Raw genomic sequence first — 144,179 nt, 5'->3', positions numbered from 1 at the left:
ACAAAAACAGAAAAATGAAAGATGCTTCTTAGCTTTGATGACCTGCAGGTGCTTTGCCTTTTCTATTTTAAAATAACTAACGAGAGCTAGATAGGGTTTCTGTTTCAAATTGTTTTCAATTTCTTTCTGTGATGATTCATAGAGTTTGGGAACTACTTTGCTGCTGAAATGTTTGCGGGAGGGGACCTTAAACCGGACATTGTTAACACTGAAGGAAGTATCATTACTGAGTCAGGAGCAAAAAAGGTCCTTAAATATGATGTGTGTGCGCTGCTACGAATCACCCTGTAAAGCCTGAAATAATCATTTAAAAGTCAGCGGTATTGGGTCGGATTTTGCAGGAGTTTTTCCGGCCACAGCATATGTCTTTATATATTAACGTCACACGGAGAGGCTCACACAGGCCTGGCTCGATGTTTCGGTCTCAAATGTAAAATCAACATTATTCTGATGAAAATGATGACAATAGTACATCATTCACTCATATCTGAGGACACATCCTTCACCAAGTTTTGACTGAGCTCTGTTTGAATAATCTTTCAGCACACTCGCAATCATCAGATTCATCCAACGTTACAAAATGTTTTTCTGCACATTGTGTGTAATTACACATTTCCACCAGAGAGGTCTCCAAATCCCCAAAACTTACATAGCAGAGCTTTAACTATAATGACAAAACAACCAGAATTTTAGACTTATACGGTTAAAGAAACACACAAACACAAAAAACTGAAAATCATGTCCCAGACCAGCTTCTGTTCACCTCACCAGCACACAGCAAAGATACAGGTTAATATATGGAGGCTCTTCCTTGGGAACTCTGGTGCTCTCCATTGGTCTGAATTAATTCATCATGTGGCAGGTCTTGATCTAAATGTAATTTGTTTTGCAGGGGTAATGTTCCTTAGCCCTCATTTATCACAGCAGACTTCAGGACTGTTTGTTTAGCTCCTCCGAGAACTCCATATTTCATCTCCAGGCACACGTTAGAGGCCAGGTTTATCATTAAGAGAAACAAATTTGAGGTTTTATCGTCAAGTTAAAGGATGCTAATATCTGCTTCCAAGGAACTTGCGCACATGTGAATCTGGAATGTGCTGGATCGATCAAGAGGAGACTTTTTCCAAAGAGTGATCTCTACATTCATTTTGTTGAGGTACATCACTTAAAGCACAGAACACATGGTCAGCTTCTGTGCAGTTGAAATGATTTGCCCTGTTGCACGTTTCCTTACAGCTTAAAGGAACTCCATCTCTCTCCAATATGGAAAAGAGAACTGAAGCATGTCATTGGTGTTGGAAAAAACCTGAAATGTTTGCAACATCATGTTAGCACCAAGCTAACTGCAGCGTAAATTCCCTTTCCCACACTGAGTTTAATATTGTGTAGCTGTAGTTTAAAAACTGACTTTTGGAGCTTGTAACACATGCATGTAACATGTTTATACTATGCATATTACAGATTTCAGTGAAAAGATTTAGTGCAGTGTTCTGTATCCTGGTCTTGGAGAGCTACCTTCCTGCAGAGTTTATTTCCAACTTGTATCTAATAAGCTGCCCCACCCCTTACTTAATTTTAATACATCTGATCCAGGCAATTAGAGACTTGGGAAGAGGTTGATTAGCTGGAGCAGGTGTGGCAAATTGTGGTTGGACGTAGACTCTGAAGGAAGGTAGCACTTCAGTACTAGAGTTGGAGACCATTGCTTTAGTAAATACAATTTAATTCAAATTAAAGTCTAACTTTGAGTAGTAATGGAATGGCCTGTTAGCTGAAAGAATAGCTGTTTGTATTTTTGAAAAACTGAAATAACAATTCATTGTGTCGTTGAATTTCTGACTCTTTAAAATGTATGTAATAAGCAATTTAACTGCAATTTTATAATTTTAAAACTGCAGTTTTAACAATTTCATTTCTTATCATGTGTGCATATATATCACTTTCAGAGAAAATAACACTGCTGTCAAAATGTAGCCTTGTTTTTGAAAATACAGTACAATATGTCATTACTGTAAACAAACATTTTACAGTCCAACTCTACTGCAAGAAAGTTACTCTGAACTTACAGAGTTATTTTTACAATGTACATATTTATGTACAGTGTGAATTTCACAATTAAATTACAGGATATGTTTAAAAACATTTTAAAAGCAATGTACCAGAGTTTGTCATCAGCCTGGGGCATCATGTGACCTATGTCTCAGATCTTGGCTCATTTGTTTGGTTGCTGGCATTCTGTGGTCTTAGCTCTTCTGACCTTGCTAGCTTGCCTTAGATTTTTCCTTGCTAGCTTTAGCCTTTCCTTGCTAGCTTTAGCCTTTCCTTGCTAGCTTTAGCCTTGTTAGCATTTGTTAGCTGTGTTTGTTTCTGCCTGTTTCATTACAGAGTGATTATTTGTTGTCAGTCTACAAGTTTTTGTCTGGGTGTTCTGGCTTTAGATTCTCTTCAACTGGTGCTGTTCTCCTAGGAGGAAGGGCAGGTTGGACTGTGTGCGCATCTACATTTACGTCAGTATGTATTTTATTGTCTAGACACATTAGATTAGAGGCAGGTACCATTCCCTGTATGTTTTGTTATCTTAGCATAGGTTAGCAGGTAGAGTTTTTAGCTCTTAGCTTAGAATAGTTCATTTTGTTGATTTATTTTCTTTGGTACTGTCTGTAGTCCCCTCCTGGGTAGACTGCACAGGCTGCCAATACAACTTTAACAACTTTACTACAGTAAATTGTTGTTTATGGCTTAACTTTTACTTGTTTGTGTTTTGTTTGCCTGTATAATAAAACTGCAAAAAAATTGTATGCTTAGCACTGGTCTCTGTACCCCTTTATTGTGCTCTTCCATCCTCGTGTTACTGTCCCTCTCTGCTCCTAGACCTGAGCCTATGGTTGGGATGTAACATTCTCTATTGACAATTAGGCATTTCTGTGTTTTTATTTTCTGTTTGTTTCAATGTCAGTGATAAAAGTTTGGAAGGTTGTAAGGTGTGGTTCTAATAAAAAAAAATAAGTCATAATAAGATATTTTCTCCTCTATTTACAAACACAAACATGTTATGATAGCTAAGAATCTGCTCTTCAGATATAATTTCTTCTTTTGTTGTAATGAGCTACAAGTAAGAAATAATTAACACCCAAATTACACCATGTTTTTGTTGAGTTAAGAAACAGACTTCATTTCAGTTCCATCCATCTATTTTAGAGAAAATACTTGTCCTGAATAGGCAATAAAGAAAACTTACACCAACCCAGACATAAATATCCTCTCCCTAAGACATGTATAACACATTAAGATGCTCTCCGTAGCAAAAGGTCAAGAGAAAAACAGAATTTCATGACAAGACCTCCCTTTGTTCTTGGACCAAGGAAAGTCTTGCTCCAGTAATTGGAAAGACTTAGCTTCTTAGGTTTACACCAACTTTCAAATACAAAGAGTTCATGCTGTGACACTACCTGGCACTAATCCACAGCACAGAACCTTATTCGCTCCTACTAGCTGCCAACAAATGCTTCGAAAAGTGTAAAAGGGTTTTGAGCTAATGGCTAAGCCACAGGTGGCAACTGACCATGGCCAAGCACAGTACATAAAAATGTGCTGGTTTGCAATTAACTATGCCATTTATAGCAAAGTATGCTAAACAGCATCTGTGTGGTACCTGATTCCAATACTGTAAAACCATTTTTCAGCAACATATATAAAAGGGAAGCAATTTATGTTGCGCCATTATTGAACATACCTCTTCCTCATGCTCTTCTTTATTCAGCGTAACATTGTGTAATATGGCACTTTAATATGTAATATGACTATAAACTGATTACTGGTACAACAGCTTCCAATCACCCCAAAGCTTTTGAGCAGAGGCTCATCTCTGTCCATAAAGAAGCCCAGCACAATGTCTGACCACTTTAATTCAACGCTGCCTGATCAGGATAAAGCCTGATGGTTCAACAGGTGGATTATGCCTTGTTCTTCAGCTAAATCTGATCACATCGCTACAAGAGTTGACATTTCTCAGAACGAGGCCCTGACCTTTAGTTGCAGAGCGAAGATGACACATTGATTTACTTCTCCATGCAATCATTACTGAGGACTTTCTCAGTGTGTCAGTTAAGGGAAGGCTAATGCGTTTTTTCACAGGCTTGAGGCTTGTTGTTGGTGAAAAAGCCAGAGCTCCAGTCAAAACAGAGGCCCTACCAGACCAAACAACAATAACAGCTCGTTTGAGGGTAGATTGTTAGAGGGAAGGAAATGTAATCTTGCCCCAAGTGCTTGAGATTAGCACATAAAAAGAAGTCAACTCAGTCGGGGCTTCCCAGCATATAATTTACTGTATATATAATGTTCTATAATTTTGGACAAGCTTTCTGGCACAATACCATCCTCCTATGTTTAAAGCATATAGCAACCACAGTTATCAAGAGAGTCAGCGTAAACATTTTTCAAAAGAAACCCCAAAAGGGATTTGACTCCTTACTTTCAGTACATATTAGACACTATCAAATTGCTGTAAAGTTTGGAGTTGCAACTCAGAGTCTCTTGTTTCCTTACAATAAAAACTTGGCTGTGAAAGTTATTAGTGCCAATTACTGCTGTTTGCTTGATTGTTGTTTAAAATAATCACATTATGCAATATGATGTTTTCTTAAAGAGATTTCCAGTACTTTATTGTAGAATTATAAGTGCTGTGGTGATGCACACTCTCAGAAAAAAAAACGTCACTGAGTTGGTACCCTGAAGGGCACAGGTTCAGTATCTTTAGTTAGGGAACTTACTTGTACCATATTCCATTGCAGTCATATATTTTAATTGCATTGACTCCATAGACCTGGTTTTGACTCCAAGCTCTTTATTTTACTGTTCTGTTTTTAAACATAAGGCCCTGAAAAGGTACAAGAGTGCCCAAGAGCGATGAAGCTCTCGGAACCCGAGCTCTATTTCCAGGGCACCGCTGAGCCGAGCATCACTGAAATAGATCTTGAAAATGGACACAATTACCATGCATGCTGACAAAGAGGGTATTTGTACAATCTGAGGACAAAGGGCAGGGGGTCAAGCACTCTTTGGGGTCTATCTGTGCACATGCGTTCTTTGAACATGCCATCTGCCATTTATATTCTGCAAATATATCCTTTTCTTTAATGCACCAACAGAAATGGTCCAAAATTATTTCCCATTATATTAACATATAAGAAAGTTAAATTCTAAACGTTTTTTCTAAGTTACAAAATTGGAAATATGAACGCTTGTTATGGCGATATGTCACGTTGTGAACTTCCCCTTTAAAAATTTCTATGCATGAATGTTTTTTTTCTTCTCCTTCTAATGAGCCTGTAATTATCCATACTTAAATATTCAATTAATAGAAAAAAGACCGTATTATTGAAATGACTATTTGAATTGTAGAGAGATGCAAATTCTCTTCAGTATACCTCCATTTGCAATGCATAATACGCTTGCTGCACCTCTAAGTTGAGGGCTGTTATTGCTATTCAGAACGAGGCACGGTCAAAAGCACCGGCTCCCTGAATGAGCACCACCATTATAGAGGTGCAATTCATAACCCCTCCTCTACAGAGTCATAGTATATAATTGACTTTTTGTTTTGAGCTGTGCCAAATTCATGAGCTGGTGGCTGGGGCCCATAGCCTTTGCCGGAGCACTGGGGTTTATTAATGTCCGAAAGGGAGCACGGTGGATTCATACTGGAATGAGAAGCCCTGTGTCACTTTCTCATTTATCATTGGAAATCATGCTTAGAATACAGCTGTCATGCAGGAGATAGCAACTGCAGTGTCTGAATGTAAGGACCTAATATGTAATGTCTTGGTCCAAATGCAGAAAAATAAACCAGGTATGCAATATCAATGTACATGTGAATGATAGTCTGTTGAATATCAAATAACTCCACTTCGGTCTTTACCCTCAGACACAGAGATACACAATCAACTAATCTACTTGTAGCAAACACCAAACATGCTACGACTTAATTTCTCTCTATAACCATCTCCATGGCCACAGGCATCAGGCAAACGCATCCAGCCGAACAGCACCACAATAATAATGCCGCCTAATTACATCATGTCACTAACTTTGGTTTACAATTGCTTTATTAATGGGTGTGAAACACTCCCAAGGCCATTCCAAATGAATTGGCCATGCAGTGACAGATTTTGTGTTTACCCATGGTGGCAAATAAAGGAGATTGGAGGTAGATGGCCAAAGGCAATGCGGACCAAGACTACTGATTAGATACAGTGCAGGTGTGCTGTGTAATACTATTTCATGTGATGGTCTGGCCATGAAGTCCGCTGGCATTCGAAGAAAATCTCTTTCACGGGTTTGCAGATAGTTACATTTATAATGCTTCAGTCTATTTTACATAAGGTGCATTTGGTCTACCCAAATACACTATATGGCCAAAATATGTGGACACCTGACCATCACAATGAGCTTGTTGGACATCCAATTCCAAAACCATGGGCATTAATATGGAGTTGGTCCCCCTCTTGCAGCCAATCTTCTGGGAAGGTTTTGGAGAGTGTCTCTGGGAATTCATGCTTTAATCAAAAGAGCATATCTCTGCTGTCGAAACAAAACCTTGTTTCTCCATTTTTGTCGTTTTTTTAGTTTTTGGCATAATTTGAAAATGCCTGTTGCCCTTTACATTGTCTGTAAATATCATGATGAATGGACCAAAAGAAATGGCCCAAAATGACTTGGGAAAAAAGTCTGGTTCCATTGACTTACATTAAAAGTAAAGTATGTTTTTTCCTTCTCCTGTAAAGTTACTATTTTGGAAGGTTTTGTTCCGACAGCAGCAGTATGTTAAGTCGGCGCTGATGTTACACAGGAAGGCCTAGCTTACAATCAACATCCTTATTCATCCCAAGTGTGTTCAGGAGGGTTGAGGTCAGGGATCTGTACAGTTCCCGATACACAGTCGTTGTGCTCTGTAGTGTGCGATGCAACAAAGGCAATATTTTATATGCAATGCACTTCAGCACCCTGCTCTGTGAGTTTGCATGCTCTACCACTTTATGGCTGAGTTATTTGTGCTCCTAGATGCTTCCATTTCACATTAATAGTACTTACAGTTGACTGGGGCAGATTTAACAGAGCAGAAATTTTTAAAAACTGCCTTGTGGTAAAGGTGGAATCCCATGACAGTGCCATGTTTAGTCACTGAGCTCTTTAGTATGACCCATTCTGATGTTTGTCTATAGAGACTGTTCTTGAGCATATACACCTGTTAGGAATGGACATGGCTGAAATGCATGAACTCAATATTTTGAGCCACATACTTTTGGCCATATAGTGTGTTTGCCAGGCAATTTCAACATACTCTTTTATGAGCCTCCACTACTAATATAGGCATTTAGCACTATCAACTAAGGCTACTATAGTCTATAGACTCAACCTACTGAGGTATGGACCATGTGATGTATATTGTTCACTAAGATCGCCACAATTATTGGGATTTCACAACAGAGTGGGAATGTAATAAATATTTTAACCAGATTTCACAGGAATGATAAGCATATATCTAGCATTTTCAGAACGTTTCTCCTGAGATTTTCTGGATAGGTGCTGGCAGATGGTTACATCTACTGTGCATTAGGTTTTTAATTCAGTCTATTACCCATAAGATGTGTCTAGAGGTGGTTAAGTAGCACTGGAAGGGCAAAGAGAGAGAGAGAGAGAGAGAGAGAGAGAGAGAGAGAAAGAGAGAGAGTCTGTTAGTATATAAGCACTTCTCTAACTCAAATATTGGCTCTTTTTCTAGTGCCTATTCCTTTCATTGCGCATGATGCTTTGCGTGATTGTGTGTGGTTGCCACACTATGGGAGATCCTTAAGCATGACCATAATGGAGTGGGACAAGGAGGCTGAGTGGTAATAAGGAGAACCTCAACTTCAGCTGAAAATCCTATTTATTTGAAATCAGGTGGATTACCAGCGCTGCCGCAGTGTGTTTGCGGCGGGCGGCATCGCCCTCGGAAGGAGATTAAGTGATAGATGCGCTGCCGGGAGGGAAAGGCCAGCAACATTTTAATGCAGGTGGAGAAATCATCAAGAACCTCTCAACCTTACGGCCCATGGGAGGAAAAAGAGAGAGAAAGAGAGAGAGAGACACAGACATACACACCCTCTCTCGCTCTTTCAAATCATGAGCCAGTCAGCGAGACAGAGCAAAGTTCCATTTCTAAAAGCCATGACGCATTTAATACCCAGCCACTTAAGCTTTCCACTCCTAAGTGGGCAGACCGCAGAGACACTTTTTTTTCCCCTTCCTCTCTTCCTCACTCTCCCTCTCTCTCTCGCCCTCTTTCCATTTCTCTGCTTTATGCCTAATAGCTTCATTAAAGCGAGGATCAATAAGTTAATTTCATTCCCCACTCACAGCTTGAAGTGTTAATGGTGCATCCGGAGTGATAGGCGCAGCAGCTGTTTCAGGGAGAACACCCTCCCCCCCCCACACACACACACACATACACACCACTGTGCACGGCTGTGGTGAGGGGGTCAAACCACAATTTGGCGTCCCGCGATGCCCAGCGGTCATGATGACACATTAGCTCCTCTGGATTTCCACACAAAACACGCCCCACACCTGTCCAGGCAGCGACCTGCAAAGTCTATTATCAGTACAGTCTAGACAGACAGTGGTGGCTGGTGGTCAAGTTTGAGTATTAAGTACAATGGCAGAGACAAAGTATGCGAAAACGTGGAGCCTCCACATCCACAGCAGTTGTGTTAATAGACTAAGGATGTTTCATTACAAAGAGAACATCATTAGTCTTGTTTAATTGGAGTTGCACTACAGTACAGTGTGTGAAATGTTAAATATAAAGATTGTATTCATAGTTTTTGACTGTTTTTTAAATTTATGCCACAACAAATTTTTGTGTGTCTGTTCCAAATATCGTGGAATACTGTGAATAGTTCTTGAAGTATCATGATACAATATTTTTTGCCGTATCACCCACCTCTATTTGGGAATAAAGTGTTTACTAAGCCCTAGTTAACGCTAGTTTTACACCCTTTTACACACAGTGTCTTTGCAAGCTTTAAGCTTTAGCATTATAATTGGGGATGCATCAATACCAATACTAGTATCAGATATCAGGTGCCATTTAATCATACTCTTACTCATAAAGATTCAGCAATACCAACATTCCGATACCCACTGATACCATATAACGTGAGCCAAGTGTACACTGCAGTGCTAATAAACAAACGCAGTGAAGGAGGCTCTGCTCATACAGAGTAGTATTACTCCATCACAAAAGTCTCTGGTCACTTTAAACATTCCACCTTGCTATATTCCCACCAGGAATAAACTGTGATTTTCAGTTAGTTTATAAACATACACCATTACCACTTACCCAATAGAGGTGGAGACATGTAGGCCAACGAACAGGGGCGGAAAAGTCAACATTTCCTACCAAAGTCTGTCTATGCCAACTTCACTAGGCTGTAGGTAGGCCACACTGTCCTACCCTGAACACGATCTCCTGGCTTTTCAGTACTTGGCACACAGAATCTTATTTTGAATGAAATAGCTTTATTTGAAATTGTTCATGGACGGGGCATTTCAAGTAGCATGGATGGAGTGTTTTTGTACATTGAGAGCATATAAACCATAGGCTTTGTCCGTACATGCTCTGTTCAAACTTAAAGTCACAAAAGAACAAAATTTCTAAAATCACAGTGTTTATATCTGGCTTTAGAGGACATTGAACTACAGCTCAACCAGCTAAACAAAGTGCTTCAGACATAAAATTCCACAAGTGAGCTCCTCGGATATGATTCCTGCTGTCACTATGCTACAGAGACTGTTGTTGAAGGAGACAGATGAGTAGCATCAATACTATGAAACACACTTTACTTACAGCTGTACAAAAGCATTTCTCTGACTTGGAACAAAACCCACTCTTCTCCACTGCAGTGCTAGCTAATGCATGTCATTTATAATCAACTAGATTTTAATGATTTAACAGTAATTCCTTATGGTATCAGATTCAGTATCAGCCAGTACTAAAAAACATTTACTCGTCCTCAGTCTGAAAAAATGATATTGATGCATCCCTAATTATCAGATGTTTTTAATTTCCTTGATTGTTTCTGCACCTTTCAAAAACAGCAACGCAAAAAATCTGTTGCTGTTCCCTTGATAAAAGCCTTTTTTGAATAATCTGCGCATTATTGATTTGCTGAATGAAACATTATTGCCAGGCTAATATATGCAGGTTTTGTTTCCCAACTCATTGATAATCAAAGTCATCATAGGCCAAATAATCAACTATGAAAATTGTTACTTGTTAAATTAAAACAACATGCCATTAGGCCAGCCACAGTGGAGTGGTTTTATTTTTTTTAATGCAACTTTTTCTGATATCCACTAACAATGTAAACTTTCCTTGGCTCTATTGTAGTGAGGTTCATCCCAGGGGATGCCACAGCCATCTGTGGCCAGAAGTCCGAGAGCATAATTAGCATAATGCAGGCTTCTGTTAGGTGATATAACAGAATTGGCAGTTAGTGTTCTCCTCTAAGTGTGTTGAGCTGTTGTTGCATGAGCAACAGTTTTAAAAGCAGTGGTACATCATGTGTCCCAGAGCATGTGCTAGTCTTCAAACTGCCAGCATTTTAGCATTGGAATTGGAATTGGACATGACTAAATTGAGGGAAAATTGAATTTAAAAAATCTTTCCAAAAACAATGTAGGCTGTTACATATTAGTGATGTAGGCCCATGTTTGCTTGTGGCAGACCACTACAAGCATTCCAAATGTGATGCTACGTAAAACCAATGATAAAATGTACTTTGTCCATCAGACAAGGAAGGTGCATTATGTAAGTATTGTGTGGACCACTGACATAGGTCATGCACAAAAGCAGGGCAAATTAGGATCACTGCGAGAACAGTGTGACAAAAAGCCCATTATGGGCCATATCACACTGGGTTTCACAATCCAATGCAAGAGAATAAAGCCACCATGCTGAGTAAGTACAAGTAAACAACTTTCAAGCAGTTTTTACCACCATTAAACACGGTGACCTGACCTGCACGGAAAGAAAAATATAACTCACAAAGTAAGAGACTGACATCGTGTGGGGTTTATTTCTTCTTTTGAACAGCGTCCATCAGTAGGGTTTGGTGGGTTTCCGCTAATTTTCTGAGCGGAAGCTAATAAGATAACGAGAGTTCGCAAGCAGATTTGACCGGCCCCTGTCCTGGGGTCATTGCTCTCTAATGTAATTCACTCTAGTGTTCTAGAGGTGCATATCTGTGATAACCACATCAAGTAGACCTATATTTGGTGGGCGACCAATTGTCTGCCTCTCTGGTCTTTTTTTTTAAACCTGTTTGCTGAGATGATCACTCGAAATTGGATCCAATCTCTTCATAATCCCTCCTCCTGCTTGAGTTGATGTTCACATATGACTGACAGCATGCTCTTCAGAGCTCCTGGTCTTGTCTTCCCATTACGAGCTTTGAGTTATGCTAATCCTCGTACATAAATGCCAGCTTTTTGCACTCATTCCTTTTAATTGCATTTTCTGCTTCTCAAGATCCGAGTAATCCCAAACACATTCAGTGACATTGAGGTCTGGACTCTGGAGTGGTCAGATCATTGTTTGAACACAAGCACCAATAGCTTTTTTGATTTTCAACTGTTCTTTTTTGTCTATTTCCTTTTCTCAGTAATGGCTTCTTGACAGCTACACATCCCTTCAGACTCATAGTATTGAGTTGTCTTCTCACAGTGGAAGGATGGACAGAAACATTGGTGGATTTTTTCAGATCTGAAGCAACAGTGGAGCTTGATTTTCTCCCATCTCTTTAAGAGTAGTCTTTATCTGGTGGGGACAGTTTTGGTGGTCTACCAGGTACCTAATCTTACTTTCTCTTTCTTATCAGTTTTGAACTCCAGTTTTAGAGTTTCTGCATTTTTTCCTTTATTTTTCTTTGACTTTTCCTTCCTTATGCAATCTTATATCTAAACTTCTCGGACACATCTCCTGAAAAATGAATACCTTGTACTTAATGGAAAAGTAATTTTGAGTTGAATAACTTCCCAAAGAATCGTAACAGGGTTGCTGCGAGGGCAGAGAGTTACTCCCTTGGAAGTGAGTGTTCTCAGCATTGGCAGTAGATTCCTGAAGACAGCTGTGCTGTCAGAGAGAGAAAGAAAGAGATAGAGAGAGCTGGTGATGGAAACAGCACAGCACCTTTGACCCGCTCTGACACTTGACCCTGCACCGAGAGAGCTGGACAACAAGGAGAGAGAGGCAAACTGGTCAGGATATCATAAACACTCAGGGCCAAGGTCTTCAAGCTGCCAGTGCTGAGACTGTGAGAATATGACACCTCTTTCCATAAAAAACAACCTCAGCGCTAAACCTTAATGTGTTTGGACAGAGACAGATGTGTCCACCGCCACCAGAGATTCGCTGACTTTCCTCGCCCAGAGTTCATCTGGGAAAAGATGGGTACAGTAAGGAGCAGGTGAGAAGATTGCAGGTGACTCGTTTGCGAGTTTTCCCAAAAGCGTGGCGAGAACGCGGCAGAAGGCGAGCTGACAGACGCCATAACCTTCCACGTGTTTATCTCTTCAGGTGATTTATCAGGCTGCTCTCAATCTGCTAGCGCCGCCATATTAGCAGCGGGTCCATTTGCATATCAGTCCATCAGTCATCGGTCGAAGGACTAGTTATGCAAGGATTGATGCTCAGAGACAGAGCCAGGGCCTCTTCGCCTGTTTACAAGCAAAACAGGCCCGGCTGAGAGAAAAAATTAAATAAAGGCACGAAAGGTTCCAAGGTGGCTGCAACGTCGCCACCGATAAACATCATTATCATAATTTCATCGTTTTTAATTGAATCGTCATTAAAACATCAATCAAGCCGGAGAGGGTGGCTCGGAGTTTTGCGAAACTCATAAGGCAGATGGTCAAATGGAAAAAGGTACAGGCTCGGACCAATCTGCTGCGGGAAAATGAGTTCATTAGATTAAACTCCGTTTATTTTAAGAGAATAAATAGGAAGGAACAGAACCTGAGCGTAAACAGTACGCCGGCGGCACAGATGGCTTCATAAATGACATCAAATATTTGCAACGGTTTTTTGAAGCTTGTCAGAGGCTGGATAAGTAATTTAGCGAACACTTCCCTGCTCCGAAAGAAGCTCCCATGCCACATGCTAATGCTACATGCAAATGGCCTTCTTGTCTCTGATATTCTTCAAAATGATGCTTTTGCAGGGTTAAAAAAAAAGCGAGTGAGAGAGAGAGGTAACTTTCAAGTGAACCACGGCTGCTCGGAGGTTTAAGCCACAATTACGAGGAGCGCTGAACCGCGGCTAGCCGTCAAGTTCAAAGTGCCCGTGGTTTCTGCACCGCCAGGCCCAGCTGAATTACAACCCCGAGCCGCTTCAATTCATTACGCCGATGAAAGGTGAGTTAGCTCATTGTCTTTCCGATTTAGCAACCCTTAGCATTATTAAAGACCCACCTTCCCTCCCCTCACTTGCTACTTTCAACAGTTTTCCCATGGCCATAGAAGTAGGTTGAGTGCCATTCAAGATATACTCCGCAGAACCTGATAAAAGCTGATGAAAGAATAGCAGCTCCACTCTTCTCGAGAAACATGGTAAAAGATGCTCTGAGGGCAGAAATAAAGTGTAGCTCATTGTTGAACATTGCCGTGAGACACGGTTCGTTTCAACAACTGATACAATTGTTTAAGGGCTTTTACTCTTCAAGTACAGCCAGCTGTGCCCACTTAGCACAGACATACTTACAGTTAGCAAGTGTGGGGATGTCCCTATATTACACACGTAAAAAAGATGGTTCTTCAAGGGTTCTTTAGTAAAGGCAATGAACTATGAGTTCTATGTAGAACCGTTACATGCTTAAATGGTGAAATTGTTCTTCAGATTGATGGGGAATGTGTTGTATATGGTTCTATATACCACCCAAAATGGTTCGTCTATTGTTACAAGCTTAGCATTGTAACAATAGCAGAACCTTTATGGAGCTATATGGAAAAAGTTCTATATATAATCCTACATGACAACATCTAGCCTCCATTTCAGTGCTGTTTTAACTTGACCTCATCAATGTGCCCTCACAGCTTCCCCTTTGGAAAATGCCTTATAGCATCTCAAGTTTGTGACCTTATTCTGCTAACTTGCTAATTAGCAAGCTAAGGGCTACACAAAAACAAAAAAGGGCCACACTTAAACCAGAGAAAGCAGTTATACAAAAAGTTTACTCTACTCTACACTCTGACACTCAAAATGTGGTTTGAAGTTTGCCTCGCTAGCTAATTAGCACCTTGAGGCGACGTGCATTTCTGTAGGAAAAATCTGCTCCTCTTCATTCTTTATCTGACCTTTGATGACCCCATGATATTAACCATCTCATAGGTTCCTTTAATGCATCATTTTGAGATATGATGTATCATATAAAGAGCTGAACATAAAACCTTGGGATTATGATAAGCTCCCTATATGTGTTTTTTTTTGTATTTAGCATGTGGCATAGTTGAATCTTGAGGCCTTTTTTAATAGAAAACAGCGTCAGAAACCACAGAAACAAGTCTTTTTGAGATTACTGAAAAACTTAACACAATTTGTAATGATTTAGTCAAGCAGTTTACATAATGCTAATTGCCACTTTCAATGATTAGAGTTCAATTTGTGTCCCATTAACTGTTTAAAAGCAATAAAGTGACTTGTTTTTTTTATTTTTCTGAAAGATAAAGGAATCTGTACTTTGACTTGAAATCAAATTATTAAAATTAGCATTTAAATGATAAAATCTTCCAGTAATGCCGTAATTACAAAGTTATTTGGTTCATTTCAAAGCGAAGTTATTTCCCCTATTAATGTATTTAATTTAACAGTCAATCTAGCCTGTGTTCCTCAACCCTGTTTCCCCACGTTAAAAAATGAAACATTCCATTTATTATGATATATACTAGAATTGGCGTCTCGTTGGAACGACCATCAGACAAGTATACTTATTCTTAAGCATACTTATTCTATTTTCTCAAATCACACAAAATTTGATTTGGCTGCATGGATAAAGTTTGACCATTAAACCCTGTTACCTTATGTTATTAATATTTTCTCAGGTTATGTAAACTTTATGGTTATTGTTAGTTAGCATGCAACATGTGCACTCTGTCAAGCTCCAGAATACTAACTTATTTTAGGCAAAATTCACAACCGTGTTACCTATTTTTTACCTTCAATTATTTTAAATGAAAATGGCTTAAAACTAAGATTTTAGTGAAAATATCTTGATTAAAACCATTTTCAACTTTCCCTTCTGCTCTATGTTGTGTACTTTGTATGTTTTTATTGCATCGACTTAATGCAGAAAATGATCTCGGTGTTCAACCCTGTTACGTATTCAGTTATGGGGAATTTAGTATTTAATAGTATCTGATTTGACAGCCTGAGGTGGGAAACACCACCTAACATCTGAAGGTTAAGACTTTAATTTCAATAATTGTTTGTCAAAAAAAAGCAACAAAGAAAAAAGTACATTTTTAAAGAGTTTCGAGGCATAAAATGAACTCTATTCACAGAAAGTGCCAACTGACATTGTTTGAGCTTTCATTGCTTGTTACCCTTGTAGCTCCACTGTAAAACTATAGAAGCAAAAACTAAACATCAAACATGTCTGATTAACTACATTTGAAGAGGGAAAATGTGTAAATTTGGGAAAGCATTACTAATTGAACATGATTCCTGTCAATATTCTTGTTAACAGCTGTTACAAAACAGTGAGCTTCCATTTCATTAACTTCACTACTAAACTAAAGAAGTAACATGTCTGGACTGATTAAAGGGGTGTTCTACTTATTTTTCCAATGACTTAATCACTGAGATGTAAACAGTGGCAAGTCAGTCGAAGTGTTTTGTTCAGTGGTGGTGAACCAGGGGTCATAATGTCTACAACATATATTTGTTAATATCTTCCAGAAAGACCATAATTAAAATGTTATTTGGTTAAGTCCCAAGCAAATGTTTTTTATGATCCAAAACGATCAGCAAACCTACACCTGTGTTTTACACATGCCTTTTTATATGCACTGTTGATAGTGGTAAAATAGCACTAAATCCAAGAAAAATCTGTTTTCATTGAGTACTATTTTGTACTTGCAGGCAGGCCTCAGCTATGAATGGATTTTAAAAACATTCAGCCAAAAGCTTCTTAAAACTTCTGTAAAACAATGTTTCAGACATCAGGCAAATTCAGCCAAACCATATCAAATGCTCTTGACGCCAGGTTCCTATGACCACCACAGTGAATAACTCTGCCTCGGTAAGTTTATCAACATTTCAAGTCAAGTCAAGTCAGGCTTTAGTGTCATTTCAGCTATAAAAAGGTACACAGTGAAACAAAACAACATTCCTCCAGGACCAACACAGGAACACAAGTGCAAGACAATAAAATCACACTATGTTCCCATGAAAACACTCGGAATGCTTGTGTTCACATCTTAACCATTTCATAATAGAGAAATTTTATACAAAATCTCAGGCAAAAAATTTGTCTAACTCCCCTTTAATGGGAAATAGTTTTTGCCGAACCATTGCTTCAACAAAAAAGCCAAACTATGTAGGTTTTCCCTGTATGTACGTATTTTCCATGTATGAGGACTGGAAGGCTCTTATCTATAAGGTAAGTGATTCCAGTTAGACAGGTCAGATGATTTAAAAGTTTTCATATTTCATGTTGTGTCTTTCTGTAATTATTAATAAAGCAATACATCATTACTGTTTTATAACCCATGTGGCATGTATGTCATGCACACATATTGCTTTTTCCAGGTTTCCATTTCATGATGCATGTAAGGTTCCATGGCATGTTTCCATTTCATACTTTACTTTGCTGGCTATACAAAAGTGCTCGAAAGCTGCAGACTCTTTATTACCGATGGGAGATCTGCAGGCAGAGACACTTAATTGATATCAATTTGTCTCCTCTCATAAATTCATCATTGCGGGGTCCAGCCTGTGCTCTCTGGCCAGCTTTTAGTGCACTGGGACCATAAACCACGGTAACATATTTTAACATCAATATTGCATCTGCCACGCTTTTCCAGAAGAACCTGGCCACTTTGCAACTTCTCGAAGCATCTGGCACAACAAAGTCCAAAAGTTAGCAGCAGAGTTACAGGAAGGTATATAACACTATATACATATAGCGAGAGAAGAGAAAGCAGAGTCTGAAGAATAAAACATCTGTAAAGTGACATACATTTTCACCTTTAAGGTCGCTGAAAACCTTACATCCATGTAAATCAGTGAGGAGCCCTCAGGGCCTAATAGGCCTTCAGAGAACGCCTAGTGACTTCTGTGAAATTGTCATTTATTTTAAGTAAAAGTTTTGGTTGGAAACAAAAGGGTTGCATTCTTAAAATCCACAACAGAAAATTGTCCAGCCAGATTTTTTTTTCTCTATAGTATCTAGGAAGCCACTTCAAACAATCACATTTTGTTTTCCAATGGGTCAAATTTTGTAAGAAAAAACATCACTTGAGCCCTTTTGAAAGTCCTAAATACATGACTGACTGTGAATACAAGTGGTAGCCTGATACTCTTCTGTCAGGTGTTAGAAATGGAAAACAGCAGCGGCTCTATGTCAGCACTCTTTACTGAGTCACTGTAAAACTGATACAGGGTATCATATATAAATATATGTTAATGTCTGCTACAAGCTTCCTATAAAACATGGAATGTCTTTCAAAAGCACCAAATGTCCACCTTTGATCCAGAACAGCCAAAAACTGTTTATGTGAATTGCCGTTAGCTTAGTGCAAGCATACACTATTTGGCCAAAAATTTGTGGACACCTCACCATCACTCTTTTGTTAAGCTTGTTGTACATCCCTTTCCAGAACCGCAGGTATAAATATGGAGTTGGCCCCATTTTTGCAGCTATAACAGCCTTCAGTCTACTGGGAAGGCTTTTTACCACATTTTAGATTGTGTCTATGGGAATTTGTGCCAATTCAGTCAAAAGAGCATTTGTGAGGTCAGGTTCTGATGTTGGATGAGAACGCCTGGCTTACAATTAATGTTCCAATTCATCTCAACTGTGTTCAGTGAGGTTGAGTTCAGGGCTCTGTGCCGGCCAATGGAGTTCCTCTAAACCAAACTCGTTAAACTATGTCTTTACGGATCTTGCTTTGTGCACAGGGACACAGTCATGCTCTACCAGGAATGGGCCTTCCCCAAACTTATGCCACAAAGATGGGAGCATATTGTTTTCTAAAACATCTTTGTGTTATCCCTGCATTATCCTTCTCCACCAAATTTTACTGTTGGCACTATGCATTCTGAACTTTCATTCATGTATCAGACTGCAAGATCGTCATTCATCACTCCAGAGAACATGTTTTCACTGCTCCAGAGTCCAGTGGCTTTGCGCATAGTGATCTTAGACTTGTGTGCAGCTGTTCAGCAAGGAAACCCACTTCATGAAGCTCCTGATACACAGTTCTTGTGCTGATGTTGCAGTTTGGAACTCTGTACTGAGTGATTCAAGAGTGTCTATCACTTTGTAGCTGAGCTGTTGTTGCTCCTAGACACTTCCACATCCTAATAATAGCACTTACAGTTGACTAGGGCAGATGCAGCATGGCAGAAATTTCACAAACTGACTTCGGTAAAGGCGACATCATATGACAGTGTCATGTTTAGTCACTCAGCTCTTCAACACGACCCATTCTCTGCCGGTGTTTGTCTATGGAGATTGCATGACTATGTGCTTGATTGTATACATCTGCTAGGAATAGGCTGAAACATCTGAACTTAATAGTTAAGAGGGGTGTCCACTTTTGGCCATATAGTGTCTTAGGGGCATTAGAGGAAATGAGCATTATCATAGCGGTGTTTTTTTCCTCATGTTTAAACTGAGTTATGGATGATCACTGAATGAAATCCTGAAAGGACCTGAAAGGACCTGTATATAAGCCCACAGTTCAGTTTCTCACTCTCATAACTACATAACTTACATGTAGGTCTCATAGTAGTTACTGAATAATTCATAATAGTTACTGAATATATGTGTTAAGATTAATAATTGATTATTTCAAGATTAATAATTGATTAATCTTAAGATCAAGTAACTGATTATCATACATACAAATGCAATATTCTTTATGTTATCTGTGTAATATTCAACCATTCTATCTTTCTTACACTTATTTATATGTCTACTTTTTCAGTGTCTTCTTGATGTTACATATACTTTTGTACTGTGCTTGTAAACTGCAGCATACACACTGCTATTCTGAAACGAGTGAATTTGCCTATGGGGATCATTAAAATGCCTATTTTTGAACAACAAGATATTGAAAGAGTCGCACATGAACCATCAGCGCCACAGGCAGAGTCATATGCATCACTTCATTCAGCTAGCTCTACTGAATTAGCATGGCAAGCTAAAATATGCTTAAAAATTTTAACAAACTCTTCACATAGTATTTCTAACTACAGGTATTAGTACTAAGATACTAGAGGAAGTCATACTAAGGAAAGGCCTCTCTACCTCTCTAATAAGAGTCATTCCACAAGATCAGTGCCAAATGAACATGATATGATTTTTTTTTTATTTTATATCAAGAAATCCTATTTTTTCCCACCATGGTAAAAATAGATTTTCTAAATCAGTAAGCATATTTATTTTTGTGCCAAATCTGAGAAGTACAATCCCATCATACTGAAGTTGTGGGTGCTGTTATCAAGGTTAGACCCTTAAAAATCATTTTTTTAGCAGTAAAGTACATGATTTTTGCTAATATTGCAAATAAAAATCATAAAAAAGCTTGTGCAACAGCTTTTGCAGTCTGCAGTGTTTTGGCCTGCGAGGACTGGAGCCTGACATATGTGTTCTACATCATGGCACTTAATGTGACTACATTATTTTTATGGCTAAATACATTAGTGTGGCAAAGTGTAAAGCAAAACTCAGATAAATTATTATACATGAATTAAAATTATGTCTTAATATATTTGATAATGTGGGCTATAATATTATTATGTATAATACATTTTGTGTTAATGTAGGAAACAGATACAAATTTGAGAATGGAAAAGGTTTATATATATATATATATGGCAGATGCTGCAGTTTGAGGTGTGAGATGTGTTGTATTTCTGTAAGCCTCAGCTCTGAGACACTCTGTCCACAGAGTTACACGGACTATCTGATGTAAACTGCATGTTAAAATCACCACAGCTCTCAGAACCTTACCTCGGAGAATTTAAACTGGCTCTGGCTATCCGCACTTCTGTGCACTGGTATTATCAGTCTGACAGGAAATAAACAATTTTTTATCAAGCTCATAGGAAGCAGTTGGATCTCTACAGATAAACCTTTCACTGAACCAGAAAAGAGTCATGCTATACCATTTATGAGTTACTCCTGAATTTGGTTCAAAACCCACAGGTAGTAAATGTGCTGTGTATTTTCTGACCGCTACTCCACTTTTGTTATGGGCACAGAAGTTCTGTGATTGGTCAATTTACTTATCAGTCAAATGCCCATTTCCTATCAGAGACAGCGATTCCTGAAACCTACCCAGTCTGGTGTGTGAGCCCATATTTCAGTGCAGTCTTACAGGGCTTACATTGGATCCTGTGCACTCCATGTTGCACTTTCACACTAATAAAGTCCTTTGTGCTTTCTATACATTTAAACATATTTTATCTATTTGAACTTTTTTAGCATATTGTTGTTTCTTGTACACAGTATCAAACACTGTGGACTCAAATAGCACTATTTTCACGGAATGACTCACAAGTGTTTTAGAAAAGTCAAATCAGACAACATAAGCATAGAGAAAAAATGTAGCATCAATTAAAATTAAACCAGATGTTTCATCATAAACCTGGCTTAATTACATGCCTTAAAGGTCGCATCTGAAAAGTATGAGCTGGCACTGATTTGCTTTCATGTCAAACTCGGTTTCTCCTCATAAACCTTAAATTGCTCATTAACTGTCGAAGAGGCAGACACAGTGATCTTAAGATCATTTTAATGTAAGCAGCCTTACAATTTTAATTGCTACATACATACATATGTATATTATATACACACACACACACACACACACACACATACATATATATATATATTATGTACACCGATCAGGCATAACATTATGACCATCTCCTTGTTTCTACGCTCATTGTCCATTTTATCAGCTCCACTTACTATATAGGTGCACTTTGTAGTTCTACAATTACAGACTGTAGTCCATCTGTTTCTCTGCATACTTTGATAGCCCCCTTTTCACCCTGTTCTTCAGTGGTCAGGACCCCCAGGGACCCTCACAGAGCAGGTACTGCAGGTTTGGGTGGTGGATCATTCTCAGCACTGCAGTAACACTGATGGTGGTGGTGTGTTAGTGTGTGTTGCGCTGGTCTGAGTGGATCAGCAGTGCTGTGTAGAACTACAAAGTGCACCTATATAGTAAGTGGAGCTGATAAAATGGACAATGAGCGTAGAAACAAGGAGGTGGTCACAATGTTATGCCTGATCAGTGTACATGTGTATATGCATGTGTGTGTTTCTTTGTGCATACTGTGTATATATATATATATATATATATATATATATAGTATTCATAGAAACAGATGGGTTACAGTCTATAATTGTAGAAGTGCACCTATATGGTAAGTAAAGCTGTTAAAATGGACAATGAGTGTACATACAGGCAGGTGGACTTAATGAGGTGGCTGGTGTATATTGAAAGGGAAAAATTCCATATAAAAACACAAGCAAAAATACATATCACAGTTATTGGCACCCTTGCATGTACTATTTTATGCACTCTGTGCTTGCCAAGATAACAGCTCTGAGTCTTCTTTCGTAATGCTGGGGAAAGAACACATATGAAGGGATCAGAGCAAGTTCCTCCATACAAAATCTCACCACATTCCATACAAAAATGATAAACAAGTGAGACTTTTTTCATTGCTTCTTTTTCTTATCATTTCCAAGGGCACCAATATTGGTTGAAGGCAATGTACTTCACTCTACATATTGGCACTAATTCATTTCACTAAAAAACACATGCTTTAAGGTCATTTTCTTGTTTACCAACAGCTCATCTCAGACTATTGTAAAGCTTTACCCAAACTGTAGGCCTCTACACATTCATTCAAACTTGATCATTATACAAATGTGAGCTTCTCGCATGAATTAATTCTATTTGCTGATGCTGATTATGTGGCTGACACTGGGAAAGTATATGTAATCAGACTGTTAAATTAAATGAATACAATTACGCACATTTTCCAGGCATAGAGCAACATAATGTTTCTAGATTTTTAAAGCTTATCCAGTGACAAATATTATAATCCCAATCAAAATGCTGTATCAGTGCTGAAAAGAAGTCTTGCAAAGAAATCATTTAAAGATTCTTAAGAAATAAACACACAGACTGATTAAAGGAGTGCTTTTGGGTTTTTTGGTGAAACAAGACTTCGTCAATAAAGCAGCTGAAGGCAGAAAATAAGAGTGCGATTAGCGTCTCTATAAAAGCATAATAGAGTCATTTCTATCTAAAGCCAAGCAGAGGGAAAGGAATTTACCAAGTCATTTTTTACAGGTACAACAGAATAATGAATCTATACAGGAACGATATAAAAAGTCTGGCAGCTGTGAGTGGGTGGGTGAACGGTGACGGTGCATGTATGCAACACAAGAGCTTTCTTGAGTTGTTAAAGGAAGTTGTGTGGCTTTGCGCTGTTAATAACTTGATTACAAAGGCTCGGCCTACTTTTTAATGCAGCCCAAAGGCCATTACTGTATAAAATTCATACCTATCTCACACACATAGTGCTGTGCAAAACTCAGAGACCACCCCTTTATTTAATTTCCAGTCAAAACAGCCTAAGTAAATTATTCATTGTCTGGGAGATATTCCTAAGGAGATTAGATATTAGATAATCCAGCTGCATAAGGAAGGAGAAGGTCAAAGTGATAAAAAGCAAGAGTTTCCAATATTGTTCAAAAAATCATTAAAAGATAATGAGAAAATGGGACTCCTATCAACCATACAACCACCATAGACCACCAAACTGTCCCTATCAGATAAGCTTTGAGAGAAAGGAGGAAATCAAGCTCCACTCTTGCTTCAGATCTGGCCCTCCTTCCACTGCGAGATGACGACTCAATGCTATGAGCTTGAAAGAGTGTGTAGCCATCAAGAAGCTGTTACTGAAAAAAACAATGGACTGACCCACCCCAGAGTCCAGGCCTCAGCATCATTGAATGTGTTTGGGATTACTTGGATCATAAGGAGCAGAAAATGCAACCGACTTCTAAGACTGAACTTTGAAGGTGTGGAAAAACATCCCTGCAGATTTCTTTGAAAACTGAAAGTGAGTCTTCTGAAAAGAATGGACGCCGTAATAAAGGCGTGAACAAACTAACTACTGGGCATTTAGTTGTTGAGGCTGCTGTGTAATTTTAAATATAAGTTTATTGGGGTTTTTTTCCTGATGCTGTAAAATGTACTTGTGCAAGCGCATTTTTACTGGAAATGAAATAAATGAAGAGTGTTGTCTGACTTTTGAATCCACCTCTAAGTGTTATTGATTTCAAATAATGTATTTTGTATGTATGAAAAGTCTGACTGTTAGGATACATCAGGTTAGTTTATTGTGTAATCGAGCTAGCGTCAGTATGGTGGCAAATTCTATGTTGTTGGTTACAATACACCCAGTTTCAATTAACTGAACAGTCCAGCTCAGTAATTTGAACACCGTGGTAATTGTAATGTCTGCTTTGAATAACATGTTGACAAAAACTGCACTACACATTCTTTTTAGATTAATGAGGTTTTTGCCAACATCCTGTAATGTTTGACGTTCCAACGGTTGGTACAGAAGAAGTGGGAAAAGCATGGATAGGTCAGCTCAAGTTCAAGTAGGCATTATGTGTATTAGTTGGCAGTGGCAGTGGTGGTGGTGGTAGCAGTGGTGGTGTGTTGATGCCTGGCCCCATAAAATCAAAAATACATTCCACAGGCCATGCTTGATTGCTGTGCTGCATTATTTGAATCTACAGATGAAGGGCACTTTAGCCTAGCGCGTGCTTAGAATGGGCAGATGCTGGAGCAGGGGAGAAGCCATTTAGAGGATTGAGACATCATCGAGTTAAGATCGGCGTGGTCAAATCACACATGTGCGTATGAGTGTGTCAGTTTGCATTACAGCGCTGAAAACACAACATGAAAGATTCAACGTGAAGGAGACCATTATGAGGCCGCTAGACGCGCTTCTGCTGTACCTGCTTAGCACTTGTCACAAAGTAACAAAGTCCTCCTCTCCTCTGTGTTGTCACACACACACACACACACACACACACACACACAGTTCCGGTGAGCCAGAGTGGGGCCTAGGCAGCTTGTTCTCTCTTGTCATGGCTGTTTAACTGTGCCCCCAAGCCACAGAGAAGCACTGGCTGTCTCACTATGAGACACTGTTTATCCTTATGTACAGGGAAGCTATTTGAGCTTAGCACTGATTAAAATGTTGGGGCGGGGGAGGTGTGTTGGGGGGAGACAAGCAGCCAAGCCCAATATAAATAAAGACTTCTGTTACCTAGACATGTAACAGGTGGGTGTAGCCTAACAAATTCCAATATTATTCAGTGAGAACAGCATTCTGAATGGAAAAAATCACCTGCTGTACCATTTAACCCTCATTGTGAGCAGTTAGATCTCATTGTTTTGAAGTAAATGTGTCCCAAAGTCTGAAAATTTGAGTGTAACGTTAAAAGTTGTCACTACTGAAACCCATATTTTCTGCAATTCAGTAAACTTTTTATGTTTTAATGAAAAAATATTATGATTTGTCCAACTGTTCAAAACTGTGTTTGACAGTCACAATATTGTTCTTTTATTTGACTGCTGTTTCCTATTATCTTATTGCTTCATGTGAGCGGGCAGTTATCCAAGCATTTCGCTGCTAGTTGTACCACGTATGACTATGTATGTGACAAATAATAAAACTTTGAACTTTGAACTACCGAAACATTTGGTTGTTTTGTTTGTAAGAAAAATGGAATGTTCAATGATTTTTTTAAAATAAAATAAATATAATTAAGGTACATAGTCACTCAAAGCAAAATGATTTTAGTCTAAAGCCCAAGTCAGTTAAAAGTCTTTTGAACTCTGACAGCAGCACTGCTGCTTTTGAACTCCAGCAGCACTGCTGTGTCTGATCCACTCAGACCAGCACAACACACACTAACACACCACCACCATCACGTCAGTGTTACTGCAGTGCTGAGAATGATCCACCACCCGAATAGTACACTGAAGAACAGGGTAAAAGGGGGCTAACAAAGTATGCAGAGAAACAGATGGATTACAGTCTGTAATTGTAGAACTACAAAATCCACCTATATAGTAAGTGGAGCTGATAAAATGGACAATGAGCATAGAAACAAGGAGGTGATCATAATGTTATGCCTGATGGGTGTATTAATATTGGCTTACTGTACATACATATATGCACTATATACCACATACAGTACTATATCTTCCCTGTTGGGACAAAACCTTTATCTTCATTTTTATTATCATTTTCTTACATAATTTGAAAATTCCACCAGCTGCTCTTTAATGTGCCTTAGAATAAAACTGTATTACCTAAACTTACACTAAGAGGTGAGAATGCTTTTCCCTTCTCCTGTAAATGTTTGTGGAGACAGACAAAAAGTGTGGTATAATATATTAATTCTATACAGAGATACAAGGTTTTGTATAACATATTAACTCTGGTGAAATGGGCTAATGTTAATAGAAAATGAAAATAATTTTGCAGGCCGAATAGAATCGTGCCATAAGCCTGACTCATGGGATATAGAGATACATGGTTTTGCATATCATTCTGACTCTATATAGAGATACAAGGTTTTGTGTATCATACTACCTCTATATAGAGATACAAGGTTTTGTGGAACATACTAAGTTCATATAGAGACGAAGTTTTGTAAAATATACATATAGACATGCAAGGTTTTATATAGTAAACTAACCTCATACAGTAATATGTTTGAGTTAATGTAATCCATTTAATTCATTAATACTCAGTACTTAACCTGCCGCACACTACTCATATTTGCATCGCTGTAATGCATTTCACCTTGTCTTCCTCAAGAGATGACATATCACAAATATGAAAACCAAAAAAAAGCAGCACCATTCACCCAGCCTTGTCTGATCCAGCGTGCACATCTGGCATATATGCTTTGCGGCCTAGGCTGCCTACAGATAGCTATTTGATCCGCTCTGCGTGTTGCCGCAGTAATCACAGTGAGGGCACCAGTGGTCCGGCATGCTTCACACATTCGTACTTATCGCTCAGGAGCCACACAGGATCAGGTGTGCATCGAACCGATGGACAAACTCTGCTTTTCATTTCAGGGTCACCTCTGGATGAAAAGAGGAGGAAAAGAGGGCAGGAAGAGCTCGTGTGGAATAGTACTCTCTCATAAAAGGCTGAGGCTTAGCTTCTTTGCAGCCTAAAAAGCATGTTTTTAACTAACGAATCTATCCTGACTTTGATGTTTTGGGAAAATTGCTTAGTTTGTGTCCAAACAAATCAATCATAAAAAAATATGGTAGGCACTGTTTGGTCGGCAGAACTGTGTGGTGGACAAACTACATCAGTTAATGCTGGAGAGCAGCTAAATTATCCTTGATTAAGAAAATGGCTTTGCTTCTTTATTAAGCTTGAAATGAGGTAATTCTTAGTAAAGCAGGGGCAGGGCATTAGGTGCAATTCAAATTAGAGTCATAATAATTTGATTTCAAAAGCATAAATACATTTGGTGCAGTAGCCAGGCATGTGTTCTGACATTAAAGCACAAATTACTCATAACTCATACATGATTTTAGGTTGGCAGGCCCAGTTGCAATGCAGTTGGACAGAAATCTTAAGAAACACAGAAAAGGAAGGTCAAAAAAGATTTGAATCAGTAATAAGAGTGTGTCGTTGCACTCTGACAAAATATACATAATGACTTAATTAACAAAGAGGTAATATGTTCATTCATATTGGTCCTTCATTATTTCACTCAAAAACAAATGTTCCATTAATATGTCCAAGCAAACAAGCTTCCTTAGAACATCTGCATTTCAGATACTGCTGTATTAAGTTCAGACACTGATCTTGATCACCTAAAACCTTTTATTCTAAATAAATATTAACCAATGCTATGTATAACATTTGCTCTTCATTGCAAAATTGCATCTTCTTTGAACATTTCTCTGACTATAAACCAATATCAATGCTTTTGTCGTTCCAAAGTCTTTGAAAAAACTTGTCACTAGTCAACTCACATACTTCCTGACCACAGTGCTTAGTCTGCATTCAGATGTAGAGGTTTGGAAAGAAACTCTCTACCTTTACTGTATTTGTGTAGTTAACTGACCACATTTCTAAAGCTCTTGATAATAATATAATAACACAATTCCAACAGTAGTCACTGGCGATTTGTCCAAAGCATTACCAACCATGACGTTATTTTAAAAAGTGCAGGTTTGCAGCATTGATAACATGAAATAAGAATGGTCCAAAAGCTACATTTCTGTCAGAAATGCTAGAAAAGCGTGTATCATAGGATAATGTTCTTTTTGAGTGGGGTACCTCAAAGCTCAATACTTGGATCAGTACTGTTTTTGCTGTATGTAAATGATCTTTGTCTTTTACTTCATACATATCTTTTACATTTTGTTTGTTGATGATACCAGCCTCCTCCCTTCTTCCTATAAAGAAAAAATCACTTTGCACTGGCAATTGACTTAACACCAGTGTGTGTGATATTTTCACACGAAGGTGAAAGAAGCATTGATTTTCTTTTTAGATCTCTATTGTATTACAATATTAAAAGTACTAAAAACAGATCTAAATAATGTAAAAAATTAGGATTTCCTTCAAAAATCCTCCATGTTGGTGCAGCTAGCAAGCTAGATAACTTGCTAATCGAGCACAAAAGTTGACAGTAACGACACAAAAGTGAAAAATAATATACTCACGAGACTGTAGTGCTGCAAACTGATCTGTAGAAAAAAATTATAGATAACTGGTGTGGGTAGCCACAGTGGGGTGACTTACATGCAGCCATGGTTAGCCAATGAGCTAACATTGCAGTTAGCACGCTGGCTAACTTGTCTTTCATAAACAGTATATAATTGCAAAAGTAAAGATACAAAATAACAACAATAATAATAATAATAATTATAATAACAATAACAATAATAATAATAAACACCTGTTTAAACATCTGTGCCATACTGAATTAATTTTCTTTGCATTAATTTACCAGCTGTATCAGTCTTTTAGCAACTGATAAAACTAACCTATAATATTTAACTTGCGTATGGCGTGAGCTGTAACATTTGCACTTGCTCCATTTTTGGCTGAAGCGTTCATAAATGGTAGGTGCTGGAAACAAAGTTTTCCATTCATAGCAGAGATGTTCAGGTTGCTTGTAAAAATGCGTATATTTTGTACCTCAAATACTTTTAAAATTATTTGTCCAAAACCAAAATGTGTGCTGCCCTACTTCCCGAACTTTTTTACATTGTTTTTTAAAATACATGTACTTTATAAATAGATCTATTTTCTTGTTAATGACAACTTTGTATTTCATTTCAAGAAAAGGAGAGTTCACATATAGGCCTTCTTGGGCTTCCTATTTTTCCCTTAACATATGAATTCCATTTCTATTATTTTCTTTTGTGCAATAAATAAATAAATAAATAAACACACACACACACACACACACACACACACACACACAAACACACACACACACACACACACACAAATATTCAGTTAATTGGCCTTTAATATGCCAGCCCAATCATATTTCTGAGCAAAGCAAAAGGAGTCAGGTAAATGCAAACGGCTAAACTTACTTGCGTGTGATAAAATTCCCTATTTGTTTGAGGGGTTCGGAAAAAAAGGAATGCTTCACAACCAATCAACAGTAAAACCCCAAGGCAGTTGTTTCATTTGAAATTTCTGATAAGAAATAATATTTTGCCTCAGAGAGAGCCTCGAGAGAGCCTTGGAAAATGGAGAATTGGGGAACACGCTTCATTATGCCAGAGGTTGACACACTGAAGTACTATAAGTAGTTCCCAATTTGGGATTATTATCTGTACCTTTTCTCAAACTAGTTTTCCATAGTAGATCACTCACATTTTCTGTAATTTTCTGGAATAAGGGAGCTCTCCAGCGCTGTGAGCTGTAAGATGTGGCTGAAGCGTAAGTTAGGCTGTAGTGTACACAGCCTACTTCTGTTTTCATAATTGATCATTTGTAAGTAGCTACAGAAACAGTAAACAATCCTCGAAGAGCTGTGAAATTCACGCCAGAGGCAACGTGCTAAAACGTATATCTTTGGTTTTTCTCCAACACAGGTTAGGAAGCATGCATTGGTACACTGTAAGCGTCTGAGGCAGGCCTTTGATTTGCCATGATAAACTGGATAGCATCATTGTGCGCACTGATTCATCATTCATGCATAGCACAGGGACTGCGTGGTGAGGTTTCTGAAATCAATAAGCCTCTAACCTCCAAATGAGCAAAAACTGTTGTGCAACTCATTCTTCACTGGCGCCTTCTTAATGAACCGCCCCAACCGGTGGAGGTAGCTTTGTGGGGCGGTAAGCGGCAGTAAACAAAGGCGGGCGGATGAGGAATGAGGGGCTGGCGTCCCCTCCCACTCGCTCCTGAATGAATTAAGTACGGCGCCTCCGCATCCTACTCTACCTGTTTCGGTTCGTAAGCAAGCATAAATCACCCATCAGTCCGACATGGAGGCGCGCGCGGATAGACTTTGAGCCGTAACCGGCTAATGCACTTTTTTTCTGCGCGCTCAGAGGCCGTCCAAAGGATCCATTAATGCACCATGCCAGCGAGGGAGCATAAGTCAATTACTCAGTTGAGAATTTTCAAAGCTTTTAAAGGGCTCAAATCATGGAAAACTGAATTTTCCTCACTTTTTTGAAACAAGAAACTGATGTAGTGTGTAAACACTGTTCAAAATGTGCCATTCATCCCACAGTTCATGCAGTCTATGTATTGAATCAAAGCTGCAAAAACAGCCCACTTTGAATTCACTGGTTTTGTGATGTTATATGAATGAAATATATACACAAAGGTTTAAATATTGAAGTGAAATTGATGGGGGAAAAAACATTCACACACCACAAATGAATAACATTAGTACTTTGTTGCAAAGACACTGTTGGCAATTACAGCTTCATGACACCTATAGTAAGAAGTAATTAGTGTTTTGCAGCATTGTGGTTTAATTTTGGCCCATTAATCTTTTCCCAAAGTATTCCCAGAGGTTACAAGTGTTCCTCTGATGAGCTCACAATGTCAAAATTCTCCAGAAACATTCAACAGGATTCAAGCCAGGAAATTTGCTAGGCCGTGCAAGCACTACCACATTTTTATAAACCAGTCTTGAGTTATTTTGGCTGGCTGTTTGGGGTCATTGTCTTGTTGAAACGTCCATCTTCTCCCCTTTGTTGGCTGAGAAGATTAAATTCTGCTCTAATATCTTGGTACATCACTCCATCTAGGTTTCCTTTGATGAAGTGTAATACCCCAGTATCCTTTGCAGAGAAGCAGCTTCATATGCTGATGCTCCCTCCTTCATACTTCACTGTGAGAATGATGTTCTTGGGATCGAGTACAACCCTTCTTTCTCCAAACATGATACATGATACATGAAACTGAATTACTGCCAAAGAGTTTTTTTAGTTTAGTCTGACGAGTACATTTTTCTAAAAGAGTTCTGTCTAAATGCTCATGTGCAAATTTCAGATGCACAACACTGTGCTTCGTTTTTAGCAGAGGAGTTTTGCATGGGGTGTAGGAATGGAGATGACTGCAATGCATTGCTTATTGTTCTCTCTGTAACTGCTGTTTCAGGTCATCATGCAACTTAAAGCAGTTCCTACACGTTCACCATGATTGACACTTGTTGCATGAAATCTTCCCAACCAATGGTAATGTCTTTATAATGACACCATCTGCAAAAAAAGAACTTTGGGCCTCAACATTCTTAGTAGAAAAACTTCTTCTTAAAAACGTTCTGAAGATTCTGACATTCACCAATGTTTTCTTATTTGGGACTTACACACACTCGAGAGCACAAATGTGCAAACAGTTCAGCGGTTTAGCAACACGTCATAAATCTGATGTGGACTTCTTCTTAGGACCTTTCTTAGGAACACATTTAAGAAAAAACTTGGGAAGATATTGGAGAACGAGAGCCATTTTTATTTTTGCAGCATTATTATGCAGAACTTGGATGTAATGTGTAAGATTTAAATTTGAATTCCAAGAAAACAGAGCAAGGTGTGGGTAAGCAAGTGAGCAGCATTGCATTCAACCCAACAACCGCAGCCGGACTGCCAAAGAAGCCCACATGTTTGATTAATGACTGATGTATTATTAAAACTATTTCCCTTCCTTGAGTGGAACTTGGGAAGGGGGGGCTAAGAAAGAACTTTCAGTCAGAGCTTGAAAAGCCAAAACAGAACAGGGCGGTCATAGCTTAGACTACACGTCCTGCTCTGACCCTGTTTGTTAGCACGTCGGGTGGAGAAAAACAGTGGTGGCTGTTTGCTTGAAGACCACGATTCCGACCCGAATGTCCACTGCTGATTTGCCATCTCTTGGCAGCAGCACTGAGTCAGTATGTATTTTTGGTGTGTGTGCGAGCACGCTTCTTTTGGTCGAAGGAAGAGCAAGAAGACGACTGCGAGAAAAGGTCACGGCCACGTTTGAGACAAAACGGAAGAGGCATACCAAGTTATTCTTATTAGCGCACAACAGCGAACACATGGACATTATTTCCTATTTATAGATAAGGGACATCCATAACAGCGCTGAGCAGAGTAGGCAGATGTCGTATGGAGAGGACAGGAGAAGAGGCCTGGTTTGGAACCACTTAAGGTTTTATTCATGGCTTTTCAGAGCAAGACATGCGGGACGGCATTCTTTTTTTGAAGAGCACGCATGTTGGACGACCGAGTGCGGTCTGAAGGGTCATTCACTGGAACCCATTAGTGACCCATTCGCCACAGAATAGCCCACATACGGAGGGGCTCTATTTTTTTTTTGTCCATACTCATTGGAGCTCAGCATTTCTTTAAAGCATGTCCTTATAGTGGTCCTTAGAGACATTGCTGTGCATCTCCGAGAAGTGCAATGTCTGGAACTCAAGAGAGGCACACAATAGCTTCAGCTGTCTTTTCACAGCGTAACAGCTTCTGTGAAAGTAGCCAGGAAGTCAATCTTAAGCACCAAAGCAGGCACTATACCTGTCTGCTTTGGAGGTTTGATTAGGATTGCACCTGTTGAAGTAACACAAGTGTCCACTCATGGCAGAATAAGAGGAGGAGACAGTAAGTAGCAGATTATTCAAAGTTATCACGCTTGCTCTCGGCTAGGTTATCTTCAGTAAGCTAATTGGCTTGCCATGCAAACCTTGCAATGCAAAACGTTTTTTTGTTTGTTAACATAATGTACATAAAATGTGTGAATAATTGCTTTGTCTGGATGTAAACCTGGTGTAGAACTATGGTGCCGTGCCTTCCTTATTGTTGTTGCCATGTAGCCTTTGGCATGCTAACTAGCCAGTTAGCAGGGTAACGTGATGAAGCTGTCTCAGCAGTCATGCAAATGGCTGGCTTCATACAATCGGAGTTGCCTTTAACACACTTTCCATGCAACCTAATAGCTACACAAAGCAATTCAAAACAAGTTGCACACAACACATTCCGTTACTCCACTAGTCAGCTAAACTAGCAGCTTGTGCTATAAGGTCATCCACAAAGTGCATGCATCAAGTGGTCTTTTATTTATCTATCTAAGGTTCTTCACTATATATTTGAGGTTTTTATCTGTTGTGTGTATTTTACGCCTTTGGAAATTAACATTTAAGTAGCCATTATCATTATATCCTACTTGATGCCTTGTTCATCCTGTCCTAAAAGCACTGAGAGTTCACTGTGAACCTCCTCTAGATCTTCCCTTCTATAATAATGTTCATCCTTTGGTTCCCAAATGAATCTGAGCTCTAAAATTAGGGACATCAAGAGAGGAGAAAATGAAGTTCATAAATTACAGTAACTGCAGGATAATAAAGAAGATTAAATGGCACTAGCAGCTGTTTAAACAGTTGTTAGCATTAGCTTGCTAGTTACAGAAATGTTAGCATTGAGAAGCTCACGCTTGTTGTTATGGCCCACCAGCCTGGTGTCAGTTAGAGGGTCTACTTTTAAACCACCCAGTAAAGCATTTAATCTTTTTTTTTTCTTGTCCATTGATCTGGTAAAATCTGCCGTTTCAAAGTATGTCGATCGATGTGATCACGTAAAGCATAATTGCCATTTTGATTGGCTTTTCCGTGAAATTAGTTCCAAATTGCAAATGTTGCATCCAAGCTTCAGGTAAATTTAATAAAGTTTGCTAAATATTATGCAACTCAAGTGCAATCGAAGTGATGGTGTATTCTACAACAGTATGCCCTGCAAACTGAATGTTATAGTTTTGACATAGTAAGTTTTTTTAAAAGTAGCTTACTGTTATGGCTTATAAACAGCGTTGTCCTCCATTATTTTGGGGTTTGAAAGGGCAATGCATCAATTTTGGGCAAGTTCTGCAGCTTAAGTTAACACTTGCGCTCACTCAACTGGTCACCACACAAGGGGCCCATCTAATAACTTCACTCAAGCTAAAAAAGTCATGGAACGGCCCTGAAGTTGGTGCTGGGATTCCTCTGAGGGGAAATTAGGATGAGGGCTTGTCAAAAATGGTTCTGAAAGGGACGTAACGTTTCCTGCTTTTCTACCTCACAATGATGATGGACCACCATGCGAGCCCAGTCCATGGCTGTGGAATGTGAAATTGCATCTCACCCATGATAGCATCTTAATTATTGTTCAGCGTGCCATAATCAGCATTTTTGGCAGTCAGTTCACGATACAACGTTTTCCATCAGGCTGCTAATTGTTCCAAAAGTGTCATCAGCTATGAATATTATTTGGGGACAGGGATTCTTTAAAGGACTCCCAATGTGGCCTTATTGTCTGTCACTGATTTAAAGAAGGAAAAGCTAGAGACGCTTTTACAGTCTCCGTGGTACACAGTATTGCGATTCATTAATCTCTGCCAGCTGAATGCACAGATTTAGGGCTGTCAGTGGGAACGTGTCACCTTCATGCAAACAGAAGGTCTATCTATGGTACAGCGAAGGGAATAGAACTATAGGCCTAGAAGAGATGTAATGACTTTGCATGCTTCAGCTTGGGTAGCCCAGTGTACCACTGTATAATGCATAATGGAGACAAAATTTATGCCAATAAAGTAGACTCAATTACATCCCGCACCAATAAAGCAGATACAATTCCGAGTCTAAGATTTTTGTTGTTCCCTGGCATAACCCACACAAAACTGTCATTCTGAACTATAGCACTCATTGTTACTGTTCATCTCTTTCTTTTGACCCTGTGAAAGTCTTCCCATCGTCTCACTTTGCCCATTAAAGCAGAAAGACGGGTTATGCCTCAGTCTGGGATAGAGGTTCCTGCCCAATTTTCAGATGCTGGGGATCGATAGATAATTTGATGGATGGTATCAGGAAAAGGAAGGTCTAGCTTATTACTCGCGAGAGCCGTTAGCACAGCCATATAAGACCTGTCTCTAAATGAGCCCAAGCACCGGCCTGGACTGAAGCAATAACACAATGCTGCAAAATTGACAGTATACCCCGACATTTTACCTATTACCGAATCACACGGCTATTATCCGAACTTGTATTTATAGCGCTGACATTCCAGCTAAAATTTGACCCATTACCTCACATATTATCCTACGAGTGGCTACCACAAATACAAATAACCCTTATTTGCTCGAAACCAAACAGCATATCTTTTTAATGAGGCATTGGATATGCTTGGGAAAGTCAAGTCGGAGGTCACAGGTCGGAGCTAATTTAGCAGTTTAGCGTACAGACCTCTTGGGCAAATCCTCAATCTTTAAGTCCATCGTCTTGGCACTTTCTGAACTGCTGACAAAAACTAAAGCTGGCCGAGCACAGTCTGACGCTCTCTCTCTCTCTCGCACATTAGGTGTGAAAATGTCAGTTAGAAATGATATGCCTTTCAAAGGAGGGTGGGGCACACTCTGAGACACTCCGGACCCCCTCCGAGCCGGAGATTCCTGTTCGTTTTCACTATTAATTACATGCAGAGGCATCATGCATGGAGACACAATGGAGGCTGGCTTCATCAGTCGCTGGTAATGAACTGGGAACGGCGTGACGGAGGGAAGGAGCAGGGTTTCGGAGGACTTGCGAGGGTAGAAGGCTGCTGCGAAAGTCACAATTAGCCCAAGGGAGCCGGGAACTCACACCGTGCGATCAAGGCGATCGGCCGAGTGGTACGTCAACACTTGCTGATGAGCTGTGGCAGTGTGATTAATGGGGCGGCGACCGCCGCAGAGCTGGCAAGATAGATGGGCTGGAGTTCGATATAACTTCCAGATCAGCCAGTCACAGAGAACGCTTACATGTACAAAATAATCTGGTGGCTGTGAAAAATCAGATTTTTGTCCAACGTGTTTTTGTGCACTTCAGTCTGATAATGGGAAAACTCCACGTCTACATGAGTCAGTCAATAATTGGATTTCTTGCTAAATACATGATGTGAGCACTGCAACTCACCAAGACTAACAAACCCATCAAAACAGAAGGATGATTTTTTATTTTGTTGTTTTTTTTTCTTTTATACTTTTTGACATGTTTGTACTGGTGTATTGTTGAATTAAGTCTGGTATAATGGCTATCGGATATATTGCAGAATGCTGTGAATAATCTGCTAACTGCTGAAATCAGGTAATAGTCATATTATTGTAGCGCATGTAAATGCCTTTACTTACTATTGTGAACTCTCCAGATTGTAGAATGAGCAGTAATATGTGACAACAATGAAGCAACTTCTTTACAATTTCACTGAACATGTTCAACACTATCGAGCTCCATGTACCCCATTCATAAATATGATACACTTCCATATATTTATTCTTTAATTCAATTTCAAATGTCATAAATGTTATAAGGTCTATTGCATTTCCAGCACTAACACCACCAGAAACACTGCTTAGTAATGATATTTGATATGCCAGTAATCAGGAGTGTACACTTTGAACCTCACGATTCAACTGGAATACAGTTCTTTTGAAAATCATTCCGTGCATCATGAAATGTCAGATTTCATCTTGATTACCTCTGTACGATTCAGTATGAAATTACTACAGGAGTGGATAAAAGGCTATAAAAACAAGTTTTGTGAGCACATACTATATTAGATACTATTATAATCAATTATAAGCAATTTTTACATTCCAAAGTCAGTGAAGTTGGATCACCCCCTTCAGAACAATTAATTATGACATCAATTCATTAGGATGCATTTTTACAGTTATATTAACTCTGCATTTTATTCTGTTAGGTGAGTTTTCTTTACATTCTTCTGGTTTTCTAAATAGCCATCTACTTCCACTGTAAATGGAAGTCCACTTCGTGAAAGTTTTACATCACTGAACTAATGCAGCCATCATTTTCATACTGCTCAGCAATGCTGGGGGAATCCTGCATAAGGTGGGACAAGATCTAAAGATATGAGTCTTCAAATGATGAACTACTGGAGGTCGACTTCGAGCTGGAGATGTTGGCTGATGAATGTTGCTCTTTGTTAATGAAGTCTGGCCTACACTGAGTCCACAACCTCAGTTTACCACAAACAAGCACTCATTACAGGATGCAGCCTGAGTGAAAGCGTTCGATTCTGTCAGGTCATAATTGATGCTTCAATGTTCCGCCCATGAATACGTTCTGTCGTAGCAAGTGGACCAACTTTACAAAATGTTGGCAAAAATCCCATTCAACCTAATCAAAAAATCTCAGGTCAGGTTGGTGGTACATTTTTTATTTCCAACCCTTTTAGTTGGTAGCGTAGTATTTTTAACTATAACTGAAAGTTATGTAGTGACTAAGCAAAGATCACTACACTCTCTACATGGTTCTATACAGTCCCAAATAAAAGGCTATTTAACTTATAGCAATAGTAGAACCCGTATTGGTGCTAGAATGAAACGTTTTTTCACGAGTGCCTACAGCAGCGGTTCTCAAACTGGGGCCCTGGCCACAAGGGGGCGCTAAGGGGGCCACTGAAATTTTGTCAGTTATTTAAATTAGCGGTAAAAATGGTAGCCAGTCACGTTTTATGACCATACTGCACCCATTAAATGAGGGGACCTTAGACTAAAAAGGTTTTAAAAAAACTAAAAATCTGCTGCCTTACAGAACCATATACAATAGGCTCCATCATAGAAAAGAACCACTGAAGCATTCAAATGTTTCTTTTGAGTGCTCACAGGTCTGTATTAGAACCAGTGCCTTTACCAACAAACCCTTGAAGAACCATTTTCTAAGGTTGTACAGTTTCTTATTAGGTTGAACAGGAATTTTGACAGTGCTCTGTAAAGCTGGCCCTTATCAAACATTGTTATGAAGCAGCATGGCTAAGCTAATTCAGACCACCATAAAACCTCAGGTATGTAACTCATTATTTCCAAGGGCCAGTTTCAAGTTACAATGCCAGATCCATCCGCTTTTCTGGATCAATTATGTTCATTAGATCATGTTCGTTTGGCCACAGAAAACATCTGGATGGAGTTGACTGCAGAATCACATTTGTACCCCCGCCTTAGAGTGAAGATGTCAAACCTAGCCTAATGATGCTTCACCATCCCGGCTTATGAAGTCCAGCAAGACAGTGGCACATCTCAAAACCATTTTCTAACCATATTCCCACAGAAGCACAGACTCCTTTACAGCAGTGTATAATTCACGATTAAAAAGTCGTCAGTACCCAAAAAATGAACACACAAACATCGCATCCATTCATTAGCAAGAGGAAGCTTCATCGTGAGCTCGTTTTAGGAGGGAAATGAGCATTCGGGCGAGGAGCGGGCCATATTTCACTGGAGTACATTCATCATAGCCCCTCTCTACCCTCATTTTAATTACCGACAACAAACAGCATAGATGTTTCCTAATAAGATGGAGTCAGAGAGGGTCTCATTATGCTTATGAAGATGGAGGGCTGAGAGATAGCTTTCACCGGCAGAATGTGCTTCAAGCAAGCACAGGAAGTGCTGCAGACAAGGCTATGTGCCAGTCAAGTTAACCTCTTAAACTGCAGGCTTATTATTCTGTTAGTCTTAATCTTAAGACTTATTATTCAGGAACTACTATGAATTGTTAAGTAAATGAGTTATTCTGTGAGTTATATAATTATGAGAGTGAGAATTGAGGTAGAGGAATTTTTTTGCTTTCGTTTGCTTTACTATTCACTTATGTAATATATTATATATATATATATATATATATATATATATAGTTAATTACATAATTAATTGCATTTACATCCAGGTTACACTTTGCACTGACAGGATTGAGTCTTCCTCCAGCTCATTCTGGGGGACCCCATGCCACTCCCAGGCCAACCTGGAGATATAAGCCCTCCAGCAGAACCTTAGGGCTTGTCCCAGTAGGCTGTACCTGGTAAACCTTCACAAATCCCCCATGACTAAGAGACACAAAAGATTGTGTACCCTGCCTGGGAGAGGGTTACTGGGACCGACCCCTGGAGCCAGGCCTGAGGGTAGAGTTCCTACCGCCTGGTGCCTGCCCACATAACCCAGCCAGGCTCAGCCCAAAAAGGCAAAATGGAGGGACCATGGGTGCCCACCTCCAGCAACGTCCAGCATGGGGGCCAATGCAGTGCTGTTTAGATGGTGGGAGATAGCAGGGAGGTCCTGAGCGGCATGGACCCCTGCAGTGGAAAAAATCTCCTATTCACAAACACAAAAGTTTTGAATTTGCACTTTTTTTTGACATTATGTAAAGCGTCCTTGGGTTTGTGAAAGGCACTATACAAGCTGAAATTGAAGTTGAACCCTTCGATATCTCTTACATAATGACTAGCACAGCATGTACATTATAATTTTATAACACAGTATGTCATTTTAATGTTGGTACAGTATAGCTTTCAATACTATGTTGCTGTTTCATGTTGGAGCAGCTTCACAGCTCTTAGTAAAGGACTCCATGCTCTGTTGCAGGGTTCTCAACTTCAGTCCTGACTGCAAATAGTCCTGCATTTTTATGTGAAAGGTAACCATTTTTTATTTTTAATGAATAATTCAATGTAAATATTGCACATAACCTAAGATAGTTAACAAATAAAGACAGTGTACATTAGAAGAGAGTATTTCTGAAGGAAAATTGAAGAAGTCAGGATCGCTGGAGTTTGCAGGAAGCCTTCGTAAAGAGCTGAATGTCATCCAATCATGATGTGTTGCTTCCCAAGTGAATGCATAGTCATTTTAGTGATCAGTTATTGGATTTGACAGGGTTATGTTTGCATGTATTGAGTGTCTGGTTCAAAAAGCTGACTTGGCTCTATTATATGTATAGCTAAACTGTCTGTTTTAGGTGGCGTGACTGAAATTGATTATGGAACGGCCTTCATCCTGATGCTTTTCAGTTCATTGCAACATTGCTACTTAATTGTTGTCAGATACTTGGAGAATCATTGTTGGCACACTACCAATGAGTAATATAATTACAAGGTCATTCTTATGCTTGTGTGCTGCAGCCAGCTGTCCAGCACGGAAGGGAGTTTTGTTGGAAAGTTTTGTCAGACTAAGACTAACATTCATGCTTTCGCTTTTTGCTTAAGAACTAAACTTTCAAAACGTTTTTCCTCAGAATCCATGCGTTCATAATCTCTATACATCTACATTTGAGAGGATTAGCTTATTAAAATATGCTATTGTGAAAAAAACCTGTACAGTCCTACTTTGTGGTCAGTAGTCAGCATGAGCAGATGCAGTTTATTTGTACTCATGTCACATGTAATAACCTGTACCTCACGTACCGAATTCAAAGCCAGAAATTGAGTAATGGTGTAGTTACAGTAGTTATCACAATGTAATTACACAGGATCAGCACAAATTTAAACTAAACTGGAAAGAACCAAAGTGTAGTCAGGCCTGTGACTTGAACAAGTTAGTCAGAGATTCAGCACTCTTTATGTGGAAGATGGGAAGTAGTTGAAAAACAGAAGGATATTCAATAATGACTGGTCCACTATGTACGTCACCTTCAGTGCAACGCTGTATTTCCTGACATTATAAATGTAGACACTGCCGATCTGACATCCACTTTTACATAACAGAGGAGAAATCAGTGACGTAAGTGAACACAGTTCACTCACCTTTCACTGCATTCTGTTAAATTTTGTGTCATTGTCCAGTAATGAAGGAACCAAAATCACATAACGTGTGGAGCTCCCGTGGGAAAGGCCATATGTTCTCCAGGGAAGCATTTCATGAGGAAAACGCAGGTGAGTAATGACGCAGGGCTAAGTAAATTAAGTGTTCTGTTTCTGTTGATGATTCTGCTTATTTAGATATGACAGGTAGGCGCAACGTACTCGCTGTGAGACGTTATCATGCCTGTGACAGCATTTACAGCTGAGAAAACATGCATCTTCTCAGACAAGGAAAAAGAAAACAACCCACAATACCATTTCTGAGCAGAGAGGACCTGCAGACAGCTTTTTAGACCAGCTTAAATCTTGTAGTACAACACTGCCCTCTGCAGGGGGATGGTGGATATTGCCAAATGTGAAGGGTTTGACAGGAGATCATATTCTGCATTAATTTCTCAAGTGAACAAGACTAGGCATGCCTAGTTTTGCTGAACAGTCATCGACCCACCCAAGTGTCTACCATATAGGATACTAAAACCCTTCCGTTATGTACAGACAGCAAATTAACATTTTAGCCCACCTCTGGTGGATACTCAGTTAGTTTCCACATTTTTTGTCAATGAATACACAAATTATCTATTATACTACTACCGCTCACACTATTATGAACAAAAAATTGAAATAAAATCTAATAAAATGACTAAAATTTGTGTTCACCATGGATTTCTTTTGTGATTCTGACATGCCGCATCCATTGCTATGTGATGACTAAATCCGTGAAGACTGATGGAGTTAACTTGGTCTAAATTAGCCGACTCCAATCTCAATGAACTCACTGCCTCCACTTCAGACTGCAAAGCGCACTTCTACACACACAATACGATTTTATACTATTCTGTCGAATCGGCTCATGCAGCAACAGAAAAACTCCAGTGCTCATTTAAAGCCTTACAGAATGCCCTGCACAAGCACAATTAGTTTTAAATGCCAAGAAAACTTCTGTGCTGTTTTCCAGATGTATATTGATTTTAATACTGTGAATATTACTACCCTGATAGCCTCCAGCATTGAGCGAGTCACACAGTATAAGTACCTTGGCATTTGGCTGGATGAGTAGCTTAGATTGAAATAAACTAGTCAGTAAGTGCAGACAGAGGCTCAGATTCCTATATTGAAATACATCTTGTTTGCCTGTATATGCCAGAAAAAGTCATGGAGGCAGTCTTACCATCAGTACTAGACAGAGATGTAATTCATAGACACGCATCCGCCAGTGCCCTCAAACCACTAGGCTCAGGGTATCACTGCACTCTGAGATTCATTACTGGCGACCCTTACAACAGTCACCACTGCAGACTGGACTGTACGATAAAGTTGGTTGGTCCTCACTAGCATCACAGGAAACACACTGGCTTATTTTTTATTTATAAACCAATCGCTGGCCATATGTCAGCTAACATCTGTTCTACAATCTTTGAATAACAGTATTTATCAGACCTGCTCTAGTGACTGGATCACTTGTCAGGCACCTAGAGCTTTTTCTGAACTAGGAAAATTTTAGCTACAGTGCACCAGTGAGCTGAAATTTACTACAAGAGTCTCTAAAACCTGGCTTGCTGGTGTCACTCAATCATTTTAACTGAACTTTTAGTTGAGTTTACCTTTTCATTTCTCCTTTTCATTTCATTATTTTATTACTTTATTTACTTTTTTCTTTCCAACAATTTTATTTCCTTTTATCTCAATTCTATTACTGTTTTTATTTTTTATTATCTCTTATAATCCTTTTACCTGACTGTTTTAGTTTGCCTATTTATCCTTATATGTTGAAATCTTATTAATTGGTTTATTATTCTGGTTTTATTGTATATTTCTCCTTCTTATTAAAATCTTAATTGTGCTCTTAATTCTTTTACCATTTATCTTGTCTGTTTTTTCTGTTATTTATGTAGTTTTGTTCATTTTAGGTTGGCCTGATTAAATTTCATTTTAATTTCTTTATCAAACCCTTTAATATTATAAATGTTCAGCTACATTGAAAAATGAGGGTGTATGTATTTCTGAGTGAAAAGGTTGGTTGATTGTGGTCACGTACTAGCATGTGGTGATTTTATCCTCACCTGAAAGAGGGAGACTAAAAAACTCTGCAAGGTAAGATGTTCCAACTGAAGTCAGACACAGCCCCTGCTCCTAATAATCACTCAATACTAAATACAGTTACTGCACCCTTTACAAGGAATAGCTGTTGCTGTTTCGTAAGAAACTATTCTTACTCCAAAATAATTACTTTGGCATAGCCCTCAACATGGCAAGACTGAGGTGGAGTAGGCAGGCCAAGGGAGTAAGGGGACTGGTTAATTTGTTAATGAATTAAATCAGGTGTGCTAGAAAAAAGAAAACACACACAAACAAATGGAATGTAAGTTCCGCAGGTCTGTGATTGAGGACCACTGCCCAAGAGTGAAGCTCTGGAGCAGCATTCCCAACCTGGTCCCTAGACACTCCACATATTTGTTCTATCTCAGCATCTAAAGCAGATATTTAGTTCTTGATCGCTTGCCCGACGTGTGGTAGAAAGTTGGGAGAAACTAAAAATGTGGTCCCAATAGACTGGTCAGGGAAAAGCGGTTGTAAAATCCTGATCCAACTCATCAACAAATGATGAAGCCCTTCATGAGCGGAACTAGGTGTGCTGGGGCAGTGCTTTCATAAGCCTTGAGTTGAGAACCACTGAACTGATGGAGAAAACACCTCAATCTTGATGATGAAGCTCTTCCCTTCTAAACACAGCAGAGACTGAGTGCCTGTTTTGAAGCAGACTATAAAAACACCACCTTTAGAGCGCTCAGCAGGAGATCAGAGTAGGTAGGCACGCTCTGCAAAGACACAAACATTGAACACATGCTAGAAGATGCTACAACCTTATAATGCTCTGGTGTCTTAAACAGTGTTTGACGTATCACCTCCTCTCTACTCTATATTACAGACATAAATGAGCATGCCTTGAACAGCAACAGTGCTTAATGGTCTTGTTATTGTTTCTTTCAGGGGTTACTGCCGATGAATTTGGAGGAAATTGAAAGGCATTAGCTGGAATTAGAAGATAACATGGCTTTTTTTACTGAATTGGAATCAAGCAACTTAAGAGCGTTGGTGTGGATGGTAACCCAAGAGAAGCTGAAATAACTTGCCATATTTAAAATCTGTGTTCTTTCATAGTCAAAGATAACTTTTATAGCAGTCAAACTTTGTGCAATGCCACAGAAGAACCACTTTTGGTTGCCCAAAAAAACTTCCAGTTTTTGGTTCTGTGGAGAAATATTTTTGTAAATGAGCTTTAATATCTTAAGAACCTCCACATCTTAAAAATGAGTGAGATAAATGCTTCTTTTAGTGATGCGATAGAAGAACTATTAAAGAATCATGTTTGAAATTTGAAAGGCTTTAAAGAACCTTCACATTAGTAAAGGTTCTTTTCTAAAAACACTTTTCACCCCTTAAACCTTTATATTATATGAATGTCCTTTAATCTTTGAACAGGTTCTTCACATTTAAAAACAAAAAAACGTTCTCTAATGAAGCATCCACTTCAAGGTTCTTTGGGGAACCAAAAGTGGTTGTTCAAGGGCCCTGCACAAAGAGCCCTTTTTGAAGTGTGCATATAACGTGAAGGTTTAAAAAGGTTCTTCACATGCCAAACATCTCTTGTTGGTTCTCCTGTAGCATCTTTAAGAGTGAATGTGAATATTACAAACTATTCAATAAAAGCTATTTTTAGTTTTATGTTTTATTCAATATTTCAGGAATTCTGTGAAAGAGAACTTACTAAGTGATAATTATACTGTAATTATCCATTTCCTTTTTTTTTTGTTAAGCTATCAGCCTTGAGATCTGATCTCCACTTTTGAAATATGATGAATTCTGGATATTCATGTTATTCGAACTTCATTTTTGATGCTGTGAAGCTTTCTCAGTCACTTTACAATCTTTGAACGGTAGTATTTTAAAAATTTGTCACCCTTTCTTTCGCACAGGGATTCAGAACTGTATGTGTGCCAACTTACCACTCAAACCATTATTTCTTCCCATTTGCCAGAGCAGCTCTGATCAACTTTCTTTATTGCTGGAGTCCAGGGCAGCTATAAAAGCACCAAATGGGCCTTTTCTGATCCAGACCTTTAAAATCCTCCAAGAGAACACAGTTAATCTTCATTAGGTAGGCAGCTGGGAGGCATGCATTGCATAGCTGTAGCAGAAACAGATAAGATTATATTGCAGGACTTAATGTTTATTGCTGATATGTTATATATATTTATATATACGGTTGCATACATTTGATTACCCAACCAAACGTCACAGATGGACAGAATGAAGGATGAATCGAAAGGCAAGGCGAGCGCTGCTGCATGTGCTGTGGCTCTCCAGCAAGGCTGATTGTCACCGTGGCACCTTCTTGAACAGCAACGTTACGGCATTTTCAGAGTCTAAAATTTTCCAGTACAGCTCAAATAGAATGCTATGTATAGTGTTGGCATTAGATGTTGTCCTGTCCCAATGAGCAATCGAGTATTTGTATGTTTATAAGTAATTTACGCCAGGATCAAAACAAAACACCCCCCAAAAAAAGCTACTAGTTGCTTAATATAAAATTTCACATATTAGAAGTGACATGACAAAATAAAACATTCTCTTGTGCTTTCAATTATACTACTTAATAGCAGCAAGTGATGAAGACCAGACCTGAAAAAAAACACTTAAGAAATCATAAACTGTAAAAAGGACTAGAAATTATAAATTAAAATAGCTGCAATTTTTAACAGTGCCTTTAATTTGTAATACAATTTGTATGGTACTAGTAAAAACTATTTGCATTGATGTGCAATAATTACAGAGTATACTGTATTTTCTTTGTCCTTTTTTTTAATGTGATGCCAAGTGGCTTCTAAAAAGAATCATCAATCCTGGTACTGGAGGCTGGAGCCACCTTAGAAAGATCCATTGCAGAGAGATCATTAACTCAGATTGGAAGCAGTAGTTTCAGAATGTACGGTAAATTGTGTATTAAAAATGCATGCCATGCCTGGATGGGAGAGAGGCCCACTCTAGAGGCAACTTCACTGACCAAATACTTGGTTATGACAACCAGCTGTCCCGTTTCTGCAGCTAAACACGACCTGAAAATCCTTTTCTGATTAACTAGGACCGCAAATGCTAAAGTGCTACCGAAAATTGCATGGTCGAAGCCCAAACCATAGCTGCCTCTCACAACAGCAAATAATACGAGGAATGCAACATTTCCTTTCCCAAAAGTTCCAGAGCTGGTGGAAAACATGGACGTTGGATGGAGTTCAACCCCCCATTCAGCACATCACCCACACTCACACACATTCACAAAGACTATAACTTTGTACTGTATACCACATTAGGAGCAAGTCCCTTTTTCACCCTTAAGAGATGTACCAAGTAAGACTTAGTTAAGATTTTGAACAGCTAGAAAGGTTTGTGTCACCAGAATAAAGGGAGAGCAACTGACGTATCTAGGCTCTGCTCACAAATGTGCTCTTTAGCAGGAACCGCTGTGAGGTTGGAGACCCTTTATAGAATGTCGGTAAAATTCTGTTTAACCTAATGAGAAACTGTAGTGATCTTTGTTTAGAGTTGCCACATATTGTTTCCAGTCAAATGCTACGTTACTGAACTGAACTATTTTGACGTAGCTAACCGAAAACAGGCAGATTAGAAACAAGCTCGATTACATGACTACATTAAACTACATCTGATCTATCCTAGCAGTGTATTCCTAACATACGCATACAAAATATTTTAAACTAATCAACTATAAATGTAATTACTTTGCAAAAACCTCAGCTGTCTACTACAATTTCTCATTAGGACAAACAGGGTTCAAAGACAATGTTCTAAGCTCTCAACAGTTGCTACAAAAGAATGCACTTGTGGGCAGACCAGATCAACTGATGAAAGAGATCCATTGTGAAAACCTGTTTCTTCAGAGCAGAAGTATTCGAATCCAGACCCTGAAACCAGGTTCCAGTCCTGGATTTTGTAATCACTGGTAGTTAACAGAACTGTCGATATGACTGATTGGCCACTTACTGTCTCACCTATCAGCAATTACAAAATCCAAGACCCAAAACTGGATTCAAGGTCCAGATTTAAAGACTTCTACTAAGCCCTTTCAGACTCAAGGTGACACGCTATGCTGTCCAACCAAACAAAACCTTCACTCCACACCACACGGACTTCGAAACAGTGCAACAAACAGAGTTTTTTTTTGGAGAGGACTTCATTTTCAATGCTCACTTAATCCTAGCACCAAATATTTCCACATGCTCAAAATCTTACTACACCTAACTATAATGTCAAGTCTGGTTAATGATTGCGTAGTTTTCGTGGTCGCAGCTGGCTGTGCCGGCTCACATGGCTGAGCTTTGAGGCGCCTGGCTCGCCACGTCTCGCTTAAGGCAGTCCTCGGTCACGCCTTGTGCGGCCAGCTCAGAGAGCACATTGTCCAGGTAGTTGGGGTCAGGGTACCCATGGCCCGAAACGTTGGACATCATCTCCGTCTTGTGGTGGATCTCGTTCCACACCACGGTGTCCGGCTCCCCCGTGGTGCTGGACGTGCCTACGGTGAAGATCAGCCGCCGCGTCCACGCTACCTTTAGCAGCTCCAGCACCTGTGGATGGTTACCATGGAAACGTTCAGTGCCCACTTGCAAGCCAGAAGCATTAACTGAAGCAAAGCACAAACAGCAGCAGCATATCATCGCTGTCATAAAGCCTTGTAAGTTCATTATTTTGATATTTACAGCTGCCCTTTACAGTGTGTGAACATTTCATAACAAATGGGCCAGTAGAAATGGTCCAAAATGACTACCCTCTGGTTTTAGAATGTTTTCCTACTGTAGTACCAGTCCTACCGAGATAGAGAGCTTAGTTTTGATTTAGTTTTAGTGTTACATCATTTGTCAAAGGCGATTCTGGTACTTGCACCGCTGTAATCATTGTAATTCCATATGCCATTTCCTAAATAAAGAAACAGATTAGCTAATTAACTCAGTAGGCCTCAGAGGGGAGTCTTGATTTGACTGGAAGATATAGCCTTCTACACACCCCTCAGGTGATTGGACATGAACAGAGAAAAACTTATTTTTTTATTACACTGCTCTCATCAATGATTTAAATATCCTCATCTTTTTTTCTCAGTTATTAGAGTAAGGAATGGCAGCGTTTCTGTCCTCCAGCTCATACCTTTCTGCCCTTGTCGTTATCAGGAAGAAAGCCAAAGCGAGGGAAGCCTCGACAGGTGTATGGTTGGCCAGGGTTTGGGTGCTCAGGACCCTGGGAAGAGAACGGAGAAACCCAAACATGATTAAACATTTGCTTCTTTGAAGGGCTCATACCTGCAGGCTTTGATCTATGGACTCCCACATATTTTTGCAGACACGATCAGAAAATGCACTGATAGATGTATGTGACACGCTCACAGTTCATTGAAGCAAAAAATAAATAAATTAGTTAAGAAATGTTTCGGTCAGTACTGTATCATTTCCATTTCAGGACTATGTGTACAGTAAAACTGCAGAAAACCTAAACAGTTGGCAGCAGCATACAAGATTGGATGAGAATGTGTAGGGCAGTGCAGTATGGTAATGGTACGAGATAAACTTCAAACCTGTATTCCAGGTGGGATACTATAGATGATCTGTATGGTACCACAGTCTGGGTGGCCAGGAAGGGATTGGGGGATACTGTAGATTTCCATCTTGCCCTTTGGTTGCGTTCCAGTCTTTTCTCCATAGATTGTCTTGCAAGAGGGACACTGCAGGCTGCCATCCTTTGATATAAAAGATATGGAAGAGTTGACATGTGGATTTATACAGTAGTTCGACATAGTAAAAATGGTAACTGAGTTGCAGCAGGAATACAAATTCAGAAGAAAAACAAGAAACAGAGAAAAGAAAACCTTAGTACAGTACTTTGTCATATGTGCTTTGTCATTTAAAAAGCTTTACTTCTAAAATTATACATCCCATAAAGAAAAAATGGTATGCTCTACTGTACATTCATGGAGAACATTATATCTTCGCAAGTTGTTCTTCTTTAAGTGGCACTGTAGTACATTTAGATTTGGGTCATGCTAACATTGCAAAAAAAACTTGCACAAGGATAGATACCAACAGTTTTGCACTGACAGTACCACCCCGTACCTTGTTGCCGTTGTTGTACATGGCCAGCATGCAGAGCATGTGTAAAGTGTGTCCGCACTTGGTGAACTTGCCCACTGTGTTGGGCTGCAGGGACTGGCTGCCCTCTGCTGGACTGTCGTAGCCAGAGGGACACGTCAGGCGCTCCATACAGATGATGCAGTCCTGAAATTACAGTCAGATTTATTTTCCCAATACGAGCTCTTTAAAGTAAGATGATGTTTAGAAAAACAAAGTAACGCAACATGACTCTCCAAGAGAAAGTAAACAGATAGGATTTGACAAGAAATAAATAAAACAGGACTTGCATTTTAACTCTTGTAAACAAACTCAAAATAATCTTGCTAGCATTAGTCAAACATCAGACATAACTTGTAAGGACATTTAAAGCATTTACATTAATAGTTAACCATGTGTTTAAAACAGTGGGTGGAAATAAAACATTGTTTAGTCAGATGGGGGCTGTAACTCATACCTCATCAGGGACAACAGGCACTTCCTCCATGTATTTCTTAATGACCTCCTCAGGTTTCTGCACAGTGGCTGAGGACAGACAACGAAAACACTTTACCCACATTTTGTGGCCTCTACAAAAACCAAAGCATTCCCCAACACTGGGCCAATGCATCATCTCTATCCAAGTCTCTTAATTTTTACATTTAGAGTCATCTTTAAATTGATATATTAATACAAAACAGGACTACAGAAGAAACTATCTGAAAAAACGTACTGTGCATGAAGAGCACGTGTTTTCTGCATAGTAAACAGGGCTATGCCACTGACGAGGCAAAATTAGTGGAGACAGTAAGCAGCTCAGCAAGCCGTACTCTGGGAAAGTGCTTTGCCCGCTTGTTGCCAATTGTTGCTGAGTTTTTAATTACACCAGCTCTGGTTTCTGCATGCACAACTGGCTCCAAAGAAAATGTGATTACCGCTGACAATCGTCTGGTATCACTTTCCCAGAGTATTAGTCAAGCTATAGTGAGGACTTGATACATAATAAGCTCCGATTGAGGTCCCCTAGGGCCCTAATCGGTTTCACTACCGTCAATACTATTTCTGGGGACATGATCGAGCACTGTCAGCAGCCACTGCAGTAACTGTGTTGACACTGAAATATGTTTGACAGGTTATTTGGTTAGCTTATATTAAAAGTAGCAGGTTAGGCTTGCTTGTAAGTGTCAGTCTTGTCTGAACCTCATCAGCTCTGCTTCTTCGCTAAAGGACTCAGTTTAAGTGGCCAAGCAATGCATCAGGTGGTGTAGAATGACACTGACATATGACAAGTTTAGTTCAACAGATTAGAAAACACCTCACATACAAGGAACACATACAAGTGGACCACATGTGGTGGGTACAAACAGACAAGCAACCACAATGATGCAAGCAAGAAATGGAGTGATAGTTATGATGCAAGCATGAAAGCGTAGTGACCATGGTGGTACAAGCCAACAATTCAACACACGAAAACCCAAGACCAAGCACACAGAAAGGGATTTGGAAAGGCACTACAGTGGTACTAGTAGAAACAGCAATTCTCTGTAAATTGCACGAATCCTGCAACCAAAAGAAGTCTCAATGATGCAAAACGAAAGCAGCATTAAGAGCAAGCAGCAGAATTGTTTAAGGAGAGAGGGAGAAGGGAGGGCAGCAGGGACAGTTGGCGTGGGGGTTTTGGGTTTGGGTCGGGTTTTGGCGCGGCTTTAGCTACCTGTCCTGGGCTGTCTCTTTGCCCTCCTAACGGAGCTGGCCTGGGCTTTGCTGGGCCTGCCGGAGGTGCGCTGGGGAGAGGAGGGGGCAGTCATGAAGCGAACTCCCAGTCCTGCTGCTGACATCAAAATGGAAGCCATGCCTGGACAGCCAGCCCCGAGGCCCAGGCAGACGACATGCGGGGAGGGAGGGAGGGAAGAGGAAGGGGAGGAAGAGGAGGAGTGGAGGAGAGGAAGAGTGATGAGCCAAAAAGTGCCAACCACAAGTGGGGGGGGCATGCTCTGATGAAGGCACGAGTTGGAGGCGGTGGTGTGGGTCACTGCAGGCTAGTCAATTTAATTTAATTATATTTGGACAGCACTTTTTACAACAGATGCTGTCTAGAGCTGCCAATAATGATTATTTCTACAATCAGTTAACCTAATGACTATATTTTGATTAAGCAGCTATGCTAATCAGTTAGGCTAGTTGCTAGTTAAAAGCATTTTTCCACTACTGCTAAAAGCAATGAACAAAATGGTGTACAGTTTTATTACCTCATACTGCAGCTGTTCTATATTAAAAGCACATTTGTGAACCCTTGTCATTAGTAAAAATGGGCCTGCATTATTTTGCACTTCATATAAACACAATCCTTCATCCCACAGAATAAACAGCTGGTACATCTGCAATTGGTAAGGATGCTCACAGCACACTTTTGTGACTGGTTACATGACTCATCTTCATATTGGAGCCTTCTTTAGTATCAGTAGGGCAAAGGTCAAGATCACAATAACTTTTAAAGTCCCAGGGAGCACAGTGTACATTATTACAAATGTTTGTATGATACTAAAATTATGTTATAATAAACATCCAGTTTCGAATGAAACTGTATACAAACATACAAAAAAAATTTAAATACAATAAAACATTGCTTAAAATTTGTTTGTCTGAGAACTACCTGGACATGGCCTCATATTCTGATGAGTGTGCATGACTGACATGCCTCAGTCCATGGCTACCAGCCTGCTACACCACTGAAGCAAAACTAAAACATAACAGCACAGGTGAAGTGAAGAGAAATGGGGAGAAATGATTGAATGGGCTTACAGGGTGGTGCTCTTCACCCTGTTGTGACCGCAGCTCAATAAAAACGTTATCTGGCTTTTACACAGCGAAGTCTTAAGTCTTAGGTAAGTTTCTTATTCACTTTACTGCTGAATGTGCATCCAAAGAATGCCGGCATGTTCAGATGACCAGACAAAGAGATGAATGGACGCGCTTGCTAGCTCAGTTATGCTTGCTAGGTTAACTTTTGTGTGTTGTTAGCTGTCTTATGGCAAGCCTCTCCGACTTGAACAGAGAGAAAGAGACCACAGAAGAGCAGTGAAAGATGTGTTGGTGGGACAACGCTTTTCTGCCTTGCGCATACTTATGTACGCACAACTCAAGATTAGCCCTGCCCAGTTTACAACAAGAGAGGAGAATGCAAAATTGACCTTTTAGTTTGTATTGGAATGTAATTCAAGGCAAATCCTTTACAAATGTATACTGTGTGACCACATGAGCAAGATTAACCTATCCAGAAAGAAATTATGGTTCCCTGGGGCTTTAACAAATGATGTTAGCCCCATGCTCACCATCAGCAGGAGCAGAAAAAAATTCTAGGGCCACTACGGAATGCCAGTTCCACTTTGGATTATGCTGCACTGTACTACTACTTTTGCAGGTGAAAAACTCCAACATTTTGGCACTCCATACATTCTGAGTATTGCATTCTTCTGTTCTTCTCCCTTTGTTGCCACTATCATACAAAGTTCTGTCTATGCAACAGCAGAGTTCTCTTTTTATGGTGCAACAAAACAACAGAAGCCATATTGCCACCTGCACTTATTGTAGAGTACCCCTCATAACATCATCTATCATGTCAACATTAGAGAATATTATAGAATGTTTTTCTTTTTTAAAGTAAATGAAAATACATTTTTAAAATAAATAATAAATAAAATTATAAATAGTTTTTTTTTCTAACCTATGTCATCAGCTTTGTCGATTAAAGTTTTTCACCAATTGTGGTAACAGTGCCACTTAACGTGCCATACCAAGCGCAATGCTCCCCCATATTAATCAGTGTAGCCTTTTACACCGGCAGTAACGTGTAAACTACTTGTGTTTCCAGCTATAAACAAAATACTATAAACAAATGTGGACAGAAAACGCTCTTCACTTCAGCGACACAATTCGTGCAAGTCTTTTGCAGAGTTGTTTAGGCTTGCTCCATTTGCTGTGTTGCTTGTGGTGTAAAAATGGCCTAATTTGTTAAAGCACCAATGTGGACTCCACCGCCACCGATAAGAAGTAAGCGTCTGACTGCGCTTAGAGAGTTGTGATGTTCAGCTGAGGAGTCTAGGGCTTCCTCCTGGTTTGCCACAGAGGGCTGTGAATGGCTCATTGTCCTCAATCTGTCGCTCCTTCCTTCCTGGTAAATCTGCAGCTGTCTGTTAGATGAACTGCAGATATCCCAACATCCCATGGGCTCCAGTGCTACGTCTAGACAGCCGACTTCAGTAACAACCTGGCAGTGAAATCACAGTTGGCCAACGTACACAGCTGGTGACCGTGCACCTTTAAAATGCTGAAATGATGATGACACCCTCGCTACTGTCTTACTGTGTCATCAGTGTTATCTGGAACCACAAGCTATAGATCACGTATGGACTATAAGATATGGGTTGACAACCTGTGCTTGTGTTATGCAGAAGTACTACTTTAAGACGAAGGGAACTCGTTTGACTTTTCTCTGTCAAAATATGTGAATATGTGAAGTCTAGTACAATGAACAATCTACTTGTCACGGGAAATCTTTTGCCTGGTTCACTGACTGACTGACACCCACAAGAAAACCTTTCAATTGCAAGAGTTTATACACGTTTTTGTATGTGACATGTCAAAGTACATTTGGGGCAGAGGAGCTAAAATCAAAGGCATACATGGAAAAGCTGTTTTGTAGAGGTGGGTGTATAGTACCTGCCAGGGCTGTGCTCACACTGCTGGAGCCGTTCAACTGTAACGGAATAGCAGGAATGCTGTGAGAAAATCACAGGTCAATGTATGCCAGTCTTAAATTCATAGTAGCAAAAATTCATACAATTCATATATTTGGAATTTCTTCTAAGAGCATGTTGTTTGATGCCATTTCAGTCTCATCTTTCAGATCTATTATAACAAGAGCAGACACTCATCATCTGTGACAAGTCTTTTTAAAGAAGCTGTTGGGCAAAAAATCTAATTTATGCAATTTCCCCCTTAGCCCAAACGTAGTCAATAAGCCTAGATGTGTTTAGAGTTTGAATTCTTCCACATTTGTTTTGCACTGGAGCTACGAGGCTAATGCAGCATAAGTAGTAGAAGCTTACATCCTACCAATTAGCAGCATACAGACTACATAATAGGCCTGTAATTAACAGTAATTACTGTGAGTTATCACAGTAATAGGCCCCAGTGACGGTAAAAACTCATTTACCAGCGGTTTAAAAACCTGCTATTTTTCTTTATTTATTTTAGCAAGACACCATACCATAGCAAGACACTAGTATTCCAACATGTGAACGTAACTGAACCTTTAAACATGTTTGGTAATGTAATATCCCACATTAATATCAGATTTATTGTGCCCAACACAGATGATATTGAGCTACGCTGGTTGATCGCACTCTGTGCTGCTACACATAAAATCATGTCTCTGCACTCATACATCAGGCAAAATGCATCATTTCAAACAGCATCATTTCAAAAAGCTTGTGTAAAATTCGCAAATCTGCTCTTTATTACTAGAATAATTACAGTTTGGCCAAATTAAAGGGGAATTCCAGTGATTTTTTAAAAGTCTGCATAATTCAGTGGCCGAGATGCAAACAAAGTGGTTTGTGTGAAACAAAGTGGTTTGATGTAAAATAGTTCATTGCAGAGAAACTTAGTGATTCTGACTTCTTTATAGTGGTGGTGACGGGAACCAAGTGTCACAATGTCTACAACACAGATATAGTCATTTTATTTTACGCATCTTCTGATTTTTATATGTAACATTGATAAAAAAAATGCATATGATTAAGGCCCAATAACTTCTCCAAACTATGTTACAAGCATCTGGAAATGCATTCATAACCGTTTGAAACATTTTAGAGGCATTAAACATTTCAGATGTCTGATTACTATCACTACCACTGTGAGCAATTCTGACCCTGTAAGTTTTTCTAGAACAGTTTTTCACATCAAACCACTCTGAATGACTCTGTTTACATCTTAGCGGTTTAATTATAGAGAACTTTTCACAATTCAGTGGAATTCACCTTTAAAAATGAGAATATACTACAACATACTTTCCACCATGGTACTTTCCACATGGTTACCTGAATAAGAGGACTCTGTTACTGGTGCAGGCCTACCACAAAGTAATCTCAGAGTTGCTTATGTGGTTTCTGTCACTGTATAATATGCTGTTATCTATAAAACGGGACAAAGCTATGGATAAATTCAGGCTTCTGGCTTCTATTTTTAGCTATGCAATGTACTGTTGTCCTTAGAGCTCCAGCACAAAACTAAGCAAGAAAATTTCAGACATCAGAGACATCTAAGCTGAACGACTACATCTGGGCTAAGTGGAAAACAAACTTGATTTTTCACCAAACTATTTCATGTGACTGTGCAATGTTTATTGTTTTTAAAAAGCTTGGTGCTTTCAGCTTATTTGTCTCTAAAGGAGAAGGGCAAGGGGGACTTCCTCTATGCTGAGTGATGACATTACAGTGGTCTGAAATAACTGGCTCTAAAAACAGGTTCTTCCCAGTTGTCTGCTTAACCTGCTACAAGGAAGACAAACAATGGCTGCATAAATCAGGAGCTTCCTTTTCCACCCCCCCCAATGGCCACAACCTTGCTTTCCTCCACACTTCCTAAACCAGGCCTCTATTTTCCATCTCAGTTACTGGCAGGAACTGGTTGGAAATCCTCAACTCTAAAACACACACCACATGGTCTGGCAGAGAGTGAAGTGGATAACTGTGAAAGCGGAAAAGCACCAGTTACACTGATTTACTCCTGTTACAGCACATAATGTATACAGGACTAGATTATGTTCTCAGAACTGGGGATTTCCTATCTGTTCTCCATAATAACATGCATGTTAGTTCATTTCACTTTCATTTAATTGATAATTGAGATTACTCTGGTGCAAAGGACAGTGTAATTTTCCTCTCTCACAAATGACTCAGGCCATTCAGTTACAACTCTCACCCATTTCACTGGAATATAACAAGGGTAAATGAATCAGACAGGATGCAAGAAAACCAAAAAGCTTTGACACGTAAGTCACAAAAGCCTAGTTTCCTCATCATGTGTTTTTAAACTGCTCTCCACAGGGAACTTCCACAATGGCGTTATAAAATAAAAATCCATGGACGTAGCAGCTGGGCTCCTATCTTTTGAAAGGCCCATTAAAAGCAAGAAGTGGAACAAGGGGAATTCAGCACATCAAATATCAATCAAGTGTAAGAGTGTAAATTTGGCCTGCCGAGTCAAATCCAAGTGATCTGACACAACAAAATGTGGAAACTTGGCTTCAAGACCAGCATCAAAGCAGAGGATAGGACTGGAATATAAATAAGCTTTTTGCTTAACTAAATACTCTGTGCCAGTGGGCCCCAAATCAATTCATACTTTAGATCTATTCCAGCTCCCCAGCACAGCTAAACCAGGACAAAAATAACTAGAGTAGCTGGTTCAAGTGCGCTCAGAGCTGGAACAGAATAAAAATGTCGCCTGGCTTAAGCATGGGTTTTCAATCCAGTCCTTGCCCAATGCATATTTTTATTCTGTTCCAGCTCCAAGCACACCTCAGCCAGACAATCAAATCTGGTTCTAGGGCTTAACCATTTAGAGAAAATCTCTATATGCCATATTTATTATGTCTGTGATTTAAATTCAAATTATTTTACATAAGCTAAAGATCCAGTCCCATTTTTTCATCCACTTTTTTGACTTGAAGTCTGAACACTGTACTTTAGTAATGGTTATATGGCCACGTACACAGCATGTGATGTGGTTGCTTCTGATCAGTCTAACTTTTCTGCAGGCAGTTCACAAGCTCAATGTTATTAGGTTTAAGGCTCCCCACCTTAAAACCTAAGACAATGCTGCTGATAATATAAACTATGACTTAAATTGCAGCTCTTGCAAATCCAAAACTGTGCAGAAAAGTGCAATTTCAATATCAAAATTATTTAATAAATAGATTAATCAAAAAACAAACAAATTAATTAATAAGTTAATCTGCCAGCATAGGGATGAGAGTGGTTAACCAAAGTCTGAGCATTTGTTTACTAAATTGGATCAAGACAGGTCTAGTTTGGAAACTAAAAATGAATAAAGTATTATTTTGTCATTTTTTAAATTAATTGTGGGCTGAGCAAGTGTTGCAGCACCTCAGAGAACAAGGGAATACAAGTAGAGACTGTTCATGTTTCAACGTTAAGGTAAATAGCAGCATTAAGCAAAATTTCAAATTTGTACAGGCAAAGTTGTAGCTTTTTCGATTTTTAGTACATCTGGTGTGTCATATCAATGTGTCATAACAATAAAACTGAACGATCAGATAACAATCAGACACACCTTTTATGCATGCTCCAAGCACTACTCATTTAAAAAGGATATTCAAATAGCAAAAATGTTTCCCATCAGTAATTGGGAACTGTTCCTGAATTGACCAGGGTCTCACCTCAAGCCATTTGCAGCGGTTGAAAAGGACGGTGGTGGTCCTGGAGGCTGAGCCATGGATGTAGCAGCTGGGCTCCAGGGGCCTCCCCATGACATGTTCCCCATGGATAAAGGCCTCCTGGGATAGGGTGAGTACACAGAAGATGGGCTGGCAACAGCTGCCCTACCATGCTGAGCCTGGAGACTGGGTCGGCTGGCCTGGCCAGCTGAGAAGGAGTGACGGGAGCGGCTGGGCATGGGGCCGGCAGTGCTGCTGTGGCTCAAACACTGCTGGCAGGTGCAAGCCGGGCCCGAGTGGATGACGGAACCCGAGGCGAGCGGGTAGGGGGCGCTGCCCTGCCTGCGAACATGACGGCGGAAGCCAGAGGACTTGTTGACCTGCTCCAGTGCGGTGAGGTCCACAATGTAGTTGTACCCATGTGGGCCCAGGTCAGCCGTGGCTTGTCCTGCTTGGTAGCTGTGCTCCAGCAGGATGGAGGTGCGGATCTCGTAAGCTGTCCAAGTGCCCTCGTCGTTGGCCCACTCCCAGAGGACACCGCTGCCCAGCGCTGAGGACTGGGGGAACAGGCTCCGGCGCACTGAGCGAATCTTTCCTGTGGAAAAAGAAATTAATGTTTAAAACTGGTTATGCACTGGGCAGCAATACTGACCTTGCTAAGCTGGTATTATGCAATATATAAGCCACATTTCATACTGCTTGTCTGTTATGGTCAATATAAAATGGCAATATGCCAATGGTGATCAGAAAAGCTCAAAATAGCATCAGCCAGTGTTACTCAGTCCTGGAGCACTACTGCCCTGCAAGTTGAGTTTTTCCCCTGTTATAACACCAGATTCAATTCACCAGCTAATTAGCAAGACTTTACTGAGTGGAACTGGATGTGTTAGAACACAGAAAATACTAACAGATGCAGGGCAGTGGTAATCCAGGACCTGGACTGAGAACCTTTTATTCTCACAGTGCTAAACCATGGTACTACAGATGCACAATGATATCATTTGACATCATTTGAATAAATGTAATCAGCAATCAGACAGACGATTTAATCAGACTGAAATCTGATGACATATTCATTGTAGAGCAGAATGTTTAGGTGAGGCTGAGACACTACACTAAACCGTGTTTATTCATGCTCCTGCATTTGTAATCCTATAAAAATAAATATTACATTTCTTTTCTAATGCTAATCCAGGTGGATTTAGTGCCAATTTCAACACTTTATCGATACATTAACATCAGCACTGAGAAACGTACATGAAAAGTATTGATTCCCATATTGATGTATCCCTCATTGTGATTCTAACCTTAATGTTTTTCATTTTGTATATAATGATGATAATGATGAGATTAGGTATGACATCTGCTAAATATACTGGCTTTCCTGTCAGAATCTGAAACCTATTTCCTGGTATTATTTTCCCCCTCTCCCATCCTGTTCAGTCTGCAGAGTGTGCAGGTGTCAAAGGGTTTTCCTAAAAAAAACAAAAAAATGGTGCTCTGGTTACCACAACAAAGAGAACTGCATGATAGTAGTGGTGCACTAAATAATCAGCCCCACCCTTTTGATGGGAAGGAAAATTCAGAAGCTTTATGGATTTTTTTTTTTTTACATTCAGCCCAGATCTATCAACTAACAGCCACCTGCTGTATTTCAATTTCTTTGGGTGGGTCACTGTCCACCTAAGATCAGTCTTAGCACTTCATTGCGATGTATTAGCACGCTGTCACATTTCTGTGGGTAACAGCAGGCAGCTTTTCAAGCGCTGCCCAATTTAGTTGCTCATTATGCATCTAGTCAGCTAACCTGAGAGACATGTCAACAATGTAAATCAGTGTTTCTCAAACATCTTCTTGAGATTCTGATGTTTTGCTTAGTTTAATGTTGTTCTTGATCCAATACCTCCAAATTAGCTCCTAATGGGCTTATTTTAGTAGTGTGTGAATTCAGTCATGCGTTTTGGGACCAGCTATGTGTCCATATATAGAAACTTAACATCCCAGCATATTCTTATATGCGTTATTGGGAAATGACTGATCTTAGATTAACATACTGATCTTAGAGCTCATACTAGAGATGAAAAAATAACGCTTTTTGTAATCCAGTACTGATACCAAATGTTAAGTCCTGGAGTACCAGCTGATAACAGCCCAACATTTGTTCTTTGGCTAATTCTAACTGAAGTCTTCACTTAAGATGAATATCTAAAAGTAGGCCATCATGTTCGAACTACTCAAAGACTCTACTACCACAAAGGAAGAAACACACAACATTTCAGTCTATTTCAGGCTAGATTTGTTTCAGCACTGGATTGGATTTATTCTCTCTTTTCCTCTCCAATGTGTGGTCCATTACTTTCCAAGCAATATCTGCCTGATACAGACGTACTTCGATACCAACATGCCATCTCAGCCCAACACAGATATACGGCAACACAGCTGTAAATCAGCAGATCAAATGCAAAAGAAAGAAAAAAACTGACGTTTTATATTGTATCTAACAGGCACAAAGTCGTGCAGTTCTCCGGTCACCAGAGCAGTAGTCTTGCTCTTGGGAATACTTGAATTGCTACTGATAGCTCTGCAGACTGAACTCCATCAACACTGCCATCATGGAAAGACGGAAAGCACTGCCAGGACATGGGCTCAACCCAGTGGTCACCGACCCAGCTCCTGGAGATTCCTGCAAAAATTGCCTCAAATACTAACCACACTGATCCACAATGATGCTGGTTTTTATCTGTCTTAGGTCAGTTTCTTCCAGGGGGTCAATATCTTAACTTAACTTAAGATACTGACCATTCATAGCGATGCATTATACTGCTCCAAGTAATGAGTGACTTTTTAAGAGGTCATTTATTAGTTGGATGTGTTTTAGGTTTCAAAGAGTTTTGGGATGAAAGTGAACTTTCAATGAAGGTAGACCCCCAGCTGGAGGACTGGTCACTACTGTGCAAACCTCACCTGCATGCCACTGACCCTCCTGATGAAACTGCTGCTGCACAGACTTGAACTAGTTAATCATAACCATTGCTTCTCCTGTTTTTCCCCTTCTCTGCATCTAATACTAATGGTCAAACCTTATTCTTTGTTCAAATTGCTCTTGTATTATTGTTTTGCAACCTGGTGTCAACCAGAGGAGGATGGGTTCCCCTTTTGAATCTTGGTTCCTCTCAAGGTTTCTTCCTCTTGCTCTTAGGGAGTTTTTCCCTGCTAGTGACGTCCTTGGCTTGCTCATGGGGGTTTGGACCAGGATTTTTCCATAAAGCTGCTTTTTGACAACACCTGTCGTAAAAAGTGCTATCTAAATAAACTTATATTTGACACTACTGTTTTAACGTGGCCATACTTTTCCCCTTAAGTTCACTCATGAGAGTTGTGTGGGTGTACGTTCCAAATACAGCTGTAACTGCCTTTTACATGATCATTTTCCAACCTCTAAGGATTTCTCTTGACTGATATGTAAATGATATCTGTTCTGATTGGACTGTTCTGAAAGCAGTCCAGGCTAAACACTCCTTGCAACTTCAGCAGTAATCTGTATAGGTGGATATTTATAAATGAACTGGTTTTGGTGACATCACAAAAACGATTCATTCAAAACAGGCTATTTTTGCAGCTCCGTTTCCATACATGCCCTGTAGGGACTAAGTTCGGCCTATGTTTTCAAAGTTCAATAATGTTTACATACTAAACCATTTATCCCAAAAAAGTAAAAAAAAAAACAAAAAACTGGGTTTTCCATGATATGGGAATTTTAATACATAATACAACTCAGACCATACAGCTCCCACTTGACTGTAATCCAAGCTTACCAGTGTCTTGTCGAAACTGCTTCAGGCTGGGGATGTCGATGATGTAGGCTGCCAGGCTGGGGTCACACTGGCCCAGGGAGATGCTAGTGGCGGAAGGCCCACCTGCTCTGGCCCCCCGCTGCTGCTGAAGGCATTGTTCGATGAAGCAGCTCACCTGGCCGGTGTAAGGCCGCCAGTAGCCCAGGTCATCCTGCCATTCCCACACGACCACCATAGGCTGTGCCTGGCCGGGTATGCCGGAGGAGGAGGAGGTCGAGGCTGAGGAGGAGAACGACGGTCCATTCCTGGAACCACTCACGCCGGATGAAAAGCCAGAAGCAGTAGCCATTCTGCCAGTATCTCAACTGCCTTGCTCGACGTATTAGAAAACGTACAAATTGATGTCAGTTTGCAAAAAACAGCGAGAACAAGCTGCAAAAGCGGCTGCTAGCTCAGCTAGCATAGACAGGATAGCTAGCTAGCTAACACTCGCGAAACAGTTTCTCCTGCTTTCTCTCCATGGGGCTGGCTAGCGACCTCGACGAGAAGAACAGCTAGCTAAATAATCAGGCTGGCTGCTGAGTAAAACAGATGGCTACTGTAAAATAATTTAGCTGGAGTCCTTTGTAGAAACCTATGCAGACAGAAATCGGTTGTCAGACTGATACAGCGAGTCTGCATCTTCCGTCCGTCCGTCCGTCGTCTGCCAGCTGATAGCTGAGGTAGCCAGTTAGCCTATCACAGCGAGCTGGCAAGCTAAGCCATTTGTTAAGCTTCAGAAGGCCAAACGGTGAATAAATTGATAAAATTAGGCTATGTCAGGGTACAGTAAGGTAAACTAGGGCTACGATAAAAAACCATTTCCTTTAAAAATGTCCTTAATCTTTCACCGAACGCCCTCCGCATCCACTGTGGTCCCTGGCCGAGTCTTCGCTGAGTGGATTCCACTGAACACACACAACAAAACGGAAACCGCCAGCCCGCAGAGCAGGGTCCCCTCCTCTACTCCACAGACCAGCTTACAGCAGAATATGCTTCAAATTACCCCAGAATAACAGCTGTCATTTAATGCTTTCATGCTTATAATAAATTATAAATCTCATATATATGTGCGCCATGTCATGCGCGTTACCGTTACTATTTGTTTTTAAAAAAATACAGCACTGTAGAATGATCATCAACAGTCACTTCTACTTGATAAGTGTATTCGTTTTAAATGTATAATATAACTTTTTAAAGGTATGAGCTCAGAAACATCACTTTTCTTTGCTTTCAAAATGTCCAGAAATGACCATTAGAACATCATAACAAGGGAACGCTTTCAGCTTCTCAAAGGAAACCTAATTGGGCCATAATTGCAGGACTTTTATTTTACAATCGTTTCACCATTTTTGTGGCTGGCTTCGAAAAATGACAACCCAATAGTGAATGAATGAAACTAGCTAATAAATACATTTTATTCGCAATTTAAAAAGTATTGTAATGTAATTTATAATAAAAAAAATTAAACCTCAATCTTCACAAACCTGTAACAAAAGTACCGAATTAAACCAAAAAACACGGTCAATTCTAGTACAGTGTTAAATGTTGAGTGTTTTTCTGATTAAATGTGTTTGCGTGGAAGGCCTAATTTAAAACATTTTTATCAAATATCTTCTCTAAATGCTTTTACTTTCGCTTCTCCTGTTTGGGCAACTATATGCAGACCGTCCCTTCCGCCCTGAATGTCTACAGTTCGGCCAGCAGGTGGCGCTGTAGACAGAACAGTGATTTTGATGTACCAGATGAAAACATGAAATATTATATATATATGATACCATTAAAGAACCACCATGATATTCAGAAGCAATGAACGCAAGGCAACACATTTTATTTGAAAGGCCTAAATGGCATTAAGGTACAGCATATAAATACTGGTGGTTCCAGAGACAGTCCTTACAGAATAACATACCATTCTTTCTTTTACATACAATACATTCATGATGTTTTCTCCATCAAATATCTTACTTTTCCTCCACGTTCCACGAACGTTAGAGTATCTTACAACGCTACAATAATGATAAAAAAGTCTTTCATTGGAATATAAGTTAGTGCTATTGTGTTAGGATGCTCCACTGTATGAACCCCTGACGCAAAAAAGGAAAAAGAAAAAAAAAAAAGAAAAATAACTCTCCGAATATATCAGTAGCTAACTGTTTTAGTGTTATCAGTCATGGCGTTTCAGCACTCAATGCTCTGTGCCGAATTGTTTACATTCCCTGCATATACATGTTTCTTTACTCATAGTTAAATAAATAAATAAATAATAATACAAACATTTCGCTAGGCGTAAGACCCAGTTACTACAGGAGTAGTACGCAGTACATATGTGTACGTTCTCAGCACCAGTCGAGGTTTTGCATCCTATGGATAATGAATCTTGTCTGGGAATCAAGGCATTCCCATCAAATCCATCTCTGTTGTCCTCTATGAGAGTGTTAGTCGGCTATGATTGTTTGCAAGGCCTTAAAAGAGCGCAATTCTACACTGGCAGTCATAAAGAATTGCTCAGATGTCAACTGTTTTTGAGGTGTTTGAAGAGCTCTATCTCTCCTGTTCACTTAAAGGAGAAAAACCACAAACACTGACTGGACTTTCCAGAAAGACAAAGCAAGAAACCAGACTGCTAGACAAGTGAGGGAGTAATCTGAGGAGGAGGAAATTCAGGCGGTGACAAAACAGCAAACATAAGATTTAAATCCCACAGATAACTTGTGGGACTGCAAACTCTCTGAATATATATATCAACTAAAAATAAAAACAGTCTCAGATGTAACTCACAATAAAAGCTTCTAGTCCTATATTAAATGCCATCTCTATGTGAATCAAATAAAGTAGGTTATCACTTGTTTTTGTATTTTTTTAAATGCAACGCAGTAGAATGATACTGCTTATTGACATTCAGTACCATTTTTACTTGATTTCTTTGCTATTACCATGTATACATTAAAAAAAAAACTCTTAGAAACTTAATGTACCAAAGGGAATTCAAAGGAAATATTTTTAGATTCTCAGTGGAAGCATAATTGGGCCATAATTGCAAGACTTTTATTTTACAAATTATTCCACACGTGTTGTAGCAAGCTTTGAAAAATGTAAACCAATATAAAATGTCTATTATAATTATTTAAATATGTTTAAAAAAAATAAAACATAGAAAAACCTTCACAGACCTGTCACAACACTGAAAAAAGGCAGATTATTTTTATTATTTCTATGCTCAATGAATCTATTGAGTATTAGTCAATTAAATAACTAATGAAACCATTATGCTTTCTGCTGTTTCCTGTCACACTGTCCCATCACAGCACCATTCACTTCTTTAATACTGAAACAGAGCCGGTTTAAGGGAAGCCTGGCCACTTCCTATTTCTCCCATTATATAAAACTTGACCGCAAAACACCAGAGGGCGCCTGCAAGCAAGTTCTAAATGAATGGGGTAAATGGAGCAAAACTGCTAAAAACAAAACGCTAAATAGTTTCTAACCACTTACCCTGGAACTTGCTTAAATTTTAGAACGTAGAAGGATGTGTTTTACTAGAAAAGCAAAGAAAACTAACCTGTATATTTTTCTTTTTTCTACAACAAACAGGCTTTTGGCAGTAGGACACTAGCATTACTGCTACTGAGCGCTGGTTGACTGGCGAGCGGATAAGCTCATTGGCTGATTGAAGCAGTTCACGCTTACTTAAAGTCCTATAACTGGAGTTCAAAAGCCCTTAAAATATAACAGCAGTGTTAAATGTTCAGAAACTGAAAGTAATTTTCTATATAGAAATAGTCTAAGTATTTATAAACTATGATTTTGCTCACATGCTCCATATTAACCCATTCATTATGAACTTGCCCGGGAGCGCCCTCTAGCATTTGACAAACCCAGAAGACATTGCTGAGTGGCAATTCTCCTTTCTACAAATTCTCTGACTGAAACAAAACAACAGAAACCATATCGCCCCCTACACTTCCTGCAGTGTACTGCAATCCGTCGGAATGACCATCTGAACCATATAAGCATTCCTGAGCAGTACAGTGTTTTTGTCTACAAGTAAACAACACGGTTTTAAGTGAACAAGGAGTCAACCTCTTCCCAACAACATAACTGTGATCCAGTGTGCCAGAAAGGTAGTAAAAGCAGGGAGGAAGAATAAAGTAGGGAGAAAAAGTGAAGTTGTGGTAAACGCAGGCCAAAATCTTGTCAAAAACTCCAACAAGAAATCTCAAGCAGTCTCAAGCTTGAGAAATATTTAACTATGATGTCTGAACCTGACGGAAATTTGTTGGTGTTCATCAGTGATAAAATAAAACATCTGAGCAATTGTTTTGACTACCTGTGTATAATGCAAAGTAACACATTACCAGAAATGAGAAAAAAATAAAATACTCCTTTTACAACCTTAAAAATAAAGCACTGACAAACGGGGAAGTAACGGTCTGAGTTAGTGCCGAGCAAATTCACGTTTCGGGACTTGGTGTCCTGAAACTGTGATGAGAACTCCTCGTTCCGTTCAGCATCTCGCTCGAGGAGTTTGTGATTGCCAGCATCTACGCAAGTCTTCCGTTATACCACGAGATCAGCCACAGCACTCCAAAAAAAGCTGATTTTAAAACGGATGTCTGTCTGAACACATCCCCCGACAGGATTCCTCTTCCTTCAGATAGGGGTGTCAGGTGGTCCATTAGTATTTGACCTTCCCTGGAACTTGGACATTCACGCCGCTGTAGTCCACCATGTACATGGGCCATTGCTGCAAGGAGAGAAAAGGCCAAACAGAAGACCTTAAATAAACATCCTTTGTGCATCTCAGACCCTGAATTAGAAACGAATATCGTATATCTTGCAAAATAAGAACAGCCAAAATCTATTTACTATTTGTCATTATGTGACAGTAAAATTATTACATTTGTAGAAGTTTGTTACTTGGTTTGAAACGCTTCATCTAGTCAAACTGACTTATTCTGTTGGCAGATATTTTTGCTTGTTTTAGGATGTAATGCTGATAATTTTATTTTAAGAAATAATGCTTGAAAAAGTATTTATCTGCCAACAGAGTAAGACAATAATTTTACTAGATAAAATGACTCAAAACAAGAAAAAATGTCTAGAATAAGTAAAATTTTCTTACAATACCCTTACAACAATCTCAAAAAAGAGAAATATTAGATATAATGACTGTGTAAGATAATATATTTTGCAGTGTAACCACCAGAAGTCATGTTAGTGCTGCTGTTTTACTACACTGTCTAAATTTAACTTTAATTACCTTTACTTTTAATTTCCATTCTGTATGTGAAGAGTTTAATTCCAAACTTGTGTATGTCCATTTGTTTTGATGTCAAAATCATATCTAGCAAATAATGTTTGCTTAAACGCTATCGACGCTAGCACAGTACCATTAGCTGCACTGTTGCATCTCAAGCTATTAGAAGAAGTAGCTAGCATTATAACAAGCTAGACCAAAAACACTTACATGTCCGGGTTTAGCTGTGAATGTTTACTTCGATGTAGCTTACAACAGCAGCACTGTGGGTGCAGACGTTTGATCCAATCAAGCAGCTGTGCTCCCAGCTAGCATACAGAGTCAATCAGTGTAGGTGCTGCAAGTTTTTTTGATCTGCAATCAGTTGTTGCTTGTGTGGAACAGAATCTTGCATTCACCCCAGCACTTTCCTAGATCATGATGCCCTCCCCTGTTTTAACCTCCTGATACTACATGTTTTTGGAAGGTAGGGCTTTAGAAAGAGGTTTGGATAGAGGGCTAGGGATTGAACGGAGTGGACTGACTCCTTCAGCAGCTGGCAGAAATCAGCGAGAACTACATGTTTTACTCTCTGTAGCTTTAATGCCATTTGCCTTTAGAATAATTTAGCATGTTACCACGGCATGACTCATGGTATGTTTCATGTTTTGACTGCACATTGTGTTACAAGCCTGTGTTCTTTCACCATAGCAGGACTGTTTCATGTCCATACCATTACTGGAATCTGGTTGGCTGAAGCGGCGGGGTCAGCTCCTGAGGGAATGGCCGCTCGACTGCTGTCCAGAACCCGCTTGCGTTTGCGTCGATTAACTGAAACTTCCTTCCCTTCTGCAAGCAAAGAGCAAAACAAAATTGTTTGACATACATAGGAGGGATTTCCCTGTTCATAGTTTCAATATTAATCAAAAGGAAGTTATGAGAACCTACCTGTGTTACAAGTCTGAGGACAAAGCTGTACAAAAGGCCTAAACAGGAACAAGAATACCTATTAAAACACTGTATCAAACATATCATGCATATACTTCCAGAATACATTCCAATTTAGACCTAAAACAAGATTATTGGTCCATTTTCGCCAAGCAATGCGTTGTGTAGAGTCGACAGTAGTTGTCAACAGTAGTTCTCATCTGTTTATCTTAAAATTAAACCAAGGCGAATCTTACACAGTGTTGCTTTTGTTATCTATCAATAACGCTAAAACTAAAAATCAGTATAACTGCACAACACCAATACCAGTATAGAGGATATATTATCCAACACTAGCTGTCCCTCAAAAATGATCAAAATTATCCTTACTGAAGTTTCACTTACTGTAAAGGGGTTTTGATGTTGATGGTGATGTCATCTCGAGCCTGAAGGATCTTCTCTAATCGAACTATATCGTAAGTGTTGGGGTTCCTGAACGGAATATCATCTGGAAGTCCACAAACCTCCAATGAGTCCGGACTGGCCCGGATCAACTTGTACGGAACCACAACGGATCGATCCAGGCCAAGGGCCTCCCCTGAATACAAGATGTTGAAGAATAATCTAAGACTGGGCAATATATGAAAAATATTATGATACTTAAAGGCATTTTCACAACACACAATATGTATCACAAAATTTTTTTTTTTGAGGTTTGCTGACATCAGTCAGCTACTTTTTTCTATGCAGTTCCTACATATTTGTTGTTGTCATTTACAGGTTCTCTATAATTAAACTTGCTAGATCAAATTATGTTTTGTTTTTCGAGGTGAAACTAAGTTTGCATTTTTTCTGTAAATTTTCATGCACCATTTCTGTATATTTGCTGAATTTAACACATTGAGAGAAAAAAAATAAAATGAGCCGTAACTTTTGCACAAGCTACATTTTCTGTTATTTTTTTCCAATATGTTAACTGCAGCACATCAACATATATTGTGCACTAAAATGTGCAGAAGTGTGTTCTCTGTAGAGGATGTGTTAACGTATTTTCTTAGAAAATCAACAAAACATCATTTGACCAAGGGTCAACTTTCACATACGACTGTAAATGCAATTGCAGTGGAAGTACTGGCATGAATACTGACCATATTTCTTGTTGAACAGCTCTTTTACTTGTTCTCGCAAGATAACTTTTTCTCCCATACGACTGACCTCTTCATCATCTGGTGGAACAGAACCATCTGCACAATTTCACCTCTACCTTTCACAAAATACCTTACAAACATCGGTCTTAGTTTTGAAGTTCATAATGTAGATACTCTGTCCACAAGATGAGTATAGAACTAACTAGAAAGGTAAAAAATTCTCACCACTTATTGAGGCATATGCCTTTTTTAGTAAGGTGATTCTTCGTGGTGCTAGAAAAGAGAAGACATTTAGGTAGTATTATTCAATGTATTCTAAAGTGAGCCGTTTCAGTACAAGCTGAATAGAGATCACAGGGTAAGTACCTGGTTTGGGTATAAGTCCTTGGAAAGGCCTGTAAAGACAAAAAAAAAGACATTATTTGTCTAGGTTTAGACTCATGTGATATTCAGTAGAGTAGTTTGAGGTAATTATCACACTTCTCATAAACAGTTGTGCCACAACAGTCCTGAAAGTGACATTTTCCAACAATTTAACTTTTTTTTTAACAAGTTTAACAATTTAGAACACCTCTTTTTGATAATGTATCATGAAGATAGGAGGAACGTTTGAAAAACTAAAATTGCTTTGGTGCAGATACTTGATGATGGGCTATTGGAATTTTTTGTTTGAAAGCAGAAGGAAGCCAGACAGCTAACATTACTGCTAGACAGCAAGTCACCACATGTGTATTTATTAGCATTTACGTCAGTGTTTTTTGCTTTATTGCTGTGTGGGGATTCCCAATAGCTGTATCAGGTATTTGTGAAAAGATGCTTTGCATCATTTAGTGAAAAGGTGCACCCAGTGCTTTACCTCGTAATGGTGAAGGAGATTTTATCAGCCACTGCCAGTATCCTCTCTAGGTTCTGCGAGCCAAAGGTACAGGGCTTCCGGAAGGGGATGCCAGGGGGTAAGCCCTCGATTATCACCGAGCCAGGGTTGCTCTTGATCCTCTTGTAAGGCACTTGCACTGGATACTTAATGCCAAGTGCCTCACCATACTTTCTGTTAAACAGATCCTGGACCTGCTCCCTCAGGGTGTTCGCCAAATCGATACGGGAAAGCTTAGCTTCTAAGCTATCTGTGAACAGGACAACATAATATAATGTCAATATCAGTATTCTGTCCATATCACACAGTCCTACTTCTTTACTATAAAACATTTAGTGACACGATCCATTTACTACCTGAGAATGCAGGCCTTTTGGAAGCAGGCCCAGGGTCTTCAGCCAGGTTGTCTTTGGGGTCAGACTCTACTGAAATTTGGAGAAAAAATGATCAATGCTCAGCCACCTGTCTTGGTGACAGCAAAACAGAAAGAGCTAAGACTGCTTTGAGCATAATCTGTGTCCAGATAGGCAGCAAGTATGATTCTGTACTATGTTTACCTGGGTCACAAGCTGGTTGAGGGGGAAGCTCATGCTTAAGTTGAGTTTCTGTTAACAACTCTGGCCTGGAATACACAACAAAAACACAAACAAATCAGAATTTTCTCTCTTCGATTAAAGCTGTAGTATATCACTACAGTTGATTACTGTAAATAAATGTGAATAAATGCAGCAAGTCGATTCATCTTTAGCAGCTTTTTGACCTACCTTTTAATGACAAACTGGATCTGGCTACTGGCACTAAGTATCTTCCTAAGTTTGGCAGCTCCAAAGCAGTTTGGTCTCCGAAATGTAATCCCTTCCGGTAGTCCTGTAATGTACAGATCCTCTGGATACATCTGGAACTTGGAGTACGGCACCTTAACTGGCTCAGGCAGCCCAAGAGCCTCAGCTAGGGAGGAGGATAATAGGGATATTGGGAATAATTACAAAATATAATAGTGTAATCTGATTTCTCAATAGTATATTATATATGTTACATTAATAATCGTTCTAATTGATTGGTACTATCATATACATTTGCTGTTTTCTGTTAGCATGTGATGCTGGTTTAGTTCCAACACTAACCAAATTCCAGATTTTTTTTCTCAAACAGTACATAAAAATTTCTATCGTCAAATCAATGTGCAGTTCACCATGGTTCAGCCAGGGGGCAGTCACACCTCTCGTGCTCCAAATGCACCTTACATTAGGCCACATCTTCCTATTTCTTGGGAGAAATACAACAAATCATTAACCCTTGGCGTTAAGCTCCATGGTTCATGGTTTTCTTACCATATTTCGTGCTGAAAAGACTCTCTACTTGCTTTCGCAGCTGAAGAATCATCTCTCCGATGTCTTCTAGAAGAAAGGACATACAATCACACAGACTGACAGCAATATTTGAAAAGGGGTCTAAATGGACTTTACAAAATGTGGCTTACCTTCAACAACTCTCTTGAGCCCCTGGGGTGTAGACTTCTGTGCCAGTGCTTCAGCTAAAAGACAAAAAATACACTAGTTAGGCAAAATGGAAAGTACAAGCATTCGGTATGTGGATGACTAAAACTAATACAGTGCTATTCTCAACACTCTAACAGACTTTAGCTTTTGATTTGATCCACTCACCTGTTGTTTACTCCAATGACCATGTGTGTAAAGCAGACTTCAAAATAACATATTGAATCAAATTAATCAATTGAATTTCATTAATATGCGAGTTAATATGAACACTTTAACTACAAGTGTATTCAGAATACGTTAGATTATAATCATGTATTTTGCTATAAGGCAATCAAAAAGTCTTTTTGGATGCACAATATGAGTTAAGTAGTCTTATTAACTCGCACTGCAGTTCTGTGTATTGGGACTAGGAGTGGGCAGCTAAGGTAGGAAAGTTCTACTGTTGGGTTTGGGTTGTTGGATTGGGAATCTACATTTCAGAACAAAAGAGCACACAAGGAGAGACAGTTGACTAGAGTACCTGGACCATGGTTGGGACTGATATTTGTTCGGCAGTTGGGTTTGATACTGGGATTCTCATTTTGCTCAAGCTGCTTTTGTAATTATGGTAGACATCCAACAAACATTCTACACAGTCTAATATCCGAGCATGACAGTTTTGAAAAGGCAAGTCATTCAGCAGATTTATTCTTTTGAGACATGCTGTTATTGTTTTAAGATACTGATACTGGCCAGTGTTTTCAAGAAACATTAAGTGTTTATCTTAGACTAAAACATTTTTTAAAAGGTTAGTCCAAGTCTAAACATTTTCTGTTTCTAGAAAACAGGACCACGAATAAATATATAAATTTTTATTACCAATTTTCCTCTCGCTAGGTTTCTGGATGTTGCCTTTTCAGAATGGGCAGGTTATGGCTTTTACCAGGCCTTCCCCTCTGTATATCCACTGCAGTACTTAATTTTAGGAGTGTAAGAATGAGGGTATTGATCCAAGTGCATCGATTTTAAAATGTTAAAATAATTTGTAACAGCTAGCAAGCATGCACAACAAGTGATGGGAAGAACTAGCTAGCGAGTGAACAACGAAAATTAGCTTGGTGTATTGTTTTTTAACTGCCTGTATTACACTGCTGTGTAAATAGTGTCTCTAGTAACATATAGTATAATGTAAAAAAATATTTTTAACCATACCAGAATAACTGAATCAAACTGAATAACTGGATTGAGGTAAAATTTGAGTTTTCATGATGCACTGAATCCTTTCTTTGCAATCAAGACCAGAGATTTACACCCCAACTAAATATCCACCATATAATATCCACCATATAACTAGACATCAAGTATAAACATACATGCAATTCCACTGATGTTTCCAGCATAATCAAATCAGATTTGAAGCACTGTCATTCAGAGTGGTTTGATGTTGATGGTGCATTGTAACTTATCTGGATTTCTTTACAGTAGTGGTGATATCAGGGGTTGTGATCCATTTTTATAACAGCAAAAATGACCAGTAAACCAACACAAGTCCTCTAAATTCTTATATATAATGTTGATGGTAAAATGGTCGCAAATCTAAAAATGAGTTTTCTTTAAGTACTATTTTGCCTTACAGTGTCAAGCAACATATTTATAATCATTCTGATAATAACATTCTGTGATTTCGCTTTTAGAGGCGTTACACTGTTCAGACGTCTGGTTGCCATCACCACCGCTATGAACAATTCTGACTCTTGAATGTAGCATTTCATATCAAACCACTCCGAATGACTTTGTGTACATCTTAATGATGTAATTATGCAGAAATCTGGAAAAATCAGCAGAATTTTCCTGTAAGAAATAACTACCTCATGAGTTCTTTGTTGGATTGTCAAGTACCGAGGTCATGAATCAGGGAGTGAAAAACCTGGTCAAGGGCTGACATGGGCTAGACAGGATAGAAAGGAACGTGGTACTAGTAACTGGATAGAAAGTTAGGAGGTGATCATCTAGGAAAGGTTTCACACGTTTTCTGATTCATTTAGGGTTTTCTACTTCCCTAACTGACGGCAGAAGAGTTCCAAAGCCAGAGGGTGCTGTGTCCAAGCTCCTGCTGGGAGAAGGCAAGACTGCAGTTACCTGCTAGTGGCTCCAGGGGGCGGCGGAGGTCAGGGGTCACTAGGTCAGCCTGAGGCTCACTCGGCTCCTCCGAAGATGCAGTGGACTCTTTACGAGAGAGAGAGAGAGAGACTGATTTACCACTTAGAATTTGCAGTTATAGGCAAAAAAAACAAGTTTAATAATTCTGTAATGTTTCATATTTACATTGCCGTAAATTCTGTAGAAAGTGCAGATTCTAAACTTCCAGACCACATCACATTTGTGTTCATATGTAGAAGATGATTTGGATTTGATGCAAAGTTACTGTTGTGCATTCACTTTTGTTTTGCAGAAGGTAAAATCAGTTACATTTTTTGCCATTTTTCTGTTACGTTTGACATTGAAACAAATGGGAAAAGTCTGAGGTGCATATCGTTGCTGCCGGGACAAAAACTTGTATCTCCATTTTTGTCATTTTTGATTTTTCAACGTAATTTGAAAAAGTCAGTTGCTCTTTATGTTGTATCCAAATTTGTGATGATTAGACCAACAGAAATGGTTCAAAATTACTCCATTAACATCAAGAAGTCAAGAAGGTTTTTCTTTATCCTGTTACCTTTTTGAAGATACAAGGTTTAACTCTGACAGTAGCGAAATACAGACTGGGAAATGAATTGTATCACTACAGTACTGTGATACTGTGATAGTTCACCCTTCATTTATTTCATTTCCATTTAAAACAATTTTAAGAAAATCACAGAAGCCTCAACAAATAAATACAATTCTTTCAGTGATGTTGAGGTCTGGACTCTGGGGTGGTCAGTCCATTGTTTTGAGGACACCAGCAGCTTCTCTGTTTGATTTGCAAATTGTACTTCCATTTAAATAGTACAGAAATAGTTGTAAGGCTAAACGCTAATCACTACATTTGACTATGGGATCTGTTTGAACCATCACTGACACTTTATCAACATCTACAGTTTCAGTTCACTAATCTTCTGAATGCCTGTTTCTGCATCAGTTCAGACAATAATGTTTGATATAGAAAAATCCAAACAAAACCAGAGAGGGGCAAAGTTCACTGAAACACCACTCGCCCACGCTATGCATAGCAGAAAAACAAGATGGACCTACCATGATCTTGCTCACTGACTTATTTAACCAGGATGTCACATCTGCTACTACTGGTATTACACAGCATGGGAGAAGAAGAAGCACATACCTGGCACGGTCACCTGAATAATTTCACCGTCTGGTGGTTCTGTTTTGATCTTTTTCAAAGGTACGCAGTCTCCCGAAGGCCCTGAAAAAAAAATAAAAATACTGCATATTTTCTTTTTTCGCAAAGCAAGAAGTTCCATTACTCAAAGTGGAAAGAGACAAGGTATAAAATACTGTGAGCCATTACTTACAGCGGATATTATTAAATTATTAAACCATTCTGAAGATTACCAGAGCGCACAATAATAGAGCCTCACCTGCTTCACACTCTGCCAAGGGACTAACACAGGAGCTGGTGGATCTTAGAGACAGAGAGACATCCAAACAAAACAAAGAAGATGAGCATGAGCAATTTGGGCTAAGGGCTGAGTAAATACTGCTAACCCTGACTGACAGGAAAATATTTCTAAAGCGGTTAGCACTAGTGAAAGGTTTCAGCCTCTGTAAATCCAATTAGACTACATAGTACCACCGGACTGGAGTTTCTCATACATGCATCCACAATCGGCTGTTTACTTTGGCTGAGCACACAAACTGGGGCATGTTTAAAACCAATTAGCCTGGCTGCCACTCTCGATGCCGGCAGGGACGGATGCGTACCTGCTGCTGTGGGTGTTGCTGACTAGTTCCAGTGCTGAGCTCGGCACCCTGAGGCCTTCTGGGAAGCCTTCTTCGAGGGCCGAACCATCTTGCTTGCCCTCCTCTTTAGCAACCTTTCCTGCAGCTGAAAAAGGATGAGAGAAATGAAAACCAGAATTTAGCCATTTGTGATAGTTCAACTTCCTTAATTTTAGAGAAAGAGTGCTCACATGCAGTTTAAGCTCTGATACTCATTATTAGCTAGTTACAATAGTGTCTCCAAACTCCAATCCTGGAGAACCCTGCAGTGTGTAGTTTTGCGTTGGTGTTCTGTTGATAGACTGCAAATTCAGCTGATTAGGACAAGCTGTATATGGATCATTCTACTAAACAGGTTCTAAATCAGAGGTCAAAACCCATTATGGACTTTTAAATAACTTTAAACCAAACATTTCCGTAGTGACTATTTCTGTAATGACAATTTTAGCTTATTTTGAGCAGAACTCAAAAACACTAGCCAGTACATGACTAGCAAACACAGCTTTTAACAGCTGTACACACATAAAATCATAATATTTTTCATTAAAACACCAAAAAGTTCACTCAATTGCAGAAAATATTAGTTTTGTTAGTGAAAATTCTTAAAGTTACGCACTGCTTTTCAGACTTTGGGACACATTTACTTTTACTTTAGTGTTAATTAATATTATTTTATTACCTGTAAAGATATCATGGGTAAATCTTGGGCTTGGTGTATATAGTTCTTTGGATTTACATGCCTATTTCTTAATAAAAAATAAAGGTCACATCTTTCTTTCACACAGCTTTAAAAAAATAAATTGGGTCACATTTAGGCCAAAGTAACAGATTTTGCCACTTTAATCTGAAATATGAACACAGAATAATTATCAATTCTTTCTAGTTCTGAATCAAATCAAGCTATGCAGTGCATGAGGGACACTTCAGGACTGGAGCTGGAAAACACTGAGCTACAAGACAGACAAAATCTTATCATAACAAACAAGATTCCCAGTGTGAGAAGAGATTGAGTAAAGTCCCACTCACCTGTGAAGATCCGCTCATCAAACATTCTGAAAAAAGAACGGAAAAGTCTGTAAATAAGCAGCCTAGAAGCGGACTTGCGCCTAAACATATTGAACTGCTTAATCTGCATGCATAAGGCTGGTGACTAGCAGCGGGAGATTTCCTCATTAAGCCAAATCGTCGGGCGCACGCTGGCTCGTGGATGGCAGCGGTTACCACACCCAGCGGGGCGCAGCGCCTTGGACGGCCAACAGTGGTCTGCCAGATGGCACAAAGAGTCTCAGTGCTTTCTTCATGGGACGAATTTGAAAATTCAGTGTGGTCACTACAAATGGCCGAATGTTCATGTTCAGTCACTGACTGCTAAATGAAATGACAGCAAACATCAACTGGAAAGTGATCGCTAGAGGTGGCGCTGATCCAACACTAAATATCGGTATTGGCCCGGCATCAGCAGAAATGATCCAAAACAAATTTATCCTGAAACAGCACACATTCACACTGTGTGATGTCATGTTGTTTAGGTATGCACCAATATGGGATCGTGGGCCGATGCAGATATCCGATGTGTTTCATGTACATATCTGCTGCTGATGCCGATACATAATACTTAAGTGCTCAGTTGCAGTTAAAAAGTTTTTTTCCATATTTTTATTTTAACTACACATATTTACACTGATTTAAGCACATCTTAGTCATCGGTCATTAGTGATTTGTCTGTCACCACAAAAAATAATATTAGTTACAATTATTATTATTATTATTGTTGTTGCTGTTGTTTTTGTAGCAATAATAGTATAAATGACAGTGTTTAAAAACATTTTAGTGTTCAACTAAATCAAGTACACTTACATTTAAGATTAGATTTATATGGGACTCTTATTGTGAAACAGTAGATTTAACTATCAGTCTAGTCTATTAGGATAAGAGTTCCGTTAGAGCTAAATTACAGCTATATCTGCTCAGTGTGGTGTTTATGTTGAATCAGGTTTTCATTTGATTCATCTTGCATGCAGCACTCAACAATATAATAATTTCAACATTGGCAGATTTTAACAAAATGTGGAGGCTTCAAGACTTGAAGTCCTCCAGATGTGCTCTTTTACATGTGGCCACTTAAAAAGATTTGTTTTTCAGGGGAAACCTAGATGGAGTCCCTTACCTTTTGACTACGAAGCGGACACTGTGCCTCTCCTCCAAGATCCTTTTAAGTTTAGGCACTCCATAGGTGCACGGCCTCTTGAAGGGAATCTTGTCCGGAATTCCAATGATCTCCACCGCTTCGGGATCACAGGCAATCTTACGGTATGGCACAGGAACCATATGATCCAAGCCCAGAGCTTCAGCTGATGAGAATAAAATATAGTTATTACATTTAGTTACTTTACTGTTACAAATTAAAGTAAAGTGAAAGTAAAGTGAAAGTAAACATTTCATTACGTAACTAACTATATAATTAATTAGTAATTACATGATTAAGCTCAAATAAAAATGAAATAAAAAAACTTTAAGGCAAAATAGCATCAGAAGGATGACCAAATTGGTCAGACTTTTAACTGACTTGGACTTTAGACTAAATCTCATTTTGTTTTGAGTGACCCTACACCTTAACCGATTAAAATCCTAGGCTTACTACATAATAAGGCTTATTATTCAGTAACTGCAGGGACTTCAATGCGAACTGGCTAAGCTATTCTTAGATTATGACGGGCCCTGGCCTTTTAAGGGGAAATTATGTTTATTTAATTAAATGACTGAACATTCCGTTTTGCCACTAACAAGCATAGCACTACCAAAACTTTACCAAATGTTAGTGACTGCGTCAGCAGTGACGATTTTAGCTCATTTTGAGCATGACTAAAAACACTAACCAGTACATGACAAGCATACACAGCCAGCTGTACACAACTAAACCATAATATTTTCAGACTTTGGGACACATTTGCTTCAAAACAATGGGATCTAACTCTTCACCATGTGGGACAAGGATGCAGTCTCACTTCCTGCTCTAAAATACAAGGGTGTGGCCAACATGAGGCTCGGCCATTGCTAGTGATACGCAACATGCCAACATGGGGCAGCATTTCTTGGTTTAAAAAAATAAATAAATAAATAAATAAACCTAAACATTTCAGCTTCACTTTAAAGGAAATAACAACACTGAAACTTGGGGGTCTGTGTTTGGCACAGCCACCTCCTAACAGAAAGTACCCTATAAATGATGATTTTGTATATATTTAGCTTACTACCATCACTATTAATGCCTTGGTTTTAAATATATCATAATTTTGTCCTTACAGATATCTAAGGTCTGAACAAGGTTTGTTTTTTGTTTGTTTGTTTTTTTTTACCGTGGGTCTGCAGTTTGAACTAATTCGGTAGAATATACAACTACATTACTATTAATATTGCATTTCATTTGAACACTCAGAAGACAGGCGCTGGTTAATTGTTAGTTTTGGATTGTAAATAAACTGTCTGCACGTGCTGAAGACATTGTGATCCCTGGTTCCTATCACTACGACTGTAAAGAAATCTGAGCTGCTAAGTTTCTCAATGAACCGTTTTCGCGTTAAACCACTCTGAATTACACTGTTTTTATCTCAGTAACTGAATCTGTAGAAATAAAAACAATTCAGAGAAATTTCCCTATTTAATAAGCGTACCTAAACGACAGTAATGTCCAAGACTAAAATAGCTGTTTTAAAGTGAAAAAACACAAAGAGCCATGGATACAAACAGACACAGAGACAGTGGTTGTGGTTTGCGTTTGTGTGAATATAGTGGTTTGTACAGTGGTTAGCTCTCTGAAACTGGCTCACCATAGCGGCTGTTAAAGAGGATCTGTACGCATTCTCGAAGTGTGTTGATGTCCTCTGTTTCCCTGATGAATGCATCCCATTTTTCTGCACAGGAAAAGGAGCAGAAGAATTTCAGAAAGGTACAGTTTTCAACAGCGTAACACAGCACAGAAACATGCAAGTACATAAGCAGTACTTGCAGTACAGCACTATAGTGAGCAATTGTGGTTTGTTTTGTCTTCTGGGTTTGTTTGTGTTAGTCAGAGAAGACAATTAACGCAGGTCCTGACTCCCGGCAGTGTCTGAAGGGCTCCTGTCGCTCTTTTGAGGGGAACAGAAGTCGAAGGCCCGGGTGTCCTGGCTGAACTCCCAGCTTTAGTCTGCCTCCACCCACCCACTCAGCGTCTTTGGCACAATGACCCTTTTTTTTCCTCATCGTTCTCCACCAGTCACGGCTACAACGGCTGAGCTACATTTCCTAAACTGATAGCTATGGTAACCAACATAACCCAGATGGTCATTTCTCTGTAGGTGTGTCATTTTTTTAGCAAGTGATTCATAACTGATAAATTTCATTGTTACTGTGAGGCAGATGATAGCAGCTTTACATTTAAAGCAAGCTATCACCACAACTGCTCCAACGAACAACACATTAGGAATGCAAAAACTATGCAAATACTTTGAGACGTTTTTATCTAGGCCTGACACAAACATCATGTTGTATTCTGTTCTGATTTTAGTGCACGTGTACGTGTTTGCAGTCTGCCGCGTACCTGATTTTTCATGGACTATGGAAAACAGAAGGCGCTTAGAGACGTGGATGCTGGGAGGGCTCTGGCCGAGGTCTCCTGCCAGTGCTATCCGCTCACCTACGACAGAACACGATGATAAACTCAGATGTGATAAATTACAAAACCTAAAAGGCCTACTGCTAAGGTACACAAATGCATGTTCTTCATTTGTTAACAGAATAATGAAAATCCTGAAAAATCATTTTTGGCAGAAAAAAAAAAAACATAAAATTTCCCCTCATCCTAAATGTAGTTGATCAGCTATGACATGTTTTGACACTGTATGGCATACAGTATCTATACATCTATAAAAATGATAGAAATCAAAAATGAACAAAAATTACATCACATAGCTAAAACTTGTAGCAGCACACTGAACGTTGAAGCCTGAATGTCCATTTTTATACATAACTGTATGCCATAGATGGCCAGAAACCACATAAGCAAGTCTACTTGAGACCCCTTAACTTCATTTCCTTTTGAGGCATGTGTGAGATGACTTTTCACAGGAAAGTAAGCAAAAAAAACAGGTTTTTCTAAAACTAGAATTAAAATATATACAGAAAATGGGACTCCTAACAACCATACAAGACCTGGTAGACCACCAAAACTGTCCCCATCAGACAAACAGAAATGTTGCAAATCAGACAAAGAAGGTGCTACTGTTCTCAGAACAATAGACTGACCACTCCAGACCTCAACATCATTAAATAGGGTTATTCAGATCATGAGAGGCAGAAAATGTAATCAACTTCTGTGACTGAACTTTGGAGGTGTGAAAAAATATCCCTGCAGATTTCTTTAAAAATCTCAAAGCTAGTCTCCTAAAAAATGGAAGCTGTAATAAAGGAAAAAGATGGTCACATATATTTTTTTTCTGAAAATTTTGTGTTCAACGCATTTTCTGCTTTTTCCTGACACCGAAAAATACATAACTTTTAGTTCATGGCAGTTTTGACTGGAAATGTAATAACAGGCAGTCTTTGACTTTTGCACAGTTATTGTACATAAGATTACTTGATGCAGTTTCAGATAAATGTGTGATGATTTAAGCATTATGATAATACAAGTGTGCATAATGATCACTTATGATAAGCTTCTATTGCTTTTAGCTACATTAAACCTTTAACTCCACTAAAAAACAAGGAAGTAAACCTTGGACACTCGTTTTGACTGATTGACTACACTTTCCTGCCGTTGAAAAAGGGGAAACCTCTCACCACTGTCAGAGCCATCTTTGGCGGCAGCCCCCTTTTCATCACCCGGCGCCCACATGGCCTGTCGCTCCTTGCCCAGGCCGTGCAGGGCCGAGGACTTCAGCTCCAGCTTGCCGTCCGGGTGGGGCTGGGAGGACATGGGCATGCCATACAGGAAGCTGGACAGCATGGAGCTGCTGGCAGGCACTTCCTGTGCGGGGGGTTTGACGGGGGCGTGGTTGCTGGCGCCCTTGGCGGCCGAGGAGGAGTGGTGATTAGCTTCCGGACAGGATTTGCCATCACGCAAGGGCTCGTCTGGTGGTCTGGATTTGAGAGCACAGCTATATGAGTTCTAACTATATATCCTTAACATTTGGGTTAAGGGTAAAATTATGTCACTGTGTCACAAAAAAGTTACAAAAGCTAGCTTTCTTATATAGATACAGTCATCCGATAAAGCTTTTAAATACACATTTTAATATAGAGTTATTGTTTATTTGCCCAATTTAACATATTAAATGTGACCAGGGCAAAAGTTATGGCACATTTCATATTTTATGTTTAATATTTTTCTAACACAAAATAAAAAATGTGCTCTAAAATTTACAGAAAAATACCAAATTTAAGTTTGTTCCCAAAAAAACACGTACTTTCACTAAAGGTGTTCAAGATTTTGCACACAACGGCAAAAGTTTAGGCACCCCTGTTCAAATGACATGTTTTGTTGATTTCCTAGGTCAAACTTAAGCCCTATTCAGGCTGGATTAGTTTTACCAGAGGAGGTCCGGTAATGTAATTTGTGCATGATTTGACTGGCCGATTTGTGCAGGATAAAGGATCTGTGTAATTTCCTCAAATTACCCCAAACAGTCCGGATTGAAATATCGTCACACAGACTCTGCGGAGGATGTATTACTTATTTTTACTTTGAAAATAAAAACAAAGCACCTGTCCTTTACTCACCGTTTGACAATGAAGCGGATGCGGTTGCTCTGCTCCAGGATCTTCATTAAGGTCTTGGTATCATACTCTGCTGGCTTTCTCAGGGTCACACCATCAGGCAGGCCTTGGACGACCACAGCGCTAGGCTCCTTCTGAATCCAGTCATAAGGCACAGGGACTAGGCTGCTCTTCCCTACAGCCTCACCTAAAAAACAAAAAACAAATTACACTTCATTCAAAAATGTTAAGGTTCAATATCATTAGCAAATTAGAATGTTAATATAATTAGCAAAGACCAGTTTGCATAAACTATTCTGTGGCCTAACTGTTAATGCCACATTATGTCACTGAAAACAGAGCTTTTTTAAAACACTCTTCAGAGTGGAGATTTTTGAAAAATAATTTTTCTGTATTTTTTTGAGGATAAGCAACACACAGCTTTTGAAAACGCTGACTTTGCACCATTAATTTAGTTTATGTTGCTGTTGTCATTTATTGAGTTCAGTTTGTTTCTGCATGCTCTGCAAATTTGGGGGTTGATAATGTTCATAACTGAATTCAGCAAAATAAAATATACTCAGTTCTTTTAAACGGGGTGGCTGTTAGATTGCAAATATCTCAGAGATTCTACAAATATGTGACCTGACAATCATTAACCAAAGTCTAGGGCTGGACGTGATCAGGACTGCGTGATCACAGACAGACATGGCAACGTAAACAACCTTATAGCTGTAAGCCCTGGATTTTTTTTTGCTTTTTAAGCTTTTATTTTCTGGCAGCAATCATATTTCAAGTCTGTGTGAGATATCAGATAACAAACGCCTGCCGGCCTGCGTTAAATCAAACACGCCTATTGTGTTTGTATTGAAAGTCTCTGTTCTAGCTTTGTGCTGCAGATTTTGTGCCACAGGCAGGCTCACAGTGTTCTTCTTGAGACATGACATCAGCTTTTATGAGGTACTATCACATCTCTCTAGAGTGATATGCTCATGTGTAAATTTTTCAAGTGTTTGCATTCTCATCTGAATGGACAGATTTTTTTTGAAAATGGAGACAAAAGTATGTTTTCAAAAATATCCGTTTAAGCATTTAGTACTGCAGGACTGATGTCCTTACTATAAAGCACACTGAAGACTTCCTCTACCATCTTCCTCAGAACAAAGATATTGGAGTGAGAGTCCGTTAAGGCTCGCTGCTTCCCAGGCTGTCCAGTGTCTTTGCCAGTCCGGCTGCATTCTGCATCAGGAACTTTGGCGTGGGAGTTGACTGAATTTAATGCTTGCAGACAGGACACCCCTGTGGAACATCAATCAGAAACATACACAGAAAAACAGTTTAACACCAGTTCCAAACACTACTTTTCATATCATAAGCTCAATGCTAAAGGAATGAGCTCTCACTCAGTATCAAAATCCTAATGTGGCTAATAATGAATGACAACTTGAGGTCTAGCTGATCTCATTAGCGTAAAGTTAATTAGTAGCAACTGGCTTTCATTCGTTATCAACAATGTTAGTATTTTTGTTTTAATTTTCCCTTTAATGGTAATGAGATAATGAATTCCACTGAACAAAAGCCGACACTCACTGCAGAATTTGTGAAAGTCCGTCTGTATTTCCTTCCTGGAATTGAGGAAAATTCTTCCCTTTTCTGTTCCCACAGCGATCACGCTATCCTCATGCACAGTGACACAAGCCACCTCAGCATTCAGCTTTGACATAGCAGAGCACTGCCAAAAAGAGTAATTACAGAAGACAATCATCCGTCAGAACGATGAGCATGTAAATTCAAGACAAGATTAAGCTTTACTATAAAAGCCTAACTGTTCAGGCAATCGAATATTAATGAATGTATTGCTGTAACATAAACAGAGAACAAGTTTTGAGGATTTTCTCGTTTTTCTGAGAAGATGTTTCAGTTCAAAGGATCAATTTTACATGTAGATGATCAGCAAAGGTGTCCAAAGTTTGCTTCTTTAGTTTGGCACTGGAGCTATGAAGCAAACATAGCTAACAAACAATAGAAGCTTCTCTCTCACTAACTAGCACTGTGCAAACGCGCATGGAAATTGGCAAAAATACAGCACAACTAAAAACATGTTTTACATATTTTAAATTATACCTTATTATGCTGTAATGAAACACACTTAAATAAATGTATTTTAACAAAGAGAAAAGTATATTAAACTGTTGTCAATGTAAGTGTATTATTTAAGAGTACATCTTAAAGCAATGACTTTTACGATATGCTTTAGTACTTTTTTAACTCAAACTAGACTATACATTTACAATATGTCTTCTCACAACTGCTTAAGTTAACTTCATTGCAACATAATTTAATTTAATTTACAACAGAAAAGCACAGAAGACATATTTCTACATAACCCAAATATAAGTATATATAAGTTGTGCTTAAGGTATGTAAATGCATACTGAATTATGCTTTAAATGCATTTAATATATATTTAATCACAGCTTAGTTACAATTTAAATACAATTTAAAGTTGTCATATGTTGTTCTAAAATTTAGTATGTATTACTTGTATGTATGTTTTTAGTATGCATGCATTTAGTACATATTTAGTATGTATTTAATATTTCTACCTTTACATAGGACATGAGGTCTATTTGAGATTACTTAACTTCAGTCAGACTGAGGCAAGTGTGGATAATTTTGTACAATGCTATGTGTACATAAAATTCCATTACTTGTTAGCTACATTAGCCTCTTAGCTCCAGAGCAAAACTAAAGAAAACCAAAGAAAACAAAAAAAAAGACACTTCAGACACCAAACCTGTTTTGGTTGATTGCCTATTGTTGGGGCAAAGAGAAAACAGCGTAAATTTGATATTTATCCAAACTATCGCTTTAATGAGGCCTTTCATAGCAGAGAGTGAGCAGGCCATACCACAGAGTCCAGAGCTGATACCAGGCTGGTGAGGATCTCCTGTCTGGCAGAAACCTGCGGCCCCCGGAGCTCAGTACGAGAGTTCACCCTCAGCCCATCACAGCTGAGCTTCCGCAGCTGGGCCATCCCTCTAAAGGGGCAGAACCATATAATATTGTACCACAGACACAGACAAACCTTCTCATTCATACAGTAATGGATTAGCTCTTAGAGATCAGAATTAGAGCCAGTAATAACAAAAACATGGTACCACTTTACATTAATTATCTCTCACTCATTTTATTACAATTTGAATTTGCCGAAAAGTTACTGTGGTGTATGAAGTCTTGTTGTGTGGAAAAACACCCTTTATATATTTGCATGGTGTTTGTCAATAGCTGCACAAAATTAAGTCAGAAGAGCAAATCGGTTGAAACAGAAGGTAAATCAAATGTAAAAGCATTTCATTAGATGACTCTGCAATTATGTAATTACACATAAACAGCAAAGCAGTAGAGCACAAAATAGACTTCAAAGGGTTAAAAGCTGCCTCAGAAAGTTCAAAACTGTGGAGTGTCTCCAGTAAGATAGGTTAAGCCCTGCTGTAAACTAGTCCTTATCTATGTAGGAGTGGATAGAGGGGAATTTTTGTTCAGACAATCCTGTGAAATCTAAAAAAAATGCTTGCAATGTGTACTGCACTCACTTCAATGTTGACTGTATGGAGGCTCATATGAACAACCTGAGCACAGCAATGCTAAAGTGGTAGCTTTTCCTGTTCATTAAAGAATGACTCTGGCTTAAAATGAAGAGTTTTACATCTTATTTATTGTGTTATGTACTCTGCCTCACTGATTTGTCAGAATTTCCATTTGTAGGCTGTATTGTTTCATGTTTCCGTTCTTCTGTGTTTTCCCACTACAATACCCAGCATGCAGCATGTGAATACATCACAGCCATCAGGAATCTCTGCGGTGTTGCCCTGACTGCTAGTCAAGCCACTGATCTACAGGTTAATAAATACAACCAAGCTAGCATTAGCGTTACTCTTACCTCAGTTATATTCCTTCGTTCAGCGCAAAACTGACACCAGAGACAAGTTTTTACCCTTTCAGCCAGAGAAAAGAAGCCCAGCTGTGGTAAAGTATCTAAATAACCAGAGACCTTGCTGACTTTAGCATTTAGCTTGTTGTCCTCCACATCTGGCATGTTCTTTCTTTCATTTGAATAATCCATTCTGTACATTGTAATGATGATTTGAAGACAGTTACTACAGTTATATGGCTGATATAGGATATTTAGCTTCTCAGCAGTAACATTAAAGTGCAGGGAACACAGAGTGAAATATTAAAAATGTTTCTATGATATGCGATATCATATATTAGACATCTAGCAACGCTTGAATGAAAAATATAAGATATAAATATGATAAAACATGGCTTGAAAACCGCTGACCGAACCTGTCTGAGAACTGTGTGGGCGTGGCTAATGAGCAGCTTGATTGACAGCTCTCTGTCCAACACTCCTGGTCTGCTCCGTCACTCAAACAGAACTAAAATCATTATCCATCGTCAAAGATGGACGGATGAACAAACAAACGGACAAACGAAGCAAAACGTGAATGAAGAGACAGACGAATGAATAAAGTTTGTGTATGGATAAATGAACAAACGTACAACAGGAAGCTACAGACAGGTGGTCTAGCTTGCTAGCTTTTGGTTATGCTGGGTTAACTTTAGCTCGCTAACATTCTCTGCTTCTGAAACTGTTTTGGGTGGGCGGGGCTAAGATGTCAGCCCTGTGACTGGTAAGGGGAATGCTTATAGAAGCGTTACCCAAGATTAGGACCACCCAGTTTACATAGTGAGGAGAGACATATGGTGAAATATATCAGCCAATTATTGGTCACTGGATGATTCAAAGCGTAAACTTAGTACATGTTTACTGTTTGACTGCAAGAACAAGATTAACCTAATTAGAAAGAAAACACAGATATAGGTTACCTGGGCCTTTTACTATCTTCCTTCCTCCTGCATTCACCAGATAATTAATGAAAAAACATTTAAAAAACAGCCCAACCTCCAAAAATCCACCCCAAAGCAGTTGTAGTTTTTCAAAAGCTCCTCCTACCTTTAAGATGCATTATCAGTAAGGGTTTTTTCCAGTCTTTAAACAAGAAAAGATCACTCTAGAGATTACTACAGCACGGCTGCAGGATGTGAGTATTCATATTATAACGTTCACAATACGGCCTTGCCTTTAAAGCACACGGCAGTCATTTGTGTCTGTTTCAGTTTTGAGAGCTGGCAGTTTGGACTCTTCTTCTAAAACAACTTCATGTCTTAGAAACGTATTTGAGGATATAAAAGCCCTTTAAGAAGCTTTAAAAAGTGATAGTAATACCCTCTTCCATGCTAATGCACCAAAATCCGTCACACACATGCGAAAGTAGCTAATTACGATAAGCCTTTGTCAACCAATTAAAGCTGGCTCAGATTATTGCCTTAAAACCCTTCATCCTTAATTTGTTCTCCTTGGAAGCGACGCAGGGGCTGGGAGAGTCAGGCCTGTGAACTGAACCGAAACAGGACCGCCCCTCACCTCAATCTGAGAGTCCTGTTGTCGTTGAAGTGGCTTCGTTCGCTGTCTGCCCCCCAAGACTTAGCACAGTTTCATTACTGGTTAGCTATATTGGTCTATTTGTACCTACTGAGGACTCCTTTAGCACCAAAAAATACACTTTCAAAAACGTCAATCTATAAAAACATGGAGATAAAAGAAAGGGGGGGGTAGGGGGGTGGGAAACGCAATCCTAATTCCGGGCCCTGCGTTCTCATGGCAACGGCAATCCGTCTCCTTGGAAACTAATCTCGAGGCATGTGAACAATGCGGCTGTGGCCTTTAATCTCTCCAGACACTGGGAGCCATTATCCTAGCCTCCAGGCAAAAGCCAAAAAACGCTCCCCAACCAGGCTCAAGCCCTGCTATTACTGCCGACTCCTCCAGAGCGAGGAGCCCCCTCTGAAACCCATTACAGCTCACAGATGGACCGCTCCGTCTGACCGCCGTCGCTTGAGGCGCAATCCACAGTCTGAAGTGAGGAAACGGAGGCCAGTGAGTTTGTCTGTTTTGCGTGCGTTCACAAAATCAGACCAGACACAGTCCTGGTGTCACTTTGTCTTCACCTACAAGATCCCAAAGGAAGTGGACAAGCTTATTTCTGAGGTCACTGTACGTGAAGATGACTTTGGGAATAGCTGAAGAGTTAAAAAAGTACAAATGCTACTTTAGCTTAAAACAACAGTTTGACTGAAAATCAAATTTCCAGCTTTCCCATTACTTTCATGTAGTCCATCAGCCCAACTGAAGTTTGGTTCATCAGTTTTGCTAATCTTTTTTAAAAAAGCTGTTCTTCAAGGGTTCTTTAGTAACGAAAATGGTTTTAAATAGAACCATGAACACTCAAAGAATCCTTTGCATGATTAAAGCGTTCTTTGCATCACAAAAGAGTCTTCAGATTGTTGAAGAACGTGTTGTAAATGGGTTTATATAGAACCTTTTTGAAAACGGTTCTTCTATCGTTACGATGTCAAGCTTGCTGCTATAGAAGAACCTTTTAAAAAAACCTTTAACAGCACATTCTCCATCAAAATGAAGAACGTTTTCACAATGCAAAGAATGCTTTAATCACGCAAAGCATTCTTTTAGTGTTCATGGTTCTACATAGAACCATATTCTATAATAAAGAGCGCTTTTTTAAGTGTGATGTAGCTAATAAGTCGTGGAAGCTTATGTACACCAATTTGCGCGGTGCAAAATGTTAAATTATCACATATGTGGACAGAAACAGACAAAAGTAAAGACGATATTCAGGCTTCAAGATGACTCCTATTCTGTTTTGAGCCATAGAACTTGTCACTTTTTGTAGATAACATTGGTTGCACAATGCTAATTTGTGGGCTATAAGCTTCTGTTCATTATTAGTAGACTTGGGCTGATAATTGATATTGCTGAACATTGATATTTGTTTTAAATAAGAGCCGAAACTATGCAAATTATCGCTTTTTCACAGTTTAATTTTCTTTTTTGCCTCACCTTTATTTAAACATTGCCTTTGCACAATCATTCTAGTCTATGGTTACTTCGACAATGTATACAAGAGAAAAAACTGCGCTTAACTACAGGCTAACAAACACAACATCAACTAATTAACTACTCATACACACTTTGAACACAACTTAGAAAGATATAATGTAAATTTCAATCTGGAAAACAACGCTGGAGTATCCACAAATGAAACAAAAACCTGCGGTACATGAGATCTGCTACCTGATAGAGAGTAAAATAGACAAGCTTGTCCAGAAAATGGGTGCCACCAGTTTGGCAATATTTTGGTTGCAAACCCAAAAATCACACAGAAGCACTGTAACATTAGTTATCTAAGGTTTGATAAGTTGGAACAGACAAAAACAGTCAGAAGTGCCACACTGAAAAATACTACTAAAACTATGAGCCCAGATTATTTAACCTACTGTGCTGCACTAAATCCAAATAAACAGGACTAATTATTCTCTCTTTGTAATCAAACATGCAGTTGGCCAATCTTCCTAACTGGCCAATTCAGAAAAGCCTGCTGTGACATATTGTGACATAATTTATCATATTAATGAATAAATATTGTCATATTGCCCAGCCCTCCTATTAGAAGCTGGCCCAGTTGGTAATTACATTACTATCAGGGATAATGCAAGCTATAGGATAAGGCTCTGTAACGCTCATGTGCGGTACTTTGTAACTGAATTTGGATCAGGGTAATTTACAGCCATAATTCTGCAGACGATAATAATTAGTCTAAATTTACACTACTGTCCCAGCTTACTTGTTAGCTACATTAGCTTCGTAGCTCCAGCACAAAACTAAAGAAGCTAACTTCAGACAGCAATCAAGTTTTGGTTGGGTTTGTGGTAAGGTTTGTACATTTGTGGTAAGGAGAAAACAGTGAACTTATGTTTCATACATTTTCTGCTGAATTATCTGTTAAAGCATAATTCTAAATCAAGGTGTCCAAAGTCCAGCCCTAAGGCCAAATGCCCGTGGCTTCTGTTTAAGAGTGTGTTAGAAGTGGCCTGCCAGCCAGTACGTTGCAGTTACTGCCCTTTCACCTGATGGTGGCAGCAGCACCGTAAAATGACAGTGTGATTCACCGCACTGTGGTAACGAAGTTAGCTAAAGTTTAAGAGGCGATTTTGGCGATTTGGGCTTTTTCATCAAGAGCCAAATATCAAACGACTGTAATGAATTCAATTTCAGTAGACACAAAATAAAGCATGGACATCACAATAAATATTGAGGAGAGGGCAGGGTACTACAGCAGCTGCAAACTAAAAGCATCTAACAGCACCAGCTCCTTATCAGAGCAAATTTAATAGCCTAGTATTTACCATTTAAGTTAAACCAAAACCTGGTCATTTATGCTGTTTAATCTGCTCTTCTCATTTAATAAAGTGATTTCTGAATTTAGTTGCTGCATTTACTTGAAATATAATGAATATTAGCTAACTGAAAACAGAAAATGTACAGATTTTTTGTTCAGTTTAATCAAGTAAACAATTGATTAATACATTAGACATGTTTTATTGTTACTCTTTAACAATTTACTAATTTGTTTTAAGCACATACTGATCCAAAATGCAATCAAAAAAGCCTTGTGCATGTTTTGTACCATGATAGGAAGCACAGAATCCCACAAAAAGCTCAGATTCTATGTGCTGATATTCTGAAAACTTGATATTATTAATCATTTCTGAGTAGTATTTCAGCCCTCAGGTGTTCTGACACGGTATGATACGGCCCTCTTTGAAAAAAGTTTGAACACCCCCGTTCTAAACTGTTCTTATGGTCCCTTCAATGGACCGACTGCCCTTTTTAATGTGTTAAAACGGGTGGTGTCTTTTTCAGTGTCTTGTGTAACAGACAAGACCGCAGCGACATTGAATACCACAAGAAGAACAGCATCAGCTTTTATGAACATTTCCAAAAGCTACACGAGCGGGCCAGACTGCCACGCTTAAACGCTCAGATTAATGACTTCCGTTTCATTAGGAGTCTCTCTGCCCGGGCACTGCTATTTTATTCACGCCATTCAAGTCTCTCCACCCTGGCGGAGACATACTGGAGCTGATCCTTTCCTTTTTGAATAATTGCCCATATGGTGATTAGAGATATTATCATGACCTCAAAGAGGGTATATCGTGGATTTCTGAGCGGGTTTGCCCTAAGAGGCTTGCGGCTCTCCCTGCCGTCAGTACACAATACTCTTGCTAATGCCCTTAACGACTGCTTCCAGTCGCAGATCCGTTGAATAACACAACCCTATCTAAATCAGTCAGCTCAGGGCCGATCATTGGCTATTAATTGGTCTTAATGCCATGTAGCTTTACAAATGGCCAAAAGGCTGTACAAACACTGGGCAAGACATCATGCAGTCTTTCAGTGAAACGTGAAATGAAGGAATCAAGATGAATACTTCACAAACTCCTAACCCAACAACTGGAATGTATTCACAACTGCCTGGAGTAACAGCAGTGCTCTGTTTTTTCTACAAACGTTACATACAAGAACTACTCATACTTATTGAGTGTGTGTGTGTGTATATATATATATATATATATACACACACACCTGACTCCTCTTAAATATAGAACTCCTTACCAGAGATAGTTAGCAAAGGAAACAATTCTGCATATTTTTAATCATTAAAAGACCTTCGAAGTGCTTTGATGTGAAATGCTCCATCCTAGAGAAACTCAGACGTGTTTACAATGGTAGTGATGGGAACCAGACGTCTGAAGGGTTTGAGAGTTGCCTTTAAAAGCTCCCTCACAAAAAGTTACTACATAAAATGTTTACAAATATGCTGCCTGATGTACGAGACATTGTTTTACATTAGTTTCCTGATAAGGTTTTGACCTTAGACGTGTTTTTTTAAAATACATTCAAGGCAAAGAGGTACATGCAGGGCGCTGTAAGGTACAGTAAATTACCATTATCAACATGACATATGAAAACTCAGAAGACACGTGTAGGTTTTCTGGTCATTTTGGAAAGTAAATAAAATGGACAGACATGCATTGTACACATCTGTCACCACCACTGTAATAATAATAATAACAATAATAATAACAACAACAACTTTATTTATAGAGCACTTTTCACACCAGTGGCAGACAGGTGATAAAGCTTAACAGCAACAGAAGAAACTAAAGAGATAAATTCCAAAGAGAAAGAAATCTGACTTGGTAAGTTTCTCTACAATGAACCATTTCACATCAAACCACTCTGAATGACTTTGTTTACATCTCAACGGCTGAGTAGTGCAGGAATTTTGAAAAATCAGTGAAAGTCCCCTTTCAAACCAAGTCATGTAGACGGGAATATTCTTTAACGGATACAGTTCAGACGCCCGTCTATAGTAAAGTGCCTTTTGATGTCTGCCGAGTGGGGTTCAGACCTGAACACACAGCCGAAGAAAGTAGAGATTTTGAAATGTTTCCTCTTGGTCAGACACACGGGACACAGCTGGGTACTAAATCTGAGTCTTCTTTTTGAGCAAAAAACGAAAAGTCCTTGGTGAAGATTTGTGCGGAGTGAAATGCCCTTGGTTTAATGAAACATGTCCAGCTATGCATAATTTACTACAATTAGCCTCCGAGACTGAGATAGTGGCCGATTAGCCAACAGTGATATAACGTTATGTGCGTTTGACATTGTCAACAACGACCTTCTCAACCTTCTCTCATCGACCGTTTAGATCCCTTAGTGTTCATTCCAGCCAAAAGCGGTCACTATTTTTATAAATAAAGCCCTAAATTTCGGACGGACCCGGCTGTTTCTCTCGTCCAGCTACCCGTAAAAGCAACAATGGAACTGCTCAGTTTCTGCAACTTGCTAGCGGAGAGACCGCGCTGCGTTTTCCACAAGGAAAAACATGGCACGAATAGAGGATACAGCCGGCAATAACCGCCGAAAACGAGACTTCAGACCAGAATATGTTTAATAAGACACCCCAATCTCAAATTAACGCCATACGAAGATGAAAACATTACACGGCACGCCGTCCTTTCTGGTGGAAAAAGGTTAGCTCGATAGCTACTTTGGCTAACACTCCAAACATTCGCTAGCTAGCCATCCTCCTCCCCCCCAGAATTATAATCTGTAATTTCACCCTCTGAATATCCATAAAAAGTCACGTGTTCGAGAAAGAGAAACGCTATTACCTATTTATAAGTAAATAAAATAAAAAGGAGGGTTAGTTTCTTACCAGATTTCTCCGTTTTAATTACCTTATGCTGTCAATCCCGGAATAGGTTTATTCTCCGTTTAATCCAATAGTGAGGGCGGAATTCCCATCTAAAGAAAAAGCACAGCGAGTTGATGAAATCTCATAATCTGCACCATGTTCCTTAGCTGGCTCGCTCGTTCCTTGGGAATATTTTCGGCGAGATTATTTAGTCTTGTTTTTCAGTCCTTTTTTCTTTCTGTTTTTCTTTAACGGAGCAGAGTGTCCCCTTTCCCCTTTCTTTGTTCTGTAATCCAGTAAAATTGAAACTCATTCGCCTCCGCTAATCCCAGCCCAACTCAACAACAGCATCCATTGGCTGGGATTTACATACAGGATTAAAGGAGCGTTTTTGGGAACTGAGGGAGAAAAAAACTTGCTGAGGAAGAGACGCTGGCAATGATTTGAAAAAAAAAAAACAGTTATGGTCACAGTTATATCTGTCTCACATTGGCTCCCAATTTAACTGTTTTTTTTTTTTCTTTAACCTGAACCATACAAATCCAATTGACTGAGAGTTCATGGAGTATTTAAAGTAAACACATCTGTAGAGTTCTGCTTTACCAGAGATTTTACCTATTTACAAACTTAACATTTAGTTCCACATTAAAAGCTTAGAGATGTTTGTATGTTTACAGACTTACATTAATGCTTATAGACCTGTATATATGTTTATGAACACGTGCCTACATAATTCACATGCATGTATATGACAGATAGACTGGGTTATATTTAGATTAAATGATCATTCTGATTATTCAGGCTGCATATGCATTTGAAATTGCTCTCAAAATGGACATGGCTTCACTAAAACTTCATAACCTTCACTGAGTGTGCATGTGTACGTCAAATATCATTTTAATCTCTTATTTATATCTAAATTCTTGGCTTTGGATGATTTAGTTTGATTGCGTTTAATATAAAGGTGCGGTTACACCGCCCCCTGCTGTCTCGTGTGAGAATCACCACTGCCAGATGTTTTATTACAGCACATGGTTTAAAGAAGAAAAATGCAGTGAAAACTTCACTTGCAAATCTGTAACTTACCTTTCATAACTCTCAGGTGATGTGGATATCACAGATGTGCTGAAAGGTGGTTTCAGTCTGGGAGACTATTAAACAGCACATGTTTTAATGTCAGTTGTTTTGTCTTGCATTTCTCTTTGCGTTCATACGTTGATTTATTATGTATTAAACTGTATGAGACAAATATAACAATATATATTACAGCAGCACAGTGTTGTCTTTGAATTTACTTTCTTTTGGCAATACTTGTGTAAATGTAATACATTTTATTCATGTGGAAATGTTGTTTACACTTGAAGCAAGCAAAATTCTGTACATTATTTTTTTCAGTCTAAAGTCTTCATTCTAAAATGTGGAAATGATGAAGCATTCTTGAAAATAACACAGTACAACAGCATCTTTGTTTTATTCATGTTTAATGATTGAGTCTCAGGAACCGTTACAGCTAAAGTCAAGAAAGTAAACCGCTTTCTAACGGATAAAAGACCATCTGAGTCCAACAACAACTTGAAGCTTCATTTGCAAAACTTGGGGCCAGCCCTATCTTTTATTTTGTACTTGTTCTCGCTGATAAGAAATTCCTCAGTTTTTTAACAGTTTCCACACTGATAGAAAGTTTGAGACCACAATTGAGCTAATTGTAACAGGGTACATCTATGGATTCAATCTGCTTTTTCCAAATTGAGCTAACATTCGGAAGACGACAGGGTTTCGTAGGGTTTGATGTGTCTTGTCTGTACGTGACGTAATCAGAAATGTGGATCAAGACTTTTTAGAGATTTTGTCGCTGTTGTTGTTGAATTAGATGATGGAAGTTTGAAACCTAAATTGACGTCACACCTGGGCAGTGAACAGTTGCAGTATACTGTATGTTGGTACATGAATATACAGCAATAATAACACGCTACTACTGGAGATCAAATTCTGCTTTGACGTTTGTATTATCTATATGAGCTCTATGGTATTTATCAAGACAGTTTCAGTAATGTGGTGAGATTCCATTCATTTTGGCATCCCGAACGTTATGGTGCACCTTCACTGGCTTATCGAGGATGACATACTGGTAGGTGGCTGAATACTGTGACATACAGACAGTAGGTAAAAAGGAATAACGTAAAAATAAGCCCCAGTGGGATCCAACATCCTTTCTCCTTTAGTCGGAGTCTTAAGGGAAAAGCATCAAGGCCAAGGCTCTGAAGGCAGAAATCACGGATTGGTCAGTCTAGTTCCCAATAGCATAGAAGGCAAATAAATTAAACAAGTATAAATCGAGGCCAATGTTTTACTGTGATCAGTTACATTCAACCGATCGTCTCACCCCTTCCTGCCCAATTTTAACTTGACTCGAGACCAATGCTTTCTCACTTGTCCCGGGTCAGATGTCATTGTCCATGTGGGAGGTAGTCTACAGGGTGGGTCAGTGGTCTGAGTCTACAACCATAATCGTAATGTACCGCTTCAGTCATATCTCTTCATTTGTTTTAAATAACATCTCGCATCATTGTACATATACCTTGCTAAGCTGTTTCCATTCTGTTTGATTTGTTTGTTTTTTGTTTTTTAACCAAGATCGAGTCACTTGTTTTGGTGTTAACTGTGAAAAGAAAGCAATGATGTCCAGTGAGGCGTTAGTCCGAGGTCTGAGCATCAAACTGGCCTCTCCTTTTTGCAGCGTACCTCCGTTTTCCTTAAATGATCAAAGCATTGCCTCGGCCTTCCCCATCATCAGTGCTGTTCCTAAAGGAAGATGACAGAAGGACATAAAGGCACCTTAACCCTTCATACTGTAGGCCTATTATTCAGTTATGAATCTTTACATTTATTCAGAAACCACTACATTTTATTTATTAACTACAATTAAATATGTAGTTATGAGAGTGAGGAATTGACATGTGGGCTCACATATAGACCCTTGACACACTGAAGAGAGAATGTTAAATGACAGACGCCCACTTAGCAATGGAATAAATAGACACAGGATAAATAGTTTTATTCAGTATTAGTATCAACCTCTTCTGTGAAGGTAGCGTCTTGTTGATGGATTCCATTCGCAGAATTTGCGCCGCTGTGTGCCTGCAGGCCAAAAGCAAATGAATGCAGTTAAATACAGACTCCGTCTGATGATGTAAGATCTAAACCTTAAGTGGGTAAAACAAATGTGGGTGGTAAAGTCTTTCATTATACTCTACGCTGATACACTTACAGCAATAGCATCAACTCTTTAATGACAAAATCTGACGTTATATTATTTAAAACAACTCATCAGTGTGGATCTGAGCACAGTACTGTTCACATGTTTATTTTTATAATTAACATTTAGAACTTGTAGTTCTGACAATAATTAATTTAATATTAATTTAATTAAGTTAACAAAATCAAAAATACTGTGCTCACTTGAACTTGTAAAACAGAATGTCAATTGAATGTAAATGTAATTCATTATGTAAATTAATTAAAAACCTCAGACTTCTAAGGGTTAAAGCCTATCTAAGAGCAGATGGAGGATCCAGTTTACTGAGGTGTATAGGGCTTTACCTGGCTCTTATCTGGGCGCATGCGCATTGCCTGTACCAGCTGGTCCACCTGCTGGTTGTGTTCCAGTGCGGTCCTCAGGGCCTCCTCAGTGCTCAGCAGCCGCTGCCGGAGGCGCGTAACTTCAGTGTCAGTGGCCGAGGGCTCCATCATGGAGTAACGACGGTGATCTGGGGACGACTTCTCACGCCCCTGAGGACAGGAGAGGATAGAGAAAACAACCAGTGCATAAAAATATTAGGACTGTTGCTAAGATTTTCTGTCCAGGTGCGTCTGTCCCACGGTTTCTGCTCATAACTCATAGCACTTACACTTACAACACAACTGGGGCTCTGCAGAAGAGGCGTTTAACCTCAGTACTGTAGCGAGTCCTGGGCAGTTTGGAGATTTCTCAGGTTTAGTAGATGTGCTTGTGCAGGAGAATCACCAATTATGCTGGACTTTGGCACCCCAGGACTAGAACTGTTTGTCCCCGCTCTATAGCCCTTCATTATTTGACTTAGGCAAGTGTATCATTGCTCTCAGAACAAAATCTTGTATCACCCAAAAAGGAACTACAGAAGAAAAAGTTTATATAAAAAGATTTTGTTGTATGTCATGTCAGACCATTTCTGTTGGTTCATTCATAAGTAATTTTTGACACAATATAAATGGCAGCAGGAATTTTTAAATTATGTAAACAAACAACAAAAATGGAGATACAAGGTTTTGTTCTCACAGCAACGATTTGCATCTGAATTAGAACAAAAACCATAAAGTGCCTTAAGTACCAGAAGACAGGTCCAAAAATATCATTAATTCATAAATACCATTTCCTTCCCCAAATGCTATTTTAGGCAATTGCATAATATTTATGCAATACAACACAAGGTGGGAGGGTGTTATCACAAAAACATCATAACTGTGATTCAGTCACAGTCAAGTGACCATGACATCATACAGCTTTAAGTGTTCTATTGATTTAATACAACAGTTCTGCAAAATAAAAAAAACGTAAATCAATAAAGCCCTGAACACTGTATCAAATGTGCTTTCATTTGGCAATTTCTTCAGCCAACAAAGTAGTAGCCTTTTGCATTCCAGAGCCATAAAATAGTTTTAATATCAGTTTCAGCTCAGTTTTTCAATATTTGCCAGATTAAACTGATTGTGGTTTTCTTCCAGCCAGTCTGTCTAAAATGCATTTCACAGCCTATCTTGTTTGCATAAATGTGTTCTGCTAATTTCTGGGTAACTGCAGTTTGTTTAGTTGTTCTGCCATCACAGCTGCTGACAAAAAGATTACTTGGGCAACAACAGCTTTAGAATTTAGATGCAGGCCTGCTGTCACACTCTTCTTCAAAACCTGACCAAATGGGCTACAACAGGTAAAATATTATCTTATGGAAATGATCTATTGTGTTCATTTTCTGTTTTCATATGTGCTAATGTACAAACCGGTAATAAGTGGAACGACACAATTTTAATAAAAAGAAATGTGCTATCATCACAAATGCAACGCTTGTCAACCATTCAGACTGTGCTACTGGAACTAACTGTTGTATAAAGTAAACTAGTAGCCCAGTTAGCATAGGTAAATCACACTGTTCTCTCTATCCACACTATCTTCCGTTTATCATTAGTCATGTTACCATGTTTGCAAGAAGTATTCATTTAACCTCTTGAATTATAGACTTATTAAGCCACCAATTTCAAGACTGATTATTCAGTAACTGTGATATTTGTTAACTACTATGAAACTACTGTAAAAAATGGTGGTGTCGAAGGCCATCTGACTTACCAGCAGCAGCAGTTTCTCCCTCAGGGTCTTGATGTCGTCCTGCAGCTTCTGCTCCTTCATCTTCCACTCGGCCTTGTGCACTTCACGGCTCAGGTCCCGGTCGACGCCTGGGGAGTGACGCGGCGAGTCCAGTAGCAAAACCCTCAGCTCATTCAGGCTTCTAACACACAAAGGCACAGACAGTGCTCAAGGGTCAATGATCCAATGACATTACATTAACATTACATAGTGAACGTCTTTGCTCTGAGTATTCATTTTAGAGTTTTATTTTGTAGGTCAATAGCAAGATTTCCCAGCAGGTCGGCAGCAGAATTTTGCAGCTAGGCCAGATGCATCTTCTCGAACATGAATAATCACTGACAGCGTGGATGGCATTCTGATTCAGGATATGGCATTGATCTGAGAGGTTAAATAACACTTAAGGCGGAGTTTTAATCAGACTGATTGTCCTCATTAACTCAAATGGCTCTTAAGTGGATTAAGCAGTGAAAAGAGAACCATTCATGCCTGTACTACGGGAAAAGGGTGGCAACGCCTAGCATATTTCCGTGACTGTGATGAAGTAGAGGGTGGGGCAGGCCTTTGGGGAGGATGTGACAGTATGTAAATGTGTGTGTGTACATAACTGAAGAATGGGCTTTGGTCTGAGGTATACTTCATATACCAAGACCAATCAAGTCAACCCCAGTCTCAGCCTTAGACACTCACAGAGGTACGAACTGTGTAATATTTGCTGCATTCTAAGATTGTCACAACTCTTGATTTTGCCAGCTGGGTTCTGATTGTCTATCTGCATGTCTGTGTATGCATTTCCACGTGAATATACAAACAGCTACCTATGACTTTTGGAGCAAAATATATTCGCTGCAACACGCTGAAAAACGTGTATGAAGTTTACAGCATTACATCTTCTCTAAAACAATGTAAAGAAATGATTTGCAAGTAACTGGATGCCTTAATGTACTGAGTAAAGTAAGTGAGATATCCCTGCATGTTTCTTGGCACATACCACTTTATTTGGGTGCGCTTTTGCTGTAACCTTGTTTTGAAATTGCTTTCCTCTACATGTCACGCGAAAACAGTCTGTGGGTGGTTATTTTACATATCAGTCAAATGGCCCTTTCCTGTAAAAGTAGGCAGTTCTTTACCATGTGACAAAATGCGCCAGACACTCTGATGCCAGGCAGAAGTCTGGCTTCCTCCTAATGGTCTGTGTTGCCATCACCACTTAAATCTGAACAGTCAGATTTTAAATCATCAGGCTCTAATCCGTCCTTTGTGGTATATATGCTATATTTCATTCTAGGACTAAATAAAAGTGCACTGTTATATCGTGATGCATCAGTCTGAAGGAGGTGATGTAACCGCATTTCTAAAAATAATTCATACCAAAATACTTTTTTTAAAAATTAAGGTGAAATTTAATTTGAGATTTCATGGATCGAACAGTTGTAAGGTCAGAGGTTTACTCTGGTACATACCTCTCTTTCTTCAGGAGCTCTTGGCTAATTATCACCAGCTGGCCAGATGCATCATGGGATTTTTTGGTCATGGACTCCAGCTCCGCTTCTAGACGCGTCTTCTCTCTGAGGAGCGCGTCCACCTTCTTCTCTCCCGAGCGCACCTTCCCCTCCAAGGCTACAGGCACAACAGCCAAAGAAATATAAAGTGGGTGACATATGAACATTCAAATGTTACATTTTTGCTACAGTGTAAAGAGTGTAAGAGGTTAGTCTTTAGTACTGTTGTTGTAACTGAACTGAGGGAGCGTATTTCACTACCTGTTATCTGTGTTTTGAGGCCATCTACTTGTGTTGTAAGAGTGGACACTTCTTTTTCCCTTTTTGCCAGTTTCTCCAAAGTTTCTGTTAAGATCAAACAGCATCCTTATAACAACATTTCTAAGGTCCTTTATAAAAAAAGTCTGTCAATTTACACATTCGTCATGTCAGAATGTAGAATGTACTTTCTACAAAACAGCCAGCAGATGAGCTTCTGCCAGTTTCCATGGTAATCAATAAACATTCTTAACATTCTCAGAAAAGATGGAAGTAATAAATATCTCATATAGTCACTCTGAATGGCAACTGACCTTCCATATTTTGCTTTAACGTGATCTTCTCTTCCGAGCTGTCATTATTTTCTATCATCTGAAAAAAAAAAACATTGCAGTTATAAGAACCATGTTTTATTTTTCACCTGACCTGTCAGAACATTCGCACATAAACAAAAGCAAGAATCATGTGCTGCTCATGGTCATGTCAAGAAGGCAGATTTCTTTAAAGGAATATAGAGTATATAAGATTACTTAACCACTCAACTACATTTGACTATGTTATGTTTTAGGCACAGAGTTTGCACAGTGCTTACTGCTATAAGCATTACTAGTTAGTTTCAAAAGCATAGTAACTCTAGTGTAATACCAAAGAAGCAAACTTCAGACACCAAACATGTCTTTACTGATCAACTAATCTGGGTTTCTCTCTGTAAAGTTTGACTTTCCATCAAACTACGCCTTCAAAACTGTCAAGTTAAGCTATGATACAACAAAGCTATGACTCACGTTAGCATCCTGTGTGGTGTGGTCTGCCTCCACGGCCTGCAGTCGGTTCTCACTGACCCTCAGCTTCTCCTTCAGCATGAGTATCTCAGCCCTGCTCTGAGCCTCAGCGCTTTGCAGGGCCTCATAGTCTGCCATTTTCTTCTCAGCCAGTTCCAGCTGTCCTCTGACACGCTGCGTGCCCCGTCCCTGCTCCTCCTGAGCCCGCTCCAGCTCCGCCGCCCTCAGCTCAGCCTTCTGCAGCTTCTCAGCAGCCTCCTTTAGCTCCAGAGCATGTTGGGTGCTCCTGGTCTCTGCCTGGACCCTGGCATTCTCCTCACTCTCCTCCAGCTGTTCTCGCAGCTCCTGGAGCTTGGTGCGAAGGTCTTCACGTTCCTTGGTCACCACTGCCACCTCGATCTCATGCTTGGCCTTCAGGTTCTCCACTTCCAGCTGCTGCTCCATCCTCAAGCTCTCCCAGGGTATCTATAGGTTTAGGTAAAAAAATAAATAAAAAAATAAAAAAAAAATCAAAAGTGTCTTCTATTATAAGTGAGTTTCAAATCAAATGTTTTTGTGTTTTTCTGATCTCCACATGTTAATTCAATGGGGGCCATCTTAATGAGTTAAAGAGTACATCAGCAAAGTGTCTCTATCATTAACGATACTGTATGTAGATACGATTTAATGAAGATTTTTTAAGACATTTACAGTCACCCTATTGCCAAGTCTGGTCTCACCTCAAGCGCATCTCCTTTTTCGCCCTCTGAGGCTCCACGGTCACCGGACAACGAGGCTTTGAGTTCCTCCAGAGCACGCTGGTGATCTCCCACCAGGGCATCCAGTTTGGCCTTCCAGCTGTCCATCATCTCCATGTTCTCGCGGGTAGCCTGTTGGAGCCTCTGCCGCAGGTCTGATATCTCCTGGCTCTGGCGCTCCTGGGTGGCCCTGAGGCGCTCTGCTTCCTGCCGGCTGGCACTGAGCATGGCCTCGTACCTCTCCCGAAGTTGACTGCTCTCCTCGCGGTGCTCACGTCCGGCTGAAAGAAGCTGCTCCCTTAGGGCAAGAGCTTCTGAGCTCAGGGCGTCTGCACTCTCAGGGCCAGAGGAAGAGGCCCTCTGCAGCCGGGCCTGCAGCTCCTCCACCTCAGCCTTGCGCAGGGTCAGCTCCTCCTCCAGCTGCATCACCCGGCTCTTTTCCTCTACTGTGGTTTGCTGGAGGACAGAAAAGTGGGTTTTACTACAACCACACTGCCTAAGCCTCCAGTTTTCCTGCTCTTTAGGAGACTACATTCAGGGGATTCAGTGAACGTAAGGATACACTCTAAAGCTGCTAGAGGCTAATAATAGCTGCCTCATATTTCTTAGGCTACAGAGTTTTTAATTCGATTTTTGATACTAAAAGTCTATGTAGGAAATTTAAGAGAACTATATAGAATTTTAATGTTAGAGAGTTCAGTTATTTTTTGTATACACAGGATTGGCATTGCTCTGCAAGAGGAGTCACATTCTGCTGCACATGGTACGATGCATTATGGGTATTCTATGTATACCACTGCAAACTAACAGACTCCCAAAATAGCAAAGTATGCAGTACAACGCCATAGGGAATAGTTTTAGACACAGCCTGAGACTAGGCCCAAAGATTTAGTGCACATTGTCTCATTTAAATAACCTACAACCTATGAAATCTTATGGAGCTTCACTAATAGCACCCATAATTCAACAACAGATTAAACAGTTTACATTGGCTTATTATTGATCGACAATGTGAAATGTTCCACAGAGTAGCTCACTAAAGCAGGAGAACTTTTGGCTTTCTCTAATTCAAGCAATGGGCAGCGCATCAACTGGCATGTGCAACACTCAACTGCTGAGATTTTTCAGCCGAGTTAAAGTCCGTTTGGCTCCTCTGAGAGCCAAAAGCAAGCTCCTTATATCAATAAGCATAAAAAGTACAACCTACAATAGGGAAGGAGATGAACCCAAGCAAGCCATTCTCTGCACTGTGTTCCTAGAAGCAGCCAAGCAAATGCAAGATGACAGAGCCCATGGAAAATTCACACACACACACACACACAGCGGCTACCAGCATCTACAAACCGTATTAGAGAAACCAGTCGAGCTCTCCATGTTCTGCCCACAAATGAGTTCTTTGATATTGTTGGACAACCTTCACAGAATGACAAACATCCTATTCAACCTAATGAGAAGCACAAAACTCATAATACCTACATTTTAACAAATTAGAGTATGTAATTCATTTCAAATTGTATTTATTTTATATGCATGTGATGGTTAAACAGCTGGGATAGACTGAATGTAGTGTTTTTTGTCACATAACTGAAGCACACGTAGGCTATGGCTTATAGTGAAAGCAAGCACTTATGACTGAATCATCTCCTAACCTTAGAGACTTTGTATGGTTTGTGTGGATGTTTCTCGATCATTTTAGCTGACGGGCTTGTTATTTTTGACATGGCAATATAATGTCACACTTTCTGTACCATAATATTTGTATGTAGAGCACAAATGACAAAAATCTTTTTGTTGATTCCCCCAGAGCATGTGTCAGGCTGCAGTCCTTACAGGCCAAAACACTGTCAACTTCAGCACACTGCCTCATTACACACAACTGACTCAGTCCGTCAGCTAATTAGCAAGTCCTTCACGAACTGAATTTAGAGCGATAGATGAGGGTAAACGCTAATCTCCGCAACACCTTGGCCTGGAAGGTCCCCAGTTTGACATGCCTACCTTAGAGCAAAAGTGTTAAACTCAGTTCCTGGCAGGCCACAGCTCTGCAGACATTAGCATATTCCCTCTTCTTATACACTGAAACAACTGATAAAGACCTTTATAAATAGCTGATGAGTTGAATCAGGTGTGTTACTGAAGTATAATGCTAAACTCTGTAGTGCTGTGGTGTAACTGGCTTTGCCATCTGTGCCTTAATCCAGATGCACGCTATGTTGTGTAGCTACATTGGGTTGGTAGGTATGTCCTTCAACGTTCTGTAAAGCTTGTTAAACAGTTCCTATTGGTGGGCAGAGCATGGAGTGGTCAGTTGAAGAATCCAGAAGAGGAGTTATGACAGAGTTAGTGTTAGTCTTAATCACAGAGACCTCTTGAAAGCAAGTCATTCATTTATAATCTCATCATTTGCTTGCATTCCTCAGGAAATCACTGGCTTTACGTGCTGTCGTAAAACAGCACCAGAGGCATTCACAGATGCAATTCCAAAAGAGAGAAGAAAAGAAAAGGAGAGAGATCACACCATTCTTTTTTAGTGTTTACTGTTGATTTAGGAAGATGTTTTGAAAGTTCAGACTACTAAAGAATGCATTACAGAATTAGCAGACAACTCCGTTGTATTTCACCTTGACACTCTTACCCAACCTCAAGGGTGTTGGCTGATGTGGCCTTCTGCCCTGTTAATAAATAGCAAAGCTTGAATTGGAAATTTGGGTCAAAGCACCTGACACTGCCCTAGCTTTACAACAGCTTAAGAGGGCAAATATGCTAGTTAAATGCTTTTCACACTTTAGCTGCAAGGAAATTTGTGAGTGTGTCAAATTGTTAAACGTAAAAGTAAGAAAAACATTTATTCTGGATACTTGATAGGAACTGAACTGTGATATAGAGAACAAGACAAAAGGAATAACAATGAAGTAGTCTGAAATTAATATTGTATTAAAAGCCTTCATTTTCCTCTGCAAAGGTTAAAAATGTGCAAAAAATGGAACAAGGCAAATGAATATTTCAGATGAGCTGACATTATGTGAATGTTCTGCTCATCAATTTTTCAAAGTTTCTGCATTAGTCTATCACTATGAGACGTAAAAGCACATTTTCTCAGAGTGATTTGATTTGAATCAGTGCACTGTAGAAAAATCTACCAACTCAGATTTCTTTACAGTGGTGGTGAAAGGAGCCAGAGGAACAATGTCTACAATGCAAATACTGTCATTTTATTTACTATCCAAAATTACCTATGAACCTACACGTGTCTTCTGAGTTTGTATATGTAACACTGATGTAAAACAACATCAGACAGCATATTAAACGCAATAGCTTTCTGTGAGGTAACATTTAGAGGCATACAACTCTTCGAACATCTGGGTTCCAATCATCATCACAGTGAGCAATTCTCTAGAATAGTACATTTCACAACATGCCGCTCTGAAATAACATCTTAACTATTTAATTATCCAGAAACCTGAAAAAAATCGGAATTCCATTTTAAATGTCTTATAGGTACATCCTATCTATATTCTGACTTATTCTTGTGATACTTAAAATAAATACCTGTAATTTAATTAATTCATTCATGAGCTTAAATCTTCAGAGTGTAAAAAGCATCAAGAATCCGAGAACCTGGCTGTAAATAAAAGATCACTCTCACTATAAACCTAATAATGGCACAAAACTCCCCAAACCCACCTGAGAGCCTCAGAAGAAATAGAAAAACAAGAGGTAGTGAAGAAAGAAAGATGCATTTGGTGAATGAGGGGTGACGGAAGACCCTAAACAGCAGCAATGGAACTGCAAGGTCAGCCAGGTGTCAAAGGTCTCCAACACTCCAACAATAGCGTCTTTGTTACTGATGCTATAACACAGCTGTGCGCAATCTAATTATGTCTCAGCTCGAATGCAAAATCAGGTTACTACTGCAGGTTGAAGATGGAGCTTGTGCTATTTAATATCTTCACATTTAATAGACTCGTGGGTCCTGGATCAGCTCCACAGCCTTAAGCAGAGCAGCATTATTCTGGTGAGAAGTCAAACGTAAATGCAGAAGCATTAATATTTAAGGGATATTGCAAAGGTTTTCAACCTAATCTCTATCTGCTACATCTGTATGATTTCCAAGGACAATTATTTCCATGTGTTTCTGTGTATTTAGAAGTGAGCTGAAAACCTTATAGCTCGAAACTCACTCATAATAGAAACCAATGTGCAGTTGCTCATGATTGTGTCACTTTCAAATGCTGGACTATACATCGCAAATTTGTAACTACAACCGTTACACCCTAACAAAACAGGTCCTATGATGAGTTTGTCCTACTAATGTTTACGTTAAGACCACAAGTAAGTCCGAGTCAAGACCAAGACCTTGTAGTAGTTGAGTCCAAGTCAAGACTGAGACCAGATTAAGATTTTTTCAGAACATAAAAAATTAAAAGACGTTTGGGGTTCACTGTATATTCATTATCATTCATTATGCATGATATGTATATAAATAGCACTGTAGTTTAAAATATATTCTGTAAAACATAAAAGTCAATATAGCCTAAAAATCTTATTAATTACATAATTAACAATTAAAACTTAATCATTTATTTTATACTACAATCTTAGTCCAGTTTTGCATCGTAACTTTTGGAAGCAATGATGGTGAGGTTCCTCAGTGTTCCTTCTTATCTAAAGCTTCTTCAGAATCACCACCTAAAGTCTACTAAATACAAACCAAAAAACATACATCAATTTTATAAATAAATTAAAACATTCTGATCTGCCCAGTCAGGCCTTCATGGAAAGGATCAATTAGATTCTCAACCAGTTGTGAAGAGCTTTTAATAAAGCAGGAATCTTAAATTCAAATAACCTGGGGGCCACTAGCCATGTGGTCTTCTCCAAGAGGGGCCGGCAGAAAAAGCATAGGAGGAAAGTGTCCCGTATTTTTTTCCAAGTACGAATTTTAAATACATATATGCACTATTTTAAGCACATCTTAATCAATGCTAAATAACAAGACTTCTGTCACCACAAACCACTACAAATACTACTGACGACAATGATTATTATTATTTTTATTATTATTATTATTGTAGGAGTAGTATTGACATATAGAGTGTCTAATAAACATTTTAGCATAATCAACAGTTGAATTAAATAAACTAATTAAATTGCATGAGACTCTTATTATGATAGCACTACCAAGTTTTTGCGAACAAAGTGCTGGGAATGAAGAACAGTTCATTCTGCCTTCTTGGTGGATTAATTTGATAATTCTGTTCATTTCTTAACTTTGACACGCTGTATCTACCGCTGAGTCCTGAATGAATCTTTGAGACCCATGATGTAGAGAAAGGACTGTTTCACTCTGTTTAAAAGGCTTTGCTGATATTCAATAATGACAGAAAAAAAGGTTGTTTCTCTTTACTCTTTACTCGATGATGTCGAGACCAAGACCAGACTCAAATACTACAGTACTAAACCCTATCAAAGCAGAAGTTTTGCCGGTGATACTTACAGACTTTGGCGATGAGCCCCTTAACTTGATTTTAAACATTTGATAAGTTGATTTGATAAATTTGATTCTGCTGCCAGTGGAGTTCCGGTGTGTGCATGTCCAGACTGGCCATAATAATTTGCACAACCATGTAAAATCTGAGCTTTGTCAGTGCTGCCATTTTTTTCTATCAGAGCAGTGACTAATGTGTGACTTACATTCATATTCATATCTATTAATTCCTTTTCTTGTTTAGAAAGGTTTTTTGGCTTTAGAAGATATTATTTTAAAATCATTTTATTAAAATGAGATTAAGCAGCAAAAATAGCCACTTTTTGTGTCAACCTTAAAGGGTTAAAGTTTTATCCAACTTTGGAACACTGCAACAAGACAGTAAAGAAAAGTAGCTTGGATTACTTTTGCTCTCCTTAAGGTTTTCTGGTGTCCATGGCTTTGACTGAATAAATCATGAAAGAATTCCATGAAAATTGTGGATCTGATAAATAAAAACGTGTTTCACATAAACATTTACTGACGGAATTCAGCAACTGCCCACTGGAGTCGACATTTTTCTTTGTTCTTTTCTAAGAACAGGGAAACGTGTCAATATTATAGCCAATAAAAACTGACAACATGCTACAGATGCTTTAGATAGAGATTAGTTTGAAAAATCCTGTGGAATTTCTTTATGATACAGTGGTTCTGTATTTCTCATGCCGTCTAAATTCCACTAAAGCTCCTGTCCCAAATTAGCACATCACACAGAAGGTTTTTGTTAGAAGTTGAATGATGGAGACCTTAATGTGTTCAGCGTGAACAAAGCTCAAGCAAGGCTGGTGCATCACAGGACAGAGCAGCCAGATCCCCAGACGGACAGGGAAGGATGAAGACACAGAAAAGAGGAAGGTGTGGGGGTTATAAAACATGTCTACAGGCAATGCGACGTCTACTCTCGCTACACGTTTACCATCATCTCCTCTAATTCTTTCTGAAGCTTCTCTGCTTTGGACTTTTCCAAACGCAGATTCCGCTCGAGCTGCCGAATACGGGCATGCTCCAGCTTGGTCTGAGTCTACGGAGAGAGAGAAATAGAGGGGAAAAATAGAAAAAAGAGATAGAAGAGCGAGAAAAAGAAAGAGAGAAAGGGAAAAGGGGAAAAGGGGAAAAGAAAGACAGAAAACAGGAAAGAAAGAAAGACAGACATACAAGCAGACGCTGCTTTAACTTTATGAAAAGACTGTCGTTAAAGAAACAAGTATTCCCTTCACAGAAGTCAAAGGACAGGAAACTGCAAGACAGGAAAGTATGAAGACAAGCAGTAATCCACTTAATGAGGTAGTTGGTAATGAGTGACTTTGGCCAAAAAATTAAATTTACACAATTTCTGAACACCAACAGTCATCTGGCGTCTAAAGTTCGCTTCTTTAGTTCTGCACTGGAGTTACAAGGCTAATGCAGCTAACAAGTAATGGATGCTTATGTACACCAATTAGCATCATGCAAATAGAATCAATCAGACTTGCTCACGTGGTTTTCTCACGGGGTCAAAATGTACATCTTAATGCGGTTTGAGAAAAGTGTGGTGATTTAGGTGTGCGCATTGGACAATACTAATAAGCATCCATTACTTGCTAGCTACATTAGCGGCATAGCACCAGTGCAAAACTAAATCATTTACCTTCTTGACATGTCACAAACAGTACTACCTACAGCAGTGTGAAAAAGTCAGAGACTACCTTTCATTTATTGAAAAAAAGTAGAAAACATATTTACATATTTAACAATATTTACGTATTTAACGTATTTAACAGTAAACAACAATTGTAGTTCATACATAGCAAGTACATACCATTTTTTTCTGCATGTAGTGTGACCACGCTTTGCCTTCATTACAGCCTCCATTCTTTTTTACAGACTTTCAGTTTTCTTGTAAACACCTCCTTCCAGGTTCAGTCTTAGAAGTCGGTTATATTTACAGTTTCTCACGATCTAAATAATTCCAGTTACAAATTTAGACTAAACCTTACTCAAACTCTCAGATGTCTAGTTTTGTTGCTCTAGTGCAATTTTTTGTCTTTTTTTATTGATTTTCTCTTCTCAGAAATATGTTCTTGATAGTTACCATCCTTTCAGACCTATAGCGCTGACCTGCCCTCCCACAGTGGAAGGACGGACAGAAACACCTTTGGTTTGAAGTAAGAGCAGAGCTTGATTTTCTCCTCTCTCCCAAAGATTAAGCTTTAACTACTGTTTATCTGATAGTGACAGTTCTGGCATTCTATCAGGTTTTGCACGGTTGTTAGGGGTTCCAATTTCTCTATATTTTTTAAACAAACTCAAAGTTTTTGGAACTTATTTTCTATTTTCTGTTACTTCTATTTAGTTTCTTATTTTCCTTTGACTTTCTTTATGCAAGTGGATTGTCTTATATCTAATCTCCTTAGAAACATCTCCTTTAGCCATTTCCATAGCTATTGGCAGTAGAATGCAAAAAAGTAAAGAGTGGTCAAATTAAATACTGATATATTCGATATTATAATTAGTATTGGAGGCTTTTGGGTAAGATTCTGTTACACATATGTCCCTTGCTTTGTTTCAGCTGCTGAAAATGAATAACCTGTACTTAATGACTGTTTTGACTGAAAATTGAATAAATGAAAGGCTGGCTTTTTCACAACACTGTATATATGACATGTAGGGTTATTTGTGTAAATATGATTTTTTGCCGAATAATACTTCTAACGATTGTCTCTTTCGTTCTCTGTTTTGCCATCTTGGCCCATTCTCAGCAATCACAGCTCTCATGGGGAAAAATAACACTTTCTCTGTATTTGCTGGTGTATGTTATTCAGCAGTTATTTAAAACAGACATGTCATATTAGTACAGTAGTACACTTAGTATAATTTAGTATGGTGTAAGGTGTTTCCATAGCATCCTCCAATATGTGGTAGTGAATAGGGCCCTGTGAGCTTTTCTTATTTTTCCTGCAGTTAAATACCTCCAGGTCTCCTTTGGTGATGGACTCCTCCTCCACTCTGAACTGAAGGTCCTCCACTTTCCTGCCATAGCACATAACAACCACTAGGAGTCAGAAAAACCATCTGAATCTGAGAACAAAGCACTCAACAAAAACATAATTGCACAGTACCAGCAATAATGCTGTAGCAGAGTTTAGGGGAGAAATCTGTACCTTTTCTCTTCCTCAAGCTGATTGGCCAGCTCTACTTTGTCTCTCTGTGCGTTAGCCAATAAAGTTCGAACTTGCTGCAGGTTGCTCTCCGCCTCTGTTGCATACTAAATAAGGTACAGAAAAGAGTATTTATAAAGAATACTTTCACTGTTGTTCAGTTTTGTAATAAATACTGTATTATAATACTGTATTATGTATTGTAATACTGTACTATGGTCTAGTAGTTTTAACATTGTTCATGTATGCATGTAAATGAAGAACGGTCTATGTGAAGACTTAAACAATACATTGCTATTCCGGTAGCCTTGACATACTACTACAAGAAAAAATTCAATGACCTGAATGACTGAAAATGTTTACAGACACAGTGTCTGTATGAAATCTATGTAAAATGCACTCAAAATTGTATCTACAGTACAATTCATAACACATCTACTCACAATTGTTTTTTTTTCTTTATCATTGTTACATTCCACCTTTAACAATAGCGGTTCAGCAAACCTAATTTACACAATTTTCTACTTAGTCCAGATGTACCTGATCAAGACATGGTTGATGTCCAAAGTTTTTTTAGTTTAGCTCTGGAGCTACGAGGCTAAAGTTGCTGACAAAACACTGGAAGTCAATAGTCACCCAAATGTTTTCTGTAGCTACATCCTCAAAACTTCTCTTAACCCACGCAAAACGCATTCAGCTCTTCATTTAGGTTGCACAGACTTGTCGATGTGGTTTAGGACACAGTACGATGTACTGTGAGCTATAAAAATGAATAAAACTTCACAGTGTAGCTGAATACTGTGGCCAATCACTTCAGCATATTCTGTGCTGAATTCCACTCCCCCACAGAAACCGCCTCCCATTCCTGCACACGCACATCAACGCATGCATGTGGACACTAGTTCATGTAAATGATTTCTGTTGTTTATAATTACAAACATATATCTTCAGTTAGAAAATTCAAGTTTGTCAGTTATTTATAAACATGAACATACTCTGTAGTAACTATACGAAATGAGACAGATTCTATGTGGGAGTCTGAATTAGACACAACCCCTGTTGTCTAAACTGCCAGCAGTGTTCAGCTACATAGTAATGTTTTGTTCATTTTCATAGTTCTCACTAAGTCATATTATGTCCTAAACTACATTGACCAGTCTGCACAACCTTAAAGATGCAGTTTGAGTGGGTTGAAAGAAGTTTTGGGGATGTATTTACGGAAAATATATTACTATTATTATAATATTACTATTATAATTACTTTTATTATTACTATTACTATTTCTATTGACTTCTAGTGTTTGTTAGCAGCATAAGCCTCATAGCTTTAGCGTTAACTAAAGAAGTAAAATTTGCTCACCAAACACGTCTTGGTCTGATCGGTTACATCTGGGAGTTATATCTACATCTAAATGAAAAATTGTGTAAATTAATTTTTTTGCTGAAACATTCCTTCAGAGCTTTATTGCATAATGATATATGCAATTACTACAACCGTAAAAATACTGAGCTTTTGCTAAATACAGTGATTTACTTTTAATGATGAAAGTTCAACAAATTTCAAGCATTTCTTTCAGATTATGAAAACCTACAGTCATATGTGTCCACATGTTTGACTTGTACTGTACAAAACATAAAAGCAAAGCCACAACAAAACTAGCAGTGAAATAAATTCAGCTTTTATCTGTTAATACGCCGGCCCTGCAGCTAAGCTCGTATTTAGACATGACTTGTACCATTGTTGAAAAGCCTCATGTGCTATGACATAGCCTGCTATGATGTACCATGGCAATGCCAAGTGTTGGTATGCAGGACAGAGTCTCCTCTGTGTGTGTTTGTCACAGACCTGCAGGTGCTGAGCTTTCAACGCGTTCAGCTCTTTCTCCACCTCACAGATGTGGCTGGTTGCCTTGGCAACCTCAGCACGCTCCAGGTCACGCTCGGCCAGGAGCTGCTCGATGTGCTGCTGTTTCTCCTTCAGAGCCTCCTGCAGGGCCGTCGTCCCAGAGATCTTCCGAGCGTACCGCGACGACGTCTCTGTCAGCTGCATCAAACAAAGCACATCGTGATGAAAAGCTCTGAAGTCCTAGCCCTGAACTGATTTTGAGGAGAATTATATATGTATGTATAGTATATAGAAATGTCCTGATCTGATCCTTATATATTTTAGTGGATCAGGTTATGACCATATTAAGTCTGATCCAATTCAGTCCTGTTTCTTTTTTCCCCCACTGTTTATGCCACTGCTGCAGAGGTGTTATAAATGATCCACAAGGTGCAGCAGGTAAGTGCATTACTGGAAGTTAACAAATCAGTTTACATGTCTCCTCTGGAGGTATTTTAAAGAGAAAAGTGAACATTTTTAAAACCTAAAGTGCCACTGTGTTTGAAGTAGCCAGCTTACTTCAAAACATGGGCACATAAAATATTTTGCTTTGAGTCTATTTTCTGATGCTTGCTGTGAGCAGCATACAACCAGAAGCATGTACAAAATTAACGCTTGCGATTTTTTACAGGTATTGTACAAACGCTTCTGTTTTACAATCGGCATTAGCATTACAAGCACATTCAAAACCAAGGGAAAGTAGCAGGCTTTTTCGTAGGAAAAATAAGAAATATTGATTTGAAAATTGTAGCGTATTCACAACACTAAAAAATGATTATTTCACCTGAGCAGTCCAAAACAAAATATATCAGTTCAGAGTGTACACTAGTAGTGGGGGATATGGCCAAAAAATTGTAATTAGGTATTACACTTTCTGACAGTTCTGGAGGTTTATAGTGGCTTATTAATCTAGGATGTTCCTTCTTTTTTAAAATAATAATATAGTAAATAGTAAAACAAGACTGAACAATATATAGATAAAGCTATGTCAATGTTGCTTTCTGGCAAAATCTGTGCTAAATTTTGCATCATGTTTTAATTTCAAGGCTGAAGCTGGCTTTTTATTTGCCCGCTTTTTGTTTGAATTTTTCACTTCAGTATCAGCTGGACCATGACTTGTTTTGCGCACAAGGTCCCAAGACTGCTGGCTTGTCTGACCAAGGCAGGTGGCTCCTTAGATGGTATGAGAGGAAAGCTTGTGTCCATGTTAGGTTAAGGCTAACCCAAAACAAGCTGGTCATTCCTTTAAGTCTGCTGCCTCAAAAACAAAGTGGACAGCTTCAGATGCAACAGACTAGACTGCTGCAAGGGACTGCTGCTTTTTCATTTTAATTTGAAACCTAACTGAAACTGAAGGTAACATTAGTGTGGTTTGCAATGCTTGTAAATTTATTATCTGCACTTATTTGCAGTATACTGGTTTAACAGTTATAACAAAAATCATACTCGAAGAATATCAGCCGGTACTGGAGCCTGGTAACTGGTAGCAAAATCAGCAGGAAAGTTAAATAAATTGGATCACTAGCCAATCTTAAAATTTTTAAATCTTTGTAAATACAAACATGGGATCAGTATCAATAGTAAAGTACTTGTATCCAATTGGACACAGAAAAAACTGGATCAGGACATTTCTAAATATGAGAATATACTGTCCCTCTCCCCTTCACTCACCAGGCCGGTGCGACTGGGTCTGCCCCCGACGCTGGAGGCCACAGAGCTGACTGAGCTGATGGAGGAGCTGCTGGGACTGTGGGCCAGTGAGGACACACCCATGGCCATGCGCTTGCTCTTCTTGGCCTTGGCTGGGCTGGTGGATGGGAATCCAATGCGGATCACTTTGTGGATGGGAGCAAAAAGGCCAAACTTGGGTGGGCACTGGAAGTACCTGAGAAGAGACAGAAGTCATATCCTACGAAGGAGGGACTGCAGCAGTATCTACTGATGCTAATTTGCTATCAATCACAATAAGGCATTCCTGTCCATATGTCCATATAGTGCTACATATGCTTAGCTCTCTGATGTTTTTTTGGGGGGACATCGAATATCATTCAAAAGTTTGAAATCGCTGTTTTCAATAATATAAAAACAATTTTGTGGTAGATAGATGTATGGAATGATTCTATTATGATGTTACTACTCTACAACTTCACAGATCTGAACTAATTTGTAGGAAGCTGTAAAAATTTACAGAATTTAGAAAAGAATGCCTCTTATTTCTGTATTGATCCATTTCTAAGGCAGACAAGAAATTACTGTGAACAGATAATTACAGTATAGCTCACAAAACACTTGAAATATTGAAACATCTTAAAATGCCTTCTGCTGTCTAGCTTATTGTATCTACACTGTATATGTTTTTACTGAATAAAATAACAGTAGTTATTAATAAAACAAGTGAATCCTTTTTTCAAACAATACTGTATGTATGATTTATTGTATTATATTTATTCTACTAAGATAAATGACAAATTGAATTAACTAATGTTTTAATCAACTCAGTCAAGAACCAGAAATAGAACAAATTATTCAATTATTTATTAGGCTTCTTATAAGACTATAGCTCACCTTTTTTCATGCACAATTTGAGTTGGTCATCTTCTAGCTCTTCATAAGTGGTCAGCTTCTCACCACAGTACCTCTCTTACTACTCTTACACTCTTACTAGCACCACACACTACAATGTTAGTGTTGTGCTGAGAATGATCCACCACCCAAATAATATCTGGTCAGCTGTGTTCTATGCTATGGTGATCCCTTTCCAGCGATGAATGGGGTAGAAACTGATAAGTTGTGATTTACTTTAAGTCTATTAAGAGAACAAACTACATAAAACTAATTTGTTCATCAACTTAATCAGGAGATAAAGGAACAGAGGAAATGTCTTTTAATTATTGATCAGGCTTCAGAGTCATGGAGAGATGTCTCAGGACATAGAGCAGTATTCCTTTTCAATTCGAGCAGGGATTTAGATCCATCCTGCTTATACAATACAAAAGAATGACACTGTGCATGGAGACATGTTTGACCAAAGCGTGAGCATGGACATTTTAACCATTATTCCTATTTGAACATATTTTTTCAAATAGTACTTGAATAGCACCTAGAGCTAACTTAAAGAGATTAACATGATCGTTGGTTGATTTTACATACTACTGTCACTACTCAAATTAAAAATATAGTTGCATAACTATATAATATATGCATAAGAATAATAATGCATATTTTACATTCTATTTAAAATTGTATTTTAAAACAATGGGGAGATAACTCAATTACTAGTACAGTCGACAGTGACAGCTCTAAACCCCACCCATCTAGACAGCTTGGGCGGTTAGTGACAGACCTGGTTCCAGCCACAGCTCCATCGTTTTTCCCCAGCGGCTCGTCCAGCTCCACTCCACACCACTCGCCCTTGGCAAAGTCAGTCTCTCCCACATAGCGCACCACACCTGTCTTAGTGCCGCCCACCTGAGCCAAGAATAAAGCAGGATGGGAGGTCAGGGACTGGCTGAGGCAAAGTGGTAAAGACAAGCATAAATAGATGCAAAAACTCTCCAACAAGTAGCAAAATGAGGAGTTAAGAGAATATCAGGTATAAAACAATGTGAAACATCCACAATTCAACTTTTATATGTGTACGTCAGTATGTATATATGTGGTATGCGTATATACTACAGTATCTATTATATTTAACTACAAGGATGGTCGGTTAAATAGAACAGCAGAGCCATACTGAAGACTACGAGTACTGTGATTTTTATTCAACATTTTCAAAATAAGCCAAATTTACATAAATCTGACTTTTCTTTATGATATATGCAGTTGTTCAGGGTTCTACAAGTTCTAATACCCATGATATACTCAAAAAGCATATCAGTGTTTCCCACACAAAGGTCATACTTTGGCAGTGTTATCAGGTATATGGAGGCCCACCCAAGTATATTTCAACCCATTTTAAAAAAAGCTTAATTTATGTGCTTTCATTTTCTGCACATTGCATAGCCATTGGGCTATCTTAAACCCTAGGGAAATACAATCAGAAGAAATGTTTATATATTAAGGAAGTATATTTTGTTTCTTTTCAGCGGACATTATTCAAGTAAAAGACTAGTTCACGTCTTCATCTTCGACAAGTTGATCACCATTTTCACAGAATTGACCTGACTAAATTTCTTCAGTCAGTCATTAAACAACTTTGATTTACAGTTTTTCCCCAGCCAGAACACATAAAAGCATCTGTGGTTCTTCTTCTAAATAATACTTCTTCTAAATAAGAGCTTCTGATAGGCTGTAGTTCAACATCCCAGAGCAAAAACCTGAGAAATGTATTTTAATCATCCTTTACATCCTTTACATCACTAACAAACACGGAAGATACGCTATATGTTAAACGGCAATGCATGCAGTGCACTAGGCAGTAGATCAGACCTTCTGTATTTGTAATAGCCGAGCATATACTTTTTGTCTGCAACCATGCGATCACTGTAAATAAATCAGCTGTATCAAAGTTAACGTGTTAAAACGTGTTAAATGATTACCAGATCAAATTTTTTTAAAGCATTTTCCTACTTTTTGTGTGCTGTTGTTATGACTCACGAGGTCATAGCCCTTTGTTTTAAACACAGATTTTAGAAGGCAGCTTCTACTAATGGATCTAGTGCAATGCAGTGTCTCAATTTATCACCGAATTACATCCAGTCTAAAGTATCTTCTACAAGCAAAACACACCCCTGATGCCAATATTAGTAATATCAGTAATGTTAGCATCGGAAGACGCCTTCAGTAAACTACGCTGGACAGCACTCATGGAAGAACTACAGAAAACAACAGAAAAATCGACCTGATAACCCTACAAACTAACAAAAGCAATAGCAGAGTGGAAAACTGCAGTTCTGCGAGACAAGACGTAATGTAAGAGAATGAGAGCAAGGGGGGTGCAATCATGAAGGAGACACCCCCCAGGCTCCACCTCAACACTAAAATATTTTTCTGTGGTAAATACTGCACATTGTAACATAATTTATCATAAAAACGATAACATATTGTCATATCGGCCACCTTTATCTTACTGTTATATTCATAGTTTACTAAGCTAGACCATACATCAGTGCTTAATAGCCAGCTGTTAATATTATACACTATAGAGCATCATTGTTAACATACAATGTTAATAACATGGATATGTTTATGTCTTATCTGCATTTTACTTCAAACTGACTTAAAACAGTAAGGATTTGCAAATAATAAGACCCTGGTCTTTATTAACCAACCGTTCTTAAGAAGAAATCTCTTCTTAAAACCCACTAACGCAGTTTTGATGAAGATTCTGACATTCACCAATGTTTTCTTTTGTGGGATTTGTTCTTAGGTAAGAATCTACACTCACTCAAGAGCACAGAAGTGAGAACAGTTCTGTGGTTAAAAATACACCATGAATCTGACAGACTTTTTCTCAGGACCTCTGTCTCAAGAACACATTTGAGAAAAAAAAAAACTGAAAAAAAAAACTTAGAACACATTCTCCTCCACTTTATGCAGATATTCAAGGACATGAAGACAAAAGTGGATGAAAGTTCACTATGAGTAATGGTGCATAGACAGGCTAGCAGCAGCCCCTCTCCTGAGAGAAAACACAAGCACGTGTCAAACTCAGGGACGGAATTCAGTGTGGCATCCGTGTGTCTGAGGAAAGCTTGTGAGTTGGCACAGCCTGGCTGCTGAGGCCTAATTGGGCATGACTAGAGCGTCCGATCTGCCCTATATCCATCCACCACTCGCTGAGGAAAACAGGTCACACACACTAGTCACATCCCACACTCTCAGTGCAGCCTTGGATGTGCTCACACACATACACACACATAGACAAAGGCCACCTTGAAGCAGTTCGGCAGCTCTGGTTCCAAGCAGATCACATGAATGGCTTCACTGCTAAATTATGCATCACATCAAACCCAGGAATGTGCACTGGATAACCATTCAAAACTTAGTGAGCGTGGAGTAAAAAGCTGCAATCTGAGAGCGATGGTGACCTCTTTGGTAGCCAGCCGTGTTTAAGCTTACTTGCGAATTCAATAAACACAAGCATTGCACTATCACCTTTCATTCTTTTCTGTGCAGTTAAACTGCATATGCAAACAAATTAAGCTATTTTACAAAACAAAAACGCAGGTTTCCCAACAACGTAGCCTACCAAGCGTGTGCGCAGTGGTTATAACCAATGAATAACTTTACATCTTCACCAGAGGTTTCACTTCAGCGGCAGCAGCTACCTGACCAAGTACTGTGAAACGAGTCAAATTGAGGGCTAACGCTGGCACACACAAGTCTAAGCGGGGATGAAAATATACTTCCACTTGGAGGGATGAATTGGACTGTATGGGCTACGACTACTAACAAGGGATTTTTTGCATTAGCTGTCGTGAGCTCCCCAATTTGACTGAGAAGCCAGCTACATTAACTGGAAAAGTAAGCATGAAACCCCACAGCTTGCTCACACAGTATATTGTAAATGTACATTAATATTATATATATAGGGATTTAAGAAACAGGACTCGCTAGCAACTGTCTTCAATTTAATAAGCTTTACTGAACATTAGCAATAACCTTTTATTAAAGTTACCTTATTTACCTCAGAATATTGTGTGAACTAAGTGTGTAAGTAAGAGAGAGAGAGATCATAATAATAACGGGCCTCATTCACTAATATCTTCCTAAGTTTGTTCTTAAATGTGTTTCTGAGAAAGGTCTTAAGAAAAAGTCTACGTCAGATTCATGACGTGTTCTTAAACCACAGAACTGTTCACACTTTTGTGCTCTTGAGTGTGTTTACATTCCGTTCTTACCTAAGAACAAATCCCACATAAGAAAACATAGGTGAGTTTCAGAATCTGTGAAAACTGTGTAAATGGGTTTTAAGAAGAAACGGTTGGTGAATGAGGCCCAATAATAATGACTGAGGCATAGTGAGAAAATGGCTGTTTAAAACTGGCAGAGTAACATCTCTTAAATCTAGCAGGCTAATCTCTCTCTCCCCTTTTTCCTTCCCTTTCTGGAATCAGAAGAGCTAGAAGACATGGAGAACTGTCACTGACCTTTTTTCATGGACAGCTAAAACAAAAAAAATCAGCCAAGACATGCTGGGTATCTCACATTTACCTCTCTAGTTTTGCACTTGATCTATGAGGCTAATGTAGCTAATAGGTAATGGAAGCTTATAGCTCACCAATTAGCATTATACAAACTGCATGTCTAAAGCATCACACATTTACCTCAGTGTCAATTTGTTAAGTAACCTTAAATACCCTTGTTTAATGGGGTCTCTGACACTGACATTATGACTACTTTTACATATAAAAATAAATGTATGTCAAACAGCACCCAACTATAAAGTACTTATAAAAGACCTCATAGAAAATGAAGCACATGTATGTACAAGTTTTGCAAACCCTTCTTTAAAGCACAGAGGCCCTTATCAAGTGAAGCACGAGATCAAAGAGAAAAAGTCTATATTATCTGTTGCTCTCTAAGGCAATTACATAACCACTGCATACACAGCTATCACAGAGTTAATGACTATGTAGCAAATCCTGGTGAACTCCCACCGAGAACACAGCCTAGAACAAGTGTGGTTTACTCCACGTATAAAGTCTACTTCCTTTTTTAAAAGAGAACAAAAAATATTCCTCACTCGTTCACAATACTGTAGGTAAACATAAAACAAAGCTGAACAGGCCAAGCTGTAAACTATACATAGTGACAAAGGAACAAATGACCATATATACACTGCTATGTAAAGCTCAGACACCACCCTTTTTTCTTTTCCAAAGTGGACATTAAGTAGAAGTTATTCATTTCACAGCATCACGGAAAAAAAAACAAAAAACTTATATTTAACAGAAAACAACTATATATAATACTATTTTTTTCTGTAATTCATGTGTCTACTCTTTGCCTTTAATGCAGTTTTACTAGACAGGAGTCTTGCATTCAATTTTTAAAGAAAAATAGCAAGGATATTTTTCCAAACCTCTAAAGTTCAGTCCTATAAGTTGGTTGCATTTTCTGCTTCTCACAGTCCAAATAATCCCAATTACAAATCAGTTCATAAGACAGGAGTCCCAATTTCTTTGTATCTTAATAATGTTTTGAACTACAGCTTTGGAAGCAGTTTTTCACTTATTTTCCTTTAACTTTCTCCTTCCTTATGTAAGTGAACTGTCTTAAATGAAATCTCCGAAGAAATATGTTCTTTAGTTATTTTAGATGCAGATAAGAAAGAAATCTAAAAGCAGCTGAGGTGAGTTTGGGCAGCTGTTTGTGTGAATGTTAGTTTAAAGGGGAACATAACATCAGTGACTCCTTTGAGAACAGCTTTTGCTGGGAGGACACAGCCGTAATTTGCTGGTTTTAAGATTAGGATGGAAGAGTTAAAGTGTCAGAAGGTGCACACAAGTAAAGAGTTAAACACTGATAGATTTGATATACTCTGTGATGGAGGAAATTGAAAAATGAAAAGCTTAATGGCTGTTTTGACTGGAAATTGAATAGATCAAGGAGTGGCCTCTGACACTAGCACAATACTGTATATAGCATGTCAGTTTTAACACAGGACTTAGTAAACACACTTGAGGCACTTTTCCTCATTAATACTTTGATGCTTTGTATTGAGATGCTTTTTTTCACTTGTTGCTGCTGATTCCAGTGTCAAAGCAAGCATCAAAAGGCAGGAAATCATCTTACTTTTGGCTGCTTCTCTACATCTTAGAAGCATTACGCTAAATCTAACCTCATTTATCCCACAAATGCAAGCATGCCAGTAGATAATGTGTTACTTTTTAAAAGTGAATCAGTGCCATGGCCTTGCCCAGGAAACAAAGGCATTTTGTGCGTTTTGCACTGAGCACGACTCGGGCCACTGTTCCACAGCGTGCAGTGCTATATCCCCCAGCCAACGGCTCAGACAGAGGAGCTTTTGTGCGAATCTTGCCGCTAACCTTCAAACAGTATGTGATGGAGAAGCGCTCTGAACACTAAAGAAACATATATATATATATATATCTCTAAGATATATGAGCATATCTTTTCTTCTGTGACTCCTAAGCCTGAAAAGCAGCGGAAAAAGGATTAGAGTTCTGCAGATGTGAGTTTGTGTGACTCCTCATTTTTCTATGAGACAGGAAGCAGATGAGACAGCTTCATTCCACATGTGGCAGTACTGTAACAAAGTCTGAGAGAATGTCAGAAATAAAGCCTTTTTCCACCTTAGGTACAGATAAGGGTGGGTGATATGGCAAAAATCGAACATCACGATACTTAAAGGCATTTTTGCTATACATGGTATGTATCAAAATATTCCTTTTTTTTTAGATAAGATACTAATAGGGAGTTTACACCCCCTTTGCTGCTGTAACAGCCTCTACTCTTCTGGGAAGGCTTTACACTAAATGTTGGCGCACTGCTGTAAGGATTTGATTGCATTCAGTCATCAGCGCATTAGTAGGGTTAGGTACTGAAGTTGGATGATTAGCTCTGGACCACAAACTCCACTCCTACCCATCCCAAACATATTGAATGGAGCTTCATCACTCCAGAGAAAACAGTTCTGCTCCACAGCCCAATGCTGAGGGGCTTTATACCCCTCTAAGTGATGACTGGCATTGGACATGGTGACCTTAGGTTTGTGTGGCTGCTCCAGAGTTACTGGTAATGCTTTTCTATTGAGATTGTACCAGCTGTGTGTGCACAGATGAATGCCTGTGGCAGCAATGAGTGCACCTTAAAGTAATTGAATTCACTAATTAGAAGGAGTGTCTGGACACTTCTGGACATATAGTGTACGTTCAGTTGTTCTAAAAGTGCTGATGATACCCACCATATGTTTAGAAAAACATAACAAAATATGATAAAAAAACATTTATCATGATGCACTGAAATGAAAATTGAAATTGAAATTCAGGACTCACTGAGATAACATGGTCATATTTCATACCCCTATGTATAGATCTAGGTTTAGGTGTTGGTATCGCTGGAACTTTATCATAAGAATCATAAGAATCTTTATACTCTTTCGCAAGAACACTCTGTCTGTAAGCAACGACAGAAGACCAGTAAAGAAAAAATCCAGACTGACACATCAGATCCTGAACACACAGTCTGTGTGTGTGGCCCATGTGCATATCCGACGTGGCAGTTTAGACACCATTCAGTACAGATAAGTCCATTCCTTCACTCCTCTTCCTACCATCCTATGTCCTCTGTCAGTGTTTATTGTAACATTCCATCTTAACTGGTGATTATCATGCAGGAACTGCTAAGTCAGCCCCAAAATCAAAGCGAGAGTGACTCACTAAAGGAAAAAAACTAATTTAACACAACATCTGGCAAAACTGCGTGACCCAAAAATGTGGGAGAAGCAGCATGCTTTTGTCTTCTTAATGTAGAAGTACATCTTTGATCCAAAAAAACCAAACTGAGAGCACAGAAATGACTCAGTGTTACTCTCTCACTCATACACACACGAACATCACACACACAAGTTTGTTTTTGCCAGGAAACAGCGTCATACAATTTGTCAAATATGTATAAATATATCGCTGTTGTTGGAAGAAAACCTCATATCTCCATTTTTGTTGTTTTTTAATTTTTGACATAATGTGAAAATGCCTGTTGTCCTTTACATTGTATGTAAATTTCACAATGAATGGACTAAAATAATGGCCCAAAATGACTTTGAAAAAAGTTTGGTTCCATTGACCTACATTAAAAGCAAAGTGTGTTTTTTTCCCTCTCCTGTAAAGTTATCATTTTGGTGATACAAGGCTTTCTTCCGACAACAGCAATATGTAAGTACCTATATGTGCATATATATTATGCTATATATGGAATTTATATATTATATTATACATTATAAATTCATAATATATCTTTTATATATTATAATATATATTACATTTTCAAATTAATATTCATATATATATATATATGTATGACCACCTCCTTGTTTCTACCCTCATTGTCCATTTTATTAGCTCATTTTACTATGTAGGTGAACTTTATAGTTCTACAATTACAGACTGTAGTCCATCTGTTACTGTTGTTAGTCCATCTGCATACTTTGTTATCCCTCTTTTACCCTGTTCTTCAGTGGTCAGGACCCCCATGGACCCTCACAGAGCAGGTACTATGAGTCTGAGTGCATCAGACACAGCAGTGCTGCTGGAGTTTTTAAACACCTCAGTGTCACCGCTGGACTGAGAACAGTCCACCAACCACAAATATCCAGCCAACAGCGTCCTGTGGACAGCGTCCTGTGACAACTGATGAAGGATGACCAACACAAACTGTGCAACAGATGAGCTTGATCTTCTCATCAGAAGCTTCTGCACAAAATTGAGTCTGTGCCAGCTTGAGTGCATTAAAGCAAATAGGGGAACATACCAAATAGTGAGAAATTCTGAAATTTATATAAATATTTCAAAGATTCTATTATTCAATCAAACTGGTATGCTGATAATACAGTTTGTAATGAAAAATGTTGTATTCAAAAGACTGCAAAATAGAAGCATTTTCACTGGTGGTCTCAGACTTTTAGACACCACTGCATATATATATATATATCAACTCAAATACTTTGATATTCTTTTATTGCTCATCTGCCATTGTTAGTAGCAGCTTCAAGGAGGACATGAGCATTTCTAAACAGTCAATTGTTAATACAGGCAAATTATGCAGACAGTACAGCACTGACAAGCTGCTAGAGCAAGAGGAAAAACATGTTCTGATGTTAAATTCTCTGGTTTGGTGCACACTATCGTAAAAATGTGCTCCCATTAGCTGTGAAAAGAACCAGGGTTCACTTGGAAGTGGAACTACACCTTCATTTTTGGTGGACGACTGTTCTGTTGTTTGGTACGCACCTGAGTAGGGGTGAAGTGTTCGCATCTATCAAAATGATCCGAACGAAGGAAAAAGTTCGATTAATTCTCACCAAACAAGGCAGGTAGGAAAACACCCTAAAAGTCAGGACCATTTAGCTGTATTTTCTCTAGATTTCACAACACTGTTCTCTTGAAAATGTACAAAAACAAACACACACACACACACACACACACACACAGAACTCAGCCTCTGCATGGATGCTCAATGTACTGCAGTGTTGAGATCAGGCAGATGATCTGCATAAGCCGCAGCTTGACGGTGCCTTAATCCACCTTCCCGCTTCTCAGACTGCCTGTCTGAAGTGTCTGAGCAGAACATTCCACATTAAAGCAGAGGCTAGGAACCAGAAGCCAACCCTGCAGACTTTTTTAGGTTTAAAAGTCCCCTACTGGTAGTAATGTATCTTTAAAATAAAACGTAACTAAGTTTGTGGCAACGGATAAAACATATGACTGCTTTTACTGCACCTTGTAAAATACAGGGATTAAATGTGCATAGAACCTCGGTCCACATCCAGCCTAAAAATGCACACGTCTGCACCAAATATTTCTCACAGGGAGCACTGACCAGTCCTTCCTCCTACACTCTTAAAGGAATAGCTCTTCAAAAAACATAATTTAGACAATTTCCCCCTATCTCATATGTAGATGATCAGCAAACACACGTTTGGTGCCTGAAGTTTGCTTCTTTCGTCTTGCATTCAAGCTACAAGGCCAACTAACAGGGGCTTTTAGCTCACTAATTAACAATGTAAAAACTGCATGCCTTGATCATTGCTTGTTTATACTTGTTTATATGGTTTCTGACACTGTAAGACATTTTTGTCTTTAAAAATGGACAAAAGGAGCAAAATTCAGGCTGTTTTGAGGCCAGTGTTTTAGGCATGTAGACATGCAGTTCTACAATGCTAACTGAGACAATCATTGAGTCTAAACACTACATTTTCCATTAAGTGAAGACGAAATTTTGACAAAACTCCTTAGAACAAACCTGCAGTGAGAACAGCAGAGGCAGTAAATGAATTAGTCAGAATTATTAGGCTGAGAGATGGTAAAAATTTGTTACTAAAGAGCCTGGAATTCAGATATGCAAGGTTTTTATTTCATTTCTGAAGCTGAGATTTAACTGTGTGAAAGACCAAACTCGCAGCTCAATGTCAAAACCATTAACAGGCAGATTTATGTTGGCTCCAAGGTAAGCAAAACTACATCTGGCTTACTGTGTTGGCTAATACTGATTTAGTATGATTTCTATTTATAAATTACATCATATAACAATGTTAAGATGATGCCTGCTTAATAAAACAAATTAAACAGGACTGTATAGTACTCATATTTTTGATTAAAAAATATTCTGAGTAAAGACACCTGCCATGATTGGTATTGTTTCACAAGTTTGATAAAAGAACTCGTGTTTTCCTCACTGACTAGCTCCAGTGTTAGCTGGAACAGTGTTAGTGTTGGTATTAGCTCATCTGAAGGGGCAGCATTTTTAGCTCAAACTTCCTCCTTATTAGACATATAAAGTGACTCCTTGAACGACCAGTGGCTAAAAGATTTCCCTGGTTTGATTAATGTAAACATGACTACATCTTAGATAAGGAAAAAATAGTGTACATTTGTTTTTTCACCCAAATACTGCTTTAAAAAAAAGAACGGAGATAGAACTTGTTTCTCTTTTTATCTTAGAGCTTCTGGGGAACAAAAACAACAAGAAAGTTACAACAGTTGCCCTCTAGAACCCCAATCTACTTAAAAAGTTTAATACAGCACACACACGTGTAACTTAAACTATACTTTCCCACATATGAATCAATAGAGACCTCTTTCTGAGACTGCTACCCACGCAAAGTAGAGTGCAACACCCTAATGATGATCTCTAGAGGAACACCCCAAGCTCTCAACATTTGTATGGCATTGACAAATCATCGCTTTGCTATTCTGAAGGAAGCAGACCCCCTCGAGAGACTGGAGTTAAAAAAGCAGATAAAGGGAGAAGCAAGCTGTCCGGGTGCAGACTCTGCTGAGTTACATGACATTGAGGAGTCCTTCATGTGCTATAACGCAGTCATGGTAATACAACACGGCTCTAGGGGGGCAAACAACAGGGAATACAGCATGGAAAGAATCCTTCTAATGTAATTCGACTGCAGTGTGGGCTGGAATACAGCCATCAAACAGCCATCAAAACAAGTAAAACAAAAAAAAAATTACAAGCAGTATATCTCAGCTAACATGCATGTGGGTCACATGACAGAAATCAATTTTAGTTTCTCCGATCATATTATTTACTCTACTTTCTGCAATGTACAGTCCTTGACAAATGGACTCACCTGATTGAATGTATGTTTTTCACAATCTTGATTTAAAGGATTATGCTTAAATGCTCGAAATGTGTTTAATTTTGTGTGCAGTTGATGCCTAAGCATCAATTTAATGCCATCGAATCCTAAATTCTGAAAGATTTTTAAAAGCTTCCCAACAAGTAGTTTTCAGTGGGCAAATATTGTATCTTACCTAATCTAAAATATGATAGTTTGATTTATTACTCTTTTGGTCACTGCATAATTACGTGTGTTATTTCACCATTTTGATGTCTTCACTATTATTCTAAAGTGGACAGCAGTAAAAAAAATATCAGAAACTGAAAATCCCTCTATAAATAGGTGTCCAAACTTTTGACTGTTTGGTACTGTACTTAAAGGGTATATTACATGGGTATATTACATACACCTTACATTACATAACAGTGTGTCCATTAATAATGAGTAACACCCTTATCAGATGTCAACACCCTAATCATTCAACACTATGTATTACTGAGATGCCAGGAGTGAAATGAGGCAATTAGTCATGAACTGGGCCGACAGAGAGATGAATCAGCCTGCGGCAAAGCACAGATCTGTACACAACACTAAACGAAGAATGTGAATGAATGGGCTTTCCCCTCTGTGGTGTATTTAATTTCAATCACAATCCAATACCACCTGAACTCCTAGTAACAAGAGAATGAAAACACAAAAGGACAATGCAGTCATGCTCGGCACGTTGACATGCCTCATGTGTATTAATATACTACAGTGAGGGGACTTTCATAGACCAAAAAGAACTTCTGGCACGAAGTTATATAACAGAACACATTAGCCATGAATGAAACAAAGTAAGTGGGTATATTTGCAAATAAATGCATGAAAAGATATTTAACTAGACACAAAAGTTGTTTGTCCTTTCATCATCAAACACTGAAAACAAAGAGGACGGGAAATGGATGCATTATATTGTATGTACTTAATTATATAGGATTCAGTACATTGCTGTACGGCATACCTGATGACAAATAAAGTAGTTCTACCCTACATTATGTAACATTTTTTTGTGTAACATAAGGCCAACTGATGATTCTTTTAGTTTAAAAAAATTAATTAAAAAAAATAGACCTGTTTGAAACAAAGTAGCAGACTTTGCTCAGCACTAGGGTTGCCAATCTCTAGGCACCTCACAATCCAATTACATTTTGATTTAGGCTGCCAAAATGCAATTGTAAAACGATTCTCCATGCCTTTCCATTTATTATTTCTGTAGCCTACCTTGTTGTTTTCGTCTGTATTTGTCATTAACAAGGCTTTTTTAAAAGCAGTATTAAATACTATAGCACTGTAACCCAATATTTTTGGTACTTTTTCTACTCTCATTTTTTAAATGATGAGTAAAAGCAACTTGTGTGCTAATGGCACCCCTTGCTGAAGAACCATCAGTCTGCTACATAGGCTCTGCTCGAGTAAACAAGTGTATTCCAAAGCTATGTCCATGAGCTTTACCTCTAAAAAGAGTGTGTTCTCTGTCATTATAGTCATGTAGTAAACCATGAAGTATTATATTTTCATAAAAACTCACCTGACACTTAAGCTGTACAGAAAATGCTCAGACAGTATGTCACAGTCCACTGCGAAACCACCAGCGCCTTCTCTGTATGCTGCAGTTTCACGGTTAAACATTTCATTTTCACATTTACTTAACATTTCTACTTACAGCCTGAATATTGCTGGACTAGCCTGTTAGCTGGTTAGCAATCTCCTGTGATGGTTGTTAAAAAGCTGTGTTCTTACGAGGGTATGTACAAGAGCCTGCATTTTCTTTTCTCTTCCATACTGGAAGAACTTCATAATGTCTTTCGCTGAATGTAATTTAATTTTACAGGGGTAATAATTCTGTGAAACCATCCAATATCTTTCAAGAGAGAATCGTGGTGTATCTAAGAATCTATTCTTTTTCTCACCCCTACTCAGCACTCACCAAATACCGTGCCAGCTTAAAACAAAACTCCTGCATAACACAAAATGCTGTTAACTTCTCAAACATTTTACAATCCTTCACCTTTATCTAACACCAATAGGTTAATTGTTGTCACAGTGTTTAGAGCAGACAATTAAATACTACTGGTGACTAACTAGCATTTAGCTAGATGAACAAAAGTTATAATATTTTTAGTGTAGGCTGGTTTCCATTTAACTCTTGCATGGTGTTGATGTTGTTGTTACTCAGTGGTCTGGTGGACCCACCACATTATTGGTTTTTCAAATCAACACAGCTAAAACAGCTTATATAAAAATACCAGATATTTAAAGTATCACAAGTGGTCAGCATAGTGTTCTCCTTTAGCAGCTGTAGCCAGTAAGCAGCCTGTCCATGTTGTCTGCCCTGACACACACGCACACATACACACAAACACATACACACAGAGACACACACACACAAACAGCAGGCCATGTAGGAGGAGAACAGAGTGAAGGGACACAGCACCTCCACACTTTTATTCCCCGTGGGTTCACCTGAACACCACATGTGTAATATAAATGTGTAGGGGGGTTCAGTGTGAAGTCATTGAAAAACACGTTATTTTGTATGTTCTTCACAGAAAATGATCAAAGGCCAAGGAAACTGGGGTTGAAATAATAATAAATCGCATCACTTTTCTTTTGGTAAACATTGAAAATGGGGCCCACAAACCCAAACAGCACATACGGGTTAAAGTAGCAGCTGTCTAAATTGCCATATAACAAAGCAAAGCAAGCCCAGGTGCTGTGAATGAACCGTATATATTTCATATTAGACTTTACATTTTTTTTTCACGTCACAACCAAGCTGAAATGTAATCAGCCTGGCAAAAAAGCCAATACACTTGTACAGAAAAAGACGAAGGAACACAAACGCTTCCACTAGTGGTTAATTTTGCTCTGTGTCAAATTTATCTATGTGAACTTTAACCCTGCAGATCTGCAAACCTTGTAAGCATAAACCAAAAGAAAATATAAGGGCTGGTTGTTTTTATGAAAAAAAAAAAATGAAGCCGCTCCACAGTCAGCATAATGTCACTTGTTCCTCTCAGTTGCAAGAAAAATTTGTTCACTCCTTCCAGTCACATCACACCAATCACCTGATTTTTTCCACCCTGGCGAAGAAATTAGTGATGCAAAAGTCTGGTGTCTGTGGCTTTAGGGAACTCGACCACAAAATGACTCAAAATGCTCATGACTAATGTGAAACACTGATAATCCCGATATTGATCATTAGCAATCACAGCGCTTCCGACAGCATTAAACCCCCTAAACTGGTCTCCAATATACACTGTGTAGTTAGACATTTCCAGCCAGGGATCCTATTGTGTAACTCTATCCTGACAGACAGTGAGTTGGTGCTGACTGGTGTGCGAGTGTATGTGTGATGCTCTTATTGATAGAAAAAAGAAACGAAACCGGTGTCAGTCAGACAAAACACACAGTCTGGCAGCTAGAGCTGCAGATCAATGGCTGATCATTGGTGGGGGCCCCTCAGTAATCCCATTTGATTAACGCTATTGACTGCTTAGAAAGCTTTTAGCCAGTGCTGTGCTAAATGGAAGGCAATTTGACCCAAAGCCAATCAAGAGAACACGGTCCAGCAGACAGCTATTGCATGCTGTCTATTACCTAACACAGGCAAGCTGACACATGGAACTTTCCATCTAGATGGACCTAAGGCGATCGATGGCAAGTACTGTATGAAGTCAGCCAAGAGATGGACAGATAGGTACAGTGCTATAATCTTAAGGCCAGAGACAGTGGCACCAGCCAAATGTTAGTTCAATGGTAACCTAGTTTGAAGGTAAACTGCCCACACGTTTGAGTTCATGAGTTCACTTTTGTGTTTAGAATTTAATGTTAAATTTGCTGCAAAACAATCCTAGTTTGAACACCTCCACACCAAGAACCCCAATCAAACAGCAGAACAGAACAATTCATTTAGATCTGGGGATTCATCGACTGTTTAAAACAGGAATATGTATAATCGACCAACCATGTGCAGTTTCTGAGCCTGACATCCTCAGAAAAGAGTGGCTTTGACAGGAACAAAGACAAGAACAAGTGAACTTCAACCATTTTTTCAATCCACCGGCTTCAACTTGTCCCAAAAGGCTCATTGTTGTCACAATGTGCAGAGCATGAAACTTCTTGCAGCTGGTGAGTAGCACATGTTTAGTAATATTTATCTTACTACTAACATTATTCTTTTTTCACATAGGCTAAATTAAATGGTAATCTTTTATTTTTAAACAGCTGCTTAATTTGCCATAAAAGAAGCACAAGACTGTTTGTTATAACACTGTTACTGTGAATAAAGTAATACATAAAGTTCATGTGTTTGTTTAGCTACGCTGTCCATTTTTACAGACAACAGCATGTCATTTGTTAACAGAAACCTCTATTTCAGATTACATTTGATGCAGTTTGGGGCAACTGTGTGATGATTTAGCCATGCAGACTGTACAATACAAATTTTTGCAGAGTAAGCTCCCTTTACTTGTTAGCTACATTAGCCTTGCAGTTTGAAAACTAATGAAGTTAATGAACCTTTGGACGCCGTACACATCTTGACTGAGTGGCTACATCTAGGGTAAGGAAAAATGTGTGTAAATTTGATTTTTGATTAAAGCATCACTTTAACACTGGATTTGAAGCTGTTAAATCACAACTAATAAAACACATCTTAACTCACCAGGACACGGTCACCCACTCTCAGGTCCTTCTCTCCTCCTTTCTTGACTGAGCCGCTGTCTGACATGTTGGAGCCGGATTCGTTTCCAGTCTTCACTGCACTGTTGAGCATGCCCTCTCGCAGAGGCATCACCACACGCTGGCCAGTTGCCCCCGTCCCAGCACCACCTGCCTGAGTCTGGGAGTTCTGAGTGGTGGCGGAGTCACCCGACTGGCCGTCAGTTCCGTCGCCCACAGGCTGGCGGGTGAGCTTGGAGGGTCGGGTGAAGATGCCCTGCAGCGGCTGGCACTCAAAGTAGCGCACGCCACCCACTGAGCCGTCATTCTTGCCCACTGGCTCATTGAGGACCACTCCGGCCCACTGGCCTGGAGCAAACTGTGTCTCCCCCAGGTAGGCTATGCATCCGGGCTTCACGCCGTTCACCCACACGCGCTCGCCGACCACGAAGTCACCCACCACCTCGTCTCCCACCTCCGATGCTTTAGAACTGGACTTGTCCGAGGCGTTGCTGCTCGGGGTTGGGGTGGTCTGCTTGTGCTGGACATCTGTAAATGAATTCATATTGAGACAGTATAAGGATTAATTCACACTGCAGGGCAAATTAGATTTGTTTCTCATATATGACTTTTTAGACTGACTGTTTAGATTTCAAATTATAAGTGACCAAATCTTGATTTGTATGGTCAAACTGTAGTGGCTTTTGCACACATATACACCTTGAGAAGCATAGTAACAACGCATGCATATGCTAACTAGGTAAGGGCAAACCTAAAGACGATATCAAGTTAATACAATTATCACATTATATTTCCCAACATCATTTCACTTTTTATTAACTACATCCTGAACAGAACATGACATTAGTGTAGGTTGGCCTGGTCATCAGAGTGCCAACAATCTATAGGCTGTCCCAGTAATGTACAGATACAGGCTTTAAGTTCAAATCTTTTAATGAAGCAGTCACTATAAACTTAACAAGAAATATGCAACCTAAAGCTTCTACTCTCCATGTTTAAGCTGTAATATGCAAATATTTATCACTGACTTTCTTGTACATTCTGACATCATGCTGTGGCCTGGACGATGAAAAAAACACATGAAATCTGATCTGACCGGTCAAACTGATTCACGTATCACACACATATGTGGCTTGAATCCAAATGGAAAATGTCTGATTTCATGTGGCTTCTAGCCATTCAGACTGCAAGAAATCTGATTTTGGTGAGGGAGTAATGTGGTACGAAGCAACGCACTGCGAATGTGATTACTGTTTCCTGTAATGAAGTAATGTAGCACATCACAGTTTAAATTCTTGTGCTTACATTACAGTTACTGACTTAATAAGACTTATAAGTCTCTAACAGAGCGATTTTAAATATGCAAGATGCATTTAAAACATGTATTATCTGTTGCTGTCCTGGTGCACATGTTTTGTGTGCATGCACTACCTGCACCTGCTGACTGTGCGACTTCAGCTGTGAATATGACTGCTGCAGAGCAAGCATGTGGGCAAAGATTTACTGTGTCATAAACCTGCAGACCGTTGTGTGGAAGCATCTAATCGTGCTAATATGAAACTGATGGGTAAAGATGTACTGAAGATATACTGTACTGACTGTGTCTCACCTAAACAGGCCAGGCAGCTGTAAGCTTTACAGTTTGTTCATTAAGATTTTATTACAAAGCAGCTGTTTTTAAGCTATTTCTACTGACTGCAATAGAATTATCCATTCACAACTGTAATCAAGCATAAGTAGTAAAAAATGTTTACTGTTGTTTGTTGTGCTATTTCTTAAATAAAGTAATGAAAGGATTATTGGATTTTCCCTTTTTCCATTCTTTTCTTATTTAATTTTCATTCCATTTTTAGCAAATAGTTTGAGTAAAAAGTATAATCTTTGAAATATTTACATGCATTTCAGAATTTCTTAGTGTTTCATATAACCCTCTTTTGCTTTCATAACAGTGTGCACTCAGGCTGGCATTAACTCCACAAGCTTGTGCAAAAGCCTCTGATCAGTAGATCAAATCTGGAGTCGTCTGAACATGAGTTTCAATAGTTTTAATAGGAGGAATAAGAATAAAAAAAATCACACACCTTTTCACACAAAGGCCTCAACATTATCAACATCACAAATTTGCTTATGTTTGAATAGAGACCTACACGTGGTGCAGAATTGTGAACATATATTCTTCATCTTATTTCCCATAACTTTTCTTTGTTTAAATTTTGCAAAATTTTGAAATGCTCTGCTGTTTATTACCAGGTCTCAGATGTTTGGACCCCACTGTATGTTACTGGTTTTTGGTTTTGGATAGTCTACTAAGACTTAAAAATAAGTGGATGCAACCTTTTTACACTTAGATTTGCAAACTTTTATTTTCAAGCAGAGAAAAAAACTGGTCAACCTTTTTAACAAACAATGGAGTGTAATTTCTTAAGATGTCCGTGAGCTGGTGTCTGCTGTCCATCAGCTTATTGTTCTCAAGGCTTCTCGGTGGCAAGAGGCGCACTGTTGGCAGCTGCCAAAATGTCCTCGTAAACACGACCTAACATCAGTCCAGCGTAGACAATGTATAAGAAACCAGCACAATACCAACAACATACCTTACTGACACTAAGATAGTCTATAATTCTACTTAGTGAAGTAACATAACGTTCTTTGCTACAAATATCGCTGATGTCCAATGTAAGACAATTCTAGGTAGCACACGATCGACAAAGCAACAATTGTGGTGGTAGCCACACTAACAAAATCCAAAATCTTTTACCCCCCTTTTTCCTGTATGCTCACAGAAACCTCTGCCAAACCCATTTCTCACACACCTCATTCACTGCACTGCATCAAAGTGTTAGCTTGTACCATTAATACGATATCATAGCAGCCTTTATGCCAGGCTGAGCAATATCCTAATTTCCCAGAATCTGGGTCAGTGGGATTTTGCCGTAACACACAGATTATCAACTTCAGTGCCTCCGCACTGCAGCCTTTGACACGTGCAGCTGTGTACTATGGCTGACTCCATACCGACGGATGCAGCCATGATATGAGAGCAACATGGACCAATTAGCATGTGGTCTGCTGGGCCTCGGAGATGCGTGTATGTGTGTTGCAGTGTTGGTGCCAGGATGTGCCTTGGTCAAGGGGGAGGGGAATAATAACTGCTTTTGTGTCCCAATTGCTCCCATATGTTCCTTCCCTGACAGACTCAGTAGTTTATGGAGTCGAATATAAACAAATATACTGGTTTCTTTATCCAGGCCCACTTAAATAAATCAAGAGTCATGATTACAGGTGTGCAGAAATAATCGAATAATCGGTTTCAGGTGCCAGAATTCGAATACCGAAATCACTATTAAATATGCATCTGTCAGGGAAAAAAACACAGCAAGTAAATAGTAAATAAGTAATCAGCAATGTAGGCTACAATCTAAAGAGTAGGTCTACCGTCTAGAGGTGGGCAATATGATGAAATGTTTGTGTTACTGGGATAAACAACATCATAGCTCACTTTTCTGAGTATATCATGGGCATCATTAGTATTTATAGAAGAGTGACCAACTGCATGTATCATAAAGATGTATTTAGACCAATTATAGAGAGACTAAACAACAAATGTATCACTACTGTTTTGCTGGTGCATTTTGTCTGTAACATCTTGTCTGCAAACCTCAGAAAAACTAAAAATCGTGAAACATATCATGCATTGTGAATGTTTTCAAGTATCATGATGACACTTACCATATCACCCCCCTTACAACCTTCTTAATCCTTTTTATAGGTCTCCACAGCAAACTGATTTTGTTTTTATTACATCTTTTCATGTAGGATATGGCTGCACATTCAATATTTCAAGATTTCTGTAAAACAAACATTCACACCACCAACTGGAGGCAACTTAGACTTTTTTCTTCCCTACAGTTAATCAAATACCCTTTCATTAACATTTACTGATAATCAAATATCAAAAATTGACAGGATGTACTCTTAATAATTATAAGTGTTGAATACTAAGTGGCAGGGTGCTAACTGCATTAGCCTGACCGCTTTTCCCTAGTAGCCGACAGACGGGTCATGCTGCGAGCTTTGGACCGCATTCATACTGTTATTGAGGTCAACAGTTTACAGTGCGGTGCGGCAGATGTGCAACCCAGAGCGACCAGAGAGAATGGATAGGAGAAAAGGACACAGCCAGAATAGCAGGTAGTGAAGGAGTACTAAAGCAGCAGATGTCATCGAAACATGACTCCTACGGTGGGAGAGCCTCAGCCAGTGGCTTTGTGGGAGAAAACAATTGCTTATACAGCAAATGTCACTTGAGCTGCAGGACGAATCAAATGCTGACTCTTTGCCAAATAGCAAGGAACTGAACGGAGAGGTTTGCACCACTCCTTCCTCTCTTTCTTACTCTGCCTCTTTCTAAGTGGCCATCATTAAAATATGCCCACAAGATAAAAAGGAGACCCTGTGCACTGAATGACACACTGTATATATAATTTTTACTGCTTGTTTCCTTGGACTGTGCCTTTTCAAATCTCCATATAATAATAATAATAATGTAACTTAAAGATGCGCAGACTGAATGAGATTTTTGCAAACATGCTAAAAAGCTTGTCCAACCTCACAACAGTAGCTACAAAAGAAAACAATAACAACAACTACTAGGAATGCACCAATATGAGAATTATGGGACGCTGCCATAATTATGTTTTATGTACGTATCTGCTGATGCCCAAGCTGACACGTAAACATGTATGAAGTGTAGAAATTGGGACTTCTTCTACCCTGGATTAGCATTACAGAGAAACATAAAATTTATTTACATATCATTATTTATATATTAAGATTATAAAGAGAGTAAAATCACATTTTTCAGCTAAACATTCTGCTCTTCAGCAAATACAATAAATATGTCATGAAATATCGGTGAAAACTAAACATCTCATGGCGATATATTTTTTAAGCAAATATCTGCAGATACCTGTTCCGATTTCATTGTGCATCCCTAACAATAACAATAGAACCTTTTTTCCCTACGATATATTTCTTTCAAGTGCGTTCAGATAAGTTTGAGTGCATCCATAGACGTTGGGGTTCATGGGTGACCTATATCGGCCAGTCTATCGCTGGCTGGGGGCCACTGGAATGAGCTCAGGAAGTCGCGGGCCAGCAATGGGGAAGGAGCTGAAGGCCTGTCGCATTGCTTGCCCAAGTGGTCAAGTTGCCAGGGTAACGGTGGATTGGGGAGGATACACACACAAGAGAGAGATAGAGAGAGAAAGAGGCAAGAGGAAGAGAAGAACCCTATTGTGCCTGCTCGCCTCCTCCCACCAGCTGAATCCCACCATTCAGCAACACAGGCTGACACAATGACCCCAACTCAGCCTCTCCAAGTCCCCTCCCCCCAAACATACACATTTACTTTTTTTTTTTTACCTTGTCAAGGCAGGGGGTCATCCTGTATTTATTATACACATATAAGTACGTATATAGAACATGTCCTGTATGTATTATATATATATAAGTAATGATAATAAGTCTAACCCTAATCTTAACCTCACTAACCAAAAAGGAGTAATTTTGGTTTTTACTTATTATTCATTAACTACTAAAACTAATATGGAAGTTATGCAGTTGAGAGTGGGCAGTTGATGTGTTCGTCACAAAAAGGCCCTTTCAAAAATTAAACATTTAAAGTATAGCTTTTGTAAGAAGTACTTTACAAAGTCAGGACCACTATGATAGTCATCTAGGTTAGCCCTATTTTTTTCTAGCTTTCCTACACTTAGTCAGGACATTTTTGTCCTGAAAATGCATGTGTATGGCACTAAAGTTTGCAAGCAGTTTAGTGTTCATTACTGCTCATCAGGCTATATCTGATTCATATATTTATGTCAGTGATGTCTGTAAAGCTGGACATAATCGGTTTCCCTCTGTAATTGAGCTCAAGATGGATGTATTTGTGGTGGCAGCTAATTTAAGTTTTTCCAGGAGCGACAGCTCAAACACACAGGTTAGTCTAAGATTAAAACCAGAAGTTACTTCAAAACACAGGAAACAAGGAAGACCAGAAAACCACAGGTTAAAAATCACAGGTTTGACATGAGCAAGACTTCGCAAAAACACTATGAAAAAGAGAGCTGTTTATACAAGCACAGGACTAACGGACGAACAATGTGGTCTTTAAAAGTTTGTAAATTCTGATATTCACCAAATTGTAACAAGCTTGTATTCTTAGTTTTGTACATTTAGGGCTCTCATTTTCAACTGGCAAATTTCTCACATAAACAATATGTATATACTGGAACGGACCAGTGTCAGCTTGGTCTACTGTAGTCCTGTGCAGCCAGATGTGATCTCATAACAAGAATATACAAGGTGGGGCAATGGTGCACCTGTCTACATTGTCCAACATACAACAAGCCTGTAGGTAGTGCCATGTATGCTAACATAGGCCAAATGTCCCCCCAAGTAAGCATGCAGAAAATAAACGTTACCTCTTGCAAGGGGAAAACAGTTCCAGTAATCAGAGTACACTCGGAAGCCCAACAAGAGATCAAAAAGGTTGATGATGGGTTACCAGCAGCTGTATGTGGCCTCTGCCATTCAAAGTTATGATTATACAGCTGAAGTAAAGGTGATGTTAAAGGAACTGGCAGTGATGATCTTAAAATAAAGATAAACAATTGGATCTGCATTCGATCTAAACAACCTGCAAACAAGCAAACGCATCTCTTTTCTTTTAAGGCACTGTCCTAAGAAAAGTACACAATCAAAAATTTGTGGACACCCCTCCTAATTATTGAGTTGCAATGTTTCGGCCAGACCTATTGCTAACAAGGAGTTAAATCAAGCACATGGCCTTGCAATCTCCATAGACAAACATTTGCAGTAGAATGGGTCATCCTGAAGAGCTCAATGATTTTGCTACAAGTCAGTTTGTGAAGTTTCTGTCCTGGTAGATCTGCCCCGGTCAACTAGTGGTATTATTGTGAAATGGAAGTGAAAACGCTACCTACTGGAATGCATAAAGCCAACAGCAAAATTTGGTTGAGGAGGAATAATGGTCTGGGGTTGTTTTTCAGGGTTTGGACTCGGCCCTTAGTTTAAGTGAAGGCTACAAAGGCATTTCAGACAGTTATATGCTTTCAACTTTTTGGCAACAGTTTGGGGAAGGCCCTTTCCTGTTCCAGCATGACTGTGCTAATGTGCACAAAGTGAGGTCCATAAAGACGTGGTTTGACACATTTGGTGTGGAGAAACTCCAGTAGTCAGCACTGATCTCAACCCCACTGAACACCTTTTAGATAAACTGGAACATCGACTGTGAGCCAGGCATTCTTGTCCAACATCAATTTCTGACCTCACAAATGCTCTTTTGACTGATTCAGCACACTCCAAAATGTTGTGGAAAGCCTTCCCAGAAAAGTGAAGGCTGTTATAGCTGCAAAGGGGAGGCTAACTCCATATTCATACCCATGGTTTTGGAATGGGATGTCCAACATGCTCATATGGGTGCAATGTATAGGTGTCCACATACTTTTGGCCATATAGTGTATCTGAAGTGGTTTCATGGAATCAGTTTAGTGCATCTAATACATCTCAGACAGAATTAAATCATACGGTATGCCTGAAACCCTGAAGAATGAATGTTAGCTCACAATTCTGCTTTACTAGCTAGTAGTATGTTATTTTGAACAAGGCAGTACTTTGGCACAACACTAAATACGAAAGGTAACATTTGATATCTAATGTCAAGAGGCTTTGAAGACCCAGTATGACAGAGCCAGGAGACTGTGCACAGCTGTATTTATAAATCTTTGTTTCAAATATTCTGACTGACTAACCAAATCTCAGTGGTCATTGAGGTGCAGCTGAAAAATATGAAGGCCATCTACGAGAGCATCCATTATTCATGGCCTGAATCTGTTTACCCAGGCCTCCATTTAAAGCATAAGAAAATATTGGTCCTGTGTTTTGAATCTTGTTCTGTATTCATTTTTATTCATGATTTTTGCAATGCAATCAACCAGTCAGACTTTTACATATTTTACATATTTTACAGAATCCATATCCTGCATTTTTCTTAAAGCTACACTACATAGGTTTTGGGGATGTGGAGACCTCTCTGGTGGAAATGTCTAATTGCAGACAATGTGCGGAAGACCATTTGTAACGTTGGTTGTGCTTTGGACCCCTTCCCCAAACAGGGAAAAATCTGATGATTGCGAGCATGCTAAAATAGTATTTAAAAAAACTGGTGGACGTAAATGAGTTATCTCTTTTTGTCATCTTCATCTTCAACAGTATAATGCTGATTGCTGATTGTTTGCATTTGAGACCTAAACTTCGAGCTGGACCTTCTTTCACTTATGACATTTGAGTGGATTTATGTACAATAATCTTAATTCATTTTTACATTACCTTTTTCCAACGTTTTCCAAAAATTCTAGTTACTGTGCCAGACTATAACTAAAATATGTAACTGACTTTGTTCTGATTAATTGCTACATTATGCCTCATTCAGAAAACAGTCTGGGCCATGACACTCTTCATAACTTCAGTGTAAACTGGTGGGGCTAAACTGCTGTAGGCTGAATAGGTAAATTTATGTACAAGTGTTGGTTTCGTGACAACACAAAAGCAATGAATTCAAAACTGCCTGTTTTTGCAATTTAGCAAACATTCAGCTAGACATTTTCTATGTTGAGTTACTAGAAAAAGAAGTTACCCAACACTTTTATCCAGCACAAACACCTGAAAATCAACATTTTTTAAGCATACACTGGCCACTGTCTCTCTGGGCTATGATTAATACTTCACATTTTCTTTCTAACAGATTCAGCTTCATAATGGTGGAGAGTGACAGACTGGGAGTGAAACTGCCAAAGGCCACTCGAAACCACAGATTTTTTTACTACTAAGAAGCTTTTTCACACTTATCAAAGACAATTAGGACAACTACATGGCATAAGAAGTCCTGCAAGGACTCAACAATATGGCCTTTCTTTACAGAACAGGACAAATAGCTGGAGATACAGCTGTGCTGCTTGATTTTCACTCAGCAAGACTTCTCTTCCTGTGTTTCTGCTGTTTCCCGCTCAAAGCATTCCACAGTCCAGTTGAACCCTGACGTCCCTCCGGGTGACATACAGACTAATGCAAATAACAAGGCTGTTCCTTGCAGTTGCTGCTCACTGGATGCAGGGTAACATCAGACGAGCTTAGCTCACCGTGGCTTACATAACACACCTCTGCTTTCCTGAGGTCAAGACTCCATCCGCTATCTGAGTTGAGACCTGTTAATTAACCTCTGCCAATCTTACCTTCTTGATATTTTCCAAATTATCTGATGTTTTCTGATTACATATTTAAACTGTTTTGACACAGTTTAAATAGCTGAAAGGTCTGAGAGCCGATGAGTGCTGACATCACAACAAGGGGATAAAATGTGTGGGCACTATTTACACTATAAAGTAGCACGGTCGCAAATATTATCACAAATATTAAAAGGGTTTCGTTCCAAAACTCAAATAAAGGCCACTTTTATATAGATTTTTTTTATGAGATACGTTGTTAAAGTGGGCTTTACACATGCAAGAAATGCATGAAATATGACTACTACATACCACCTGTATTTAAATTTTATACACCAATATGACAAATATTTGTAATATTTGTATGTGTTGTACAAGCAGTTATCAAACCTTTTCAGTCTAAGGCCTTTTTTGTAAATAGTAACTGCCACAGTGACCTTAACAAACAAGGACCACATCTTACCAGAAACTTGTCCATTTTGCTAGCTTTCTCCACAGCTATTGCTGACCTATACATATAAGGGACATGAACCCTGTTATTTATGTTCGGCATAAATAAAGGCGCAGTATGGATGTGCAATGTGATTGGATGGCATGTATTTTATCTGAATCATGCTCATAACATCTACTATTATATACTAGCATATAGCATACAGCATATACAACTATGTGGCCGAAGCAGATGTAATAAACTTACAAAATAAAAACTTGCAACTTCTGAGATTTTGGTGCCTCCCTGCATTTTAATACTAACAATTACCGCAAACCAATGAAAAAAAAATGATAGTGATTAAAAACATTTTGAAAAGCTACGTGTCCCCAGAATTTGACACTCAGCGTATTGGGAATGTGTGGGGGCTGCAGTTTGGGCTTTTGTGGGATGAAGTTAATTTACGGCTAGGCTATGAGTCAGAGGCTCTGCTCAGAATGTGAAACGCTACAGCGGAGAGTCGGGTAAATATAATTCATAGCTTAAGTTGCACAGCTAAAAACAGTACCAACAGTCATCCTGAGGCCTGAATTCTGTCTGTACTTTTGTCCGTTTTTATAGAAAAGAGTATGTCCTACAATGCTAGAAATCACATAAGTAAATCTATCTGAGACAAGTCAATGTGGTTTGAGTCAAGAGTGTGATGATTTAGGCATGCAGTCTGTACAATGCTGATTTGTGGGGTATAAACCTCCATTAGCCTTACGGCGCCAGTGCTACACTAAAGAAACAAATATCAGACACCAAACATGTCCTGCCTGTCTTTTAAACTATGCTGATCTGTGCTGCTCTATCCTCGTTCACTGCTGAATTAGCTGAATCATGGCTGATAGTACTGGAACAATATCATTACTTCCTGGAGATCTAAGAGTAGAGCGAGGGATGGAATAGAAAGCTGACTTACTGTCTTTCGGGGCCGTGGGGCAGGAAGACGGCCCAGCGGCGGTTCGTCCCACTGGGCTTGAGTGTTTTGGACCCCTGCCAGGGATCTTCAGGCCACTCGACTTTAGCATGTTCATGATGTCCGTTGGAAAGGGGGGATATTCCACGAGGCACTAGAGATTGAGACAGTGGGTCTCCCACTCCATTTCACCTGTGGGACTGAGGAGAGTGGTGGATGCATGAGATCTGGCCTGAGGCTTAATGACTTCTTTGAGCTGCATGACTTAATCTGACCCGAAATGTGTACCAACACAATGAAGGTTCAATCAGGAATAACCAACATCAGCTGCTCTCAAATATTATTAATGCAATAAAAGGTATGTTAACGCTCCGTGAGCAAACTCAGTTATCATACTATATAAAGCCTTAGAATGATAAAGTCTCATTTCTCATACATAGATGGCACAACCTTTAAACTCTAGGGGCCCATACACAGGTCCACACTTCAGTTTCACATTCTCATAACCACAAAATTCATATTTTAGTAGTTACCAAATAATTCAATGTACTGGATAACGAGTTCACAGATTAATAACTGAATTATAAGCCTAGGGTTCAAGGGATTTAGGAGTTACTTAGAAGATTCTGGTTCCTCAAAGCAAGATCAAGATCATTAATACAACAACAAATTAACAGAAACAGTCAGACAATTCACAAATCAAAATCTGGCTCAGACCTGGTCCAGGTAAACTCTTCTAGATGCCTCTAGAACTTAGAGCAACTGTTGTATTACTGTTGTATTACTGTTGTTACTGTCACTGTAGTATCATAATGTATTCATAATATAGACTACAGATGCACCAGTATGGGAATTCTGGGCCAACGACTATATCCGATATTTTATATAGAAACTGGGACTAGACTCACCTGGATTAGGATGAGAGAAAATACCATTCATTTGTTAGAGGGTTACAAACACAGTAAAATGAAAATATTTTAGCGCAGCTGGCCAGTATCACCTAAATGCTCTGCCCTTATGGAGCACAATAAACACAGCATCAAATATCAGTTTGCTTTTTTATCAGCAGATTCCGAGATGATTCCAATATCGCAGACAAAAGCAAAAAGTGCCTTATTTCATGTTTTAGGGCAACTAGCTACCATCTCTTGATATTCAAAGGTCTAAGGGGCCACATTTATGTGAGGGCCACATTTAGGCCCCGCCTGCCTTCACATTTTTAACATCTCACTTCGCAACAGGCCCAAGCCTGCAGCTCTAACACTACACCGTGTACCTTTAAGATGGTCCAAGAAAAGTGATAGAGTGTAATAAGTAGATTATTGATGAATAATTTCAGTTCACTGTACATGTGCTGAAGTTTCCGGCCCACACTGTTTGCTATTTTGTTAAGTTAGCATCTTGCTGTTGACCTCAGTGGCTACACTAACTACTCCAGCTTTAAATCACAGTAACACAGGACATTTATTTATTCCATACTTCAGGAATAGTTTGACAGAGCCTGGAAGACGGGAAGATAAAAAAGACTGAAAAATACAACCATTAGCATAATTTGAGTGTGTGGTTTATCTGAATGGCCTGAGAAAGCTAGCTTTAGAAAGCAGTCTGAACGAAGCCTCATATATCATGTTTTGTAGAAGGTTTAGTGTCTAAGCTGTGCAGTATTTCTGAATATGCGACGGTTTTTTTCTGTAAAAAACGAACAATAAGCTAAACAGCTGCTAAATGGATGAAGGTATAACAATAAGAAGGCTCAGTTTTAACCTCCTATGTGTCGTCAAATGTTAATGTCGGTTGTGTTATGAATAAAAAGGCACATATTAGGATCCCCACCTGCGCTGTGTAATGTTTTTGTGGTAACTCAGGTAGAGAAAGGGCTCTTTTTATCGAAACAGGTCGCCAGATTGAGCATGCTGTCAACTAACGTTAGCTACCGTTTAAACACCCAACCGACCGCTGTTTTCATTAATGAAAGACGAATTTCAAAATAAAACCGTTAAATTCGAATGACGTGTTTCTCGGTGGGCTCTGAAGTCTTTCGGGGGTGATCGTTTTGAGCCCCGTAAGCTTGCTCTATTGTTTTGGCTATTGGCTCCGGCGCTACGTGTTCAACTCTGGCCCTGTCAGACGCCGCAAATGACGGCTGGAAAAAAGAAAAACGCCGCCGTTACCTTACAAAGTCCGACTTCTCTTAAATCCTTAACGAGTCGCCGGCGAGAAAACTTCGTGCTTTCCTTTGAGAAGAGCTCCGAGGGGGTCTACCGGCATGCCGTTTCAGCCTCTCAGTCGCTGCCACTCCCTGCACACACACTCATTCACTCACACACACACTCTCGGATGCGAAAAACATGGATGCTGAGCTGGAGCTGAAAGGGGGGAGTGGGGCGCAGGATGCTAACCGCAGCAAGGAGCGATACACCGGAGCGTTATAGAAATGCCTTGTTTTCAGAATAACGGTCCCTTTGGCGGCTCTGGCCCAATTTTTGCTATTGATATTGAGCGAAGTTACACGCCCTCAGAATAAAACTGCAGTGGGGATTTTTTTCCCCTCAGCCGGCGTGAGGAGCCGTAGGCTAATCTCTTCAGACGAGGCCACGTTTTTAGGAGGATAAGCAGTTTACTATCACTTATACTGGAGAAAGGTGTCAAAAGCGGCGTTCTGTCTTTCTGAACGATTTTTCTATCACCCTGTAGAATAAACGAGAGAAAATAATAACAGTGGGGGAGTGTATTATGAATGTAAACACTGTTAAAGTTTATATGTATGAAAACTAACACGCAAAAACCCCGTTTTGAATTCTTTGTTTTTGTGTTGACATA

General features: G+C 39.1%; 3 protein-coding genes across 11 annotated transcripts; all 3 read right to left on the bottom strand.

The window, feature by feature from the left end:
• Positions 1-46,712: 46,712 nt before the first annotated feature.
• dtx2 (deltex 2, E3 ubiquitin ligase) lies at positions 46,713-61,885 on the bottom strand. Of its 2 annotated transcripts, XM_036579857.1 has the most exons (9): positions 60,915-61,885; positions 57,103-57,694; positions 53,358-53,416; positions 50,353-50,493; positions 49,117-49,184; positions 48,645-48,806; positions 48,110-48,271; positions 47,686-47,775; positions 46,713-47,111 (listed from the first exon to the last, which is right to left on the bottom strand). In XM_036579857.1, exons 1-9 carry the CDS (start codon positions 61,240-61,242, stop codon positions 46,851-46,853), a joined length of 1,863 nt encoding a protein of 620 aa, XP_036435750.1. In that variant the 5' UTR covers positions 61,243-61,885; the 3' UTR covers positions 46,713-46,850. The 2 variants fall into 2 exon arrangements, with proteins under 2 accessions (XP_036435750.1, XP_036435751.1); XM_036579858.1 differs by lacking the exon at positions 50,353-50,493.
• Positions 61,886-62,739: 854 nt separating this feature from the next.
• Positions 62,740-92,869, bottom strand: gtf2ird1 (GTF2I repeat domain containing 1). 6 transcript variants are annotated; one of them, XM_036579852.1, is made up of 27 exons: positions 92,480-92,869; positions 84,181-84,310; positions 82,860-83,001; positions 82,389-82,568; positions 81,294-81,477; positions 80,355-80,653; positions 79,117-79,212; positions 78,365-78,448; positions 76,705-76,888; positions 75,564-75,589; positions 74,520-74,643; positions 74,177-74,220; positions 73,921-74,001; positions 72,738-72,824; positions 70,601-70,654; positions 70,452-70,517; positions 69,885-70,068; positions 69,678-69,742; positions 69,477-69,545; positions 69,103-69,370; positions 68,613-68,641; positions 68,472-68,519; positions 68,247-68,342; positions 67,504-67,696; positions 67,120-67,157; positions 66,905-67,020; positions 62,740-65,679 (listed from the first exon to the last, which is right to left on the bottom strand). In XM_036579852.1, the coding sequence occupies exons 2-27, from the start codon at positions 84,304-84,306 to the stop codon at positions 65,611-65,613; spliced, it is 2,952 nt and encodes a 983-aa protein (XP_036435745.1). In that variant the 5' UTR covers positions 84,307-84,310; positions 92,480-92,869; the 3' UTR covers positions 62,740-65,610. The 6 variants fall into 6 exon arrangements, with proteins under 6 accessions (XP_036435745.1, XP_036435744.1, XP_036435747.1 ...); XM_036579851.1 differs by having other exon boundaries at positions 92,502-92,869; XM_036579854.1 differs by having other exon boundaries at positions 69,477-69,542; positions 92,502-92,869.
• Positions 92,870-93,922: 1,053 nt separating this feature from the next.
• On the bottom strand, positions 93,923-143,779 carry clip2 (CAP-GLY domain containing linker protein 2). 3 transcript variants are annotated; one of them, XM_036579848.1, is made up of 18 exons: positions 143,531-143,779; positions 141,363-141,559; positions 130,650-131,194; positions 115,025-115,149; positions 113,353-113,566; positions 111,643-111,840; positions 109,800-109,903; positions 109,608-109,668; positions 107,576-107,680; positions 101,115-101,588; positions 100,399-100,860; positions 99,928-99,985; positions 99,617-99,700; positions 99,317-99,473; positions 97,836-97,995; positions 96,059-96,247; positions 95,534-95,596; positions 93,923-95,260 (listed from the first exon to the last, which is right to left on the bottom strand). In XM_036579848.1, the coding sequence occupies exons 2-18, from the start codon at positions 141,475-141,477 to the stop codon at positions 95,249-95,251; spliced, it is 3,126 nt and encodes a 1,041-aa protein (XP_036435741.1). In that variant the 5' UTR covers positions 141,478-141,559; positions 143,531-143,779; the 3' UTR covers positions 93,923-95,248. The 3 variants fall into 3 exon arrangements, with proteins under 3 accessions (XP_036435741.1, XP_036435742.1, XP_036435743.1); XM_036579849.1 differs by lacking the exon at positions 107,576-107,680 and adding an exon at positions 103,754-103,804; XM_036579850.1 differs by lacking the exon at positions 107,576-107,680.
• Between the last annotated feature and the right edge of the window lie 400 nt (positions 143,780-144,179).

This window comes from Colossoma macropomum, unplaced genomic scaffold (assembly GCF_904425465.1).
Source record: "Colossoma macropomum unplaced genomic scaffold, Colossoma_macropomum, whole genome shotgun sequence".
Taxonomy (NCBI): Eukaryota; Metazoa; Chordata; class Actinopteri; order Characiformes; family Serrasalmidae; genus Colossoma; species Colossoma macropomum.
This window is presented reverse-complemented; position numbering and strand designations above follow the sequence as displayed.

Excerpts from the sequence above, each read along its gene's own strand:
- gtf2ird1 (XM_036579852.1), bottom strand. The coding sequence starts at position 84,306 with ATGGCCCAGCTGCGGAAGCTCAGCTGTGATGGGCTGAGGGTGAACTCT. Across the intron at positions 83,002-84,180 it reads TATCAGCTCTGGACTCTGTG|TGCTCTGCTATGTCAAAGCT; the intron begins GTATGGCCTGCT and ends TCTTTTTGGCAG. Across the intron at positions 74,221-74,519 it reads AGCAACACCCACAGCAGCAG|ATCCACCAGCTCCTGTGTTA; the intron begins GTACGCATCCGT and ends TCTGTCTCTAAG.
- clip2 (XM_036579848.1), bottom strand. The coding sequence starts at position 141,477 with ATGAACATGCTAAAGTCGAGTGGCCTGAAGATCCCTGGCAGGGGTCCA. Across the intron at positions 99,474-99,616 it reads CCTCAAAACACAGATAACAG|CCTTGGAGGGGAAGGTGCGC; the intron begins GTAGTGAAATAC and ends TTGTGCCTGTAG. Across the intron at positions 97,996-99,316 it reads GAGCTCCTGAAGAAAGAGAG|AAGCCTGAATGAGCTGAGGG; the intron begins GTATGTACCAGA and ends TTTGTGTGTTAG.
- dtx2 (XM_036579857.1), bottom strand. The coding sequence starts at position 61,242 with ATGGCTACTGCTTCTGGCTTTTCATCCGGCGTGAGTGGTTCCAGGAAT. Across the intron at positions 53,417-57,102 it reads ACCGCTGCAAATGGCTTGAG|CATTCCTGCTATTCCGTTAC; the intron begins GTGAGACCCTGG and ends ATTTTCTCACAG. Across the intron at positions 49,185-50,352 it reads AAAGAGACAGCCCAGGACAG|CCACTGTGCAGAAACCTGAG; the intron begins GTAGCTAAAGCC and ends GTCTGTCCTCAG.